This window comes from Galleria mellonella, unplaced genomic scaffold, assembly GCF_026898425.1.
Source record: "Galleria mellonella isolate WM207_F2 unplaced genomic scaffold, CSIRO_AGI_GalMel_v1 utg310, whole genome shotgun sequence".
NCBI classification, from domain to species: domain Eukaryota; kingdom Metazoa; phylum Arthropoda; class Insecta; order Lepidoptera; family Pyralidae; genus Galleria; species Galleria mellonella.
In genome coordinates this window covers 490876-635054 of record NW_026442071.1, presented here as the reverse complement: position 1 = coordinate 635054, position 144179 = coordinate 490876, and the positions used below count along the sequence as shown (strand labels likewise).

At 31.3% G+C, this 144179-nt stretch overlaps 9 protein-coding genes across 15 annotated transcripts; 6 read left to right on the top strand and 3 right to left on the bottom strand.

Annotated features, from left to right (window-relative positions):
- Positions 1-7499: 7499 nt before the first annotated feature.
- Positions 7500-11865, top strand: LOC113523386 (uroporphyrinogen decarboxylase). The gene is made up of 7 exons (XM_026909343.3): positions 7500-7975; positions 8343-8630; positions 8990-9148; positions 10028-10171; positions 10491-10646; positions 11070-11237; positions 11570-11865. Exons 1-7 carry the CDS (start codon positions 7958-7960, stop codon positions 11711-11713), a joined length of 1077 nt encoding a protein of 358 aa, XP_026765144.2. The 5' UTR covers positions 7500-7957; the 3' UTR covers positions 11714-11865.
- LOC113523387 (COP9 signalosome complex subunit 3) lies at positions 11828-18239 on the bottom strand. The gene is made up of 9 exons (XM_026909344.3): positions 18025-18239; positions 17795-17949; positions 17613-17709; positions 17058-17275; positions 16343-16540; positions 15618-15770; positions 13568-13699; positions 12332-12514; positions 11828-11990 (listed from the first exon to the last, which is right to left on the bottom strand). Exons 1-9 carry the CDS (start codon positions 18077-18079, stop codon positions 11910-11912), a joined length of 1272 nt encoding a protein of 423 aa, XP_026765145.1. The 5' UTR covers positions 18080-18239; the 3' UTR covers positions 11828-11909.
- A 5352-nt stretch (positions 18240-23591) lies between these two features.
- LOC113509092 (RWD domain-containing protein 2A) lies at positions 23592-25244 on the bottom strand. Its single transcript, XM_026892375.3, is given in 2 exon segments — positions 23592-23957; positions 23959-25244. Coding segments are annotated over 2 exon segments (891 nt in total). The 5' UTR covers positions 24517-25244; the 3' UTR covers positions 23592-23624.
- Positions 25245-26065: 821 nt separating this feature from the next.
- Positions 26066-30665, top strand: LOC113509155 (anaphase-promoting complex subunit 4). The gene is made up of 6 exons (XM_026892465.3): positions 26066-26439; positions 26936-27039; positions 27200-27391; positions 27511-28054; positions 29129-29328; positions 29407-30665. The coding sequence occupies exons 1-6, from the start codon at positions 26331-26333 to the stop codon at positions 30625-30627; spliced, it is 2370 nt and encodes a 789-aa protein (XP_026748266.2). The 5' UTR covers positions 26066-26330; the 3' UTR covers positions 30628-30665.
- LOC113509157 (uncharacterized) lies at positions 26755-33714 on the bottom strand. Of its 4 annotated transcripts, XM_026892471.3 has the most exons (5): positions 33417-33600; positions 32683-32878; positions 31656-31893; positions 31118-31240; positions 26755-27028 (listed from the first exon to the last, which is right to left on the bottom strand). In XM_026892471.3, exons 1-5 carry the CDS (start codon positions 33533-33535, stop codon positions 27009-27011), a joined length of 696 nt encoding a protein of 231 aa, XP_026748272.2. In that variant the 5' UTR covers positions 33536-33600; the 3' UTR covers positions 26755-27008. The 4 variants fall into 4 exon arrangements, with proteins under 4 accessions (XP_026748272.2, XP_052751713.1, XP_052751712.1 ...); XM_052895753.1 differs by lacking the exons at positions 26755-27028; positions 33417-33600 and adding an exon at positions 33611-33714 and having other exon boundaries at positions 30659-31240; XM_052895752.1 differs by lacking the exon at positions 26755-27028 and having other exon boundaries at positions 30659-31240; positions 33465-33601.
- A 267-nt stretch (positions 33715-33981) lies between these two features.
- On the top strand, positions 33982-39449 carry LOC113509156 (probable dolichyl pyrophosphate Glc1Man9GlcNAc2 alpha-1,3-glucosyltransferase). Of its 2 annotated transcripts, none has more exons than XM_031907391.2 (8): positions 33982-34076; positions 34503-34775; positions 35640-35787; positions 35865-36107; positions 36208-36313; positions 36387-36585; positions 37142-37228; positions 38952-39449. In XM_031907391.2, the coding sequence occupies exons 1-8, from the start codon at positions 34000-34002 to the stop codon at positions 39430-39432; spliced, it is 1614 nt and encodes a 537-aa protein (XP_031763251.2). In that variant the 5' UTR covers positions 33982-33999; the 3' UTR covers positions 39433-39449. The 2 variants fall into 2 exon arrangements, with proteins under 2 accessions (XP_031763251.2, XP_026748267.2); XM_026892466.3 differs by lacking the exon at positions 33982-34076 and adding an exon at positions 34225-34429.
- A 10064-nt stretch (positions 39450-49513) lies between these two features.
- On the top strand, positions 49514-55099 carry LOC113523515 (protein phosphatase 1 regulatory subunit 36). Of its 3 annotated transcripts, XM_052895763.1 has the most exons (10): positions 49519-49821; positions 50904-51000; positions 51213-51278; positions 51740-51871; positions 51950-52094; positions 52752-52904; positions 53256-53484; positions 53944-54111; positions 54308-54415; positions 54801-55099. In XM_052895763.1, the coding sequence occupies exons 1-10, from the start codon at positions 49727-49729 to the stop codon at positions 54922-54924; spliced, it is 1317 nt and encodes a 438-aa protein (XP_052751723.1). In that variant the 5' UTR covers positions 49519-49726; the 3' UTR covers positions 54925-55099. The 3 variants fall into 3 exon arrangements, with proteins under 3 accessions (XP_052751724.1, XP_052751723.1, XP_052751725.1); XM_052895764.1 differs by lacking the exon at positions 52752-52904 and having other exon boundaries at positions 49514-49821; XM_052895765.1 differs by lacking the exon at positions 53944-54111 and having other exon boundaries at positions 49520-49821.
- A 7096-nt stretch (positions 55100-62195) lies between these two features.
- On the top strand, positions 62196-64458 carry LOC113509143 (uncharacterized). The gene is made up of 6 exons (XM_026892446.3): positions 62196-62432; positions 63035-63185; positions 63324-63428; positions 63630-63777; positions 63862-64078; positions 64262-64458. The coding sequence occupies exons 1-6, from the start codon at positions 62306-62308 to the stop codon at positions 64414-64416; spliced, it is 903 nt and encodes a 300-aa protein (XP_026748247.2). The 5' UTR covers positions 62196-62305; the 3' UTR covers positions 64417-64458.
- A 12089-nt stretch (positions 64459-76547) lies between these two features.
- Positions 76548-138089, top strand: LOC113523428 (semaphorin-2A-like). The gene is made up of 14 exons (XM_026909404.3): positions 76548-77202; positions 121862-121949; positions 123006-123057; positions 123776-123946; positions 124343-124613; positions 125412-125642; positions 125904-126049; positions 126772-126887; positions 129276-129430; positions 129650-129830; positions 130162-130437; positions 130706-130840; positions 133732-133840; positions 135985-138089. Exons 1-14 carry the CDS (start codon positions 77067-77069, stop codon positions 136057-136059), a joined length of 2142 nt encoding a protein of 713 aa, XP_026765205.1. The 5' UTR covers positions 76548-77066; the 3' UTR covers positions 136060-138089.
- The last annotated feature ends 6090 nt before the right edge of the window (positions 138090-144179 follow it).

Sequence of the window (144179 nt, the reverse complement as noted above, 5' to 3'; positions counted from 1 at the left end):
AAATTTAATACTAATGCTAATAATTCAATGCTAGACACACCAATAGACCGTAAAAACACAAATTCTCGAAGAAATTGTAATTCGTGTTTTATTTTGCGATTTTATTATTTAATCGTTAATCCATTCATTCAATTGCTTTGCAATCATTAAGTACCTTAGCTATCTGTACCACATGAACGCCTGAATAAATAGATTTAATTTAGTACCTCTGTCCTTCCTTTGGACGACAGCACAAAGTAATTTATAACATAATAAAATAAAATTATCCACTACAGTAATTGTTTCTCACAGAATATTTGTAATTGAAATTTTATATAATGTGTAACTACTGTATGCCAGAACTGTGCTAGAGCGCCCCTAGCGACTGCCTCGTAAATAAATTGAGCCTGCATTAGCGGCAATTGTTCGCTATTGCCATGGCTGACGATGCGACTTCTTTAGTATTAATATTTCGGATAAGAATCTGAAACTTAATCAAAATAGACATGTGTAATATGTTGTTACTATAATACATTACATCTTCTTACATTCTGTTTTTTTTTTTTTTTATTTGCAAATGAAATTAATTTTAATAAGTGTAATATTCTTCCACTGGCAGTAAATCTTGATTTTTTAATACCTACATAATGATGTAGGTATAAATGAGTAGTTTATAATTTTCAGTATATTGTTATTGTCTTTATTACCTACATTAATATGTAACACCTACACGGAATTATGGGTTTATTATTCTTACATTATTCCCTTTTTTTGTGGAATGATAATGGAATGGTAACCCCGCCTGCGTTATCGGTATATGCTGGCAGAGCACCAGTGAGAGATGTAGATGAGAATGAAAGCAGATCAGTTAGCCCATCGTAATAAATTCCACAAGAATTAACCACGATTTTTACAGAGAGAACCGCGTGGAGGTCGACCTGATAGGGTATATTGCCAGTAATGAAGCTAGTAAATGCCTTTTACTAACAATCCCTTTCCCCCTGGCACTCCCTTAGCTGCAATAATAGGTGTATAAATATATATAAGGAAATAATATTTAATTTATAGTCCTCATATTTACTTTAACTAAGTTTGTTTAAATATAAAAAGATATCCACTTTTTATAATAAAATGTATTCATTGGTCGTAGTCACAGATTGACTGCATCTAAAATATATCCCGATAACTAACAGTACCATCGTATGACACTAGAATCGCATAATAATTTTGTTAACTCTGTTTATAAAAGAAAAATATTACACAGAAATAAATAAATTAATCCATATTTTCATTGTAAATGTTTCAAGATATTTAGATTTTGCTTTCAAGCCACTGTATTTACGAAAATTCAACAGTTTTAAAATAAACAGATGAAAAGATTGTCGCAAATTGAATATTGTTTGAAGTAAATGTTCGTGCTGAATGTTGATAGCGTTGGTAACCAGGGTCGGGTGTTCCAGACGAAACTATCTCACGAACCGAATCTGGTCACAGGTCATTGAGTTAACGAAATCTATTGTGTACATATTTTACATCGTTTTTTAAAATATTACTTATTATTTATTTAATGTTAGTTACATGTAATAGGCACTTACCTACAAAATTACTAAATTTCATCAACAATTTCTTTCAATATATCGAATGGAAAAAAGTGCGCCGTGATGGGAATGAGTCTCAAATACTATAATTCAAAGATATTTGAAATGCTTCTTGCCCCGGAATCGGAATTGACCAACTTATAGCAGATTGATTTCTGGCTAAAATAACTTAAAAAATGTTTGAATGCATTCTTAACATTTCTTTAATGCGTATCATTAAAAAAGATTAACTCACACAAAACTACTATGACGCAATGTTATGGATTACGTCTGTTTATTTCCGATAAATCTCCTTTTTGATACATTTTATACTGCAAATTTAGAATAAATTCATTGTTTTTTTTTCTTCTATATTGTTTTATTTGCCTCCAGTAAAAAAAAAACTGTGATCTGTTCCCTAATTGAAAATATCCACACATAAAAATTCACATACAGATATAAAAAAATAACACAATCTGTCAAAATAAGTACTTAGGAAATTAAACATTCAATCCTGTCTTAATTCTATATTAATTAAATGAGCAGGTACTCGTGTATTTATCAATTCAACAATATGTTATGCAATATGTCAATTATAGGATAAATTTTGTGTAAATTATGTATAAAATAGCAGTGAATTAATTGTGACAAAACACTGTTATTATTCTAGCGCATCATTTGCCTATATTATTAGGTGTATATAAATAGTATTATTTTAATCTATTAACACCTCAAAATGTTATTCCTGCATCGATCACCCCTACAGAGCCCACTGAACTTTGATAACGAATTGCAAGAAAAAAGGTTAGGTTACAAAAAAGAAATCGCAGATACATAGGTATGCGAGCCATTAATTTTTTGCTACAAAATGGAACTTTTTTCGATATAACGGGATCGGCTAAATTATTGCGTGTAATCTGTTGTTATTTTTTGCTATTGTTTCTTTTGTTCTTCGAATAGAAGATTCCCACACTATTATCAGGATTGACTGATGCTAACTCAGAAGTCTTATAATTACGAACTGGTAAGATTTATTGCTTAATTCGTATCCTTGGTGTCAATTATTTCAATACTCATTTCTCTAAATTGTAATAACAGTACATGAATATATTGAATAAGAATAATATATGGCTCTAATTATGGAATCATCATCGTAGTAGCCGTTAGCAGTTTACTGCTGAACACAGGCCTCCCCCATAAAGGGGATTTGCCAGTAGTTATCACACTTAACATACGGGTTGACAATCGCAGTAAAGCTTTTGGTCATGTTTTAAGAGGGATTCTGCTGCCCATCCCTCGACCATTAAGTGCCTTCAGACACCTCTCTTAAGAGACAGTACACCCACGGGTAAGGAAGTACTATGCCGGGACCACACGACAATTAATGAATATTCCACCTAATAATTGTGTTAATAATATTCAATTCCCCTCTCTCCCTCCCGCACCCGCCCTTTAAATAGGTGGTTAGATATATGTAAATATTACCTTAGTAAAGTTATCAATCTTTCGTACTTATATTTGCCTGATATGAATAGACATAGAGCCGGCGATCCCACGGCTTTGCACAAAGAATGCACAAGTCACAACGGCACCTGTGACTGTGACCCATACCGAGTCACCTGCAATGCGAAGCTTATGCACAGAATAGCTACGCAACTCGATTTGTACAACTGCTGCTGATTATTTTAAGATTAAAATAATTAAGATTTTATTATTTAGGACAGACGTCCTAAATAAGAAAAATTTAAAATTAACCGCAGTACTTTCGTGCGTCAAATGTTGCGGATTTCAAACCATAGGGGCGCATTTGCAAAACCATGGAGAGAAAGGGGTTGGAGTCTAACAGCCCTATCGCTAACAATATACCTTATCAGGTCGACATCCACGCAGTTTGCCCTGGAAACAATTATGGTTAATTCTTGTGGAATTCGTACTGATGAACACGATGGGATAACTGACCTGCTTTCATTCCCTATCATCTTTTAGTCAGCGTATACCGACAATACAGGCAGGATTACTATTTTATTTTCATCCATTAAAGAAAGCATTTCAAAACAAAAAATTAGTAACATTTTTACAATAGACTAAAATACCTACTTTTACTATGCTTATATATAAATATATAATGTAATTACATGATATAAAACAGATAATATTTTTGCATAATTGTAAAAATTGCGTACTTGCCGTTATTTTGAATAAATTTAATAATGATTCCAGTCTAGAATATTTTGAATATTCTTATGAACACATTACCTATACATAACGGATTGTACCGGACATTAAAGTTTCATCTACAATTTTGACTCCAAAAATTTTAATCGGAAACAAAACAAGTTACATCACTTTTCTATCTCAGCGAATAAACTTTATAAGGAAAGTGGAATAAAGGTTTGATACAAAAAATGCCATAATAAGAAAGGTCGCCCTGTGTCGCTTGCATTCTTATATAAAAAAAAATTGAAACCCCTCTCAATTTTAATTTTTTTAAGTTTTGATAGAAAGACGGCAGGTAGATGAAACCTCTCGCAAACTTTGTATGTTTAACAACCTTCTCATGTTTTCTATTTTTATTAGATTAACACCAAATGCTCCAAATCGCATTTAATAGTAGCGATATAAGCAGCAATATTAATAGATTGTTACATTTTTACAATTAATTACTTACTTACTACTGGAATAAATAAAAAGTTAATGAATTATGTATCTTGATGGCAATATAACTTGCCATATATGTATGTACGTATCTCCATTTGCTATTGTAAATTAATGATTATGGTAATTTCTCCTGCGCTATCCGTCTGATAAGCAGGACAGTTGGTCCATCGAATTAAAATAAGAATTAACCAACATGGTTTCCAGAGAAGATCACACTGGAATTCCCATTACTAACAATCCTTTCCTCATATCTACAATTAGTTTATTGGAGAAGTATCTACCATTAGCTAAGTATTTTTACATTGTGATCTCATTTAAACGTAAGTTTATATACTTAATCAGATAGGTAATTTTTATAATTATTAATTTAATAATAATAATAATAGTCGCATTGATATCTGTGGCCCGTCCATTTTTATTTTATACTGGCGACGGGGCTCCCAGAGTGCGAGAGCAAATTTAAACATTAAGAGAATTATAACGTTATAATTGTAAAGGTAGGTACGAATATGTTTCCCGTATTAGAGATGGACATTCACATTTTAAAATAGACATCTATGTTTTTGATGTAATGATGACATCGAATGTAATGCATCGATCGGTTACATTAATGTAAATACAATGTACTTGTTGAGAAAGAAGTCTATGTTTCCAAAACATTAATTGTTTTACGCAATGGACATATTTAAGCCTTAAAAAAACCTATGTAAGTACAAGGAAAAATATTTATTAAAATTCACAATCACAGAACAAACACAGCTTATTTGTTTATAAGCTCAAATATTTTTTTCAGTGCTATATAATAACAAAAATTTACTTAATCTTTTTCAATCAATCGGTTTCTTGGCTCAGTTAAAACTATCCCTGCTCGTGAACGTAATTTTTCTGACGTGACAGTTGTGCCAACAATTTTTAAATACTTAAAAGCTATTCCTAAATTTATTTAATAAAATTTCTAAGGCAGTACACGCTTTGGAAATTTTATTAAATAAATTATATTAATATGCCTCTTTTGCCTTGTATATTATATCTAATCCCTCCAGATTTCTAATGGAAGTTCGTTTAGTCTTCCAACAAGAGTTCTAAGATAAATTGAAAGTTCATCAGACAAAGCGTCTTCAGATTTGTTACTTTTCTAGTTATGATACACTAACTTATGGTAATCACTCCATAATGAAAAGGTCTCTACATTTTTATCGGACTTGTCAGAATCGGAGACATAACACATTCAACCAAACTAATAAATGGCAGACGTGTTGTATTGGCTGAACTGATTATTACGTTCAGACTCAAAAAATCTTGCGATAGTCACTACAGTCGTTATTCATTATTAGTCATAATCATAGACATTCATCTCATAGTTTGCATATTCGATGCATCAAATAAAAAACATCTACACTAATATTATAAAGAAAAAAGATTTGTATTTTTGTGTGTAAGTTTGTAATGAATAAACTCAAAAACTACTTTGCCGATTTAAAAAATTCTTTCACCATTAGAAAGCTACATTTACCCTGAGTAAATATTTATTGCTATATTTATTGCTAGAAAAGCTTAGGAATCCTTACCAAATTTCTAGTAACGTAACTCAAGGTATAAAAAATGCTATAAAATATCTTACGTCGCGTACACTGCGGAAACTATTGATGATAGAACAAAAGTATGTTCTACAATATTGAAGAAAATATCAATAATTACAAAAAAACTTCGCGATACTATATATCCATCTATTATCGTTATGCCACAATAACCACTTTTTACATTTTAAAAGTTGATAGAAATACCGACCAAAATTGCACCATGTTATTCATACTTCTGTTTAAATCCTTATCCAAATAAATCACATTGCTTTAAAAACTGTTTCAATTTATATATATTACTTTTTGAATTGTTCAAATCGGCTGTTCCATTCAATAGATATTACGAATTTAATAAGTCATAGAAATAGAAAAAATAATGCTGTCGCGTTGTACATGTTATTCATACCTATTTATTAATCCTTATCCAAATAAATTATTTTGTATTCCAAATTGTTTCAATATCCGCAGATTACTTTTTGAATTTTTCAAATCGTAGGTATATTGCATCCGGAAAGATATTATGTTGAAAAATGTAAAATGTTGCAAAAATGTCCACCCGTGCAAAGCCGGGACGGGCCGCTAATCGTTATATATTCAATGTTGAATTGATTTAAATGAAATGTGATTAATATTATACACGGTAGGAAAGAGCTCTTTAATATGTATTATTTAGTAGATGCAATGCAAACGCTGTTATAGAATATCATTACCATTGCCTTGTCTTTTTCTATTTATTTGGGGTCAATGCGGTATGTTCTTTTACATATCCCTTTTAGCCGTCATACCTGGGTCTACTACTCTTTGCGACTCTTTTACGCATATCATTGCATAAAAGAGTCACATAGTATATCGATCTTTCTTCAGTCATCCTTATCCTTCACATCTTTGTTATAGAATGTATTACAGCCTTATAAATACGATATTTATTTGAATATTTAATGCAAAAGAAAGTAAATATCATTTACTGTAAATGACATTTACTTTCTTTTATATGTATTTAAAATACCTAATGCAAAAGAATGTAAATGATAACAGCGCATCCAAAGAATACTTATATTTCAAATAATCATACTACAAAAATATAGCCAGTTGATTGCTTATATCCTCCACGTGAAATAGGCACAACGCCAATTTTTATAATGATTAAAGATATAATAAAAAAATAAACTCATTTCAAATATTTATAATACTTAAACCACTACTAATATTATAAATGAGATAGTGAATTTGTCTGTTCGTTTATTTGTAATACTTTAATTTCTTAGCTGCTAAACGAATCGTTATTTATGTATAATTTTTGTGATGGAGGACATAGACTAGTTAGTTATTATCTCGGTTAACTAACATATTCCAGTCACACGAAGTCGCGATAAAAAATTGGTATTAGTGAATAAAATATACCAGTATATGAAGGCTTACGTAATTACGTTATACTACGTCTATAAAGTATGCTTAATAAATAAGGTATCTTGCTTGAAATACTTCTTAGTCTTTTGAATAAGATCAAAGAGTTTTCGACAAACAACTTTTACGCTAAGGTTCTACGCCCTGTGCAATCTAGTGACAAAAGACAGAACTAATTGATAATAGTAGTTTTAGTTCTTAAATTGTTCAACAGAGGCATCACAAACAGAATATAAAAAATTTGCAAATGCTTTGACGTTGCACAATTTTTTATTTTCGCCCGACAATTGACTTCCATTTGGAGACCGTCATAGTGACAGTGGAGTCGATTCTAAAGCACAATTTTTTTTAAACTATGTCTCAAATTAAAATTTAATTGTTAAATCTTTATTCTAAGGACCAATAAGAACTAAAATTTTCATATACTTAAGTAAAAATTATTATAAATTAACTTTTTAATGATTAACTAAACGCTAATTTCACAAAATTAAAGTCAAATACTTTTGATTGAGAAATAGTTCCTCGATTCTGATAGCCCCAATACCTACTTTGATTGATATTGTGAAATGTTTGACAATTAATATCATAGCACCTATAGTTGATATAAATATTGAAACCATTTTTTTATTTTAACTTCAGTAATATATAAATTTAGTAACTGAGAGATAAATAATTCCTATTACTGAAATAGGAATAATAATAATAATACTATACTATATTACTATACTATTACTGAAATAACAAAATAATAGTGGCAAAATGAACTTCACGAACAAGGTAAAATTCTTTTGTAGTAACAATTACTTTTATCATTCACGTAAAACCGTTCTTACTTATCATTATGCTATTTTTTACGATCTAAGCCGATTAGGCTTAGATCGTAAAAAATAGCCGAGTTCCTAAACCGGTCGATTTTACGCTCTCAAATAGTAAACGATCTATTTGATCATAATTCTACGATTCCCCCAGTATCAGCATCTTTCCACTATTGACAGCAAACTGACTACAACTACCTAATAATAGTATAAGTAGTGATAAATTTCTTATTTTATTATCAATAATATTTTTCTTTAACAAATTGTCCTGATTTAATTTTATTAAAACACATCTAAATAAATGATATAATTCACAATTATATTTCCAGAATTTTCCAGAATTAAAAAATGATAGGCTATTGCGGGCAGCACTAGGTAAAGAAGTCGACAAAATTCCTGTTTGGGTAATGCGACAAGCCGGCAGATACCTTCCTGAGTTCCAAGAAGTTCGAGCTAAACATGACTTTTTCACTGTGTGTAGAACACCTGAATTAGCATGTGAGGTGACATTGCAGCCATTAAGAAGATATAAAGACCTGGATGCATCCATTATATTCAGTGACATTCTTGTGATTCCACAGGCTTTAGGCATGACTGTTGAAATGCATACTGGTGTAGTAAGTAATATTAATATACATAAATTTAAAAAAAGTTTTTTTTTTCCTGTAAATTCTAAAATGAGATTCCTCAATTTTGTCTACAAAAAAAAAAACAATAAACCATTTGTAGATATCTATATATCTACAAATGATTTATTGCTTTTTTAAGTATATTATTGTAAAAAATATAAATGTTTTTACAATAATATACTTAAAAATTGAATAAAACAAACACTTAGTTCAATTATAAATATACAGTACATTGATGATACAGATGCTTAAAAATTGATTCACTCTGTAAATGTGACCCTTTCTGCTGGTACTAACAGGTATCAGGTTTAAAATTAAGAAAATAATAATAAACATAATCATTTCAGGGTCCAGTATTCCCCAAACCACTAAATGATCCCTCAGAAATAGATCAGTTACAGGAAGAAGGGGCAGTATCCAGATTGCTATATGTTGGGGATGCTATCAATCTGACTAGGCATAAAATTGAAGGCAAAGTACCCTTAATAGGTTTTACTGGTGCTCCTGTAAGTAAACCTTTTAACTTCACTTATACTGTACTAGCGGCCCGGGATGTGCTTCATTACACATAAAGTGAAATAATAAAAAAAAATTAACATCAAATTAATTTATTCAAACAAAAAATATTTTATTAATTGCTAGCTATTTTAATTGTACTGTCAAGTTTGAATTTGACACAAAAATCCTCATTAACAAAATGATCCGCCATTTATTGAATTAATTTGTTACAAAAAATGTGATAAATGAAGAACCCCTCAACTGATTTTGTGCAAACTTCATATAAACCATCTACTAAATAGTCCGAACAATGCCTAAACATTTGGTTTGGATAAATGAGCCCGTTCTTGAGCTATAAAATTACAAGGAAAAGTGGCATTAATTTTTATATATATATATATAGATATAAATGCAAATTATATTTTATGCCTTAGTAATTGACACTAATACATGCATCCAAACAGTTACCACTCATTTCCCTTAAATTATAAAACCATATGAGATATTTTATCTATTAATATAAAACAAATGGGAAACTATGATACACCTAGTATAAAAACGCATCTACATTTTTATACTAAGTGTATAATATTACTCTCTAAAAGTCTCCTTAAAGTAAATTATACTATCTAGCTGTTAAAAGAAAATTTTATGATGTTAGCTGTATAATTCCTATATTTCTTATTTTAATAGATAAATAAACAATATTATATTAATAATAAATATTATATAGTTATTCTGAGTTTACTCAGGATACCATAAGTCACATGTCCTACTATTTTAAAAAAATCATAAATATTTTTAGAATATTTGTGCTATTACTTGAGAAAACTGCCAGAATAGTTTTATCTTAAAAGTTGTTGTATTTTTTTTTTTTTTTTTTGCAGTTCACACTTATGGGATATATGATTGAAGGTGGTGGAAGCAAAACTATGTCTAAAACAAAAGAATGGTTAGAAAAATATCCAAAAGATGTACATAAACTATTGGGTCTTTTGACACGAGTAATAATAGACTATTTAGTAATGCAGGTAAATTAGTTACAATGTTGATGACTTTACACTAATACTATAAAACCCTTCAATTTATACTGGTAACTGTATAATTGATAATTATAACTGGTAATGGTAATCAAGCTATTGACCCTGAAATTAAAATAAAATTATTAGGATAATTTATTTAAGATATTTTATGTTCATCCTAGAATTCAAATGCAGTAAAATATTGTAGATATCTGCTGCTTACATTAATTAAAATTCCTCTGAGAGATCTTTTATTATATATACAAGGAAAAATCAATTTTATTAAACCCTTTTTATATCAAAATGAATGTGTCAGTTTGAAAAATAGGTTGACAGTGGTGCACAGTTACTGCAAGTATTTGAATCCAGCGCAGATCATCTTACACGGGACCAGTTTGCAGAAGTAGCAGCAACTTACTTAAAAAATATCAGGGATGGAGTTAGAACTAAACTCAATGAGAAGAAATTGCCACAAGTTCCGATGGTATGATATTATTTTTAGGATCGTTATAAATACTTTCCTATGACCTACATAGGATGCAGTATTATTTTATTGAGATCAAATGGAAATTATTACTACAGTTTAGTGTTTCTGTAACTATAGTTTTCCCAATTTTTTGCTATCTCTGTTTAATATTACTAGTAGTTCACTCATTCTACCTTCCTTTTACAGAAACAAAAATAACACTATCAAAACTGCACTCTAAATAATATAAGAAGGAAAAATTTATAATTTTTTTCTATATTTATATGTAATGTATTAACTTGAAAATTTCTTAAGCATTTTTAAAATTACTTTCCTCATAGAAAACTACATTATTTACAAGTAATTTAGACTGCATTTTATGTTAAAAAAGATTATGTAATATATAATAATTATTAATATTATTAACCATTATAATTACAGACACTTTTTGCCAAAGGCGCCGGGCATTCCTTGGATACACAGGCTCAATTTGGATATGAAACTCTTGGATTAGATTGGACAGTGGATCCAATTGAAGCAAGAAAGATAGTCGGCGAAAATATTACTCTGCAAGGCAATCTCGATCCTCAAGACCTCTATAAAACTCCAGTAAGTAAATTAGCCAAGAGCTGACAAATCACAACTAAGATGGTTACATACATAAAGCAACCTTAATAAGCATACCTTAACAAGTCAGTTAGGAAATTTAGCATGCATATAATATTTGGCTACTTTAGTCCTTGCTATATCGATGAAATCTAAACAATTCTAGTAGCCTAGTACTGAGTTGAATAAATTATAGAATGCAAAGTGACTATATCATTGTTCAAGAAAGTTACCATTCCAATTTCGAATTTTTACATGCACAATTAAGGATGGGAACTTTTTTAACCAGTATCAGCAAAGAATGATATAAGAATGTTTATCTGTTCTATTTTCAGGAAGAAATAAAAAAACTAACAGTAGACATGGTTCGGAAGTTTGGAAAATACAGATATATAGCCAACTTAGGCCATGGCATCACTCCACAAACTCCTTTAGAAAGCATGACCGCTTTCACTGAGGCTGTACATGAAGCTATATAAAAGACTGATAAAATATTTGTTTTATATTTACATATTGTTTATCATGTTGAAGTATATTAATTATTTGGGTAATAAAAAGATTTATTGGAAAGAAAGCATCTAGTGAAACAAGAATTTTCATTTATGTACAATATTTATTAGGTTATGAAATCTTAAAAATACTTTATATATTTTTATATAGTAATGTGAAGACAAATTACATTGAATATGTTGTTTTAGAATTCTGACTTGTCGCTGGTATGTCTTCATCATGACTTCCAACAGATTTCTTTACATACTGAAAGAATAAAATATAACTATATATATCTAATCATAATAGAAAATTATAAAATGTTAAATTATATTTTTTATATTATAAGTTATCTAGATTTTCAAGGTTCAATACATCAAATATATATATACCCATATTACAAATTTGCGTAAGTAACCTAGTTACCTTAAGGGTCGGCAACGCGGGTGTTATACCCCTGGTATTACAGGCGTACATAGGCTATGAGTAACCACTTACCATAAAATAGGTCGTATACTTGTTTGCCACTTCAGTGATATAAAAATTACCTATATTCACAAATTGTTTATTCAAGTAATAACTGAACTTTAACAAATTCATATTCTCACCTGTGGATTAACTTGGATTTGCTCATCCATCTCCTGAATGTACTGATGAAGTTTTGTACAGGCTGCCATTTGCTGTTCCAATACACATAATGTCTCAGGAGAGGCATACTTTTCAGGACTATCAAGAAATACTACCATGCCATCCTTTTGATTAATCATTGCATATATTTCGCCCTCTTCAATCTAGTAAACATAAATAAATTTATACATAATAAGACTAAAATTAGCTTTTAATGTTTATCATAATTTTAAATATTAAATTATTTCTTTGTAAAAAGTAACATTCTCTTTTTAGAAATAATAATTGCATTCACAGTTAAAAAATAATGAGATATAGTAACAGGAATAAAACTAAAAAAAAATATTGTTTTTAAATTCATTTACTATATGTATTTGCGCATAGTTAAAAGCTCCATTCGCATACTGAGTTGCAACAACGACCCTGCATCAAACATCGCATGATTTGCAAACTGACTTAATGTTTTAATTTTGCCATAGAGGAAATTGTACCTTATCATTTGAATTAAATGTTAAATTACATTGAAATTTTAACTGTAAAACTAATCGGATTAACTTACGTGTTTTTAGGTGAGAATGCTCGATTAGTTTAGAGACCCTTTGGGACCCTTAATCATAAACAGGCATAACGAGAGTGCGAGCCTAACTGTGCGCCTTAGCACGCATTGAAATTGTTAGTGTTAGGTCGAACAGTCAGACTATATTTTTAACTAGCTTCTGTTCTTGGCTGTACTAGCTCTTAAGGCAATAACTAGTTGATACTAATAATTAAAACTTGGTAAACTATCATTATCATAAAATACAACAAAGTTTTTGTCTTCAATGCTTCTTTGCTTATATATCATAATCATCATAGCAGCCGTTACTTACTGTCCACTACTAAACGTAGGCCTCCCTTATTGGGGGGAAAATATATATTTTCGATTTAGAGCATCTCAATACTGTCTTTTTAATTTCTTTATTAATCTTTTTTTTTTTATTAGCATTAAAGTAAATATACCTATACAATATTAATAACCAAGCTCAAAATTTAATACAAATTAATTCTACTTTATTTTTAGGGGCTGCACAGATGAGAGAAAATCATGAGCATATTTTTTTTGTCTATAATGTACACAAGTGTGTGGAAAGTCCAAGGCAGACAATTAAAGATTTTTTATTTCATTAAAGAAGTCCCTCTTCTGTACAGGTTTTAAATTTCATTATTTATCATCATACCATGTTGAGGATGTAGGATTCTGCTTGTGCCGGACCTGAGAGTTGTACTCGAGATGCAACATCACTCAGTGAAAGAGTCAAAAATGTCTTGGTAAGCCGCTGAATATTCTTTTTATACATGGAACCCAACACCTAAGCAAAAAATACATTTCCATTAATATCACAATACAAAAATCTATTTATTTGTAATTCTTATATATATATATATATATATATATATATATATATATATATATATATATATATATATATATATATATATATATATATATATATAATATACAAAATAATATAAAATATACGGCCTTAAAATTTTTTTTCATTGTTTCTTCATTAATTTCATACTCTTTAATTTGACATAATCAAAAAGCCTGTACGATGATTTGCCGCCGAGTTATCGTTAGTCAAAGCAAAAATGTACTTTTTAACTTTGACAATCAATAATTCTGGAAATAATGATCGTATAGGAGATCGAGGGAGGGTTTTGGAAAGCACGATATTCTCTATAAGATACCGTGAATGGCTTTTGTCGAAATTTTTTTTTTTTAATTGAAAACTCTGACTTTAAAAAAAGACAAAAATTCGCATAATTAAGGATACTTCAATAACTTGGTATAACTTTGGATAAAATGGATGAACGAAGAATTTTATTCAGTAATTTTTCAACCTCAGTGTCCCCTCCTAAAATCCCTGAAAAATTCAAAGTGCTGCGATTTTTTTTTTCATAGTGCCTTGAAGCTTCAAATTTTGTTTTTGCAACAATCATCATTATGAGCAATTTTTCAATTTTTTCAATGAAAAAAAAAATGTTAATCTTGAAAATCTTTATTTTTTCGATCAAAGAGATTTGAAAACAAAGAATATTTCATTAATTATTATTTACTTTATTATCAACATAAAATACAACAATAGATCCCGTAGAAATACATTTGAAATTGATAAAATTAAGAGCTCTAAATATAATTCCTGGGGGAATATTCTATGACAGTATATATCAATCGACATTTGATTATGAGTGACAACACAGTATTTTTTTTGTAATATGTTATACCTAATATTATTGGCTATTTGATTAAAATTATTTAATTGCACTACCATTAGTTTGTGTATGACTTCCAACATTCAAAGGTTGACCATTTCTATTACTAACAGAAATTCCATATTCATATAAGCCATTAATCTCCGACTGCCATTTTACTATTTTTTTTACAGAAATTCCATATTTGTGTTTGCATATAAGCGCATGGGGGGTATCATGGGCGAAACATTCTGTTATGTCCATCTCCGTCTGCCATTTTATTCAAGCACATTTTGCGACACGTTTCTATTATAATATTTATTATATTACAATATTTATTATTAATTAGCGGCCTGCCCCGGCTCAGCACGGGTGGACATTTGAAATAAAATTAAAATAAGACAGGAAAGCTTTGTGTAGTTCTGCCACGCGCCATGGCCATAGCTGGTGTCGCAAGCAACGAATTGAAACACAGAACAAAATCTGTAATATCTTTGAATTAGAATGTCCGATTTCATTAATTCAAAGCGTAATCTACAGGCATTGAAACAGTCCTGAATACGAAATTATTTTTTTGGATAAGGATTAATACCAAGGTATGAATAATGTAGCTTAGTTTGTACCGGCATATTGCATATTTTAACATGAAAAAGTAGTTATTGTAACGTAACTGTAATTGACATGGTATCGCGGACTTATTTTGTAAATATTGATATCCACTATAAAACTGCAGGTACATCACTTAGCTCTAATGTCAATAATTTCAGCAGCGTACGCGGTATAAGAACTTTTTGGTATCTTTTTCACACCTTGAATTACATTATCGAAATTTTCATATGGATCCCTATGTATTATAAAAATATCAAAATATTCCTTAGCCTATGTTAATCAGGGATAATGTAGCATTCTAATGGTGAAAGAATTTTTTAAATCAGTCTAGTAGTTTTTGAGTTTATTCATTACATACATACATACAAATCTTTACTTTGTACAATAATAGTGTAGATGGTTATTATCAGTTTCATCACTTACCTGATTAACCAATCCCATATTTTTGTCTCGGACGAAAGTCTCCCTATGTTTTATAGCCGCATGCTGAGACGTAGCCAGTTCATGATAAGCAACAGATAGTGGTTTTAGAAATCTACACACTACTTGCGACACATATTTAGGCATTGGTAAAATCTGAAAGTGTATGTTATAATCAAATATATTAGTATAATATATATAAATTTACTTATTTATTAACCCAATTAGCCTATTATTACTACTCTTACTAAGTAGCTTATTATAAAGTTTTTTTTCGAGTTTTCCTTCTCTTACACTTGTTTATTGTGTATATACACTGGTCTAGTGCACCCTTTCGTTTTTTTTTTAAGAGTTAGGAATAAAAAGAAATAATCACACATTGTAATCAGAATTCAGGTAGACCAGGTAAAAGTGTAACGAAATTGGAACTATCTACATAATGTAAACATATAGAAGCATTTTTTAAAAAAGAGCCAATCTATTTGCCGTTTGATACTATTTTAAAAATTTTGATCTTTATGTATTTGATACCCAGTTCTCTATCCCATTTTCAAAAATATTTTAAGATACCTTGTACCAAACTCCTTTTAATATGTTTAAATATTTTTTATAGTTATGCATTTGACTATCTACACTCAACTTTTCAGTTGAGTGTAGATATAGTGTTGTATGTATAGGTAATATTGACAACCTTAATTATCTATTACCTCTGTTGTTTATTACATTACCTTTCCATGAAGGATGTAAGATACCAAAATGTACTTTTTGTAAGCCTCCAACATTATGTGGGATACAACCATAGCTGGAACAGTTACTACAACTTCAAAGAAGTATAAAGCCCTGTCATAATTCTTCATAGCAGTGTAAATCATCCCTCCATAGTAATAATATAAAAGAAAATGTTTTGAATCATTATTGCCACCTAACTGGAACAACAAATTAACTATATTCAACATTTAACAACTTCAAATACTAACTCACCAATATATCTATGACACATATATCATCATAGTCGTAGAATACTGATGGATCTGACAAAGATTACATATATATATCCATCAGTATTATATGCACAATGCACATGGCTTAATAAGTTGTAATAGTAGTAGTGTGTTTGTGTGGCTGTTTTTCAGTTTGAATTTGAAGGGTAGGATATGGCAATGAATTTACAGGGTACAGAGGCATAACATCTTAATTTCCAGGAATGGCAATACATAGGGGGTATCATGGGCAATACAGTATACTCCATTATGTCCATGGTATTGTTCACGTCTATAGGTGATGGTTACCACTTTCTATAAGGTAGGCCATCTGCTTATTTGCCTTCCTAAGTTCTAATGGATGCTTTTGTTATAAAAAAATATGCCCATTTTCAACTCTCATAAGTAGATAATATCAATCATTATTCTGAATGAAGACTCTTGTAATTATTAAAAGAATTACCTCGGATCCAATTCCTGTAACATCTGTATCTAAAAATTCTAGAGATGGCTTCATACATTTTGAGAGTAAACATAGTTGGCAAAGATCTGCATGAATTGATGTCAGTTGAGAATCAAACAACTGTATTTTCCTAATAGCTTTTTTCAATATTTCTATTCCTCTAATAGGTTGCTTAATTTCAACTAAATGGTCAGTCAAAAGGTGGCACAAATTGGCATCTGGAATCACAAATATACATTTAAAGACATCAGTCATAATAAACATCATCATATCGGCTTTTAACTGTCCACTGCTGAGCCTAATCCTCTCCCTGGGGGAGTTTTGCCAGTAGTTGCCATGTTTACCAGGCAGGTCGACAACAGCAGTTAGGCTTTAAAGATGATTTAAGAGGCATGCTGCTGCCCATACCTCACCCTCCCTAGTCTCTTACAACACCCACAGAATAGGAAAGGGTGGCCTATTCTATACCAAGACTACACAGCCATTTACTATTGAGATTGATTGAGACATCAGTAGTCATAAAAATTAAAAATTTTAATAAGTTTCTGTACTCACATAAATCAGGCGAAAAGCGCACTTGTTCTCCATTACAATTATTTATGAAATCATGAATTTGTTGGAACATTGTTGACTTATCAATATCATTAGTACCCTGCAATATAAATTTAGGAAGGTAATTTATAAAAGCGAACTTAGGAAATTTAAATAAATTATAATTAATTAATTATGTTACTAACCTGAGGCAGAGAAAACTTCGCAACTAAAACGGCTAGAACTCCTAACGAATGTTGCTGAATATCAAGTGTCTCTAAAACAGTATTGAGATGAGCACTATTTCGTTGTAACACTTCGTCAGATTTTCCAATTATGTCACACAGCTCACGAAAACTGCCTATTAATGCATAAAATTAAAATTGTTTAAAACATTTTATAAATAATGAAACAAATAGTAATAAACAAAATTTACCTGATGCCGACATTGTTCGAACATTGTTTACAAACTGTTCCAGAGGAGAAGCCATTTGTAATAATTATTTTGTAATGTTAACCAGTTGATTTATAATAGAATATTTTTAATATTACTGAAAATTAATATCACAATAAAAACTCGTCTGAAATTCTATAATTGTTTTTTTTTAGACAGCTTTACGGCTTTGGATGTATCCTTTAGCACATCTTTAATATCTATTACTCTCATAGACAGTATATCGCATTAACCACAGATTAGAGACTATAGACTGGCAATATAATCTCCAAAAGGAGACGAAAATTTTATTAAACTTGTTATGTAAAATCAATTCCGAAATCATTGCGTGAAATACTGATAAATATGATCATAACACAATGCCATGGAATAGAACCATGCACATTCTATCGTTACATGATTAATCGATTCTGTATTCGATCGTTAATCATAACTTAAAACTTTAAATTTTATTTTAAATAAATAAATAAAAAATACTAATAAAAATGATTGTGATACTAGAGTTTTCCTAATTCTCCTAAATAATTAATGATTAAGTTTTAGATTAATTATTTACCAAAAAAGAAGTAATCAGGCCACAACAGCAACAGGCTTCAACATTATAGTCTTCTTAATAATAATTTTATTGATAATTACTTAATTAAAACTTAATGTTTATTATATTTATTAAAAATAGTCCAATAACCAGACCAAATAGTCTGTTTTATTTAAAATACCTTACCTACCCCAACCTACCTATTTACATACCGAACACCTGCCTGCCTACTTACTCATGGTCAAAATAGTATAAATTACACATCCGTCAAAATATTACTCAGTAAGTCGATAGAACACAATCGGAAAGTAACATTCCTCATTCTTCGAAAAGAAACTTTCCAAGGAACAATGTTGGATAATCCTATGTGACTGTGTTGACTCCAATGTAAATTGAAGCATGTGATTTTTCTGGAAAACCGTATAATTATAAGTTGTTATTTTTACTTCCGTTTAAAACAATCCCTAATTTTGAATTTGTTTTTTTTTTTATTGGATGAAAATGGAGTGGTAACCCCGCCTGCGCTAATGGAATACGCTGGCGAGGCACCAGTGAAGGGTGATCGATGAGGAAAAAAAAAAGACGTGTGGCAGTCGGGGACTGCCGCGGTAAAGCTATTGTATAGCATTTTTTATCAACTTATGCAATTTTATAATTATTTATTTATTTTTGGTTTAATGGTTTCTATTATATACATACTTATCTATATATTATATATATATATATATAATATATTATATATATATATATATACATTTTTTTTACACATGCAATGGTATTATATTGTAATATAATATATATATATATAATATAATATATATATATATATATATATATATATATATATATATATACATATAGAATCGAAATTGAAAATTTAAAGTATATGGGTGTATGTTTATGTGTATAAAAGAGGGCTACTTTTAAAATCGCTCATTTCAAAATCCAAAATTAAGGTTATGTATTTTTATAGCAGTATTATACCTATATAAATTCAAAAACAAAAACACTGATTTATGATATATATATATATATATATATATATATATATATATATATATATATATATATATATATATATATATATATATATATATATATATATATATATATTTAATATTAAAACACTTTATACACAAATTTTACGCGTACAGCTATTCACTGTTGGACATAGATGATAGATACCTATACACCTATATACATTCTCACAATAGCTGCTTACGTATTCGTCCAATTCCGGAACAGCTCGCAAAAAGCACGCTGTCTCACCTAGCATTGTATCTAATAAAAGAGATAGAATCAGTTATGAGCAGTCAGCGGCTAGTCTACACGCATACGTCTACTCGCACGCACACAAATACCGTGCCGAAGTCTGCCGAACTGAAATGACGTTAGACGATGCACGGCTTCCGTCCTCGCACCGCTCTGCCGCCGTAAGAGTGGGGGGTGTTAGGTTCCATTTCCGTTACGGAATTTTTACATTCGGTCTTCGCGCTCAAGGCCCGCGATAAAAGCTATACAATAGCTTAAAAACAGGCCAGTTAGCCCATCATGATGAATACATCAGGAATTAATCATGATAGTTTCCAGGGGGAACCGCGAGGATGTCGACCTGGTGGATATATTGCTAGAAATGGGATTCTTAGTCTCCATTACTTACAATCCCTTCCCCCCCCCCCTATTTTAAAATTGTATGCCAATTTTCATAATAACACATTTAGAATTAAAAAAGTTATGTCAAAAAAACTAACACTGTTTTTTGAAATAGCTGCAAAGTATAATATTTGTCAGATGCGTCAGTATTTTATGACTATGACGATGTATAGAAGTCTAGTCAGTACAGTCAAGTCATTGCCTACTCTGTTAAGTACATAGTACCATAGTTCATATCTAGAATCTTCTACAGGTTATGGTTACCGCTTTCATTAGGGGAGTCGTCAATTAAACCATTGGATCCAGAGAGAAAACTTGGATCTCTCTCACTCTCCTCCTGTTTAAAACGATTTAATAAAGGGGTAACTTATCTTAGATTTCTCTGAAAAAAATTTCAATGTAATGTCCCACCCTTAAACCGAAATAAAAATAATACGACAAATACAAAAGAATAAGAAAAGAGATTAATAAAATTGGCTCACAATTAGCAAAGATATTGTATAATATACGCACAAAAAGTATATTCGAATTGATTCATGTCAACAAAAAAAATATATATATATATATATATATATATATATATATATATATATATATATATATATATATATATATATATATATATATATATATATATATATATATATATATTTAAAAAAAAATGTTCTAAAATACTAAATTGACATCTAAAATACTTAATTTAATCCGAAATGTTATGACATATAGAAAAAGACAAAAAAATACTTATTTTGAATTTAGGTATTGACGATATAGAGTAACAATGTCAAAAATATCGCTGGGATTCAGAATGTTACTTAATACGTACGTAATATAGAAGACTTTGGTAGAAGGTTGAAATAAGAATAAAATTAAAAAATTGTGTTAAATTTGATAAACGATGATATAATTTAATTTTTTTGTTTCTGCCCATTCAAAAGTTATTTTTAATCTGATGCGGTTATTATATTACATAGGTAACGCTGCGTTACGCCGTACAATTGCGCCAATCATTAAATATCTATAGCGCCAACTCATTCACTATGCTCTCTAATCTGTCTGTGGCTAGAACTCAAAGGACCTTCGAAAGGCGGTCGTTCCAGGTGGTACCCAATATATATCTATATCGAATTAACTTCACTGTTATCTAATGAAACTTATTAAAATTATGGCATGGTTTAAAATTCCTGCAAAACAGACCGTAGATATAAAAAAAAAGATTGTGTCGAGTTAGTACTCGACAGGTGATAGAGATGTGTAGTTATACCGATACCCAGCTATATGACAGCTGGACTGGGCAAAGAATAGCCGCACCTAAGTTAACTATTTTCGACGGAGCCAGCTACTCGTTAGTTGTCTTCGAGCGCCCGGTACATTATAATGCAGCAACAACTAACCGACAACAAGCAACTACATTTACAATCCAGCTACGATATTTACCGTGACTATTGGCTATTAAAAACTGCGCCAGCTGTCGTAACTGGCGGTAACTGTCTGAAATGACGGGGAAAGGGATTGTTAGTAATGAGATTTAACAACCTCATTGCTAGCAATACATGCTATCAGGTCGACCTCCACGCGGTTCCCCCTGGAAATCATACTGGTTAATTGTTGTTTAATTGGTCACTATAGGCCAACTGACCTGCTATCATCCTCACCTTACCCTTACCCTTCACTGGTGCTCCGGCAGCGTATACCAATAGCGCAGGCGGGGTTAACATTCCATCTTCACTCATAAAAAAAAAAAACTGTTCAAAATGATATCGTATAATAGTAGATAATTTATTAGTTAAAAACTGCCCGGCTGCATTGCATCGAGTTCGATCCTCATTGCAGTAACAAATAAGACGATCCTATATTGCGACTTTTTTTATATGCTTAATTTTTATAAACCAATTTGTAGTTATTATTAATATAAAATTCCTAATATAGGAATTTATAATACGACATCGTAACTTTCAAGAAAAGAGCATATTCCTTTTTAAAAGGCAGGCAGCACATCTACAACGCCTTTGATGCCCAGAATGCTTATAGCTGACGGTAGTCATTTACCATCAGGTGAGCAGTATGCTCGTTTGCCCCCTGTGTTATAAAAAAAGGTATATTTATTAATAAAAAAAAAAAAAACTTAATTCCCTCAATAGCAATATCATTAATGGATATTACAGTATATTAGCAATGATCTACGAATTTAAACTTTGAGTTGAACCATTAGATTATGATCTATGTAACAAAAGCTTCTTAACTGACTTAATACCATAGGCGAGACTACTACGGACAAAATTAAGACATGATTAAGAGATTATTTTACTAATAGATATACTTAAGATAATAATGACTACATAGTAGTTCGGTAAATAAAGCAAAATCGCACCATTTAACTTATATGTTACTGCGTAGAGAATCGAACTCGATGTAATGCTAATAGGTTGTATGCTAATATTTAACGAAATAGCTAACACTAAGCGTAACGCTATTGGGTAACCAAATAGCTGGAAATTTAGCCGGCTTTTAAATGATGAATAGCCAGATAGTTAATAAAATTTCGGATAGTTGCCTATACATTGCTAACAGATGAATGACGATTGTCGACAAATAGTCCCAAAATCCTTCAACATTATATATAAAAAAATAGGTTTATATATTGTATCATATTTGTTACAGTCTATATTGAGATCTTCAATTATAATTGAGATCTATTTTGGTGCCATTTCTTTAAACCTAAGAATATACTCTAAACTAAAAAAATTTTAATTTGATATCACAGAATTTTTATCGCTTTTACAATTCATTTTGGTTTCTACCAATGTGAACTAATTTGTAATAGATTTAAGTCAAATAATTATAATTTGAGGGATTTTGGAATTAAAATATTAGGTTAGTTAGAGAAATAGCATCTCAGAATCATGAGGTCGATTCTGAGATGCTATTTCTCTAACCTAGTTCTTTAATTTTCAAAGAAAGATATAAATAATGGAAAACATTAGTCCTTTCAGTTTTATTTTGGACATAAACTTAATAAGAATATACACATTTAAGATACAGTCATATATACATATCTGTCTATTTGGGTAGGCAGAAATAATGGAATGACAAATGTTTCAATTCAAGCAGCCTTTTTTGCGTCACCTACATTTATCAGTATATTGATATAAGCTAGCTACTTTTAATTTCGCCCTTCATCAACACGTTGCAGATTTTGTCAACATATATCTCTCTAGGCCGGCCTCTCCAACATCTCATTCATTCATGCTCGATAAATCTCATCTATATCCCTTCTTCCATCCATCCTCTCCAAATGGCCAAACTAATACAACATTATCTTTTCAAAAATATAATATTAATATGAAATAAAACAGAGATGTAGTTATTTATAAACATATATACTAATATATTATTAAATATCACCATTTAGTCCAAAAACATCATGAAACGCCTGGCTAAGACCACACTGTTCCATATATTTTGATAGTCCACTCAAATCTGCATGTTTGTTAAACCGCGATGAAGGATTTTTAAAGTGTATTTCATCAAATGAATTAAATTTCTGCTCTTTTCCTTGTTCATTTAATTCAAATGTTTCTGTTTTTCTTACCATGATTTTTTTCCAACTCATTGATTTAATATCTTTCCACCATTCTTTACAATCAGCAGCAGATCCTTCAATACAAATAATCCCTGGTTTTCCTGGTACACAGAAACCAGTCAATTTTAATTCTCTGGCCTTTTTTTATTATTTCTTCCCTTTTCTTTTTATTGTAAATGTGATGGGAATATATCCATTGTCTAATAAATTTCTGCTGTACACTTTTTAATTCCTGTATACTACTATCATCAGTCTCAGTTTCTTTTTTATCACAAAATGTTTCAATATTCTCTTGTAACCAAGTTATTGCAGTATACAAACATACTTCTCCTGAATGATTATTTTTTATATAGTCCATAAGTTTAAAATTTAAATTTGTTTCCTGGTGACGATTCAACTGATTGCATCTTATATATATATCAGGTTCTTCTTCAGGGTATAAACTTGGCAAATTTATGCACATTTCTAATTTCAAATTATTCAACAGAAGATTCAAAGTAAAATCCAAATGAGGAGGTGCATATTCTAATTTATTTTCTAAAAAACTATTTATATCCTTGAGAATATTGTTATCAGTAAGTTTAATGTCATCATTATTAGGATACATAGATTTCAACAGCTCATATTCACTTAATTGCTGTTTTAATGAAATTATATACAATTCTCGTATTGAATTTTGGGTCGAATTTAAATTTAAAGACATTGTTAAGGTTTATTCAGTTGGTAAGCGTGAATAATAAATACATACAAGAAGTATAAGTTACTAACTAACATTCTTTCATTCTATATTCAATCAATTAAACACTTTTATAAAAAATACTTAGCATCTAAATTAAGAACAAAAACATACCTAAATAAAATATTTACTTTAAAGGAAGATTTATAAGAAAAAAAAAGAACTAGTTTCACAAGTCCACTAATTATTATGTCTTCTGAATCATTGTTTCGTTCTTATTAAATTTATCATTATACTTAATGATTTTTGTTTGTTAAACCAGAAAAAAGACAAATGATAACTACGTTATAAGACTTGGTACTGAGCTTATATCAACGGAACCTAAAAATTGAAATACATGTTACCTTTTCGAAGTAACTACATAATGAAAATTTATTTTAAATTTTCGTGTTGTTTATTCATATCTTAAATACATTATCGGACTTAATACGGTAATAGAGAAACAGGTACGTAAGCACCATTTACTTATAAAGGTTTTTTTATCGCATTAAGTCCCGATAGTGTATTCAAAATAATGAATATCCATAATGTTGTACTACTATTCTAATAAACACCTCCATACTATATGTTGATATCTTGTTGCCATAAAATAACCTTATCGATTTCATAATATAAAATTTTCAAATTTTACGAAAAAACAGGCTCAATAAAAAGAGTATCTAGTAGAGAGTAGAGTATAGTTACTTTAATATAATTTTAAATCTATCCAATGCAAATTTTCTTTGGCACATTAAAAAATAATTGGAAGCATTGCCGGGTCAAATTGCATCTGAAAAAAAAAATGTTAAGTATACAAAATATACCGCATGCATATAAGAAAAACAGCCCTATTTTAACTTTATTACAATTACTTATAAATATAATATGACTAAAATTATTTTTATTTTAAAAGGTAACATGTTAACAGTAAATTGCATATTACAAATATAGTAAATAATTATTCATACATAATTTTATGTATTATCTATCTTTATAACATATCATTACTTATAAATCAATTTCTAATTGCATATTATTTCCATTTACAGGTTGCGTTTATTTATATAAATCAATTGGTCAGTGCTATCTTTTATAACGTAGGAATTGATTACTTGCAGATACAACAAGAGTATATAATCAAGGGCAAAGAGAACGCACTTTATACAAGCCATGCAAAACGACTTGGTCAGGAATATTTCACCAAACTACACAGAAAAATCTTCGTTTTCTCATTGTTGGCCAGCCTGATGTTTAATATGGAAACAAATAGAGTTATAATGATATTATAGTTAAATCTTTTTTCGATATTAATAAAATGAAATATTTCTCACTGAAACGCAAATCAAATTTACATATTTCTTTTATCACGACAAAAGAAATATGTAAATTTTATGTCAAATTGCACGTTCCGATAAACATTTTTTTAGCAAAATAAAACAAAAGATAACATAATAATATTACCCTGAGATTTCAATTTCGTAATATTATTGGCAGTAAACACAAGTTTTCGACACTTCCCGTAATATCTAGACTGTAACTGGTCAATTTCTAGAGTAAACCTTGTAATAGATTTAATTTTAATTATATTTAGTCGTAATTCCCACAATAGTGGCTATTGTAGATTCATCATTTAACTAAATGTTGGCATAATGTTTTCTAACCAAATCCATACATTTAAAGCTAGTATGGAAGTTACACAAGGCTATTACAATTATAATATAAAGCATTCAAATATTTATTGTTCGTATTCGGTTTTCTTGATTAATTGTTAAATAAATTCTGTTATTATTTAGGTTTCAGAGATGTATCACTGTGGTATGCGACAAGTAGGAGAGAGACATGTTGCGAATCAAGTGGATCTCATGGTGTGGAGTAATAGGCTTGATTTATTGGCTTTGAGCAATTTCAAAGGTAAATTTGCTTTTACAGATCCACTTTTATTTTGTAACACTAAATCAAAGAAGGGAGGGATGAATCATGTACCCTCTTTTTTGTTTGAATAAAATTTATTATGTCCATCTTATAATTTTAATTTATAAAAAAAATTTCAACTCCATAAAAATAGTATTTTGATAGTATGCAATTTGCGATTTAGAGTCACTTAATATAAAACTTACTTTTAGGAGGTATAATTCAGCGTAAATCATGAATATTTTGAGAAAATGTACTGTAATACAATACAATCGTTTATATGGTAAAAGGTAATATAAATTATTCAACACTTAAACATTTTGAAATTAACTTTATTGTTTTTGATATTAAACGGAATAAGTTACAAGTATGTAATAGTACATTTTTAACTTTTCTGGTGCTACTGCAAATGCAAATGGTAATACTACAAATAAATAGTTAAATATTTTATACAACTACTAAGACAGATAAAATTTTAAATAAATATTCCTTTTAGGTGAAGTCCAAGTGCACAGGCTTCATTGGCAGAAAGTATGGAATTTGTCCCCACCAAAAGAAAATATCACTGTTCAAGCCATGGCTTGGAGACCTGATGGAAAAGTAATTATTAATTATGTTAGGTATTATGACATATAATAAACATAAATAATATTAATTATTTAAAATTATACAGGATGTCATAACAATTAAACACCACACAAAGTTTTACTTAGATCTTGTAAATAAATTATTAATTTAGATCATCCTAAACATTTTTCAGGTTTTAGCCATTGGCTACAGTTCAGGAAGTGTCCATATTGTAGATATTGAAGATAAAGAAGTACTTGATAAATATGAATTAGAACATGGGATTTCAGAAGAATTTGACGATTCTAAATACAGTGGTATCACATGTATCACTTGGGCTGCTCGCACTGGCAGTTTGGAAAGTTCGTCTACCTATAATATTTATGTAAGTTTTTTATGGTACACATTTATTATGTGAGATGGGATGGATGGAATGGTATCAGTCAGGAAAGAACTAGGCTGTCTTGTTTTTACAGTAATAAATAAAAGAACATTCCTTTCTAGGATGATGCTTCTATATATCTACAAAGGCTACCTTCTCTTAGCAGTGGATATAAAAGTCCAGGAACTGATGATACTGTTAGTGATTTTAAAGAAGCAGTACAAGACCAAACCCAATTGAGTATGTTAATGGTAGGGTATGGCACAGGCACCATTTATATGAGTATATTTGGGAAATATCCATATGGAATTTTGAATTTAGCTCAACTTACTAAAGATGAATGCGGAGAATTCAAAGTGCTAGATATTTGCTTATCAGATGACTTCAGTGCAATGCAAGTAATATACTTAGACAGAACTACGAATGCTGTACTTCTTTCCATAATCAACACAAGTGTGTTATCAGCATTTGCTGAGGAAATGTGTCATGTCGCTAATAAACATGGGCATATTGCAGAGTTGATATCATATCTTGATCAGACTATGATTTCCATAACTGAAGCTTGGGAACATATACTGTTAGAAATGGATACAAAAATGGCCTATTATGCAGCATCAGTTCCTGAAGGTGGAGTTTCAGCTGACTTACTAGAGCTGCTTATGTTAGGTTAGTCATCAAAGAATGTTTAAATCATATTATAACTAGGTATGTTGTATTAAGAATACTATATGTCACCACTCTTTTTAGTCTTAAGGATCCCTTAAGATTTGATTAAGAGAACAAATGACAAATACATCAATGTTAAACAAGCTATAAAAAGCTGTCTGGACAGAACTATGGTAGTGGGCTTACTAGAGAAGAGATTTGTGTCCAACAGTATCCTTGTTTCAGCTTCATTGTTGATATAAGTTTATAAGGATAAGGCATTCATTATCTTTATTGCACCTATATCCATTTACTCACTGCAACATAATGTGAAGTTGTTGCTCACTCTAGTAATATTGTCCTTTACTGTTTTTGCCTGTGCAAATTTGCCCCTCAAATATGTTACTTCCATATCAGTTTTTTTTTATGGGTGATAATGGTATGGTAACCCCGTCTGCGCTTTCAGTATACAATGGTGGGGCACCAGTGTTAGATGACTAATGAGGATGAAAGCAGTCAGTTAGCCCATCCTGACAAATTCTACTAGAATTAGCCACAATGGTTTTTAAGGCGAACCATGTGTGGAGGTCGACCTGACAGGGTATATTGCTAGTAATGGGGCTATTTGACCCCATTACTAACAATCCCTTTCTCCCCTTCCATATCAGTTACTTTCTTTGGTCTTTGAGTTGAATGTTGTTTTGATAATGAGTAATTATTACAAACTTTAATCACATAACTTCACCATGGCTTAGTATCTACTGAAGCTATGTTAAGCTAAAAGCTGTCTGGCTCCTGCTATATATCTGTTATTAATATTAGTTTTTAAAAATACTGTTTCTAATACTATGTGTATGAAATAAAAATATATTCATTAAAAAAAAAGTGAACAAAATTTCTGTCAAATTTCAGCTGGTTTGGTTTTGATAATCTTTAGAAAGGTATATATATTGTTTTTCCCCTATACTGTATAAGGGAAAAATTATAATTTTACCTTGTTTTGTATTTTACCAAAATTGTCATAGGGTACAGAACATTTTTAGAATAATTAGTAAGTTTCATGCATGTAATTTAAATATATTACCTTTATTTTAGGTGTGCCATCAGACGAATTAGAACTGTTTCTACTCCGAGAACTAACAGCCAAGGTACTGAAGAAATCTGGTAATTCTGTAGAATTGAGTTACTCAACAATACAGAAACTAGTGTTGAGGCAATTAAATGTGGTTGGACAAAGTTTAACTTTTTATCTATCTGAAATTAGAGGACTTACAAGAATACCAGATAGATACAAGGTAATGTTAACTTTAATTTCTACTTTTTTTGTTAATTTAATCGTAACATATGTAAAATATATTATCTTTGTATTTTAGATTTTGGGTTTAGAAGAAAGTGCTGTGACAGAAGCAATAAAAGCCTGCTGTGCTTTTTTGAACAAATGTTTAGAATTGCAACAAGTAATTGATGTTTCTATGCGTAACTACAAAGCATTTTTCAGGTGGCTTTATGTTATGATAATTAGATTGTTAAATGAAACAACTCCAAGTGAAATAGTCAAAATGACCCAACAGGAACTTAGTCACATTGCTGAATTTTTATACAACTTTGATAACGTACAAGTGGAGAGTAATGATAATGCATCTGAAAAACCAGTTAAGTTTAATTTAGAGAGGTTGGGGCAGTATTTACAAGATCAAGATTTGACTATATTGCCAGATGACGAAGACAATCCTTGGCACAAATTTCTGAAAGATAATTCATGTTTGCTGAAAGATAATGATACAATTTTTTCAATGACTGAATTTAGAAAGTTTTCTCTTGTACAACAACAGATATATTTAAAAAATGCGGTAAACAGAGTATTTGATGTTACTTCAAAAGATGTGGGTAAACATTTTTCCCTTTTACATAATGTTAAATGTTATGAAGATCAAACAAATATTAATCTTAACAACAACTTAAGGGTTACACAAATCTATGATGAAGTTCAAGAAAGATTTATGGTTGCCTTAGTGAGTGTGGGTAGAGATAATGGACTCTATTTTATGTCTACTAACATAAAAGATAAGTTATGTAGTGCTACTGCAACAAAATATTATTTCACATCTAATTTCTTGATTGGAAACAAAGACTCAATAGATGGAGAATGTTTGACAGTATTAGATTTACAATATTATTCCTCTGAGTTTTTATCTGTTCTTGTACAACATCCAAATAATGAAAGCAGTATTTTCATCCAAGTACCAACTAAAATTGCATTAGAAAATTCCACCGAATTCAACATTAAATCGAAAGCGTGCGTATTTAGTGACAAATTGACAGTTAAAAATATTTCGTCTTTATTAGATCAAGGTGTTTATAAACTGCTTGATAAAATGGATGGCTACCGTATAGCTGTTTCTGGTGGTCGGAAAGTAGCTGTAGTTTTATCGAAAACTTTTAGAAAGGTGAAAGTGTTTGAAATGGAAGTTGATGGTGAGGATGAGGAAGATGATACATTAGAAACCACTCCGCAGTCACAAACAGCGCACAGAAGTGTAACTAGTCAAGGAACACCTGATAGGCATAACACTACGGATGATATTACATTTTAACAGAATTTAACATGCAAATTAAATATAATACTTATAAACTTTTGTTTAATTTTTTTTATTTTCATAATATGATATTGTACAAAAATGCTAATAATTAAGTATATGCCTAAATTACAATTAAAATACTAAATTTATCACATTATCATCTATATCAATCACATACCAAATTTTTAGTCTTAACCCTTGAGAAAAATGGTTACTTATATAACATATAATGTGCTGCTGAGAAGCAACTGGCTATGGTAAATATCTATAATAAACATACTATTTACAGATTTAAAAGAAATTATGTTTACATTACAAGACATAGAATGAATTTCTACTAATAAATAAGGATGTATAATTCCAAATTGGTTCACTAACTCAGAGTTGTACACATTAGACTAGGACAAATTAAAAATTTAAATAATTCGTTAAAATTATATTAAACTCCTTTGTGGGGATTTTATTTGTATATTTTCAAATACTGAATTAAAATCTGTATCCAAACCTTGGTTATCAATACCATAAAGAAGTTGTTCTGATGATGGATTCCTGCTGGGGCCAGCAACAGGTTGGTTTATAGTAGTAGTTGTTTGGTTGTATATTTCATCTCCATCTTCTGTATCATCCACTGTTAAATTATTTGAACTGAACATTATTACATTAATAATTAATGACAAATGGAAACCAAAAAGTAATCTTTTATAAAAAAAATATTTAACAGCAGTAACTTGATTTTACTCAACTTATAGGAGTTATTCATTATGACCTCTACATCAATGACAAAGTAGCAAACAAGTATATCATTTATAATATAAACAATAACATTGTCTAGTTTTGGGTTGTCTCCCATTTTTATCAGATGTGTTGCTAAATTTGTTCGTTACTCTATAGAAAAAAAATAATTCTCATTCTTTTTTAGACCTTTAAGAATTTAAAAAATAAAAAATATTACAGTTATCTATAAATACTATATAGAAGTAATATTAATAAGATTTAAGATTTTAAATTAAACATAATATTATTTATTTTAGATATAAGATTACCTGGTACAGCAGTTCGACCATCATATTTGCTCCATTCTTTTCTTAAGCGAAAATAAATTACTGCACAAGCAATTATAATGATAATAGAGACCACCATAGCTATTAGTTTGACAGCTTCAGATGCAGAAAATTTTGCACCACCAACTACCATTTCCACTTCCCCTACTGTAATTCCTCCTGAACCACTGATATCTTTTGAGATACATTTATAGTATCCAGCCTCATCTGGAGTTACAGCCTGGAAATACATATACATGCAATTCTCATTTTCATCATCATCAGCCAAAACAGTTTTAAACTGAACATAGGCCTCCTTTGTGTGGACTTTCTGTGTTTGCCAGTAGTTACCATGCTTGACAAGCGGATTGGCAAGCGCAGTTAGGCTTTGATGATACTTAAAACATCATTTTAAGAGGCATGCTTCTGCCCATCCCCCAACTATTAAGTTTCCTTACTCTGACAACTGAAAGAGGGAGGGATATTCTTATTTTATTCGAATGTTAACTGCAAAAACATTTTGTTGCTACTTTGCATATTTTAAAATAAGTTTATATACATTTTGCCATACTTTCAACATAATTAAAAAAGTTTTCCAATTCTGTTACATTTTTATGTTTGCTACTTAATAATTCCATTTGTAAACTGATATGGAAAATTCTTTTTTATTTAAAAAAATATAAAGATAAGTCCCATAAAATTTCTGTCAAATTGATTCTGTAGTTTAGTTTTTAAATAAAAAATCTTTTTAAACAAAATATGGTTTTGCCACAATTGAAGTTAGTTTTTTTGTGGAACACTATTTTAATAATAACCAAGACAAGGAGATCAAATCTTTGTAAACATAAAGGAGATATTTGTATGATAAAAGAGATTTTTGTATGATAAAGAGGAATTTGCCATAGAACCAGACATTCAATGTTTGTTCATGTATAATGATCCATCATGTTACATTCCTTGTTATTTTGCAATTTGTAGTAGTATATAAAATAATGAAACAAGTAATAGGTAACCTTAGTTATTAACTTACATGAATTTTAAGATTCCCAGACAATACCTCATATGAATATTTATTTTTGTCATACTCATTTCCAGGTCCAATGATTTTAGTCTGATCAATAAGCCAAAACATAAAATTGTGTTTGTAGTCATTACTGATACACTTTAAAACAGCTGTATCTCCTGCAGACACTTTAGTTACTCCAGAGTTTTTAATCTCAGCGGCACTATCAGATAAAGTAGGCATTTTTTATACTTAATATGTAAGTACTGTAACTTTGGTGGAGTTATATCATTACTTTCCAACCATGACACTGAAGATTTTGACATGAGCAAACAGCTATGTCAATGAATGTGTGCCAAGTTTAAAATTATCTACACTATTGGAGTCACATGTTCTTTCCTTAGAGATTTTATCATAGTTCAGACACTGGCATTTTATTTTATATCATACTGAGATATGTGTAAGGTACAATTTAATATCTACTGCTCGTACTTGAATGTTTTAGGAGATGCATGAAAACTTCTACACACAGTACAGGTAATAACATCCATATAGGGGTCATTACAACATATATGGGTAGATTTACTTTTGTGTATTCCAATTTTACACAAATGATGATTTGAGCAGCCATTTTCAATGCAATAGCGGCAATGTACCATACATTTTTATTGATAGTACCTCGAAATATTTCAATGCCATTTCTACAGTGAGAAATCATATGAAATAAAACGTATATTAATAATATACTGTCATAAACCCACATAGGTATAAAAACTATAAACCAATTCCAATGTGTTCTTGATTCTAACCTCAGACACAATAATATTAAAAATACTAAAAAGATAAACCAGGTAAATAAAGCCCTATGAAGTATAGCCATATTTATTATCTATTATTGTTATTTGAGAGTCCTTGTCTTATTGTCAAAAGTTTTTTTATCACTGTAATCACTGACCTAGCAAAACCTATCATGAATAAGTAGGCAATAAAATTAATTTGATCTACTGACTGACGACAGGGTTAATTATAATTTATATTTTTAGGTTTTCTTCATAGACTCTAAATATTTATTTAAAATTTGACTGATTGACTCAATGACTGACAAATAGTAGTATTATTTTTACACAACGGAAAGACAAAGGAACTAAGTTATACAGTCTGATCTTCAAACTTAATTAAACAAATCAATCATTTTTTTTTACACCGCTGAGGACATTGAGTAATTCAATATGATGTATAGTATTATATTATCTATGTTTTCGTAGATTTTACGGTTATTTATTTGTATAGTTTGAACAATCGGAGATACTTAGAATGCGTAAAAATGACAATTTGTCTAACAAAATGAAGAAGTGGAAGTATAAAGGTCGATTTCGTGTATATTTACCTCGTTTTTCGGCCCTTAAAACAAAGATTTTAAAGTAATTCCTTGTTCTTAGATTTAAACATATAAGTATATATATGACATTTAACTGATAGTTACATGATATCCATCATTCCAGACAAATTATCTTTTTGAAGACTAGGCAGCATGGTCTCCGACCTTAGCCTGTTCCAAACGGAACAAACGTACTAAAAAAAAAAAAAATATGATAACAAGTTTCTTACAGTTGTTTTTACGTTTATTTTGTATCTGCTAAATTAAGAAATAATGTTAAATTAAATATCTACTATAAATTAGGGTTCAATTATAGGTTTTATATAATTAATGAGTCATGATATGGCAAATAGCATTAATAGTAACCACAGTAAAAATATTTTTTATACCATTGTAGTAAGTGTTTATTTTATGGGGTTATATTATTGTTTTTAATCTGAATAACAGGTACATTATAATATTCTTTCAGCCGTTCTACTGATTTTGAAGTTCATAGAAATTGGTTAGCAATCACTCACAATTTATCTATAGACCAGTGGTATTATGATTCGACATCGGAATGGACTCTGGATTATCCCCCATTTTTTGCTTGGTTGGAGTATATCCTGTCGCATATGGCTAAATGGTTTGACCCGAAAATGCTCCATGTGACCAATTTAAATTATGATTCTGATATGACTATTCTGTTCCAAAGATTATCAGTGATGGCATTGGATTTAATTTATATACTTGGTGTTAAAAGGTTTGTTAGGTTTATATAAATATTATAATATTAATATAGATTAGTATATTTTATGACTAGTTTATCTAGTAAACAGGGTTTTTTTAATGTGTGATAATGGAATTGTAGTCCTGCCTGTACTATCAGTATACGCTAGTGGGGTATCAGTAAGAGGTGATAGGTGAGGATGAAAGCAGGTCAGTCAGCCGATCATGACAAATTCTACTAGAATTAACCACAATAGTTTCCAGGGGGAACCACATGGAGGTTGACCTGATAAAGTGTATTGCTGGCAATGGATCAGACCCTATTTCTAACAATCCCTTAGTAAACAGGGGTTTTTCCATATTGCCTGCCATATCTGTCAAAATGTCACCAGGTTACAAAATATTACGATACAAAATATTATTACATCAGGCAGAAGTGTTATTTAATAAATTACTCGTCTAGCTGAAAATTGTACAAAATCTCAATTTCTTTAAAATTAAACTATGATCCTTTTTATTGGAAAAATGCTATTAGTCCGTTAATGACTTTTGTGCTTGTGATTAATGTAAATACCACAATTAAAAAATTTATTTGACATATATATAATGAATGAAGTTGACATTATTAATTGTATAATATATATTTATTATTGTTGTTCAATACTTGTAATATTAAATTTAATTTGATGCTGTTTTGTATGATTATTCATTATTTAAGACACAATGCACATTGTTTTTTTAATAAATGACTAAAGACTATTGGTTATGTGGGTACGATTGAGATTAGTAAGGGCCAACATTGTGACATGATTTTTATGTGTGTATTCAGATTATTATATTTGTTAAATTGTGTATATTATTGATTCGTTTCTCTTTTAAATATATGTGCCATTTTCAGTTGTTCTAATTTAATAGGAAATGGAAAGCTTCTTGTGTTTATATTATTGGTGTCCAATCCAGGATTGTTAATGGTTGATCATATACATTTTCAATATAATGGATTGTTGTATGGTTTTCTTCTTTTGTCAATATCAAACATGATAACAGTAAGTAGTTTTTGTTCATTTTTTTTTAAATTGTATATATTCCTATAGATATTAATGTAACATACTTTATTTTTCAGAGTAATTATATTCAGGCTGCTACATGGTTTGCTGTATTATTAAATTTGAAACACATATATGCCTATGTGGCACCTGTATATATTGTTTATTTGCTAAGGGCATATTGTTTTACAATCTCATCCAGTGATGGTATTCACACACCATGGTATTCCTTCTCTATTACAAATTTGTTTAAACTGGCTATTACTGTCACAATAGTGTTCATTTTGTCATTTGGGCCTTTTATAGATCACTTACCACAGGTGAGGCATATTTACATTTAAATTAAAATCAGATTTTGTGACTATTAGTAAATAATAAGTAATGCAAATTTTTACTAAAACATGACTGTTTGATTTGCAGTTACTATCAAGATTATTTCCATTCAAAAGAGGTTTATGTCACGCATATTGGGCTCCAAATTTTTGGGCACTGTATAATTTTGGTGATAAAGTTTTGCAACAGATTTGTGAGTGGTTGGTTAATTAAGTTACAATATATACCTTGGTGCTAGTCAAATACTCAATATTTGTATTTTGTAGTGCCAAAGTTGGGAATCAATGTGCCAAAACTGGAAGCTTCCATGACTGGTGGCCTGGTTCAGGAATATGATCATATTGTATTGCCCACTATAAAACCATGGATGACATTTATATTAGCTGGATTTTCAATGCTTCCTGCCCTAATAAAACTTTGGTGTCTTTGTGCTGATAGGAGGTACAGAGCTCTAAGTTTTATAAGGTTAGTATATAAAAACGTAAAATTTATACATTGCCTATATATATATGAATAATATAATTTTGAATGAAATTTTTAAGTCTTACTCCACATTTAGTATGTAATCCAATCCAATTAGGTATGTAATTATTGTATTAGAATAGCAACTTCTTTGTTTACATTAATTATTGAAAACAAATTACAAAAGGCTCTTATTATTATTTTATTAATTATATACATAATACAATATTATTCAATTTTGTTGTATAAACATCAAAACACCTTTCCATTTATAATTAATTTATTAATGATAAACATTACAATATTTTTTAATCTTATTTGCATATTGACATACTGCTAGATTAAGTTTAATGAAATCTATTTAATTTAATGAAATGTATCACTAAATATATTGAAGTAAATTTTTTTATATTACTAGATTTTTAATCATGCAGGCATAATAAATTAGATTATTCAACATTTATGATTTTGTGCTGTTCCTAGGTTTTTCATCAAATAGTATGCAATATTTTTTTTTCTCATGACATAGACTAATATAGTTGGTCTGTTTTTTTTTCAGGTGTCTTATCGTATGTGCAACTTGCTCTTTTATGTTTGGGTGGCATGTTCATGAAAAGGCAATACTTATGCTCTTAATACCACTAAGGTATGTAAAACAGTTTATTTATTAAATTTTTTATTTAGGTTTTTCTAGTCCAACATAGATTGTAACTTTAATATAATGGTATAAATATACATTTATATAAATATTAGTTTTTGCCTGTGTTTAGCATAACAAATATAAATTGATTGACCAGGTAGAGCAAATTGTAAATGTGATAGTTGGATGAGCCATTAAAGCACAAAGACAGAGGAGGTGGAGAAGGGATTGTTAGTGATGCGGACTACCAGTCGCATTGCTAGCAATGCACCCTGTCAACTCAACTTTCATGTGGTCCCCCCTGAAAACAATCATGCTGAATTTCAAGTGTATTAACTACGATGGGCACCATCACAACACACATAACATCATTCAAACCCACCTCTCCTAATTTCCACTCTTAACCCAAATCCTTCATCCAAACTCACAAGACAACATCCCAAATCCAAAACCTTATCCAAATCCCAATTACAAACCCACAAACAAAATCCTTAACCCACCCAAACCACCACAATATATAAACCCTCCTTCTCCAAATCCCACATCCAAACCCACATAACATCCCAAATCCAAAACCATACCCATTCCAAATATAAACCCACAAATATAATCACTAAATCCACCCCAACCACTATAACACACATAACGTCATTCAAACCTCCACCCTTAACCCAACTCCCATATCCAAACCCACAAAACTACATCCCAAATCCAAAACCATACCAATACCCGGCAGAAGCGAGCGTATACCGTTAGCGCAAACGCGACTATCATTGGGTTATCCTAACAAAAATCAAACTTAAAAAAATAATCACGATGGGCTAACTGACCTGCCTTTTTAATTTCACCTATCGTTCCTAACTGGTGCTCTGCCAGCGTATTTCGTTAGCGCAGGCTAGGTTACCATTTCATTAGCATTCATTAAAAAATGTCACCTAGAGTTAGTCCAATCTTACAAAAATAAGAAATAAAGTAAACAAAGGCGAAGTGATACTTAAGCCAATTATAAATTGTAGTAGTAGGTAATGTAAAATATTAAATAGTAAGGATACATATGTATGTAAATGTACTCCTATGTTGGTTTAATTATATGAGATTAACTGTAGCCAGAACATTGTCTGCCAGATTTTGCTATTCATGTATAATTAACAACAAACAGTATGTGATAATGTTCTATATACATAAGGTTTGGTAATAATGAAACTGTAAGGCAAACTATATCTTTAATCCGAGTCTTTGCTTATTCTATTTTTTTACTTTGAGCATTTATACTACGCACAACCACTCTGTGGAATTAACTTCTAGCAGTAGTATTGCCAAACCGATACGACGTAATAAACTTCAATAAAAGAGTATATTCCTTTTTAAAAGACCGGCAGCACACCCGCAATGCCTTTGGTGTTGTCGGTGATTATAGGCGGCGGTAGTCACTTACCATCAGGTGAGCCGCATACTCGTTTGCTCCCTGTATTATAAAAAATAAAAAAAAAAACTAAAGTTAATAAACTGGAGAGGAAGTTAGATTTTTGATTCAATGATTAAAATGATCCGGCTCGAAGCACAAAACAGTTTCTTGACAACCTACATTAAACTAAATACACTTTTGATATCACGATTGTAATTTATGAAAAAAACATCATATATCGTTTTTGTTATACAATCAAACTTATCAAATTTATTTTGCTTTCACGCATCTCATAAATTTATATTTTCGTATGATTTGTTTCAGCTTTATGTCCGTGCTGGGAGATGAAGACGGAAAATTGTTCTTGATTATATCTACAGTTGGTCATTATTCCCTTTTTCCTTTGTTATATCCAAAGAACTTATTGGCTATCAAAATATTTATGTTGTTGACACATACTGCAATTGGTTTTGGTAACATTCCATCTTTATATGAAGTACCCCAAAAGTCGAAAAGTAGTAAAAGACGTCGGGCGTTTATGCGTTTACCCATGCTTAGTCATATAGAATCATTATACATATATGGTTTGTTGATTTTATGTATTTATGAAAATGTTCTTCATGCAGCATTCGGATTGGATAGAACTTTACCATTTTTACCCCTAATGCTTACATCTGTCTACTGTAGCATAGGAGTATTTTATTTCTGGATTCGCTACTATTACTACTTTTTGACTTTTAATCTTAGTAAACTGCCTATGGTAGGTTCCGTAAATTTAAGTGTATATGCAAAAAAAGTAAATTAAATGACTGAAATGTTAAACTGGATTTATTTCATTTTCTTGTTTGGTCTTAGGAGGGATATAATTTAGGCATCTCATATATTATGGTTAATTTCGTATTAGTACGTATGTACTAAAATGCAGAATTCAGTAACCAGCTGGTTAGTAACTAACGTAGAGAGCATAATGTTAATGAAGCTAGGGCGTTTCGCTAGAATTTTATAATTTACGGCATTAAAAAATATTGTGACTCTTTTAAGAAAGTTGTTCACTTTCATATTATCATTGGGTTTCATGTTTAGTTGTGGATATTCACATTACGAATAACTAAAGGGTCGTCCTAGTATATTCTGCGTCTCGAGGTAAAAATCAGATCTGCGCTGTGACCCTCATTCCGTCAAAAATATGAGAAATAAAAAAATACTTTGACGATTTACAATGAAGCGTTCTCAAGAATTTGGTGTCCGTGTGTCATGCGCCTTCTGTATTCCCGGCTGGTTAAGTAGGGCCTGAAGTAACTGAGTGCCATTAAATACATATTTAGATTAAACAGAACTACCTATCAATTGGTACAATTTATATGTTGTGTCACGGGCGTATACAACCAAATGAACCTGACCCAATCGATACACCCTCGTCACAGTTCCCTCGAGTCCACCGTAACATATTCTGTAAACCATAAATCTCTTAGACTTAGGTAAAGTTCCTTTGCGATTTGTTTACACTTTCACAATTCTACATTTATCCACATTATAAGTACAGAACTTGGTACGATGAACTAGAATTCAGGTATAAGTCTTAGATATGGCTTAAATTTCTACAGAAATAGAATACGTAATACAAGATAGGCTTGAAATGACACGTACACGTGTTTACAGTGAATAAAGAGAAGGCACGTCGATCGCGTTATGAATATTCATTTAGAGTAAGGACGCGGGCGGCGCGGGTTATTACACGCAGATTTGCCAAGGGAAGCGAGTTGAGTGTCACATTAACACTAACTTCCCTCAAATTGTCACTAATGTAATGACGTCGTGGTTACCATCTTGAGTCTCCAATTTCAAAACATCCTTATTATTGAGGCTTTCAAGATAGATTACGTATTTCCGGTATTAGAAAATGTTGATGTATATATACTTATTTAATTTTATTATTGTAGTTAACTATCATGTTCGTGACCAAACTTAGATTATCTTCTCATACAGTCTGCTCGTGATTGTAAGTTGTGTACGCTTATTAGATAATTGTTTATTTACTTTAGTCTTTCATTATTTACTGCTGCAGATAGGCCTGCTTTATAAACAGCTAAAAGAAATAGTTCTGAGTAACATGTATCTATTATACTTTCCATTAATATTTGAGGTCCTCGTTCTATCTAGTGGCCATTTGAGGTACACTGCATTTCTCTGTATGGGTTCGCCACCCGTGAAGCTTATTTCCCTATCGGTTCGTTCTTCTAGCTGGTTCATTGCTATTTGCTGATATTTTGGATTATAAGTTATATATTATAAGTACTATCTATCGGTCACTTTGGTTCTTTTACGGATATCTTTATTTCAGATTCTATAACGCAACGAATACGACCATAGCCTCTTCATAGCTTCATCATCATCTTTGATATTGTTATAGACAGTTAAAGGCTTATACCTTTAACTATCTATAATATACATAACATAAGCCTTTTTTTATACCACTGAGATGGCAAACAAGCATACGGTCCACCTGATGGTAAATGGTTACCGTAGCCTATGAACATCTGCAATACCAGAGGTATTACGCGTGCGTTGCCGACTCTGAAGAAACCTCCCCTTGGGGAGGTTTTGCCGGTAGTTGCCATGCTTGGCAGGCGAATTGACAATCCCAGACAGTTAGGTTTTAGAGTTATTTTAAGAGAGATGCTACTACCTATTCGTCTCCCTTCCTTAGTCGGTTCTTATGATACCTATGGGATAGGAAGGGGTGGCCTATTCTTTGCCGGGACCACACGGCCAAATCTTTTCTTCTTCGGCTCTTCATAGCTTATTGAGCAATTATAAGATATTCTTTACACAGCTAGCAGTATAAGATCATGTTTCGGTTTTGCAAGTCATTACTGGAAACATGTGTTGGTGAATTTTGTCTTGAAATTTTAAAGTATTTTAAGTTCCATTTTCATCTATTTGAAAGAAGTATGGTAAAGGCTGCTAAGTAATGTTTTCAATTTCACATTGTGTATATATGTATATATACACCTATGCTATGTAGTTTTAAGAACATAATGTAAACTTGTATATTCACTCATGTATAGGTATGTCTCGTTTACACATGGCCAAGCAGGTAAAGTTATTCGTAAAAGTTCAATTGCCCGAATCATCGAATTGGAAGTTTGAAAATAAGAGTGCAATGGAGCGGAAGGAGTTGTTCATTCAAATTTGTGATTCAGCATTTTATGAGCTGCGTTATTAAAACAATATAGGTTGGCCATAATTTATAATTACCTTCCTCTTTTTACGCTGTTTTGTGCAAATAATACAGAGTCGTTAAAAAGAAATAGCTAATAGTTATATCTGTCTGCAATTGTTGAGTTTATTGATTGTCTTCCAAAAGAATAAGGTTCTTAATTTGTCATACATTTTTGTGATTATATTGCGGAATTACATCGCCAATTTTGAATAGATTACCTTATTATATGATGCAACAGATAGCTATTAAACGTAAAATAATATATAATATAACCCTAAGGTTATTTTGTCGGTTTTACCCATTTTTCTTCGTGAAAAATATTCAATTTTATTACTAGAACAACCCTTTAAAAAGATTCTAATGATTTCCATTTAACCATATATAAAATTCATGAAGGTGCAGTGCATACTCTAATTCCTAAAATACATCTAGGTATTCACAGTGATCGTCGATCACACAGCGTGTATTATTCAATTCACTTCGCCGCGGCACGTAGTACAGTTTACGTCCGCGGAACACCGGTTTATGACTGGAGTAGATTGAACACCGCCGGCGAAGGATTATACCCAGCCGGTACGTGCCCCCGGCCAATTGCTATATGTATCTACCTACCGTATTTCTTCATTAGATGTTGAGCGCCTTCTGATTTCATTATTTCATTAAATGCAATTTGTAACGGGATACTGGACCCTCTTCTGTCATCTGTTTGCCACTTTAAGCCTTGGTTGGACATTCACATGCCCAGTGGCATTTCGTGTAGGAGCATCCTCTGAAGAAATCGGTCGCGGCAATCGCTCATGTTGAAAAGACAGGGTTACCAGAGCGGGAACCATCGCTATAGCCCTTCGTATGGCAAATTCCCGCAGTGGGACAGTAAAAAATTGCTACTTCTAGCGGGATCAATTTTGGCACATCTGGTAGAGGTTCAACGGGGGAGTTTCTTCTAAAATGTTTTTTTTAGAAAAACTGACACTTAAACTGTTTTGTGTGAAACATATGTACTTATCATCTATTTTTGGAATTATGGGGAAATATGCTATCAAATTATATACAGACATTTAAGGTGTAAAAATAAAATAATATTCCACGTTAAAAGTAGAGATAATGAAATTTTCCCAATTTTTGGTTGTTAATGAATATAGTTTTTTTTTAAAACTTTCTCACAACATAAAGAGTACCTAAGAATTATGTGTATTACTTATCCATTCATCTTCCTTTTCACTAATTTTGTGTAGTATCTTTGAAATACCATCAAATCAGTCGAAAAAAAGTAAAAACCACAATCGTTTTGAACGAGTATACACCACTGTGCAAATGAACCCGGAGAATGAAATTTCTATATGAATGAACCTTTTTTGAGTATACTGAATAATAATATCAGTAGAGTGTCTTTGTTTAACGATATCGCATTGTAATGCATTAGAACCGTGTAGAAATAGTTTTAGGCACATCAAAACAGAGTACTATAACATTGTCCCGCAGCGGGAGCTTGCCAGATGCGCTGTTCTTTTTTCCTGACAGCAGCGGGTATTCGCCAATTAAGGAGAAATGTATAAAATGGCAGCCGCCACTTGAAGGAATAGATATGAACAAAACCATGAATATAACAGAGTATACTATGTCGTCTATGATAGCTTTTGTATTTGTTTATGAACACTTGAAGATTGCTGAAATGAGGCTTCTTGAATTTACATCGATCGCTCTGGAGATATTTGTATAATGTTATGTTGCGTATGGTGGATCGTGCTTTATTGGTTCGTGTCTCCAAGTGTGCTTCTGTTCATTCAACGCTGGATGCGTTCTCTGCAAGTTTGTAAAACGCTGTGCTTGTTCAATGATCTCACTAATGATAGTTCACATATATTTGTGGATGCTACGTTAAAGATGTTTAAATACATGTATTGAATTGTATACCAATTGCATACTATAGATTATAATGTAAAATTTTGCAAATATTTGTATTATTCGTTAATGATACTTTAAAATTTGTTAACCACACTGAAATGACAAAATGGATTGAGTTTGTTATACTGATAGATATACCATATTCCAGATTTATATATAAGACACGTATATTATCATTACATTTCAGCCATTATCCGTCCACCTATAGACACCTATATCCCTATGTTTTATCTCTGTAATGATTTCCATCGATCTAATTTTCATTTGAAATTCATATGCAGATGAAGTCTCTACTTCAGCTAGTAAAATATACCTACTAATATAAACCGTGCAGCTTTAATCAATGTGTTAATTAGAAAGTTCCCACCGGATGCAGGGAATAGCGACACTATTAGTGGAATTTGATGGGAATTTGCTATTTAGATTATCAGAACGTGTTGGCACCAAATTGCCATTCTAATGTATTTGGTTAAACGGCTATAATTGACGTTAAGACATTGTCTACATATCTATGCAATTCCGATATATATATATATATATATATATATATCTGTTATGAATATAGGTTTTGTATTTTGGCGGTGATCAGAATCAGGGCCGCACTTAGTCTACCTAGCGTTTTTGACGACGACTCCTTTAACGACAGAAAAAGATGTTCATCATGCTGTGATTCTATTGTGGTTGCTCCTGGCAAAATTTCTACTACGAGGTGTCTTGACGGCTCTCCTGATGGAAAGTGACAAGACGTTGCTTGGTTGCCGCAACTCTTGATGTAAATAAAAGTCACCGGGATTTATTTTCGAATTCGATCAATTAAGGCAGGTTCTGAGCAGGGTATGTTTTTTTAGTGCATGATAATGGAATGGTAACCTTGCCTGTGTTAACAGTATACGCTGGCGAGTCACCAGTGAGGGATGATGTGTGAAAATGAAAAGGCAGGTCAATTAGCTCATCGTGATGAATACACCAGGAATTCGCCACAATGGTTTCCAGGGGGAATTAAGTGGAGGTCAACCTGACAGGGCATATTGCTAGCAATGGAACAAATAGTCCGCATTACTAATAATTCTTTCCCCCCAGCAAGGTTAGATAGGGTTCCTCTTTAGAGCGTGCTAACACCTACAATTCTCAAAATCGGTGCAAAATATGCAAAGATTTAGTATACTTACCTAGGACAAAAATATTATCAAATTAAGAAACTCTTTCTTTTAAAGTTAACTATTAAATAATAAAATGTTTTAGTAATACTTTTAAGCTATTATGCATTCATGAATTAACTTGTAAATTGGTAAATTGGTGATGTGATATAGCTCAGTTTGAGTTAGAAGGAAAGGTAAGTACATTTTCTATTATGCTATTAATTATGTAATGTTCCTACTTAAACTGATTGTTATGCTAAGGGACATCATGAGGGTCTCCTCCTTTTAATCCTAAATGTGTTGCGATGAGTTTACTTAGAGTTATTATGAAGTTTAGCGACCTTCTGGGGTTTCTTGCCTGGCCTATATAGCCGGGGGTTGACCTTTATTACTCAATAACTTGTAGCTTGCCTAAAAGCTATAAAATGTACATAGATACACAATATCTTACTATAAGACAATACATATTTTTATTATTTAAAAATTAGTAAAATTCTGGTATATATAAATTGCAGTGGGGACCACATATATTCGCACTGGCCAAAAAACTCGGCTGCTTTTGCTATCAGAAAAATTAGACAGTTTAATGTTGTATGGTATTATATTATGAGAAAGGGCGGCTGATATAGATTTAATTTTTATATTACAAAAAAGAACAATTCGTTCAATATATAATTTACCGTGTTGCGAATTTCTTAGAGAACGCTTTAAAGAAACAGGTATCCTTACTGTCCCCTCTCAATATATATATATATGAAAATATTAAGTACGTACGTAAAAACTTAAATTTATTTACAAAGAATAGTCACAAGCTTTTAATACAAGGAATAAAAATAAATTACTTTTTTTTTAATTAATTAATTTATTAAATTAATTAATTAAAAAAATTATTAATTATTAATTATTATTATTAATTATTTATTTAAAATTATTATTTATTTATTTAATTAATTAATTAATTATTTTTTTCTTTCTTTCTTTCTTTCTTTATTCTTTATTGTACACAAAAGGTTATTGAAATATAAAAACAAACATAATAGTGCACAAGGGCGAGCTTATCTCCAATAGAGATTTCTTCCAGCAAACCACATATGAGAAAAGTGACAGTTCATTAGTAGTTACAGTCATACATGTGTACCGATCGACTTAAATGTTATAGTTAAAAATAAATAAATAAAATATCTTTACAATTGAAAAGACGAGCTGAGTGTCTTGTCAGTTCTTCTCATCTCGAAACCATTCCAAACTGACGGTAGATTTGAAATATCATAAGAGTTTGAAATAGACCTACATGAATAAAGATATTTTGGATTTGAATTTGAATATAGTGTTTATTTTTAATGGCTGATTATGGATTGGTAACCCCGTCTGCGCTAATGGTATACGCTGGCTGGGCACCAGTGAGAGATGATAGGTAAGAATGGAAAGGCAGGTCTGAAAGCCCATCGTGATGAATACACCTGGAATTCAGCACAGTGGTTTCCAAGGGGGTTCACGTGGAGGTCGACCTGTCTGATGTTTTTCAATCTACCCTTCTCTCTACCCACACTGTTTCTGACCCTATCTTTTAATGTAATGTAACCACACACACTTCTCAGAGCGCTCATCTCTTTTCATCTCATGGCAAGTGGAAACTAATATCTTTGTGAAGCTTCGATCACATACTGTGACGGGCACCTAATAATTCTGACGCGAACACGATCTACCGACTCTACCTGTAAATACGGTTATGAGGATATGTGTGTGTCATGCTATGTTGTCACTTTTATGTCTCTTTTGTCAGAGTTTACATTGGCAACGTAACAATGCATGCATGCATTCATTAGAGGATTAGATTATTACATATATTCATGACAAAATGCGTACGTTGTACTACGTCTATAATTGTAAGTATTAGCACTAATCTGACCGATATTTTATCTTTATTACTCTCTAATAGTACTTATTATTTTCTGTTACTTAAATATGATCGTTCATATACACTATTTTGTATGAAGTGTCCATGGCCTGGTAATAGGTAAGTTGACCCATTCTTAAATGAAAGTAATTTACACTGCATAGAGTACAGGCCATATATATTATTTATAGTTTTTATATTATTATTTACCAAATTCGAAAAAAATATGAAATCTATATCTATAAAAAATATTCATCAAAATATGTTCAGAAGTGGAAAAGTTATCGCATATATATATATATATATATATATATATATATATATATATATATATATATATATATATATATCTGAAAATATTCTTCATTTTGATGATATTTGTAAAGAATTAAAGAATTAGAATTACTGTCTCAGTTTATTTTTATTAGGGATTTTTGTAAACAAACATAGGTCACTCCTAAATGGGTGCTGGGTGCCAATCTAAGTAGATACTCATTTGATCACATGGCAGAATGGGCATGATCAAAGCTGCGCATCTCCCAGCCTTGTGTGCAATCGGCTGTTAACTCGTATTCAATGATTTAACATATGACATACTTGTTCAAATTTACCTCCACTTTATTGTCTTTAAATATGAGTAGAATTTATTTAGGTACTTGATGTATATAGGACTACGTATATCATTACTTGTAAGGAATCCTATAATTCTATATCTATTCTATACCTATGTCCTATAAATATATTTTTCATTTGATAGTTTGTATATAGGTTTTTCATTGATCTATAGGATTAGATACACGATACGGGATAGACTCATTTCAAATTTTAAAATTATTAATAGGTGTTTTGGTTTGGTTTTTAGTTTTGGAAACTTTGTGATTAGTCTGCGTATGTGTATGTTACGTGATGTCTTCCCATATTTTGAATTGATTTTTATAATACCTTTCTTAATTTTAAGGTGATTTAATTGTCTTGTATTGGTCATGAAACTAATACTGGGCTAAATTCATAATAATTTTAACAATTTAGTCCCTATCGGTTTTTTATGGAAATTTTAAATTGTTGCCAGAGTGAGACAGTACCTAAGTCGTCTGCATGGGTAACTGTATTTCTTATGTGCTTTGTATTTGAAGTTGATGGAATGTGACAATACAATTATAGGACAGAGAAGCATTAGGAATAGCAACACATGAGGGTTACCATGGGCTACACAGCATGTTCAGTGTTGACTATGATGTCAATTATTGTTTATGTCTATGTATTGGAGACGGTTATCATTATGCATCAAGTCAGCTGTTAATTTGTTTGTTATTCAAAATTATATAAAAAAATATTATATACTCAGTCCTGCAATATATATTATCATATATGTAGTGTTACATTTTTATGTGATACTATCTCTTCTTCTCAGACGATTTCTCTAGTCTGAGGATTGTGACTACTAGAAATGCTTATATCAACGAATATTCTTCAAGCTTCCTTGTCTTGGGCCATATGGATCGCTGACTGAATATTTAGTTTGGTGGCAATTCTGGTCGATCAGTCCATCGAGTAGGTATCCTGACCCTACCTACTTCTCCTACTCTCCATGCAATCGATCATTTGTCTAGATTATCTGGTTCTCGGCGATATTGGACTAGATATTGTACATGTCTTCGTTTGTGTGAAATCCGTTTTCTCTAGTTTTTTTTATACAACTTAGAATGGTAAATAAGCTGACGGCCCACCTGATGAAAGTTGGTCGCCTATAGACATGAGCAGTACCATGGACATAACAGAGTATACTGTTTCGCCCATGATACTTCCCATGCGTTGCCATTCCTGAGGACTCAGATGTTATTCCTCTGTACTCTGTAAATTCACGCCAATTCGAACTAAACCGAAACACAGCCATGCAAACACAACTGCTTTACGGTTAAAACGCGAATGGGGCAGAGGTACCCAAGCAAACGACTTTTGTATAAAGTCTCCCTCTGAGAGTTTAGAGGGAATTTACAAAACTGTCATACTATACCATATCTACCATTAGTTAGTGATCGGTATGAAATTTATTCGCCACATTCGCTTTGTGCGAATCATCAAGTTTCTTTTGAGATTTAGTGATTATTCTTTTTTGTCTTGCGTCACTTTCACAACATATTATTATAATTTGTGTATGAAGAAGATTTAAAACTCCAGTTATACTTACCACTAAGGATTTCGTATTCACGCAATGGCGTACATTTCCAATAAGTTGAAACATTTTACAAGTTTTAAGGTTTGGAGTTAGGTGCAGTAGTGGCATTAACATAACTTTATATTCAGTGGCGTCGAGAGCAACTTACTGGTGACATCGTAAATTCTACTGAACTTACAAACACGCTCGATGGAAATTCTGATTCGCAAGTTATAGCTGTCCATGAATTATTATTAAAAAGTATGATTTCAAAAGATGTCGATAAGGAGAATTTATTTTATAACTATATACTTACTAGGGAGTACGAAAGACGACTGCATGTAGCCGAGATGCTAATGTTGAAATGGATATATTATGTGGTGTGATAAGGATGGACAAGATTCATATTAAAGAAAGTTTAAAATAGTGCACGTGACAGAAACGTGAGAAGCAAAAGTATAAACATGTGGTATACAGAGATAAAGTAAATAAAATGATTTAGTTCAGAATTAGAGAAAGTTATTGAACATAATGTCCCACAAAAACAGCAATTTATTTGTGACAAAACGATCCTGTATCTACTCGTAGTCTGTATAACATTGTTGTATTAAGAACCTCTTTTTTAAAGTTTATTAAAAATAAATTCTTAATGATTTTGTCACGTCAAGTTTGTATTAAATTTTTACATTGGTTGTTTACTAGTTTGGGTTTAGTTCTGTATTAAATATAATATAGGTAATTTGATTATAATATTTTTACTCAAGTTGCGATTGTAATACAATGGCTGATGATGAAGATGAAGGCGGTTTTGGTGGTTTGTATGAAGAGGGGCATTGGACGTGGGACGAATCTGTAGAAGCTTTAGTTTTTATTAGGTAAGTTTTGATGTATTCCAATTTTAAGAATACGATATGTTATTTGGTTAATAATTTAACCTGTTCATAGCATTTTTAAGCTCTCGAACATGTGCAACTCGATCTCGATGTATGTAATACTAATCAATAATATATATACACACACACACACACACACACACACACACACACACACACACACACACACACACACACACACACACACACACACACACACACACACACACACACACACACACACACACACACACACACACACACACACACACACACACATATATATATATATATATATATATGTATTAATGTATACGTACAAGTAAAGGCTCGGGTGCAATTTAAAAAATTTAAATGAATAAATTAAAATTGTCTTTGATATTTAAGCAAACAACTTTTTATCAAATCGCAATGCTTTACTTATATATCTATTTATATTTTATTGTATGTTACCTGTATATATATTACTTGCATTAACATCTGTGTATCTCATATAATTAACAATCATCTAATATAAAAAATAAATTTACTTAATATCTTTTAGTAATTTGATACAATTTTCATATCAATATTTTTAAACTAGCTGTCAACTTACCCGCTATTTTGCACGTGCGAATTTTGGAAGTAGGTATCCACTTCCAAATGGTGTATCAAGATAAAACATATACCATATTTTAAGTTCGACTTTCTGGGAACCAGAAAATCAAAATTGGTCCAGAACTTAATGTGTGATGCCGGAACTATTTATTCCGGTATCACGCAACATAAACACGTACAGGCAGATACAAAAATTCTAATAATTATTGATTTGGCCTATATTGCTTTTAAAAATTTAAAATTAAAACCCCTAATATAAATTTCTTTATATATCTACCTCAAATTTACAGACATTGTCTAGTTACAATATTGTTATATTGGTAAAATATAACAACAAATACAAAATATATTAAAAAAATATGCTCTCATTATTAATATTTAGCCCGAAAAAAGTTCTAATTATATTTAAGTTGTTGTAAATAAATAAATATATTAAAAATTTATTTTAAATATATTTATGTATTTTAAATTTGTTATTTTTTTGTTAGTGATCTTCCTCCAAAGCCCGTAGAAGCTATACAAATACTGACTAAGGCTCCAACAGGCACTGTCGAATTTAGAGATGATGTTGATTTAATAGAACAGGTAAGATTCGATACTTTTCCTATTAATATGAGTATACTTAGGTAAATAAAAAAGGGGGTCCATTTGTTTGTTTAATTAGGCAAAGCCTCACTAAATCTACTGAAGCCCAAGGATAGGAGGTAAATGTCGTCATTAAATACTGTTGGGATTTGGAATAAGTACTTAAAATTAATTATTATGGTGAATAATTACAGAGAACTTGAATATTGCAGATTCGATTTCGTCGACGTTACCAAAGAAAATTAAAACCAGGACAAGCGGATGTTATAACCGTACAAGTGAGATAATTGCTAAGTATATTTATTACATCAATTATTAGGTATACATAATTTTTATCGGTATAAACATTTTAGAAACACGATATATATATATATATATATATTATTTATTCTCTGGTGATATTTAACTTCTTAATATAAATTAAAACAGCTAAGCGTGACCTATAAACTTCTTACCTTAAAATATCATTGTAAAGTTACTTTTGGTGAATTGATTTAATTAAAACTGAACGACATTGTCTATTGTCCAAGAATGGAGATAGAATAAAATTCCACTCTTACCCACCAAGAGGAAACGTTATTAAGGACAGATGGAACTATTTAATCCATAAATGTCATTACGAAGTTAAGCATATAATTTAGTTAATTAATGAAAATGACACCATAAAATATATCTACTAAAATATATTCAATATGTAGGCACCTATGTCGAAATCATAAGACAATTTTCTGATTTCCAGGACGTGAAAGATATTGCATTATTCACGGCTCCAGTGGGTATAATGAGCCCCATGCTTATAAATATGCTACATCTACCAACGACTGAAAGATTTATTAGGGCACTTATACTGTACTCTGAATATTACTTACAGGTAAGAATAATTTTGGGTATAATAATGGTTATTTATATTAGACTTATGCTACTTTGTAATTACGCATTATATTTTTAGGTGGCCGATGAGATGACACTTCGTATTATTGAATTGGAGACAAAAGTGCGTACTCCAGACTGTGAGATTCTAGAAAAAGAATATCGTGACAATTTATCAGATTTACGTCTTTTAGTTGCTAAAGAATACAGTACAATGCTAATAGGTATTATAATATCTGTCTTCGTTTTTTTTTTCGTTTAAATGGATGATAACCCCACCCGCGCTATTGGTATACACCGGCGGGGCACCAGTGAAGAATGATAGGTGAGGATGAAGTAGGTCAGTTAGCCCATCGTGACAATTCAGCAAGACTTGTTCACGATGGTTTCCAGGGGGAACCACGTGGAGGTCGACCTAATAAGGTATATTGCTAGCAATGGGGCTGGCAAACTCCATTGCTAACAATCCTTTTCCCCCCTCTATGTCTTCGTTTGCGTAACTTTGATGTATTTATGTATTAACCAAGATACTTAAATATTTGTTATATATGAATATATAAATCATAACTTTGTGTGCTCAGTTCATGAATACACCACACCGCCTATTTATTTCTCTGTTTGCCCAATGGTTAACTAATAGAGAACATCATAAGGTGTTAAGTCCGCCAGATGTACATACATTTACATTGTGCATTAAAGTTTAAATAAATAAATAAATTTAGAATAGTATTTGCTCATAGCAAGAATTATAGGTATGTGTGCTAAATTTCGAAATTATTGGTTGAGCCGCTAAGACCCTAGGAATTGAAAATACAAATTTATACTCACGTCTATAATATTAACCAGGATACACACGAATAAATTCTGTTTTTATATGTTAGGTGGTAGCGATACCCGAAAATTTCACCACATGGGACCACAGAAAAAACGACGGTCGTTATCGGACAAAGATGTGCGACTTTTTGAAACTTTGCTCCGTATGTGTGTTCAAATTGTTTGGCTGGCATTGGGACGCAAATCGTTTAATCAAATTGGTAAACTTTTTGTTATATGTAGGTGCTTTTGTTATATATATATATATATACTGTAAATTACACTGCAAATAGTGATTTTTTTTAAGTAACTACTGTATAACATTTTATAGTGATTTTTCATGAAATGAATCTTATGGAATCTAATGTAATAAAATATTTATATATTTATTTAATTCTTTTAAAACAATCGATTATTAAGAACTTCAATCTCGAGTCATATTAACAAAATTATTTCAAGCAAACTAAAAGTGAAAAAAATTAATGTGAATAGAAAATTACCGTAAATACAGCAATATTATGCGTAGGTGCTGTAATCCATAAATCATGATTAATCATTGCGAATCTTGTTAGAATTGGAAATGAACCGAATATTTAAGTCGGAGATATTCAATGCTGTGGAGCACACATTACGGACCGACTATATAGCCAAGATGGCGAAGGAGGAACGGGCGGTACTACTGGGTCACTGCGTGCGACAGGACAAGAAACTCAACACACGATCACCGCTGATGAATGAAGTTTTCTGTCACAGGGAGATTGACTATCGCTTGTTGGGACTTGGAGTCATTAAATGCCCTCAGTAAGAATTGTAATAGAATCTCTAATAGTTATTGAAATTATGACATTAGCACAATAACAGTGTCTAAAAGGTATCTACATTATTTTAGAGGCAAGTATTACTTCAAGTATTGAACTAGTGAATAGGTTTCTGATCATCCACAATAACTAAACTCATCATATTAGATTCTGTAGGTCAATCAATTTCTAAATAAATAATTTTAACAGACATTTTCGTCAAACAATAAATGTTACAGTAAGGAGAAATATCAAAATTTACGTAGTGTCTTAGAATATTATAAGTAGTAGTGGATTAGAATTCTGTTGCTGTTATTTTTGCTCGTACCTACTATTAAATGCTAAAATTCGAAAAAAAAAGTGTATTTTCCTATTAAGAAAATATTGGATAATTTGATTTAAAATGAAAAAAAGATTAAAGAGGCAAGGAAAGTGATAATATGTACTGTATTCTATTTTAAAGGATGACGCCGCGTCTTCATTACATGTTACAAGCAGTTGCCGGTCCAGAAGATAAATTAAAGGAGCTAGGCGTGGTTGTAGGTATTTTGGGCATGCCACGGTCAGCATTCGATACTATGTTGAGACCGTTGCCTACTGTTTCTGAAGGAGGAAAGTCTAGAGCATCTATGTTAGTTACATTCTGTATAATATGTGTATTATTTTTTTAAATAAAATTCACACTTATCCTCTTAAGGAGAGGATATGGCAAATTAATATAAACCTCCGGCAGAAGCATAGTCGGCCGGAGTTCAGGGCTCCAGGGATAGGATAATATTAATAATATTTTTATTAATGTTATTAAAGTTGTTATTTTTTATATTTAGGTCATCAACGAGCTATAGTTCCAAAAGTGCTGGTTCCATGAGAAAAAGTCAGTTAGTCGTACAAAAATTGTATCCTGATGTTGTGTTGCCGCGGAAAGAGAAGAGAGAGTAAGTAATTTCTGCAAAACATTAATCCTGTTGATTGATATAAAGATAAAGATTTTAACAATAACAAAATGTTTCATTATTCATATTACAATACTATTATTAAGTCAAATGGTAGTGGTGCCATAGCAATCAGTTGTCTGTTATGAATCTTATGACTGGACTGTTTAGAACATTTAAACTAATATGAGTATAACTAAACGTAAGAGTTTGTATGCTTGTTTTAATGCTTTAATTTCTGGAACTACCAATTGGATTTGAAAAATTATCTGATTGCATCTGATAGCTCAATTCTTGAGAAAGGTTATTGACTATTCAACATCACGATACGACCATGGGCGAATCTGCAGGATACAGTTAATGGAAAATATATAATAATATTTTACAGATTTTATTTTCCGTCTGCATTTCCTGATGAGCCTGAAGACATCCGTCGCTGTAGTGAGATGCAGCGACGGCGTTGGCAGAACCGACTCATGAAACTTCTTCATCTGCAAACTACGGTCCGTTAATATACACGGAACTTCGTTTCAATTGATTGATGGTTTCACGTCGCAATGTATTGGGGATATTTAAGTAGTTGCTGAAATGCTTGTCCTCTTACGTATGATATCCATATTTGTATAAAAATTAACACGAATATTTATGTCCAAAAGTACCTAATTGTAGTGGCCTTAGTGCTAAAGCCTAATATACTCAGTATGTATTACTATAAATAAAGTTTGTTTTATTTAAATATGCTTTTTCATTTGCCAAATTATGTGAATAATATACATATATTTACTATAGTTTCGAGAGTTGATTTATTCAGTTTAAAAACTACTTTAATGTATGTCTAGAATAATAATATGGTTAATCTGTGTGTTAAATTTTATTTACATTCTTTCAGTGTATACGTGCTTGAGTAACAAATATTTTTTTCATGTGCTCTTGAAAATTCTGATTTATTGATTTGAAGATAGTTAAAAATGGTTTCCGTTTTTTTTTGCGGACTAAAAAGAGCCGATTGCGTAAGGTTTTTCTTTATAATAGTAAAGCAAATTGGAGAAAGACTTTACGTATTTTTACGACTGTAAACACAATTAGGTATATTGTGTATTGATATAGTTAAACTAATCATAATGTTACATGCCTTTTTAAGATTTGTTTTTATATTTCTATTTAGAATATAGCTATTTAGTTATTACTAGACACCTAGTTACGGTATGATATTGAAGGCATTATTTCGTAACATGGTGCCTACCGTGCTACAAAATAATGTCTTCTAGAAAAAATTCAATACTTCTCTATATGTATCTAATAATTTACTAAGACTTGAGTACGTAGGTACATCTCATATTTCATCGACAGCCCCAGAATATATTATTTCGACAGACTTTTGACAGGATAATTGCTGTAATATGTTCTTAGATTATTGTGGTAATAAACCTGTCAGATAGTAGTAAGTAATGTTATGAAAATTTTATATCTACCTACTGTTGTCATTCCTGACTGACATTTGGATCAGTTACAAAATGTAAGCTCGGATAGGTCTCTTCAATTATGCAAAAGTACAGTGACAATGTATTTCAGTGTTATTGTATTAAATATTTAGAAAGACAATGCGGTATATAGGTTTAAGTAATTACAACATGTATTATTTGATATTGAACAGTTGAGTAATACGATATGCAGTAGTTAAATGTTATATTAGTAATACAAAGTTTCATAAGGCATATCATGGAAGTCTAATCTTGGCAGTTCGGAGGCCGCTTCTTAGACGGGCGATGCGCGCTAACCATTTAAGTCTTTGCTGTTGGTTGTATGTCTTGTTAGGATAACACTCAGACGGGAAATATTTAGGTAAACATTCCCTGCATAATGTTAATAATATTTAATGACTATAAGAATTGGAAACACAATTTTATAATTTTACACTTGTGATTACTGGTGTTAAGGTTTGTAAAACTTTTTCAAGCCATTTTTTCTATTCTATCACGAAATAACAACGGTGTGTTTCTTACTTATAATAATTTTGTTGTATTGATAATACTTGTTATTGTTATGTAATAACAATTGGTAATGATTTATTTAAATTATTAAAGGATAAATTACCTCTCAAATATCATGTGATGGTAAATAAATATCATCATATAGTTTTTGTGTACACCCAGTGGCAGTGTTTTTTCTATGTATATTTGTGTGTACACGAGATGATCTGGATGTAATACTAAAAATAAAAATAATAAATTTTAGCCACAAATTAATATACTCTATACTTTTATTTCCAGAAAAATGCGAAAGTTATTCTAGGTAATACAACTTATTCTTCTTCATATATACAAATCATAGAAGAATAAATTATATTTTTGAGACATAATGAGAATTAAGGGTTTAGCTACGAAAGGATATTATCATAATCTCTATACTTGGTAGGCGGGATAGAAACCGCAGTGCAGGATATAAATTACAGTTTTAACGAGGTTCTAGATGTTTTGCTTTAAGCCATATAGGCTCCATACATAACAATATCTTTATTGATATTATAGAAAATATTTGTAAAAAAAATTCGTTATGAATACAATCCGTTGATTAACATTAGATTTATGCAGCTTAGAATAGTAAACAAGTTGACGTTCCACCTGATGGAAAGTGGTAACCATCGCCTATAGACATGAACAGTACCAGATATGTGTAATAATGATAATTTTCATATTTGATCTCGATGATAGGTTGGTTGCTTATAGTTGATGCTTACTTTGTTTACCGGGAAGAAATTTTCTACAAAATTAGTTTTGCTATCAAAGTTTAAAGTTATATCGCATTCATATTGCTACCATAAAAGTATAGCTAGAAATACTCGTAGCTGTGCTTGTATTGTGTATCAAAATGAAAGTAATTCGGTTAGAAGAGTCGCAGTCGATATTCTAATTACAAAGGCAACGCATGAGACAAACCATGGCGTTACAGTGTATAGGCGACAGTTGACACTTTTCAGCAGGTGAGCCATTAGTTTTTATGCCATTCTAATGCATATAAGATATAACTAAAGGATACAGATTTTTACCTATAAAATATGATTTTTTTGTAAAGAGAGTACTTAGGTATTGAATATAATGTAATTGTATTACCGTGATATAGAATGACGAACGCTAGCTGCAGATGAGGTGGTAGACGCCGGGACTCGTATTTCTCTTAGCATGATATTGAAACGGGATCGCGGTAGTCTAACAATGCCAAGTGTGACGTGTAGTTCAGCAAACAACATTTCAGACGCCACTAAAACGTGCTCCATGTAGCGAAGTCGGGGATTTAATCTATTTCATTTCACTTAATACTTATTTAAATTACCAATTGTTATTAATTATTAATTAAGACCTCAGTACTGTTCCTTATGGCAGTCTATGGGGAGGCCTATGTTCAGCAGTGGACCGATAGTGGCTATGATGGTGATATTAATTCTATTTTGAAATATATGTGTGTATACAAGGAGAAATCTAAATTAAAATTGACCATTTTTCTTACAGAAACATAAATCGAAAAATCACAAAAAATATAGACCTTCGAGGGAAAAATTGTAAAAAGGTCTCTGAACGAAGATCCAAAGGGCCAGAATTAAACAAAAAGGGAGATGTAGCTTAAGTAATTCTGTACATTTTAGTATATATTTTCAACATCTTACCTAAAAAAAACGAATAAGTTATAAATGTGAAAACATCTATGCTTTCAAAGCAGTCCTGTGTTTTTTATATTGTTTTGATCTAGCTTTTGAATTTTCTACAACTGTATACATTAAAATTATACAAATCTGCTAATAGAGTGTATTTAAAATCGATCAACTAAGGTAGTTGTCTTTCCGTATGGTCCCGGCACAGAATAGGCCACCCGTTCCTTTCCCGTGGATGTCATAAGAGGTGACTAAGGGAGGGCGAGGGATGGCAGCAGCGTCCCTTTTAAAACATCTCCAAAGCCTAATTGCGGTTGCCAATCTGCTTGCCAAGCGTGGCAATTACTGGCAACACCCCTCGATAGGGAGAGACTTATATTTAGCAGTGGACAGTTACAATTAAGGCTAATATGATGATGATGGATTTATAATATTGCCCAATTAGTCAAATGCCAAAAACATAACGAAAAATTGTTAGTAATTTTATTGAGAACAAAAAAGTTGATTGATGTTATACAAAATTTTATTTAAGATTTTATATATTGTGGATTCAGATAGGGGGCGCTCAAATCACTTCTCAAAAAATGTGAATAAGACAAATTGGTTTGGTAATAATTTTAAAGTATAATACTGAATTTAATAAACTATAGTTACTTTGATAGCGTTTAATATCGTCTTTGATATTTACCGAATATAAAAATTAAAGAGCGTTACCAAAAATGTACGAATTTTTAAAAACGTTTACCCATTTAGCGGGCCAAAAAATGATGCTGTGTTAAGTTGATGTTTAAAAATAAAAATAAATTAGAAAATTATTTTTTTTTAATTATATTTTTTAATATACAGCGTTTACTATAAATTTTAGAATAACTTTATAACAAAGTGTATAGCTTTCCCTTTATTGTAGTATTTGATTATTTTTTGAATAAGTTAAATAAATAAAGTTATAGTAGTTTTAAAATACCGTAACTTAAGGAAAACATCCGCACTTTAAAGGGCGTAAAAATGTTCCCTCTTGAAATTGAAATCGGCAGGCTGAGGCGCGCAGTTAAGCTCACGCTCTCGTTAAGTCGCTCATGATTAAGGGCCCCGGATGGTTTCGAAACTAGTGGAGTTTTCTCGACTAAAATACGCCTAAGTTAAACCAATGGTTGTTATCATTATTAAAATATCATATCTTTGTCAATTTTACACCTAGGACGTTGAAAAAAAAAATACCAAAATATGCAGAATTACTACAGCTACAATGTTTTCTTTAAATGCTTTAAATTTGTGAGTAATTAACGAAAAACTGATCTTTTTTAATTTATAAACCTCTGAAAATACTTCTTTGACTTCTTTTTTTAACTTGAAGTTTTCTTACATTTTTTTTCCAATTTTGATTTTTTTTTCTATACTATTAGTTTTTTTTTGGTACCGAGAATATTTAATAACTCCAAGTCCAAAGAGCATGAAGCTGACGTCTCGGTGACAGTTGACTTCATTCATAAGACACGAGCGCATGTTAAATTTCATGTTTTGATTCAAACATTGTCCCTGCAAGATGGATCGCTCCCCCGGTGTTAGTGCAGCTATGTAATTATGTTTAGATGTATGCTCTGCCATATTGAATATTTTCGATTTAAATATTCTATGCATTTCTAATTCTGAAAGTCATCAGAATGTATTATTGTAAAACAATCGACAACTGTCATGTTTATTACAAATAAAATATGTAAGGAATATATGTAATATACATTACTTACAGTTACGTGAATAATAGGTAATAAAATATATTTGTATCATCGAAATACAAAATCACCAATCACATAGGTATTACTCGAACAAAATTGACGCAAGTACATTTAAATCTGTCATCAAATAAAATTAAAAAAAAATAAGCAGATAGTTTGTTATGGCGTCGAGGCATGAGTGGTGTCGAATATTAATTGTCGCTAATAAGAAAGGAAGGGATTGTTACTAATGTGGAATGTCAGTCCCATTGCTAGCAATATATCCCGTCAGGTCAACCTCCACGTGGCCCCCCTGGAAACCATCGTACTAAATTTCAGGTGTATTCATCATGATGGGCTGGGGGAAAGGAGTTTGACAGCCCCATTGCCAGCAATATGCCCTATTAGGTCGACCTCCACGTGGTTCCGCCTGGAAACCATCGTGAACAATTCTTGTTGAATTCGTCACGATGGGCTAACTGACCTGCTTCATCCTCACCTTGATCCTTCACTGGTGCCCCGCCGGTGTATGCCAATAGCGCAGGTGGTGTTACCATTCCAATATCACCCATTAAAAAAATCATGATGGGCTAACTGACTTGTCTTTTCATTCTCACCTATTATTCCTTACTGGTGCTCCGCCAGCGTGTACTGTTAGCGCATGCGGGCTTACCATTCCATTATCATCTATTAAAAGAAATCGTTGTTAAGATTATAAACGTCAAAGTGAGTTTGTTATATATTAATAGTAGTATATATATTAATTATTACCAATATATATACTAGATAACCCGGTGAGTTTTCTATAACCACTAATGTTATTAATGTATTAAAAGAAATATTCCATTAAAAAACAAATGCCAATTCTCGTTGCAAATTACATTACGGTAACATATTCTACTAATAAAATAATTTATTCTTAAATGCACTGTTTAGATTTACTTAGTAATCGAAATAATATATTTTATATTAGATTGCTCTAAGTGCCGTGCAATTGCCAAGTCATTATAGTTATTATAATTTTTTTTTTAAATTGATAGTCTTCCATAGACCCTAACTAAAATAACTAACTTGGTTTTACATGACATCTTACAACTTTTTATAGTGGAAGAACTGCGTTGCGAGATTTTTATGGTTTTATATTTTATATTTTTGTTGAAGTTGGTGGGGCAATAAAGCCGTAAGTCGCTTTGAGAAAAGGATGATACGGTTATATTCGCCTTGGCGTGGGTATTGCTACCAGATCTGAAGTGGCGATTCTTATACAAAATTATGTTTTTCATTTATTTAGCTTTTTTCTTCTTTTAAATTACTCATGTAATACATATGTAATGAATATAAAAAAAAAAAACAATTAAATATTGAAATGGGTCCAGACGTTATTGAGTTTTAGTGTGACTAACAAATAGCATTTGATTTTTATATGTATAGAAAACAGAAGGTATGTTTATATATAGTTATAAAAAGATTGTAATTAGAGGATACTTGTATTTATTCAAGAAAAAATATGTTTATCTTAAAAATGGCGACGGGGCATTGTTTTTCAACAAGTAGGTAAATAAAATATCTAATTAGGTACAATACAAGATTCCCGTTCACATTAGACAAATGCTACACGAATGCTGCAAGTAAAATTAATACATAAATTTTATTGAATTTTGTATGTCATAATAACACGCGGACAGTCGTCAAAATATAGTTATTTAATATAAACAACATGTTAGAAGGATGGATAGTGATAGGGTGACATCCTTTGAAGGCAGTAGGCGGACCGTGAACGCGACTCACTCAGCCATCAGTGAATGGTCCGGTTCACAAGTTCAACGAGTATACACGATGAGCCGATGTCCTGGAAACTCGGACAAGGACGAAAACATGTTTTTGTGGTTTTACCTAGAAGATTATAATATACACTATCTATAAACGATAGTGGTAAGGAACCGCATAGAGAGTAAAAGTAAATAGTTGTTAATTTACATTTAATAGTATAGTAATTTAATAAGCAATGGTTAAATATTGACAAATGCGAACTTAATATTTACGTGTATCGGCAAAAGGCAATAATATTAGAGTACCATAATTATTAATGCATATTAAGCATATTAATGTTGTGTTGATCTTACTTTTTTTATTTCGGAATATTTTATTATATAAAATAAATAACAAAAAAAAATCTAATAGAATTGGTATATGAAATGAAAATAAAAATGAGATGGGTAGATGTGTAGTATGTATTAAAAACATAAAGATAATAATGGAATTTTTGTATTTGTTCAGTTATTTACTAACAGGAACTTATTTTACAGATTTAAGATATATAAATATATATATCTACATCAATTTCATCAGTTTTGTTTCAAGTACCTAACAGTAATATTGACCTTGCACTAATTTAAGACTACAAAGACGTATATTATGAATGGGTCTCACTCAATCATTCGATAAATAACATAGTTGACGGACAGCACTATAGTGACAACGTGCAGTAGCGACTATTTTTTATCTTCAATTTGCTCAGGTGGTTTGCAATTTAAAATGTTTGTAGTTCAATTTTCGGTTGCGAAAGAATTTAATAAAATACCACATCTAAAGCCGGAAGATATTGAAACAATTCGAAATTGGCTGAAAACACAGCCACATCTTCCCAATCAACAAGTGACGGGTAAGCTGATAATAAATTAATTTAGATAACTAATAAAAATGATTTTTAGTTAATTAGTCAATTAATTTATTTTATAACTATTTTCACCAGAAGATAAATGCTTCTAATTACCTCATTGAAAATTAAAGTTATTTCCTATGGCTATTATTATTGTTTTAAATATTTTACAGTACGAGTACTAACGTTTCATATAATATGGTTTAACGTTAATAAAATAATAATTAATAAGAAATTACGTGGTACTGTAAGCTCGAAATAGTCCTTGGTCAAAATTTATTATGACGAGAAAAAAAAACCGCTGCAAACTTTAGATAAGAACTTTAGAGGAGAAATTAGACTGATGTTACTGTAAGATACTCTTTAAGTAGTATATATAGTTTAGGTTGATAATTTAGTTAGTACTTAGTAGTTACTTATTATTTACCGCATGACAGATTTTATTAAGCATATTACTGTTATTAGGATTAATTTATAACAATAATTTATTATGAGTTGAAATACGCCGTTAAAATTTAGACAATCCACTTAACATGTATTTAATTAGAAACTATTTATATGATTGACAACTTTATAATTCATAGTTACTTATATTTTTCATTTAGATCTAGACATAGTATTGGCATACCATTGTTGCGAATATAATATGGAATTGACAAAGCAGGTGATTGACCTCAACTATACTCTTAGGACGATGTTCTCATTCTATTCGAACAGAGATATAAACAAGTCTTTAGAACTTGCTCTTCATACATGGTAAGTCAATATTCTACGTCACTATAAAAAGACAATAGAATAAATGACAATGAAAAGATAAATGAATGTCATGAAATATAATCGATTTTTATCTAGGTACTAATAATAAAATACCTTAAAATTTTTATGATTTTTCAGGTTAATAACCCCATTACAGACAGTAACACCTGAAGGGTATCGAGCTGTTTATTGTCAGTTGTTAGATGATGATCCAAAGAAATCTGTATACAGTGACTTAGTAAGGTAATCTATATTACATAGATTTTTTATTATATCACGACTTGTGACTATCCTGAACGAACACAGAGACTACATGGTCTATGAAAATGACAAACCAAAAAGAGAACATTCTACTCTCTATGATTAGCCGCATTATGCCGGCTCACTAAGTGCTTTTTCACGCTACATTTGAAGATATTTTTTTTTTATTTTTATTTTCGTCAGGGCTTTCGTTATGATACTTGATCTCTGGCAATATGAAGAGGGTACTGTACCAGGAATAATAATCATTGTAAACATGGATAAAGTAACACTAAACCACATAACTCGAATTGATCTTAAAGTAGCACAAGAGTTTTTCTATTTCATACAGGTGAGATTATTACAACAAATAAAAGAAAATTATCGTCCGAAAAGCGATTAATTTTCATTAAAGTTTATTAAACTACTTCTCCAGGAGGCCATGTTCATTCGCCTTAAAGAATTTCATTTCATAAATGCACCTGTTTTTGTGGATAAAATGCTTACTATGATGAAACCTATCATGAAAAAGGAGATGCTCGACTTGCTGAAAGTCCATCAAGTGGGTTCAAATACTTTAGAACAATACATTCATTTGGAAACTTTACCAAAAGATGCTGGAGGCCATAATGAAAATTCACAAGAATTAAGAGGTAGGTACGAGTAATGTAAGTACATTACTTTATGAAATAATATTTAACCGAATAAAACGAATGCATAATATAAATATTGAATGAAATAATGAGAACTCTACTGTTCCCTACAATGAATGTTACATTTATATAATATTAGTTTTTATTTTTTATTAACTTTTAACGTGACTTCACGGCTTACAGATAAAGTATGGAACAAATTAAAGTTAAATAAGAAGTTTTTTGAGGAAGAATCAAAGAAAAGAGTGGTTGAATCGAAAAGACCAGGTCAGCCCAAAACAATTAGCACTATCTTCCCAGGACTAGAAGAATCATTTAAGAATTTAGAAATCGATTGATGTTATTTACTATCCAATGATTGTATATTAAAGTAACCCTGATTATTATCATAATAAGTGACTTTGTTTTTTTTTTTTCATTTCCTTTAGCTTTACTTTAACTGTTTAGTCTATCGATATAAAATGTAGGACATAGGCTATTTTTAATACTGGCCAATCAATACATCTCAGTTTTGTGAAAAACTAGTTGATAATATTGATAGAGTGAGAAAATCTTACTAAGATTTTCTCACTCTATGATACACTGATATTCCCTTATATAATTTTTAATTATTTTCAGATTGAAAATAATACTAAAATTCTATTTCAATATCGAAGTAATTAATGCCAGATTAACAATCTTTACAAAAGTGAATATGAGTTTGTTTGCTACCTCTTAGCGCCTTAAAGATTTATCTAATCACTGAAATTTGGTACACACATTCTATGTATTTGAGATTGAGAAGGACATTGGCTACTTTCTACACAAGTCAGTAAACATTTCCCAGTGACGCGAACGAAGTCGCGAATGAAAGCTTACTAGCTTTAAGCCAATGATTGAATATTTCATTAAATATTTGATGATGATAAAACACCGTTAACAAGCCTAATTAATCCACGAGATGTCAGCAGCCTCGCCCTTTCTACGTTGAATTCTAATGAATTATGTCCGGGGCTATTTATTATTTAAGTAGTACTGAAGTATTACTGTTTTATCTATGTTTTAAGTTGATTTTAGTTGCTATATCAAAAAAAATAAAGTGTTGATTGATATATATGTGAACTGAGGAAACATTTTTAAACTCTAGTAGATTACCTTTTATAAAATAGATAAGTATACGTATACCTAGTTATCAGTGACGATAGAACGCGTGTGATGTAAATATACCATAAAATTTCATCATAAAACATATATAGAAGTTCAAAAATAATATCTAAATGTTTTTATATTTGATTAGATCGTCAGAAGAAAAATAAAAAGCTAATCGCAATTATCTACATTACAATTTAATTTTTACGTTTTATAGATGACTTTACTTTGTTAGATAGTAGGAGTACTTTTATCATTCCTGTAACTTCGTTTCCTGCAGTATTCCTTAGCCGGACTACCGGGTGAACGATGACACGACTCCCTTGAAATGACCCGGATAACGTTCGTTCCACTCAATCAACAGACGGAGCCGTGCTTGTACAAATTAGATAACGGTTCAGGAAAATATGAAATGTTAGTGTGCGTGCAATTTTTGATTAGTCGACAAAAGAGTCGGAGCTAAGATTAATAAGGAATTTCAAGACTGTCCAAGATATCACATTATATATTTTAGTTGGATCAGCACTGGCTGTTAAAATGTATATACAATTTGGTAATAGAGATATCGCCTATCATATCAAATTGTAATATTTGCCACTTCTTTCATACTAGCCATTTTCGTGGCATAGTTGCACATGAGATATGATCCATTTGTTAGTGTATTAAATTTCATTAAAATTACAAATAGGAAAATGTGTAAAAATGTTTATAATTCAGTCACACTAAAATAACATAAAATATTCGAGAAAAGCCGCAAGATAACATTATTAATTAATTAAAGATTTAAATAAGAGGGAGTACACTTGTTACCATTTAATCGTCATGAAATTTGTTGTACATTATTTGTCATGGAGAAGGAATGTTTTGCTTTTTGCAACTTAGAATGGTAAACAAGCTGACGGCCCACTTGATAGAAAGTGGTAACCATCACCTAATGTGTCGCCCGTGATACCCTCCATACGTTGCCATTCCTGAGGATTAGTGTTTTTTTTTTTTTTGATGACCCCGCTTGCGCTTACCATATACGCTGGCGGGGCACCAGTAAGGGATAATGGGGGGAAAGGAATTGTTAGTAATAGGGTTTAGCTGACCCATTGCTAGCAATACACTCTATCACGTCGACCTTCATGCAGTTTCCCCTGGAAACCATCATGGTTAATTTTAGTGGAATTCATCACGATGGGCTAACTGACCTGCTTTCATCGTCACCTATCATCCGTCCCTCACTGGTGCCCCGCCAGCGTATATCGATAGCGCAGACGGGGTTACTATTTCATTATAATCCATTAAAAAAAGTAAGGGATGATAAGTGAAAATGAAAAGGCAGGTCAGTTAGCCTATCGTGATGAACACTCCTGGAATTCAGCACGATGGTTTTTAGGGGGGAGCACGTGGAGGTCGACTTGACAAGGTTTATTGCTAGCAATGAGACTGGTAGTCCGCATTACTAATAATCCTTCTCTCTGGATTAAAATGTAATGCCTCTGTACCCTGTACATTCATTGCCATATCCCAACCTTGAAATCGAAACACAGCCATGCAAACATAATTGCTTGGGGGAAAGGGATTGTTAGTATTGAGGTCCAATAACTCCATTGCTAGTAATATACCTGCTCAGGTCGACCTTCCAGGTTCCCCCTAGAAACCATCATGGTTAATTCTTGGCGAATTTATCATGGTGGGCCAAGTAACCTGCATTCATTCTTACCTATCATCTTCCACTGGTACCTCGGTGTCGTCTACCGATAGCGCAAGCGGGGTTCCATTCCATTATCACTTATTAAAAATAAAAAAAAAAAAACTGCTTCACGGCAGAAACGCTTGTAGGATAGAGATACCCAAGCAAACGATTTCTGTACAGTCTCCCTATAGTGATAACAAATTTAATAATGATTTAATTTTGAATTTAATCGAGTTACGTGGACTAAAAGTTTTAAACGGTATCTAAAATTGGATACGTTTGTTATTTCAATTATAAAATGCCCTTTATTGTTTTCTCCATAAGACTACAATAGTAAACTTATTATAAATACAAACAATTACAAGAAAATATTACACTAAGAAATTAAAAAAAGAAAAGGCCGCCCATTGCCTTATCGCTAAGAGCGATCTCTTTCAGGTAACCTTTCGATGGAGAAGAGTAATTATAATAGATACTCATAGTATACGACGTCTATATGTATGTATAATATTGTTAGATAAATATTTATATGTAACATACGATAACCAATGTATTCGATAGACGTATAGGTACGTGTGTAAGCGTGTGACGTTAGTCGATGATCGCTGGTGACATCGAGGAAATTGGTTCTTTGCGTTCAGTCGCTCGACCTGCCACCCACCAACTGTGTGATTGGTATGTCAACCTAATAGAAGAAAGTTAAGTTTGCTATTGTATTCTAATTGTCTGACATACCTATATATTATTAAATATTTGAAAATATTTGCCAATTCTAAATCGATTTTGGTAATTGGATTTCAAATTGATAAGGTTCTTTTTTTATGGTTTGCGGTACAGTATTTAAGGTATCCTGTCCTCGCTATGGGATATGGGTGACGGAATGCCTTTACAAGAGGGTATATGGTGGACACAATTTAGACGCAATATTTGAAGAGCATGAGGAAGGTAAATGAACGGCTGCATACTGCAACAAATGAGTATGTAGTCGGCCTCCGAACTGGAGACCTCTGCTGTCTACCGGTCCCATATTCGAGGGACGACCGATCGTCTACAAAAAGCTCTATGTCTACAAAAATAATCATAGAGATAGATAGATACTCTTTATTGTTTCCTCCAAAAGATTACAATAGTAAACTTATTATAAATATAAATAATTACAAAAAATATATAATGTATAATATATATCCATATTTGTATTTATTTCAAATTAAAGCTTAAATAAAGATAATTAGACGGTGACATTATACGAGTATCAAATAAATAAGGTCTGTAACATGTTATAAAGTTTCCAGGAAAAAACTCTATTAAAAGTTCAATCTCGAGTATTTTCAAACTTGATTCAAATCCAGTTTGCAAAGGTTCTACAAAAATATTCTGTAAACTTTATTTAATTTCCACTTTATTGAATTTAAGTATAAAACTTTGTTTTCGCTGTAACCTTATTTTTCCAGTATGAGTTGGAAAATAAGTGTGTAAATAACATAATTATATTATTGATTTAATAATATCGGAATATAGTAAAATGAATTCGAATGGTTCGAAATTGTTTCTCGCAACGCATTGTATTGATACAATGATGCAGTCGACAATGGCGAACCTAATGGTTGAAAATAAAATACCTAAAGCAAGCCTGCAATCTGTGCGCCATTGTCCCTAAATATGTTACAAAAGAAATCCGGATTGAACGAAAAGCTTGCATTTTGTTTTAGAAAGAGATTAACAATTTAAATTGACATAAATAATACAAGAAACAGAAATTATTTGTGCCGATAATTGTCAATTTTCTTAACAGTTCAGTTATTGTTGCAGTATTTATTACTATGTTAGTCCTACATTTGTTTTATCACAATTGAAGTCGTTATTTTTTTGTGTAAAAATATATTAAATATTATATTTCACAGTATATTTCTTTTTTATAAGACAGCGAACAAACGAATACACGGCTAGCCTGATGGAAGACTCGCTGTTCATAAGTACTAGCAACATCAGAAAAATCGCAAGATTATTGTCGGTCTTTTAGAAAGGTAGATTTCTTCTCGTCTTTTCTCGTTTTTGTTTTGAATCTATTTCTGTAACTGGTAAATCCTATCCTACTTTTATCACGCTTGTCTGTATTTAAAGAACATAGAATGATTAAGATCTACTAATCAAACATATTATAGTTATAATTCCAATGACATTTTAATCTGGGTATGACACCACGTAGCAGACAAGGAAGGGAGTACCTCAACCCTTTCGTGATTCAATTATAATGAGCGTGCGGTCACTTAGTTACATATAGTTTATTAACGAACGGGCTACGGTACCATCTTCTTGCATAAACGATGTACTACGTCCATATCCATCATGCAGAGTGCCTACAGTCTCTGTCTATTATATTACCCTTAAACACACTTATAGAATTACTGAAAGAGATTTTTAATAAGTACCGTTTCATATTTTAAATATAAATAAATCTAAAACGTTACAAATGAATATTGGATAGGTACTTACAACGGACTTGATACCAAAGAATCTTTTTGGGATAAGTATAAAAGAATAAAACAGTAGTAAATAGAACAAAATGTTTTAATACTAAAAATCGGCTGCAGAATAAAGTGCATGTGCTGTTACATAGTAAATAATTCCGGCACGAGCTCCGCCATCCACACTTGCAATAAAACGAACAATGCAATTTACCTAGTGCTGCATTCATGCGATGGCTTTTCTGTAAAAGTTGGTTGTTTCAGTGGTGTACGGTGCACGGTTTGCTGTAGATACTGTCGACGGTTCTTAATTATTGATTCACGCTATAAAGCAAAAGCAACTATTAATACCATAATGTAATTAACAAGCAGGTACCTATAGATAGTGAAATAAAATGAATTGACACAAAAAGCGTATACATTTCATTTTATTGCGGATATATTTTTTATCGTTTATTCGGGTCTTGTGGATTGTACGTTTTCCGTCTGATAATAAAATTTTTACATTTGTTAGATTTCTAAAGATTTATTTAGTGAACGCGCTTTTAGATAATATAGGACACAACTCCTCATAAAATGTTATGTTGCATGGCGTCCGATTTGTGGGAATAGCATATAAAATTTTAAAAGGCCACACTCGCATGCAATGTCCAGACCGCGCTGCATCACTCGGCGTTGCATAAAACATGCAAATTGGATCACTTCGTTGATGTGTCTAAGTACAATCGCCTTTCCTTTTTATATGTAGAATGAAGTCCATCACTCTTGGAAATATTTATTATTAAATGATTTTTGACTCATATGTAGTTATAATAATTTTTTAGTTCAGTGATTGCTGACCTACCAATGCGCAAAGTGCTCCTGGTATTGCTACTGTTCATATTCTACGGAAATTGCTTACCGTCAGGTGGGCCGTATGCTTGTTCGCCACCTCAGTGGTATAAAAAAACTATAATTTTGGTATTAAAGAATAAAAGAGGATGGTTCTTCAGAATCCACCCAAGTGTGATAAACTGATACCAAGGTCGTTGTATGATAGTACTACAACTATAAGTTACCCTATAAGAATATTATTAATTGTAATAATATAGGAATGCTACAGGGTGGCCCAAAAGTCCTTAGAAAAGTAAAATTTGAATTAAACGAAAACGGCGCGCGTGAGCGGTGCAGGGGAAGCGGGGGCAGTAACTTCGGTTTCTGGGAATTTAGTCGCGATGGAGCGTTTCACTGGAGCGGACCGTGCGTTTTGTGTGCGCGAGTTTTATCAAAACAACAATTCGGCAATCGTTGCGAGGCGTAAATTTCGAGAACACAAAGGTTTACACAACTTTGATGACACCCCAGCTCTCCAAACGATTAAGAATTGGGTTGCTAAGTTCGAGGAGACCGGTTCGACGTTAGATAAACCGCGGTTGGGTCGCCCAAGGACATCGTTACAACGGATTTTGAAGAAAGATTTACTTATGTACCCTTACAAAATTCAGTTGGTGCAAGAATTAAAAGAAACTGATGCTATTCAGAGAATGAATTATGCTAATGAAATGTTTAATCGGTTTACTTCGTTCAATAACATAATGTTCTCTGATGAGGCACACTTCCACATTAACGGACATGTTAGTTAACAAAATTGCCGCTATTGGAGCCCGATTAATCCAAAATTTAAGCACCAGAAGCCCTTACATAGCCCTAAAGTTACAGTTTGGGCCACTATGTCAGCCCATGGCATCATAGGGCCTTACTTTTTTGAGGACGGCAGAGGGCGTGCTGTTACTGTTACTTCGGAGCGATATGTGGCCATGATCGAGGAGTTTTTCACACAAAAATTGCAAAACTTTCCAGGCTTTAATGCCCGAACATGGTTTCAACAGGATGGAGCAACTTCCCACACCTCCAATACTGCTATGCCCGTTATCCGTCAACTTTTTCCAAACAAAGTTATCTCTAAGACTGGAGACATTTCCTGGCCACCACGTAGCCCGGATCTGACTCCAATGGATTTTTTTTGTGGGGCTACCTTAAGGCTAAAGTGTACGACTCTAACCCGCGGTCAATTAATGACCTAAAAGAAAACATCCGCAGAGAAATGGCAAGCATTTCAGCAGTGACATGCCGCGCAGTCATCGACAATTTCAGAAGGCGTTTGCAAGAGTGCCGTGACTGTAACGGATTACATTTGGACGACGTTATTTACAAAAAATAATTCCCGTTTTTCTAGCTATATTTACAAATAAAAATATTATTCATAGTGTAATTAGTTTTATTTTAATTAATTTTTTTCATTACTAAGGACTTATGGGCCACCCTGTATAAGTTGTCCTTATTAGTGACATACTGTAACGGTGAACTTAGTAAAAAATCCAATTATTAAAAGGAATTTATACAAAAGAAGTTAATAACTGCATATTGTCCACAGCGATTGTTTAGTGTATGCCAGTGAATAGCACGCCGTCCGTTGAAATAATGAACTTTTATTATTTAATGAGGTTCAGTTTTGTTTTGTATTTACGGTTCTAAACAGCTCTTCCCATCTAGACAAAGTAGCAATATTTCTATTAGTTATACAGTCTAAATTGTATAGAAATAACCTAAACTGTCGAAATGATACCAGTATTATGTGAATATTATACAATTTAAACTTTTTTGTCTCATGAAAATGAGCCTATGTAAATTCTATACAATCTAGATTTCTCATTAGCCATAGAATGTTACTTGTCAAGGATGGATCATTTAATTTTCACTTAAACAGTTAATAAATTTAATAGTTTTTCTTTGAAGTCATACGCTGTGTGAATGACAAACTTATCTTCTATTTGTCGTTCAATAAATTATGGCTCCTATCTAATCCAACTAAGTAGAGCAAAATAAAATATTAACTTGTGCTCTACTTTTTCGTCGGTAAATGGTACTGAATAGTCAAAATTAAAACTTTTACTGTATTCTGAGAAAAAATTAAGAGGTGACCTCTTTATGTCGCGATGGAAACACAAGTAGATAAAGTTTGTCCTGTCGAAGGTAGCGGGTAGAGATTAACCGCTACGAGGTCTCACGTCGAGTTCATCAATTATCCCTCACCCCCCACCAGGCGGCTGCCCTCAGCCAGCGTCTGAAGACACGCCTTCTCACATCTGCTCAGAGACGAGACCATTTGCACTTTGCGAATGATGATTGATCGAATCACAATACATTCGTTATCTGTAAGTAGATATATTAACGCTCCTTATGAGTGATATTGATATGCCTATTTGCATAAATAGAGCATCATTAAATCCGATGAAATTAATGATTTTATTGCCTATATTAGACGCTGATTATTTTTTCTTTATGTAAGCCATTTCTATGTAAATAATTTTATTTGAATATTTATAGAAGCTTATTAAATGAATATTTATATTAATTAAAATTCTTATTAGATTTTAAATAAGTGAGAACAAGATTACAAATAGGACTATAATTTAAAATTTGCAATTCTTAATTGTAATATAATATTATTTTTTATTATACATTGTTAAAATTTCTAGAAAAATAAATAAACTTATAAGAAAGAGTGAGTCCAAATAATTCCCACATAAACCGGAAAAACACGCACGTCCGTATCGTAAAACGTGCAGTATAAAGCGAGTATAAAACAGCTGGTGGTTAATACATTCAATTTGTTTTAAACGATGGAGCACCAATCCTGTCATAATTGTGCAACGACAAACAATGCAACAGTGGTCACTGTTCATTGGCGATTGAACAAGTATTGCATCCAGGACAGTAATTTGTGTATTCAATAAACAAATGCTGGATATACAAATCGGATTAATAATGAACTAAATCTATAGAGTGGTAGATCAATTTAAACATACGCTCTAATTAAAGGAAAAACAATATGCAATCGGAGTAAAGCAACTTCTTGTAGATAAACTTTACAATTAGTTTTAGATTAACTTACTACTAGACGATTTACTTACAGTGTAATATTTATTATTATTTTTTTATACAACTTAGAATGGCAAATAAGCTGACGGCCCACACTATTTAGCAAATATGCACTTACTTTTGTAACTAATACAAGTCATTCAAATAAATTAATTGAAAAATTAAATTGTTTTCAAATTCACATTTACTTAAGGGTAGGATATTCCCAGTAATGTGGATTAACGCTCCCTTTGCTAGCAATATAGTAGATCACATCGATCTTTACGCGGCCCTTTTCTTTTAACAATAGTGTTTAATTCTTGGTGAATTCATTACGATAGGTCAATAGACGTAATTACATCTTAACTTATTATCTCTTTATTATTATTAAAAATATTATGAATTAAAAAACACGAAGTATTAAGTAATTTAAGATGTTGTTTTTAATTACTATTATATTAATTACAGTAGAATTGACATGGTTTTTACTTATTGACTTACTATTACAATAAAGACGTAAAAATTAAAATGTGTAAGTAAATGGAAATATTAAAATAAGTCAAATATAAAAGTATTACATTTTCTTTTTCAATTGGGACCATTATTTATGGCTCTCAAAATATTATTTAAATATTGTAATTTGAGTGGCCAAATACTGGAATTCGAGAAGGCGAATTCAAATGCTACGACCTTTCTCCTCTAATGGATACCAAAGACCTTCGCCGTTTTTACTTGAAAAATCTTTTGGAAAATGAATGAATCCATACCGTATGTAAATCGGACGACGTCGAAAGTTTTTATTGAAAAACTTGAAGAACTGATGAAAATGGGGTTGCGACGTTAAGATCTCTCCGTTCATCTTATGAATGTGATACTGAGTTCAAACCATTCTAACTTTTAAATAAACTTGTGTTTTATTTATGAAGTAAAATTTTATATTTTTTATAACAAATTTTATTTATTCATGCCATAAAGTGAAAGAATACATCAATTAGCTATATCAAGAGACTTCATTAAAATTTAATATAAATAGATATTACAAATTCAGTTAATAATTTGTCGTATTTATACTCGAAGGGTACAGTCATAATTAAGTTATTTAAGATTAATTAGAGACAAGTCGGGTGGCACACAGCATTCGTGCGAAGGTCGGACGGCAGAGAAGCGGAGTGCGGAGTGCTTGAGTAATTGATAAAGCTAACCCTTTCACCCTTAATCACGGTTAACTTAAAGCTTAGTGTAAGAGGTATATATTTATTAAATTATCAATGAAATCGTAAACTCTTAACTTTTAACTATTTGGAAGTGGGGGGCACAGGTGCTGTTTCACCGCAGTTATAAATCTTTTGTAATCTTAGACTTAGACTTGTCTTTTTGTGTCATTTTTGACGTTAAGTTTTTAAGTTATAAAACATGGGTCATTATCCTTTTGATTTTACGAAAAAGGCTGGAAAAAGATGATGAAATGTAATATTGGAAAATTAACGACTGTTCAGAAGGCTAAATGAATTTGAATTAAATTTGGTACATAATGGATTGTATCTTGTTTTACGCAAATAAAACCATGCGTAATAGCTATTAATTAATAAAGAAATTTGCTGTTCCTGGCATAGAATAGGCACCTCTTTCCTTTCCCGTGTCGTAAGAGCCGACTAAAAGAGGGCGAGGGATAGATAGTAGCGTCCCTCTTAAAACATCTCTAAAGGCTGACTACGGTTCTTAATCCGCTTGCCAAGCGTGGCAACTACTGGCAAAACCCCCCAAGAAGGGGCTTATGTTCAGCAATGGACAGATAAAGGCTGATATGATGATGATAAACAAAGAAATGACAATTCTAACCAGAAATATAAATAATATTGATAGATACGTTTTTGTATTTTCTCACTATTTCTACAAGGGATACTTTTTGTATATAGAGCTGACAAACATTATGCCAGTTTTTATTATTGCAGTTACATCGAAATTAATTCATAAGAAATGCTTTACCCAATCACCCACTTTGTTATATCATCGTAGACTTAATGTTGATGCTAACTTTCAAATTGACTTCTTTTCTGTTAATTTCGGTAAACAAATAATGTTACGTTTGTTAAGATTTTTTTCATTTGATGTTTCATTTTCAATTAGTTATTTTATTGTCCTTATGTTATTTTTTTATAATTAAGTATGGTCTATGAACTTTTTTTTTAATTAAATGGAAATAATCCAACAGAATAAAAGCCGAAAATTGAAACTAATGTTATCTGCTTTTGCTAAATGCATTTTGTTGGCTAGAGATTTCATTTCTATTGAATTGTTGTTGAAATAAAGCGTCTTGAGTCAGGTTGCCTCTGTGACTTATATTAAAAGCTCTCTTACAAATTACTTTCAATTTTATTACAAGTGTATGTAAATAGTATGATCTAATTCTATATAATTTGATCAATTAACGGTCTGTTTAATGTTCATAGGACGTCACGATCTCTACCAAATATAGGTATAAGTGTTTAGAGAAGTCTAACTTAATTTTCAGGTTAAATATCCTTGATTATTTCTTATTTTGTCAATACCCCTCTTATAGCTATTTTGCTCAATTACGTACTACAGAATTCTCAGGAGTCTAATAACTAAATAATAATATCTGAAAATAGATAAGAGGATAGTATCAAAATATATTTAAATACTTGAGAATTGATATGTACTTTTTAGTCAGTATGTTACAACATTTCTAACTATTCTATTTGCTCTCGTAACTTTCTAAATTAACATCCATTGAGATAATAATAGAAATGTCATAAATTAGTTTGGGCTTGTTTCGCCAATGACGTTGTGATGACTTGTTTAGAATTCCTTCTGTAATTTACAACGCACTCTACTGCCGTGACTCATACATAGCTATTTATTAATAAATTGTATACAAAAAAATAAACTGCTGACTTCCTTTCGCGTGCTTACAAACATAAAAGTTCCTCATGCGTATCCTAACGAAAACATAAATTAGTTAAATTTATTGTGCCTTATAGAAGGCATCCCCTTCATTACAATATGTTCGTAATGACACCGAGGGTCAGTACTTACGTAGTCAGATCGAAGTTGTGCAGATCGACAAAATTATAATAAAACTTTTTAAGTTACAACTTTTCTTTAAACGAGCGGAGTAAGTGAGCTTTTTCATTCGTTTAGAGATTTAGTAGTAGAACCATTTTGTGCGTTTTCCATCCTTATCTAACGTAACGGGTCTAAAGTCAAGGGGCAGAGACAGAAGCGAGCTTTATACAAGTGACAGGCGGTGTGTAGAGCAGCGGGTGTGCCGATTTCAGGCAGGCGAGTCTGTCTCGCTGTGCCGATTGCCGAGGTGAAGCGAGTGAGCGCCAGTCTGCGCCGCTCGGTTAGTATCAGTCTTCGTCACGGCGATGCCGGTGGCGCACGTGGCGCCGCTCGCAGACAACAATACGTTGTGACGATCGCACCGATACTTCTTTCCCAACTAATAAATCAGCCGAGTCGTACGAAGTAACCCCACCAACAGATTATAACTCGATATGAGATAACAAGCTCGCGGCACGACTCCGGTCATTAATCACTAAGTCCGTTCAACTCGAATGATTGGAACGGAAACGTAATCTTACAGTTTCCATTTAGGATCGCGTAATGTAAACAGATAAACATTGTTGAAGTTTTCCGGAATCGTTTGTTGACTAAAGGTTACAGTAGATCTAGGTGCATTGTATGGACCATTGTTAGGCAATAATGCCGTATAGGCCCAGGGGTACTGTGTAGTCGATTTGCGTGTGTAAAGTGGATGTGAGCGGACAAGTAGAACTGGTGGAGAAGCATGGGCGCCGTAGGGCAGTGGACGGCTGGCGTGCTGTGGGCCGTGCTAGCGTCCGTGCTGGCCGATTCCTGGACCGCTTACCAGGAGCAACCTTGCTGTCGTCCTGTTACACATCATCGTGTCAGACATCATAGAGGTGAGTCATATCTCGTTAATGTGTGTTAGCGGTTTGTCATGTATGTAGGTATTAAAATTTATTCCGTTTAAATGTATGTAAATATCTACTTCTAAAAACTTAAATAACTTACTTGGTAAAAAGAAATATGATTAATTTTAATTTCCAGTAAATTTAAATATTGTTTTTGAATAGATATCAAAGTCAAAATAATAATAATAATAATAATAATTCTTTATTTAATAACAATTCACACCTAGTTACATCTACTAGCCACCGAACTAGGCTGAGCCTGTATCTCAGTGGTTAGTTAAAAACTTCCTTTGACTTAACATAAGACGGTACAATCTAAAACATAAATACACTCATTTGCAATGTTGAATTTACTTTTGGTGCAACATTGTTAAATAATAATAGAACCCAAACATACAATACCTATTTTAAATAAAAGGGAAATGTCTACTTGTAGAATGGTGATGATTCATTCATTAATAATGATAATAACTACCAGTTACAAAGACAGAAACCAGTGAAATTACTTATATGATATTTAAATTTTTAATTATATACTTTTTGTTAAATACATGAAAGTTTTGTAAAAAAAATGATAAAGATGTATAAATACCCACATCTATCTCTACATTTTTCCTTTACCAGGCCCTCATGAATCAAAAATGTCAACTGAAGTTTATGATCACAAATTACACTGGGACGCAGTCTATGAATTTGTCACGGCCGTACATTAATTACGAATCGATAGAGACTTTTCAATGTTCTCCAAGTATTCCCCTTACGTACTTTCATAAGTAACTAAAATATTATTATGATATGATATCTATGATATAACTATAGTTTCTTCTTCTAAAATATCGGTTGGTAGATAGTTTATGAAAGTTATGTCCCATGTAATATATGATAGAGTCGCTGTAACACGCGAACTAGTGTTTATTTTTCCTGTCGATTCACCGGCCGGAACTATCAAACGGAGTCTACGCACGAAATAGCTAGGTATGAGTAGCAACGTGTTGACAGTCTTATGAAAGGAATCATATATTGTTATATTAGCATTAACAAAATGTACTACTTTGTACAATAGGACTTGTCTATTTCCTAAATTTATATTAGACACTTTTAGAGGCAGTAATAAATATTTCAATAGCTTTATATATTTGCATATTAATAAGAAAGAAAGTAGGGTTTTCATAGTATTGACAACTGCCACCATAATACTGAATTCTATCCTAAAGTAATTCATTTTCAGACCGAAATATTTTTTAAAATGCGTAGGTAGGATGATATTAATTGAATAATATCTGTTTTCATTGAAAAAATATAAATTTTAACTAATCAATGAAAAAAAAATTGGTGTATTATTACAATTTTTTAATTACAATTTTTTAGTACGAGAATTTTATCTTAAAGATGTAAATAATACAATATGTATAATATTTTAATAATAATACAATAAGAAAGAAAGGCTACACTATAAGACTCAAAGCATAAAATATAATTTTTTTGTTAATTAAAACATTTTTGATGACAGACGTTAAAAGGACATTTGAACTCAAAATGTTGCTGATACTTGATATGTAAAAAATAGACAATAATAATAATAATAAAATAATATTAAAAACTAAGGTTTTTATTCATAACTATGAAGGTATGTGTTCGTTTGATATTTCAAGTGATATTTAATAATTAAATATTTTAATTTTAGCCAACGACTGCTTCATAGAAAGAATTCTTTTAGGCCATAAAATATTTAGGTGACAAAGGGACAATTCAACGTCATTAACAAGTAGGTAACAAGCATTCCCCACTGACACGTCCACATAAAAAATGCTCACCACCATATTAAAATGTTCCGTTGAGCTATTATCATATGGCCATTCTTGAAATAGAATAGCCTTCATATTTTGTCGTGACCAATAATATTTTATATTATTGTTAAACTCGTGTAAGGGTGATAGTAATTTACTACTTTGCATTACCCATTGTAATTAGGTATTTAGTTAGTTTATAGAAAAAATGTACAGTAAGGTTTTATTTATAGTTTTAAAAACAAATCAGCCAAATACGTAGTCAAAAGGTCTATAGCCACCGTGTATAACAAGAATTCGTTATGGAGCTTTGCAAGAAGTTTGAAGCAAAAAATATATGTATAATGGGCGATGGGTTCCACCAGACCGATCAGGGGGGCCGATGGCAGGGAGGGGAAGATCACTGCAAACCGGCTCCGCGTGCGCTCGCGCAGGTAATTGACTCGGCCATGCGAGTCTTGGCTAAATTAAGTTATAAACAAGTTAATATAATCGGGCCATAAGCGATGCTCGACAGTTTTATTATATCGTTGGCACTACATCATTCCACTGGAATTTTCTAATAATGGCTCTAAAGATTAGACTTACTATTAATAATATAGGTAGTTATTTCATTGTGTATCGTTTGTTAAATTTTGATGTCTCTACTATAGGTACAATAAAATGCAATCATCACAAGTTAAATATATTTCCTTTCTTGGTTACTATACTAAATTGTTTTCTTTCACACATTCGATATAATACATAAAATTATTACATATTTACACCCACCGGAACACTTACATACATACATTTCAAATATTTCACTTATGCATTTGCCTAGACACAGATAAAATAATTCTATGTATAGGCGCAATAAAACCCATCTTTCATGGGGAAAAGAGATTGTTAGTAATGGGGTCTAACAACCCCATTGCTAGTAATATACCCTATCAGGTCGACCTCCACGCGGTTCTCCTTGGAAATCATCGTGGCTAATTATTGATGAATTCGTCACGACGGGCCAACTGACCTGCTACATTCCCACCTATCAACTCTCACTGGTGCCCCGTCAGCGTATACTGATAGCGCAGACAGGGTTACCATTTCATCTTCACCCATTAAAAAAACATCTTTCATTAGATACGTTTACTATTTGTCAAGAGGTGCAGAATTGTTCATGATAGCTATGTAAAGGGCACCTTCAGTAGTGAACAATTTAATTACGTGATATTTTAATTGTGAAATAAAATTAAAATTTAATAAGTTTATTGTGAGAAGGAATATAGTGCCTGATGTTTCGCTGTTTAATTATTGTTTAGGATAAAAAATTTGAACTTACATACTTTTGTCGTAAATATACCATCACTTAAATAAAATAATATTAAAAATAATAATGAATGTTCACATCGACTTGGCGTGTGGTCCGACATCGCCGAGAGGTCGAGCAATCGTTCTGACAGCGGCCGCCGCTTGATATTATCGCTTTTTAATATAAACCTACATATTTACCATGAGTTCTATATAAAGAAAGGTAGTAGACACCGCTATTTTTATGTTAAATATTAAAAAAAGAAAATTTGAACTTGAAAAATTGTGTTAATTAGATTCATTTGCAGACATCGTCAAAAGTTTAACAAGCATTGATTTAACCTGATGTTATAGATACCATGAAGTAAGCCGAATAGTTTTCCTTTTTAAAAGTTACGGAAGACTTGTTATTCAGAATTGTAGGTTTTAGGATTTGTGTATTAGGCATACACAGGCACATATAATAATATAAACCAAACAGAATTACGGATTACCAATATTATCTGAGAGTACATATCATATTATATACTATGTATTATTCTCATTTGCGTGTATATTATTGTATAATTTATCTTATATATGTGTATATAAGTTCCAATTTACATTAATAATATTTGTAAAACGAGTACTTAAATATTTCTGCAGATTGGTTGAGCTTCATTTCTACAGGAATGAAGTAAGTTTCTATAAAACATTTGTCGAGTAATTTCAGTTATATCGCCTCGCAATTTCGAACAGCGTTGTCGTCTCTATAAATTGTACCTTTTAACGACTTAACGTCTTTAGAAAGTCGTATTGTAGGCTATGTTATTGTTGAGTTACCGTTATATTTACCTATCTATGGAAATAGGAGTATAGTAGAACGACGCCAATATCGCACTAGAGTCGTGTAGGGATTTCCTTGTAGTGTAAACGAGCTTTATTGGTCATGTTACCTCGGCGTCGCGTCGCAAATACCTTCACCGGAGCCTTGTAAACCGAACCGACAGACATACGTTTCGATTGACTGACGAGGCTTTAAGTGCTCTATCTGTAGTAAACCTCTTCACAGACTGAACTGTAATTGTGAAGCGCTTTGCTACAGATTTGGTAACAAATACGTAGTATCTAGGTACAGTTAACAGTAGATACCTACTATTAAAGCTTTAACTCGAAGCTACATTGCTCTTACTTATTTTTAATATCTAGCTAAGCTTGTCAGTATAAATATACAATGGAATGGCCAAACTGTATTTTATGATCCATTTAACTGATTTTGACAAAACGAAATAGTATTATTCTATTAGATTATACTATTTAATAGTAGTAAAAAGATTAACATGATTTCAAAATATCTCAGATTTTAGCTTCTTTAACAATTTTTTGCAATGACTATATTATTGTGAAAACATTATTTAAAAGTAATAAAAAAATATTTATCGCAATAATATGCCATCAAAATAAATTAATCACATTAGAAATAATGAAAATAATATGATGCCGATGTGACTGAATATGAAATATCCTGATCCATCGCTTACAAGATTGAAGTTTTGCATAGATATTCCAGCTACAAATGATGATGGATATATAATCTTAGAACTGTATCTTAGAAATGGTTTCTGAGAACGGTTCCTCTTTAGTATCTAACTTATGATGTACTATATGTTTAGTTATAGATAATTCTAGAGGTATTTGTTGTTATTTGATATTTACACAGGGTGAAGTGGAAATGATTGGGGGGAAAGGGATTCTTACTAATGGAAACTAAAAGTTCCATTGCTAGCATAATACCCAACTAGGTCGACCTCCTCGTGGTTTCCCCTGGAAACTATCATGGTTAATTCCTGATGAATTAATCAAGTTGGGCTAACTGGCCTGTTTCCATTCTTATCGATCACCTTTCACTGGTGCTTCGCCAGCGTATCCCGTTAGCACAGGCGGGGTTACCATTACATTTTCACCCATCAAAAAAAAAGTGGAAATGATGGAAATGTTGAGTGTTCTGTTACTGAAACTAAATATTTGTTTGAAAGAAAAATGGGTCGAAAAACGACAAAAAATTTTAACCTTCCCATACCAACTTGACAGCTGCACGTACCGTGTTAGTATGGGAAACTCAAATGATTTTCTCTTTTTCAACCTATGTTTCTTTGAAAAAAAAAAAATGTTTTGTTTTACTTATAGAATACCCACACATAAACATAAAAAGTTTTAATATACCCCAACAATTATGTTTTGAAGGTGATCTGCAGGCTGAGTTGACTCAATTGAAGTCAGATTGAATTTAAATACATGGACAACAAACAGTAACGTTTATGTATATACCGTATCAATATTAGACATCTTTATTTCTATAATGGTTATAATGACTTGTCAATTACACGGTAACATAGTCTACTAATAAAATATTATTTCTTAAGTGCATGTTTTAGACTTATATAGTAAGCGAAATGGTAGATTTTGTATTAGATTTTTTTTTTTAGTTATGTTTTTCTTCAATTGTCAAGTCATTATAATTATTATAAAAATAAACATGTAGTGTCATATAAATGTTGGTAGGTAATTATTGTAGAAAACAATTTATAATAAAAGTGTTAAATAGGCGTTTCCATAGATATTAACTAAAATAACTGACTTGTTGGTATTACATGAGATCTCATACATAACTTTTTGTAGTGGAAGGACTGCGTTGTGGGATTTGTCATTTTTTTACATTTTATGTTTTTGATGGGATCTCATTTCTTTTTGTAGGTCATCCTTTTTTTCTCGGGTAATATGTCCTGTCCGTGAGTTACAAGCGCGATGCGTTATTTCAATGAATGAATGAATTTTTAACAATTTATGTAAGGTTTAATATTCATTTAATGAAAATAAATAATAAAATTTTAGTAATTTTTAATTTTTTTTCTTTCTTCGTAAGCTAAATGCTAATTAAAATTCAAAATTTTAAGTTTATGAGATTGCTAAAAATACCTTAAAATTTTGTTGATCGGTGAGTGTGTTAATGGTTATTTGACCAGAATTATTTGGTTTAGTTAAGCCGCCATTAGTATGTTTGTGACTGCCAATGATGTGACAACGACAAAATTAATACAGAACTTTGACTAGTAATAATTCGTATAGTATAAGGTATAATTTTTAAATATATTGGCAATACAGCAAGTTATAGTATGTTCTATTCGTCACTAAAAATTAAAACTTCTTTTTTATTCACAATGAAGTTGCAGTGGGTTCAAAGGAGCCGTGAAAAGTATGGTACAGCTGTTTTCGGCTTAGCGAGGACACTCTCGTGCCCCCTAATAGGTTGCATTAAAATCAATCCATACCTTTTTCCGAGTATGAGATAGATAGTTATATAGATATACAGACAAATATTTTAAAACAAACATGTATAACACTCCTTTTTTGCGTCAGGGATTCATTATATTAGTAAACAGTTCATGATACATCAGACTTGAATTGAACATTTTGGGGGTTAAAGTAATTACTCTCTTTCACTGTTTGTTTAGAATTGTATCATTTAACTAGTGTAACATAAAATTCATCGCTGTCATAGCTTTTGTAACTATTGCATATACCTACAATTCTTGTTACAGTCAAAAAATTTACTGATTTAATAATCATTGTAAATCACGTGACCAATTCAAATTTGACAGGCCATTTTTTTGTGCCTTTCATACTTTCAAATTTCTTTTTTTTTAATTACACATTGAGCATCAAGTTAATATCAACTCAAGAGTACTTAGAGAAGAATATTCTGTTTTATCTTTATAGTATTATTCTCAAGCATTATAATGTGCAACTATGAAATAAATAATGAGTAAATGCACAATAATGGATAACCTAAAAATTCCATCGATTTTCAATAATCAATATTATCTATTTATACTTAATTTATGTTTAAACAAAATCAACCGCTCTAATAGAAATTTATGTCGTTTACAAGAACTGTGTCTATTGACTCTGGTATTCAAATATTGGGTCCGCTGTCCAACTGATAAGAGCAGTAACATGACACTTTACGAGTGTAGAACAGGCATTTCTCGGCCGACGTGTGGTGTAAACCCTGTAAATACAATGCGTCACACAACAACACGGAGAAATGCTCGTCGAAACATTCATTGGACTTGTTATTGTCAGTACTAACATTGTCTATAGCTGAGCCCAGAGATAGTCAAGTCGTTTATGTTCCAACGACACTGCAACTATTCCCGTTCACATCACGTGTGTGAGATGGCCACAACTTTATCTCGAATACTTCATTACCCTTGCTGATGTAAGCACACGTCTATGGTTCAGAATTTGCTTCCGCGTTGACAGGTTGTAAAAGTAGTGAAATATGTGATATTTTGTTTTATGACCGACATAAAGAAGCAGACGTTAATTTTCTAGAGAAACTAAACATTAGCGAGGAACAATAATTATTATCTTGTAGTTACTTTGATGTCTAGCTAGTGAACTAAATACCAAATGAAGTGTTAGTTGTTTGGTAGTTCGTTTAATAATGTGTGCGTAATTAGTTGAACGATTATATGCTTAGTACTTATTCGCATATCAATATAGTAAATTAATTATTGATATATATTACAAAATTTTATAAATATTATCAATATTGAGTATAATATTTGTATATTTACTTTCTGATAGTACATACATACTGTAAATATCTGTTTGTAATGTCTTTAGAAATTACGGACCCTGATTTAAAGACGAGCTCACTGCTTTCCACTAAAACCCACGTGAGTTTCAGTTTAGTTCGTACTTGTTACATAGTCAATCAAAATACTTTAAATGTAGTTATTGCTTCAGACCCACTGAACCGAATAGAATTAATTAAACTTGATATATTTTGAAGTCACTATTTTTAGCTAGACAATAAATAGACTAAAGTTGTGATCCGTTTTCAAATTATGAAAATGGTAATTTTTCCGCCAGACGAGTAGGTAACAGTAGATTTTATTTTGTGTATTTTTCATTAAATTCTCATATTATAGCTTTAATATTATTATTGAAATAACACCAGAGTTAATTTTATCGATTATAAAAGGAAATATCAAAATCGATTTAAAAATTCAGAATTGGTCATAAATAAAAACCGTGGAACTATGTGCAAGAACACTAAATAATGTAATATATATGTATAGAAGTATCTATGTATAATTTTTTATTTGGCAACGTATGTAACATTTTGTATGAGTGTTGGTATATAAAAGCTCAAGGCTATTATCCCTAATGGGGTAGTCAGAAGCATTTCTCGACTGTTGCCTTTGTGATGAATGAACCTAATACCTTCACAACATGTTTACACTTCGCGCACATTTTGGATGAGTGTATTTCAGGAATACTCAGGAGTATGTAGTAGAAGTAAGCATGTAGGATGCCATAGATATCATTGTGTATTTTGTAACATGGTATTATTTTTATTAAATGTGTCGTCTGTTTGTTTCACATTTCAAAATCACTGTGGTACCTAGTTATTGAAAAAGAAGAACTGACAATACCAGTGTCACATATTTACCAAACACTAAATAGTACTTGGTGAATACAGAAAAAAGTTATATTAATTTGTGATATATGTAAATAAATATGATTTCACTCTAACGTTACAAATTTTCCGGATTGCCTGATCTGCAAATGATCATTATGGCAATTGTATATTACTTTTCTTTTATATTAATACCCGCCTACTATGTACTTTTGATTGTAAATTGTTTGTCTGTATCGTGTGCCCACGATACAGGTTCGTCTAGTGTGGGGGCCTATTGTATTTTATGCTAGTAACTTTGTGTTTTTGTAAATAATAAATTCTCTTCTTTTTCCTATTTTCTATATAGGAATCTAACTGATATAAAATATGTTGTACTATGACATTTGTTTATTTCCCAGTATGGCGCCTAAATATTTTTTATTCCGGAAGAATAAATAAAAAATAACTCTTGATGTGTAAAAGCTACAGAAACAATAAATTGGCAATTATTTCCCATTTTTTGTGCAATTCATACCCACCGGCTTGTGTTTATGGCAACGCTTAGTTGAGTGGAATGATTGTGTAAAGCGTTGGACGGGCTCCAACGGGCGGTGAGCTCGGCTCATGCCGCGCCGCGCCGGGCGTCTCCCGCTCTGCCGCTGGGAACAAGCATTGCGTCCCAAATGAAGTCAAATAACTGAAATCTAGCGCCAGTACGCTAAAAGCTGTATGACACAAGGCGTTATATTTTTTAATAATTTTGTTTTTCATTTTTGACCCGTTGACGTTTCCATTCTACACACATTGCACTTCTCTGTGTTTTTTGATACTGTAATAATAGTATAATTGTTGTTGTAATTTCAAAATTTAAAAAATAGCAGTTTTTCCATAGATCCAACCTTTCTAATGTTATTTTGACTAGAACTGGAGTGTATATTTTCAGGAAAATTTATTAATATCAGAACTATAAAAATATAGATTATGCGGTCGTGTGGGGCTTAAAAATTTTATGATCTCACACTTATCCAAATCCATGCTATAATATCAAGTAAAAAGTGAAGGATTAAAATTTTTCTCACGACAAAAAATATTACAAACTAGCAACTCGCTACGGCTTCGTACGGTTAAATGGGTAGAGGATCGCTATTGTTTCTTAAATAAATTACAACTCATGTTTCTCGCTTATAATGTGGCTTTCTGTAGGCGAAAACAATTTTAAAATTTATCAAATGTTTCATTTCAGTTTATCCATTAAAAATAAAGAATCAAATCTTTCCTCTTTATATTATTAGGGTAAAAAAAAATATAAGTATTATTCCAATGGTAATAATTTTTTATAATAGCTCGATTGTGATGACACATCGGTATGTAAAATGAAAACATGTATAAAAGACGTTCCGTGTTTTTTCCTACTTTTACTGCACGCTTTGATACTGGTAGGATGATGAAAATATAGGTTAATGTTTAAACTAGTGATACTAGTGATATGGAGTTTTTTATTTCCTATTTTTTTTATTATCGAGCATTGTCAAAGATAGTCATAATTTTTATTTATCGTAGTAACAATTGTAACTAAATTGTCTTATTCTGTAATGTATGAGTTCATACTATTTTTTTTAAATAATTTAGGTTTATAGTCGTAAGAATGAACTCATATGGGTCCAATTGTTATACCATAATAATAATAAGTTTTATAATAAATATCATTTTTAAATGCTCTAAATCTAACTAACTTTAAATTTTACAACACAAATATATATTAATTATAATAAAATAATTACGTATTCGGTATTTCACGTAAATGACAAAACTGCGTAATTACATACTTAGAGAATAAAAAAGCAATTGCGTAATTGAAAACAGCATTTGGTACTACAGTTTGCTTTGTAATATTTATTTTAATGAAGATGTCTCCGCTTGCATTCCCGGAATATTGTCGCTGGTTATTTCTGTACCACGTTTGGTCTTATTCAGAGAATGGGTGAGTACAAAGTTTGTGAAACATTGTATAAAATCGATAACGTGAGCAGATCTAAATAGAAGAATAGCTTAATTGTATTTTGACAACATCCACATAACAATGATATCTTTGAAGTGTTGTGGAATTAAATTACTTCTTGTTATTTTTATGTACGTAACCATATACATTTATCTAAAGTAATGTGACTCGGTTGTAGGTAATAGTTATTTATTAAGCTACTCTGGTCGACCACTAAATATTATCCAGCAATCCAATACAGAACCTGCACAGTAGATTAATGATCTTGTCTCTCCCAAGGAGACATATGTCCCCAAAGGGGCTCTATATGGACATAATTATACAATAATCGTATCGCTAAATTTAGTTGTTATTCTATAGATATTTATTATACTGATGGAATAAATATTCTTAATAAAGGATTACATATAATGTTTATTACTATTGATTTATGTAGGATGTTGATGATATGTAAAAACTCTACATTGAAAAATCAATACATAAATACAAAAGATATACTAAAAATTATCCGGTAGGGCTAGGAAAATGGAAAATCATGTTAACTCTATATGGATGTATATTGTATTTTTGTCTCTAAAAGTTATTGTTATTATGCGTACTCGTATTCAGGAAAAATGTATTTACCATTGACGTTAAAAAACCAAGATTTATATTTCTAACAATAGTTACATTTAAAAACTAGGATGTTACCATAGCGAAAGGTTTATAGTTAAGAACTAACCATAAATACGAAATTATTTTTATACTTCACTGTATATATATATATATATTTAAAGGCCATGTTTGATTAAAGACAGTTAAAGACGCTATTGGTTATTAGAATATCCTAAGGTTTTTGTATGTCCATGACAATTTTTATTTTATTGAACGACTATTAATATTATTTGACAAACCTACTTCTTAGATAATATTACAGATATAAAAGTTAGTAAACATTTGAGGATGTATATTTGTCATATTTTGCCATTTGTTACCTTAGAATAGGCATGACTGAAATTTAGTATACGTATCATTCCTTGATTTTTAATACAGATAACTTTTTTACTATTCAAACGAGCAAAGCCGCGAGTTATAGTTTTGTTAAAAATAAGAGCAATAAATTTTTTTTAGAGTTTGATTTATCAACTGCAAATTGGAGAGCTTTTACACGTAATATGAATTTTCATTCAGCATAGTATCTCTATTGTATGCGATAGAGTCGCGGATGTACTGTGTTTATTTGTTGGCGCGATCGAGGTAATCCAACGGAAGCGATAAACAGCGGACGACCGCGCCCGTAGATATCTTGACACGAACTTGCACCGGTTTCCACTGCAATTTTATTAAACCGGTAATCATGCAAGACCTCGTTAAAACAACCTATTAGAGTAATATTAAGAATTTATTTTGTTTAAGACAAATTATCTGAAGTAATAAAATTTATTTTATTTATCTAATTCAATCAAACAATTCAAATTTTAGTAACTCATAACGTTTTTTTTTAATGGATGAAAAAGAAATAGCAACTTCGTTTGAGCTATCGGTATATATTGGCAGGGTACTAGTGAGAGAGGATAGGTGAGGATGGAGGAGGTCAGTTGGCCCATTGTGACAAATTCCACAAAGAATTAAACATTGAAGCCTTACTTGTTCTATATAAAGTAGGTATATTATATACTTAATATAGTTATACAAATTGCAATAAAACTATAGAGCGGAATAGAGGCGAGCGACTACAGAATTGCGTGTTGCTTTCCGCTGGCCCGCTGGCATCGCTCCAGTCGTTTCAATTTTGTCCCGCGGAACGCTCTCTGTAAACATCTCTAAACGATAAACGCATAATTTAACGCCCTAGCGAAACACGAAAAATTGTGCATTTATTTCCTTGGTCACAGGAGCGTAAAGACGTTCATTTTTGAAATTTATTGGTTCGCGTCTGAGTTCAATAGTCGACTTGTATGACCGTTTGTTCTGCTTCCATTTATATTCATATCATTGTATTACCACAATGCGACAAACAAACTCAATTAAACTGTCTTCTAGTATTTTATACGGTTAGAAATGGTTTATTAAAGGTCTTTGGAACGTGATGGCTTGATTACGGGGTAATAAAACGAGATATAGCATTTATATTGTTTGAGTTTATGAAGTTTTTATATGCAGTTAAGAAGTTTATTAATAAAAAAAAATATTAATGTAATGTAAAACGTTTTAACATCATTAAGTGTAATTTAAATAAGACAGTAAGTAGTATAGAAGAAATAAACATGTAATCATAACATACTTCTTTAGTATGTGTATAGATTATTTATATTTTTTATATTATTATTATTATATCAGCCGTTAACTGTCTACTGCAGAACATAGGTCTTCCTAGTAGACTACTATTGGCAGGTTTTGCTAGTAATTATCACTCTTGGCAGGCGGGTTGGCAACCGTATTTAGGTTTTGGTGATGTTTTAAGAGGGACGTTGCTGCCGATCCCTCGATTTTTAGTACTCTTAGTTGCCTCTTAGAACAGTCACGGGAAAGGAAGTGATGGTGTTTTCTATGCCGCAACTGCATACGATTATTTACATTGTATATATTACCTAATAAATAATTGTTAGAGGATAAGTTTAATTTGAATATGTATAGAGAATAGTAAAGCCTAACTATATATAAATTTAAAATTTTGTACAAAATTTCTACAACTAGGAAAATATTATATTAAAAAGAGGACAAATACCACACAGGGCTAACCAAGTATATAAGCTTTTAGTATTATAACATATAGCTCGACCAGTACCATAATAGTGAAACAATTTATTACTGCTTGAAGCGAGTTTATGATGGTTATTGAATTTCTTGCTACTATGTCTTTGTCATTCTTCGACAAGGTATATGGTGTAAAATCCAATTCCCACGATACAACAATAGAGCGCGCAGAGCCGGTGCGGTGGTGCGGTGACGCGCCGGCCCGCGCCGATACAATCGCAGCCTTCGTCGCTGCTACACATAAATCTAGCTTTGATACATTTTGGTAAGAAGCCAACAACGGTGCATCGCCCGCGAACCACTCGACCTGCAAAATAATAACACTCGCATTTACTTCCACTACATTAAAAACATTTTGTTGGACAATAAAAAAGGACTACATACACGTATGACCCCGCCATTGTTTTGAATTAAATACGTTTACTAATGTAATATTTGTATTGTGGCAGTGATATCGAACGGGTAATCGTTTTTGGGTATCACAACAGTGCCACAATGAATGTTCACTCATAATGCGTTGTCCGATATCCACATAAAACAAATTAGATTGTATTGTAACAATGATTTATCTTGCTCAACAAAAGCATTGTGGGAGACAGCCGTGGTGGGCGCAATCATACTTATTGTTCAATGAAGACATTCTCATATAAATACATAATACGCTTATAATAATTCTAAAACATGATTTTGATTGATAACTTATTAATGTACACTTACAAATAATAGGGCAAAACATTCAAAACAGCCACATAGATATTTTTGTAATGTCTCTATTTGAACAAGTAAGTTTAAGACTTATGGCGAAGGTCATCACTAAGTAGAACAAATAAGGAATAGGTTTGTTTTTTTAGATACTTCTCAAATTTTATTTGTAATGTCCTTGAAAATACTCATAAATTATGTATTTATTTATGTAAATAAATTATTGATTAAATCGAAAAAAGGGTCCGTAAAAAAAGGATAGTGTGAAACACTATCTCTTTCAAAAATTAAAACTTCTGTAACTAAAAAATTCAAGTTTATAGAGAAATTAGTACTACGAATGGTTTCATCACACTTCAGTTATTACGAAAATATATGTTAGGCGGGGTCGTAAGTTTAGAGACTTTACGTGACTATATATAAACTACGATAGCTACATATTTTAGTTTTATCATGTGATTTTAAAGGATTTCGTATTTTGTACAAAAATATTGTATTAAAGATTAAACACAATTTAATAACGCAGTATTGTATTATCAATGTCTTTTCTTACTGAAGAAAGAGTAGGTACAATTTAATTAAATAAAAATACGAGTAGCGCTGCTCTAATAAGGTCTTTAACGGTTGCTTGCGGGATAAAAGTCAGCAATTACAGAGTTACTTACGTTGGGCGATAACTTCGTTAAGTAATAAGGTTCATTTTCAAGTCGGCAGGGCAAGCTCGTTAATCACCTCCAGTGGGCGCGCTTCCGTCGCCTTTCGCGGCCAACTACCATCGCACCGGAACAACACTATTTTCGATTGTTTTTGATAAAACTAACAAAGCAAACGATTACGCTGTGTTAGCTAGTTATTATTATCGTTTGATATTAATATTTTTATACAATACCCAGATATTTTAAAACATTTCTAGTCATGATACGAATACTAAATCGATCACGAGACTGCTTTGTTTGTATGAATCGTTAAAAATTATATTAAGATTTTGATTACGTCTTTTCGGCAAATTACCTTAACTTGTATTTTATTAAATATTATCACTAGTTTCACTTCACTTTCGAGTTTGTATACTTATTACGACTAATTTATATTATAATAAAATTGGGTATAAATATTTTTTGAAACTTATTTTCACCTTTTAATAATGAATTTAATGATTGTCGGCTTCTGTTATTTTAACATCCATTCTGATATTGATTCTGATTCTAATTCACCTCTATCATTTATTCACTTATCCATTTTAGTCAACCAGTATATGCATTGAATCTTCTTTAAAACACTTAAACTGGAAGAAATAAAACAATTAAGTAAGTATAAAGTATGATAATATTAATTTATATGTATATACAATATAATAACTATAAGTTCTTTTAGCTTGCAACTTATATTTTGTCATAGAAAAACTGTAGTCATTGCAATATTATTTCCATCTAACTTAAAAGTTTCTGTTAAACAGTTCAGTTTCAGGCTTTATTGTAAATTCGCAACTGTTATTGACAGGTCTTGAAGGTAATGAAAAAGTGATCAGAAAAAATCTAGGGCCGCCATATAAGGTTTTATTAATATAAAATGTGAGTAATTCTATACTTTTATATAACTAAATATTCCCGGTATTCGACACAAACTGAAAGTTTATTATTATTCTTTCAATTATAAAATGAAGGTGATACAAATAATCCTATTTTGAAAGATAGATTCTCGGTGAGTCTTTGCTGCCTAGATTTAAGACCCTGAGCAACATTTAAATTGATGTGTTAATTTTTATTTTCAATGTACATTTCAGTGAGAGAAAATACTTTTAACAAACTATTTATCTTATTCGATATAAGAGTGTCCGACTGTTAGTTCGTTAAGATAAGAGTGAAGTTTTATTAACAACATATAGATAATTTGATCAAATACTCTATTCACAACTTAATTCTAAAAGAATAAGTAATAATATAATTTTAATATTTTAGTCTCTAGATAGCAATGTTGAAAGCCCTGTTAAACTAGTGACTAGCCATTCCATTCATATAGCACCGGTTACCAAATTAATGTGTCAAGCTGTATGCCGGTATGATATTGAAAAATGACGCGCTTTGACATTTGATGGCAATCGTAAATCTCGAGCTGGCAGGCATATTGGAATGGCTTATTTGTTGATTGTTATAATAAGAAAAACAATTTATTTTTAAATTTTTTTGGCTAGCTATGCTTAGGAATGACAACGCATGAAGGGTATTATGGGCGAGACAATATACTCTGTTATGGCAATAGTACTGTTCATACATACAGACGATGGTTAAGACTTTCCAATAGATGGATTGTCAATTTGGATGCCATTCTAAGTTGCATAAAAAAAATAACCTAATTCATAAATGTAAAAAGTATTATAAACACAACTTTAAATCTGAAATAAAAAACTTGCGCAATAATTATTTAAACACTTACTCAAACTTAATGACAAAATGCGATTATTGATCCACAATATAGACCTTAATTTGTAATAACGTATAGGGTGATTAATAGTTACCATTATTTCCCAAATGTGGCTACGGTTTCGTAGGCGAAGCTAAGATTGGAATGATTATCGTCGGCTTTACGGTCCAGTGATCACAGCACAAAATTAATTTAGGTGTAAGGCCGTGAGCTTCGGTCTCACTAGGCTCGCTTACTGTGGGATATTTCTAGCCGTGATCCCATCACTTGTATACGCTGATGTATTTGCCCGTCAGCTTGTCAAGCTCGTGTTCACTAGAGTCGATCTGTAAAATGAATTTCTATTTAGTAACGAACAAAGACATCGGCCTTCTCTACTGCAGGGTAAGCGTCATATGCTGGCTTCGAAATTGCTTTTCAACTTTTCAGTTGTATTCATAGTGAGGGTATTAAAAAAGTTTCGTCTTTTACTAATCCTATCTTACTATTATAATTATTGAAGTGTGGGAGTTTGTAAGTTATAACATATAGCTAGTTTGTTAATAAAACATAAGATACGTAAAATTTTGTAGATAGCAATAATATAGGACAATGATAAATTTACGCGTTATTGACACATATTTTAAATACGCAATCAAAAATTGCAGGCAAATGGTACCTACATATCTGGTTTTTTATTGCTGACTTTAAAAAGACTCAATCGTGTATTTCAAATAATACAGGACAATATTATATATATATATATATATATATATATATATATATATATATATATATATATATATATATATATATATATATATATATTAAAATTATGATTAATGTATGGTCATCATATCTATTTATTACTTAATGTCATATATTGTTACAACTAAGGTAAATAAAAATACATAATACGAGTATTACAAAAATGCCGTATATTATTTAATTTCGATTTTTGACTATGTATTGATACAAAACAGAAGAATTCGCAATTCTTACACTAAAAATGGATATCAATTAATAAAGTAGGTGTTATAATATAAAACATGAATTCAATATATTAATAAATACGAAATCTATTGAAAATATTTAATTCCGTATCCATACCTTATACTTTTATATAATCTATGAGACTATTTCGACATGTTTCACGTCACTGACTGGATAGAAATAAGCGTATAACTTGGTTGAGTGCTCTCTATTTTCAGTGTCTCTTTCAATTAGCATTTGATTTTATATCTTAGCTTTTTATACATCAATTGCATTGAGCGAATATAGATAGAGATAGATAATATAGAAGACATACTACTCGTATTTATTCAAATATATTAAAAATTCGTAACTTTGATTTCGTAACTTCGACTTCGTAAATATTTCCATTTTTTCTCTAGTCGGATAGATATATGAAATTAACTGTATTTTAATAAATTGGAATGTTACAAATAAATTTTAATGAAACCGTTGTAACTGGAATGTATCGACGGTGTTAATGTTTCAATATCGTCCCCGATATTCAATTAGCCTGACGGCTGAGGATTCATGGTGTCGACACTGAGCTTTTTATTCAAAGAGATTTATCAAATCTGTCACAAAACATTTTAAATTGAGAAATACTGGCAGGTGGGCGCGCTGTGATATTTTATTTTGGTTGTTGTTAACTGATGATAATTTACGAATTTCCAGTGGAGACAAAGTTACCAAATGTAATAATTTATTTCTATTTCTGCATTCTATGTTTACGTTCTTCTTTACTAGTATAATAGTTAATTCATTGATTATGTATTTATTTGTGAAATAGTATCTACCATTATCATTGTTGTGAAATATTTAAGATATGAATATTAACAAAAAAAAAAAAAAGCAATGATCCCGAACATCGATAGTTCCAAGTTTAAAACTTTCCTTGATTGCTACATAAAAATTTTTGATTGTCTATCACATGACAAAAAGCGGCGTGTACACCTACTATATTAATGAACATACATAAATAGTTTCCACATTTTTATACATAATATTCGTATGTGAGATTGTTTTGTGTCACAGTCGTTTCTAAGCGCAAAGCTTAATGATCCTTCCATACTTCATTTATTGACTTTGAATTGTACGGTGGATGTAGTATGGAATCGAGTGGGACGCAATTCTAGAACAATGAGGTGGGAAATTGCTTTCCAACGAGTAGCAACGTAGGTGGTTCGTGGTTGGCGAGACTGCGAGCTTCCGCCTTCGGCTGCCCGCTTGCTTTCATATCGAGGATACTATGCCATTGACTGCTTAAACACGTATAATATTCGATATATGAACACCAATAATTATTAAAAAGTAATTATTATTCTTTTGGCCTTTAATGATTTTTTCTTATTTGTTTTTTATACCTTTAATAATCGTCTGATACATACGAGATTTTTTTTTTATTTTTTAAAATAGTTACTATAATAATTTTAAAGATTTTAATTATAAATATTATCTTTAATCTATGATTTAAATTAAAAGCATATAAAAATATGAGTTATGTATAATTGATTAGGTATTTTTGTTCCTCTTAAATTAGCGTGATTATATATAGGAATACATAGGAAATATGTAGAAATATGTATAATGACTATAATTTTCTGTGATATTTAGTAGTCGTCATGGAATTTCTTAGAATATTAATATTTAGGCCATCCTAAAATATTATCACAATATGACTGTTATATCGCGATATTACGAGTACAACTTTTTTTAAATTAGGGTTGTATGCTTTCTTTGTCATATCTTGCCGGTGGTGAAGTATACAGTACAGTACAGTGATACCAATCAACATAAATAAAAAATATAATTAATAATATGTTTAAACATCGCGTTGCCTTTTTATGCCTGTGGGGCGTTACCTAAGGAGAAAATCTAGACTTGCAAGGCTTTCTCTCGCCAACAAAGAGCCTACATGACCTTCTCGATCCCTCTTGTCTAGTTATTTCCAACATAAAATAAATAAATATTATAAATACTATAACTAAAAATTTATTACCATTAACTACATTAACATATATTTTACCAATGCTTTAATTTGTAACAATTTTTTTACAATAGTTTTATAATAAATTTAATTAAACATAATAAAATTTATGTTTCTGTGCAAGTATTCATAGGATAGAGCAATTGACCAGAGATGTGGGTGTGAATTATTGTTGATCTGTGGGTCTCTTATTATGTTTTATAATTATTTCTATAAAAGGGACTTTTGTCGGAGCTTACTACATATAATAAATTATAATGTATATTTTTATTCATAGCTATAAGTGAATAATATTTCAATCGATTTGTATAGAATTATCTAAAAAATGTTATATTGATTTGTTTTTATAATTAAACTATTAGTTAGAATCGGTTTGTAACACAAAACATTCCACAAATTAGGTACAACTCCAAGCAATGTCCATATGTAAATTGTTATTAGTTTAATTAATTTATTGTAATATGAAGATGGATACTATCATATAGAATCTGATAGTCGAGTATTGGGAAACACAAGTACAATAATGACATGTTTAACTAAAAGATAAAATCCATGACAATATACGTACTGGAGAACTTATTTCCTTGCGTACACTATAGAGCAATAACAATATAAGAAAGTATTTAGTTTTTTTTTATACAACTTAGAATGGCAAACAAGCTGACGGCTCACCTGATGGAAAGTGGTAACCGTCGCCTATAAACATGAGCAGTACCATGGACATAATACATGGACAGATATACTGTTTAGCCCATGATACCCCCCATGCGGTGCCATTCCTGAGGACTCAGGTGTTATTCCTCTGTACCCAGTAAATTCACTAGTCTACTTTGTATGAGTGCTAATTGCAATATTATGATATTGCTTATGCTATATGATAATGTATGATTGTGTATGTTCACAAATAAAATCCTTATATTATGAGAATAAACACTAGGTAAGTACTCGTCACTTTATGAACTGAGTCAAAGAAGGTTAATAGAACGTGTCTTCCTATATAATCGCTTTAACGTCCAACGCAGTGTCTTTGTACGCGTAAATTTTATTTACTCTCTAAAGTATAAGCTTGTTTTAACTTTAAGATATTCTTTCTAAGTAGTTTCTAGGTATTTCTGATAAGTATATTCTTATTATCAGAATTAACTATATTATATATATATATATATATATATAATACCTACAGTATTATATACAGAACTCTAGAAAAATATATGTTTGCTATTTGAATACTAAAACTATTATAAATAGCAAACATATATATTTTTAAATATCTTTACCTAATACTGTGTGTATATATTTGTATATTGCAAAGTTATTCTAAAATTAAAAAAAAAAACAAAATATTGTTAATTTTTTGCCAAATATTCTTGGGAATTCACGTTATTGTTTATCATTGTATTTCGAAGGGTTGAATACGATTATAGTGATTTATCGTATCATAAGAAACCTACAGGCCTATAGCGTAAGTGGAGTCTTACGCCACTATTTAGAGATTCTACTATAATTTTCAACCGACTTTAAAAAGAAGGAAGTTCTCGTTTTTTTTTGTATTTTCTTATGCTAGTTTTGTATTTACGAAGTTTATTTATTTATTTTATTTTTATTTATTTATTTAAATTGTGATACATGATATATTATGATATGAGTTATGAGGTAACACCTCATAACTTCGTCAGTTGTAAACCGATTTTAAAAATTCTTTTTTATATACTTACAGATTGGTCCCATAGATATTTTTACAAAATTGGTTTAGTAGTTTAGTTTTTAAAAACAAATTAACTGGTATTGCTACAATTCAAGTTGGTTTTGGTTCGGAATTGAATTGGTTTTGCTACAATGTTAATTCTGTATTTTTTTATTCAATAATTTGCAAATTTTAAGCTGTAAAGTTTTTTTACATTTCGCACATCCTACGATTGTTTCTAATTAAAATATTCGTAGATGTCTAGATTTAATTTACAAAAATGTTTTCAGAAGTTGATTACTGTCTTTACTTCCTGAAAAAGTAAGTGTGAAAGTGGCTTAGTTTGTTCATACTTTCATAGTTTAACCAATTGTCCCGAAAATGGGCATATATGTAGTATTTGGTTCTTGAAGAAAATACAGAACGTTTTATCTCTGTCTTATCTCATGTATATTAGATGGGACGTAAAGTTAATCGATTCGTTGATTTTTAATCCATATATACTCTTGCCCCATAACAATTCTATAGGAATACATGATCTAAACATATCTGTCATTGCATTGTATTACAAAACTCGTGAGCAGTTTATTAGATGTGACCCAACTCGTATTCGTGAGGGACCAGTCTCGTAAATCTGCCGACCGGAATGGGTTACAGCATCGGCTCCATAAATTGGCCATCCATAGTTTACGATGCACTCTGAAAGGAAACTGGGATCCGCCTTACACTCAGGACTAGCTTGCTGGCTAAGATGTCAGAAAATTTATGATGTATATAAAATATTTTAAATGTTTCTATTAGTATTGTATTCATGTTTAAAGGTTGTATTTTATGAAGTAAATTTTATACGTATCAGAAAATATTTTTATATTACAATGAACAATATTAAACATTTTTTTATGAGATTTATTTCCTTATTCTAAGTATTATTAAAAATCTAGAATTATATGACATAACATTATTTATACCATAGATTCGACATGTTTTTAGTCCAAGTATGTATTGTGTAATTCCGATTATTCCATTGTATTAGTTGCGGGAAAACTGTTCTTTCTACTACGAGTACTTCATACCGGTAACACCGTTTCTGTTGCATGAGACGAACATCTATCTATAAATATAGTAATAATAAAAATGTTGTGTGATACTTTACTACCATTACCTGGTGCTCAACGTGTGTTATAAAAAACCAGTCTATAAATATCACACACAGATTGAACTAATTTGGAATAATTCGTTTTTTAAATTTGCCAGTCTGAGAATTGGACCTGAGATCTCATTTACGTAAAGGAAGATTGCAGCGTGGAGGTAGTATGTGTCTACAGACAGTCGTATTCGTCAGGTAAGAATCTACTTTAGCACTCCTATATTTGTGTTTATGGTCGAGTATAATTATGGTTTTGTCAATAGTTGCGAAATGTGCATAATGTTTAGAATTCCTTTAAAAGTCATGAATAATGTTCGACTTACCAAAGGCTGTATGTATGTCAGTTGTACATATATTTGAATATACAATACCACATTACCGTAACACGGCTCTCACTTTTTTTCTAAATTAGTCGCCTTCATTCTTTGCTCACGATTTAATAACTATACGATTCTATTTCGAGTTTTCGTTTATTTGAATTAGCGCATGGTTCAGTGGTCCCCTAGTTAGCTTTCACAACATCCTAAGGGTGAAAATTGCATGTTGTACTCTTATCCTGTCACCGTTGAAAAGTGCTGTAAAATATAATAAACCGATTTAGATGAAAATTATTTTATATATAATAATTATAATACTTAAGAAATCTTAATGCACTACACCGAATTATTTTCGTCTACAAATAAATGGAGAGACTCATTTTTATATTTACATTTAAGCATTTATTCTTAGCGACGGTTAAAACATTGCTCTATTAGTTTCTGGTGTTAATTAAAATACACCCAGGAGTTATGTATATTTCATAGCATTAAACGGGCTGCCGGGAAACAGGCCGTCGACTCAGAGATGCCTCTTCATTAAGAATACATTAATTTATTAACGCTTTTTACATGATTATGTATTATATGACAATGTCTTTGAAATTCCAAACTAAATGCGACAGTACTTTTAGTTAAATAGAAAATTTTAATTATAACTAAAACTATTTACAATAATGAAAATTTAAAAATTCAATGTATATTTATTGATTTATATATTCACAGCTAAATTACCATTAATTTTAAACTGTTCTTTTATTTTGTTTGGCGAATTTAATATGCAATAAGATCCGTGTTATCTGACATTTTATGGGTATTACCTTTTAAAGTTGTTTAGAAACAGCATTAGGAAGAAATGTGTGTCTATAAACCATGTTAGGACCCGGAAACCATTCGGGCGGCCCGATCAAGATTTAATTAAGAACAATAAGAGGGGACGTTCATGCGGAAGAGTAAATGGCAAGAGTGAGATCTATCGTGAATCCCAAATAGGCCGAAATTATTTCCGTGAGGCTGAATCAATCAAAGCTAGGTGCGCCTTGAGGCCTCATTGAAATGCAAGGGATCCATTTATTACTTCGCATTTAATTTGCGAATCCTTTGTTTTCTTTCGAAGAATTGTTAATGAAAACGCCCATTTAACGTCTATTTAGCAGAATTCTCTGGACAAAATGTATTTTTATTAGCGATTAATTTAAGAGCTTTCAGATTTTTAATTGCGATGTTCAGATTAAAATTACAAGTGACTTTTGTAATTCTTGTTAACAAATTTATTAAATGTTATTTAAGTTACTTTCATATAATTTTAATATAATGTCATTTAAATATATAGACAAGTCGTAAAGTTTTTCAACTCGTTACATTGAGACAGCGTTACCAAGAATTTTAGATACTAGCAGCATTGCCCCTCTAAATAGCAATATTTATTTCACTAGTAACTTTCATGAATGGAAGTAAAGACAATTTTGATGTCAAGAGGTAAATTGTTTCAAAACTTGGTGAATGAATCAGAAATCAAATCAATGGGTTTATATACAAAGCATGAAATTTGTAGCAGAGAAATTAGCAGGCAACGATTGTTGTTGTCTTGAGCATTGGTAAATATTTCAATTTAGCAATGACAGGTCGAATCATTTTATGTAATATCGATTTGTGGCATTATAATTAATTAATTCATCTGAGTATGTAGTGATCTAGAAAAGATATTTATTCCTATGTTGTCGAGATGATTTATAGAGAACCATCACATAATCCTGGAGGATCTAAATATTATACTCAATGACCTCAATAGTGTTTCTCAAAAGTAAGGTCTTAAGATTTTAGTCTTATTCATGGATAAGATTAAGATCATGTCTAACGTCTATGTTACACCTATACCTGTTACGATTAAGAACACTACGTTCAAAGTTCTCGACGAGTATATATACTTGGGATAAGTTGTCCAGATAGATAAGTCTAACTTCGACCAAGAGGTCAAGCGACGAATCCATCTCGGCTGAGCAGCGTTTGGATAATTATGCTACATTTTTCATCTAAAATACATCAGAATTTGGAGACGAAGATTTTTAACCGGTGCGTGTTGTCAGTAATGACTTATGGAACCGAAACATTGTCCTATTCACTTGCCCGTATGCAAAAGCTTCAAATTACTCAGCGGGCTATGGAGAGAGCTATGCTCGGAGTTTTTTTGCGTAATAGAATCCGAAACAAGGATATCCGCAAAAGAACCAAAGTAACCAACATAACCCGAAGAATAAGTAAGTTGAAGTGATTGGCTGGTCACATAGCTCGAAGAACTGACAACAGATGGGGAAGAATGGTAATTGAGTGGCGACCTCGTATAGGTAAACGCAGTGTAGTACAACCCTCCACTAGATGGGGTCACGATCTCAAATGCATCGCAGGGAGTCAGTGGATGTAGGTGGCTCAGAACCATTCCTTTTGGCAGTCTATGGGGAGGCCTATGTTCAGCAGTGGATACATAATGGTTGAAATGATGACGATGATGATTACATAATCAGCAAAAGAAAAAAAAACATAAATATAACTAATAGAATGCATCTCTCTTCTGGGATTTACTCTTATGGAGTCATGAAAAAAGTGTTTAAGTGGGTTGATATAATTCTTCCACGTTGCTGTTATAGTTTAATACTATTTGTATTTTAAAGTTAATAAAAAAGGCAAATTATGTCTTCAGAAAAATGTTTCTTGTAGTTTTTATTCTTACTAGATGTTTGTCCAGTATAGTTTTGTAGTAGAAGTTGAACTAAGCTATATTAACAAAATAAACCAATTTATTTGTATGACGTCTGTTTTATCTCTCTGCGAATGCAACTGAACTCAATTTGCTAGTGACTCTTTGGCGCCGTTGTAATTTGTCTACAATTGTAGCATTTACAGAGATGATGTTGTTATTTGTTTTCTAATTTTATTTAAATATATTTAAATTCATACATATGGGGTAGTTTTGTAATAAATTTTTCGATTGATTGTATTAAGTAAATTGTTTAAAAAATACTAGAATTAAGTTTTGATGAATATTAAACTTGTTTAACATTTTTAATAGAGGTTACGAGCAATACAGTTTACATTAGGCATAAAAGGAATGTGCTACGTACGCTAACTGTCCAGTTTGTGAAAGTGTCCACCATGCAACGGCATATATTCAACATTTGCTTTTAGGATTTGTGGAGATACGCGAATATACGAGGCGGTGGTTTATTTATTTTGAAGGATTTAATGTGGAGTGAGCCCGAATAGTGTAGCCACGGGATACGCCAGTTGTTTCTACTTAAACTTCACTAAACGGCCAGTTTCGTTGAAAGCCTTCCAAACAAACTACAACTGCGTTTGGCGCTTCGCATTTTGTGGGTTGAAACAATATTTGGTAGGATTACTGCGCAATTCAAATATATATTGATAGTAATGTTTGTTTATGTTTCAGTATCCTATATGGATGTAATGTGGTTCAATGTATGTGTGTATAAAATGTGTTTATTTAAATTGTCATATAATTTTTGATAATGGAAAACATTATCGTTTCAAAGCACAACGGTTGTCATATTGCTTAGCGTAACTAGATCCTGAGTTTCGTTTTGGGTGTTTTGGGTTGTGCCCCAGATTTTTGTTGCCTGGTTTCTCCTAATACAAGCTTTTATGAGGCGACTGGGCGATTGGTATGTGATTATGATTATGTGGCACGTATTATTATTATATTAACTAAATTAATGTAAGAGAAATTAACCTATTACTGTAACAGCATTCGCATTACAGTTATGGTCTCCTTCTTTCTGTGCTGCTTTGGGTATACCCAAATTTATAAAAATGCAATAATATACGAGTATAAAATTACGTTTGCTTGATTTTATTGTAACCAAAATAAAACAATAATTACTATGTCAATAAAACCAATTACATTTAATTTCAAAGAAGTATTTTTTATATTTCAAGTAATTTTACCACTATGTGGGCGAAGCCCAAGTGTGTTCTGAAATTACAAATTCTTTCAAAGTAATAATTATTCTTATTAAATTGATTATAGTATTGTTCTGCTATTTAGATCGGAGTTCAATATATTCATAACTAGTGTTAATATTGAAAGCCTTTTGAATGACTATTGTTTTCAATACTATGTTGCACAGACAAAATTGTCATCTATGTTTCCGAAGACTGCTATCTAAGAGAGATGCCCGTGTCTTCGTTAGACGATGAACAGATCTTACTATTATTTATAGTGTTGTTAATTTATTACATATTGAATGTTGAATTATTCAATATATATAATTTTTATACATATTATATTTAGGTAATTAAAAGATACGCATCGGAATAATGATAAACATTTTTTAAATGAATTTATATCGTCAATCCTACTATCGCATTTCTATTGATCGATGTTTTATTTTATTACATTACACAAGACCATTGATGTTTCATAGGATATATGTATATGTATAGTGTACGCATAAACATAACACGTACGTTTACGTATTTTTTTATGCAACTTAGAATGGTAAACAAGTTGGCGATTTACCTGATGGAAAGTGTTAACCGTCGCCTATAAACATCAGCAGTACCATGGACATAACAGAGTATACTGTTTCTTACTTGTTATTGTGACTCAGGTGTTATTCCTCTGTACCCTGTAAATCACTGTAGAAACACGAATGGGACAGAGGTGCCCAAGCCATTCACTTTTGTACAAAGTTTACCTCTGGTAAACAACGTACTGGTAGAGTAACAAATAGTAGGATTAAATGATTTGTAGTTATAATATTAGTAGGATTCTATTTAAATTATCTATGTATTTAATTACCTAATACATGCCTGTGTTAAGTAATTAAATAGATAAATTAAAAAATTCCTTTTTTTAATAGGGCAGATAATACTTTTGGTCTAGCGTTAGTAAATAGAGACTGAATTTGATATTATAATTTTCTTCTTTAAAGTAGACAAGGCCGCTCTTTGCATTAACTATGCTAACGATTTCGACCTAGACAAGACCGATCGTTTATTATTCATTGTAATCCGATACATTATCTCCCTAGATCGGATGTTCGACTAATACAACTGGGAAAAAATAACCAACAAAAAGGTTTTAAGTACTACGTTACACGAGTTATTTCACTCAGACAGTCTACTTATCTTACTGTTATATATTTTATAATTAAATAATAAAATTTTATTCTACTTCATGACTACAAATTAATGAAGTATTATTATTACAGTACAGCATTTGCTTCTACTTGTACTAACCTCCTGTACAAAATAGAGGATTAAATAGAAGCTCAATAATTTAAGATTATACTTTGCAAAAAAGCAATAAATTGAATTGTAACAGTCACTTAAAGGTTTTATTTAGGTTATAACAGATACTATCCACTAGTATCTACTGTAAACAGTATATACGCTGGCACCACTGAGGGATAATAAGTGAGAATGAAAAGGCAGATCAGTGAGCCTATCGTGATGAATACACCTGAAATTAAACACGATGGCTTCCAGAGGTGCCACGGAGCAATGGGACTGGTAGTCTGCATTACTAATGACCCCCCCCCCCCATTGTAAATAAAATGTAAAATCACAAAAACCCTAAAAGTGACTACTAAAAAATGCTTAAAGTTTACTTGAATACAATTTTTTTCTTTCTATCTATCCTATAGATACTTAAAACAAATAATTGAAAAAACTGAAAGATTGTTGTTTATTTTGCGACCCAATATGTAAATTTATTTTAATTTTCCAATCAAAAGACACCCGAATGCTGATAGCGTTTAGGTGTCTGTCCACCATTGATTGTTGACACCATAGGTAACGGTGTGCCAGCTTCCATTTCGCAAATGCGAGCGGTTCCCGGACACTGGCGCCCGCTCTGTGCTGCTTTCATTAAAGATACATTACTCCTTTTATTCTTGTTTAGATAGCAAATTCTCTCACAGTCCTTTGTCTCATTTAGCATTTATTTACGACGTATTCAATTTAAATACCGCTCCTTTCGAGTTTTATCGCAGTAGAAATTACCCGAGTTGGACCTCGACTCTGTTTTATTTATTTCGCAGTTTTGTTCTTGTTGGTGGTATTACGATTTTGGATTTAGTATTGGCGTAACTTAACGTTTTTGTACCGAAGTTGGGGGCATTATGGCAAAAAGATTAAGCTATATCTATTTCTAGTACCTATTAAGTACCGGTTCTGTTGGGTTTTGAGAAAAAAGGTTGCATATGCATTAATAATTACTAACATTGCATAGTTGGCTCATGGATCATAGAAAGAGATGTTAATTTTTTATTTATTTTGTGAATGTTTTGAAAATTGTATGGTTAAAAATAAACCACTAACTTACGTAATTGAGAGAAAATAATTAAATTCGTAAAGTTTATAGAACTGAAGTAGTATATTGTAGAATAACATTAAAAACAACATTATGCATAAAATTTTACAGTCTTTTGCTCGTTCCAATTATGCGAATATTAACAGTATAAAGAACTAATAAGTAATACAGTTTGGCTGGTGAACGGTGTATTTTCCAAGTAGTGACGGTAAGCAATACACGCTATTTTATCATAACTGTTGATTTTTAAAATAATGATATTAAATATTTAAATCTAATAATAATAAAAATTTTATAAAAAATACTAAACATTATTCAATGCAGTTTTTCCTATCAATATCTAATTGATCTAATAGGTAACTTAAAATAAATTTATCGAATTTCACTTTAATGACCAGTTTATCAAAGAGATAACTTTAGTGTGTCATTAAAAAGTAATAGAAAAGTTATGCGACGATTAAAAATAAAAACGTAGTTTATAACAAGGTGAAGGCGCTCCGGGCGCGGTAGCGTTTCGTGGGTAAAAGGCTCGACGTGTGGCGGTGCCAGCCAAGTGTCGGATTTCAAACGTGCTTCGATTCTAAAATTCTACTAACATTGCATAGTTCAATTTTATATGCTTAGGAGCTCCTACTTTTGATGATTTATCATTATCATTGGTAGTAAAATATTGAGATAGTTTATTGACTTAGTGTAATTTACATGTAAATCCCATATTCCACGTATTTCAACTCTTTTGGTATAGTGTATGTATTGATGTATCTATAATAGAATCAATACAATCAAAATTAATATTTCAGTTGATAATTGTTGCTAAATATAGGCTTCTCCCATAGTTCCTTTAAGAAGTGTGTATGAGTCACCTACATTCACTAACTTCCTGCAATAAACTCTAGGTCGTTAATCCATCTAGTGAAGGATTAAGGGAGAAGATGAAATTGTTAGTATCAAAGATTAGCAATTCCGTTGCTAGCAATATACCCTATCAGGTTCACACACTGTTCTCCCTGAAAACCATCGTAACTGATTTATTTTTAAATTCGTCACGATGAGCCATCTGAACTGTTTCATCTATCATCTCTCATTGCAGCCCCGCCAGTGTATACCGATAGTACAGGCGGGGTTTACCATTCCATTATAAACTATTAAAAAAGGTGTAGGATCAGATTATCAGTAATTTAAGAACTAATTAATTCAAAATTATTGTTTATAGATTATTTTCTAACTTTGTACTAGTACACAATAATATGTTATTGAAGATAAAGATGAATGATCTGCGTGAAACTAAACATAAATATTTATAGGAATAGAAAGTGATAATTTGTCGTGCCGACCCCAATTACTGATTATGGATATACCTGAAAAATTATTATAGTGCTCTGTGACATTCAACATAATATTGTTACGATGATCCTCTTTCATACTTTTATGGAACATGTCTGCCTGCTAATTAAAAAGTTGGCACGGTAGACTTGTGTGGTACCTATATACTGCTGCTCAAACGTTGTTGTTCAGATTTGTATCCACTATACTTTTGATATTATATTTTGCAAATTAAATCAAAACAAACTGGTGTCGTATCTAATATTGTTTATTTGTGTACTATTTATAGAATAACTACGTATTGTATATCTATATAATAGGTTAAATGGTTCAAATAAGTTATAAATTAATTCATATAATCTATGACAATTTAACTCCTCTTGTTTTATCTCTTGTTCTAAAAACATAATATTTTTTAATCAAATTAAAAAAAAAGTGATTTTTCCGTCAGTCTTAAACCGCTTTGGATTTTTTTTTCCTGAAAGGATATACTTACAGATTAGTCCTATAGAATTTTTATTAAAATCGGTTCAGTAGTTTAGTTTTTAAATCAAAATTGCTTTTGCCATAATTCGAGTAGTTTTTTTTGTGAGACATAATTTAATTATGGATCTACTATGAATGTAATGTATATATATATTAAATGGGAGTATATCATATATATGTGCAGAATACTGTATATCCAAAAAACAAAACTGCACAAAACAGTGATAAATAATATTGTTCCTGCTTACCACAATAAGGGTAGGTAAGAATCTGTGTTTGCTGGTATTGAATATATTACTAATATGATACTGTAAAAACTAAACGATCGATACGAATCCCGTACAACATAGAATAAGTAAGAACCTTACATTATCCTAACTCGCATAATGTATTGTGGGTTCAAAAGTTGTGACGTTTTAATTAAAATTACAACTCGTTTTTGTGTCCGCCCATCGTACGTGTCTCATGCACGTGACATCCATTGTAATAAACTTTGTGCTAGCCGTGCTCACGGCTTACTGTTCACCTACGGCACAAATTTTGTTGAGGCTTTTCGTTTCTGAATTTTGTTCTAAAAGTATTTATGAGTAGGATTATACCTGGCATATGTATATAAAGGTCGTCTGTAATACAAACTAATATATAAAAATTATTTAAAGACCAAATATTATATATTTCTTTTTAGAGTGCACTCTAGGTTATTTCTTTTAAAGCTTTAATGCTAAAATAAATATAACGAAAAGTTTATTCTAATACTTGCTTGTTTCAAGCCTTTGTCAGTATGAAGTTATCTAAATAAAATAATTTTGTTATTCGTTTCATTATCCATGGTAACGTTAATATCAACTGTTGTCGTTATTATTTATTTTATCCATTAATTTTCTATCAATGCTACTTATATACTGTAAGGGACAATCCTGAGCTATATACATTCTTTGACTTTATTGAATTTTATTCCTTTATTTTATTCCTCCTAGGAATAAAAAAATAAAAATGAAAATAATTAATATTACTTATGATACTAATTACTTGTGTGCGCGGTTTATATAAAAAGTTTAGTTCTATAATGATATTGTAAATGTAAAGTAGTTTGTTAATTTCTCAGTCTCTCATTCTCATTTTAAGTAAGTATACGTATTTGTTGACGGATAAAATATCGGACGGATTTTTAGTGAATAGATTTCTTAACAGGATAAACGGTAAGGAAAGGTTTTTAAGTCTCTGAAATGTTATAGCGGCTTAATGTAGGTATTTCTCATAATGAAAACATTTGTTTTAACATGCCGATTTCTTGTGTTGTGTATGTTGAAACATAATGAGATGTTAATTATACGCGCACGTAATGGTATTAGTAACGTAATACGTTTACAGTATAAATAGAAATAGATTTAATTTATTTATATGTAGATAATTAAGTTAGACGCAAACTTTTTGTGTTGCCATTATTTTTCTGTGTCCCATTGAAACAATTGAAAGTGTGTCTAAGTAAAATTAAATTCTAATAATAACTTGTTTCCATATTATAACAAGTTGTAAAGAACATAAACCAAATAAACTGAAACAATTTGCCTTTATAATGAACTTTCTTAATACCAGTTAATCTAAATTTAAATTTAAAATGACGAAAACAAGAGACTATATTGTCGAGAGCCTGTCCTCGGGAGGGCAGTTGGGCTCCTCCAGAAAAGGAAAGTCACGATCTCATCGTGGGGCCATTCCAACTCACAACAAAATAAATATATTTTGCTGATTCGAGACGAAATTTGCAAGTCTGCCAAGAATATTCGTACCAAATCGTTTTCCTATAATTGGAGTACATGTGAATTTGTATTCAGTAGCGCATCCACGGCGGATGGAATTTCGTCGTTTCGTGGCAACCCCGTCCTACATCATGCGTGCTTATTGAAGTAATTTGCGTTACATCGATGCGCGTTACCACGCGTCAAGACGCCGTGCACCGCCCACCTCTCGCTTCTTACCATCCGGTCCGTTCCGTGTACTGTTGTCATCTGTAGTGCTTTTGTCTTGTTGTTAATCGTATGAGATATATTATTTAATAATTACAAAGAATTGTAAGATATTCAATCCTTCAAATTTTTATAATTATTACATTGTTATTTAGACGTTTTTCATTATCGTTTTAATAGTCTAAGATAATGTTACATACAGTACAATATTATGTATATCTAGGACAACTTATCCGACCAGGTAAGTCCAACTTCGGTCAAGAGGTTAACCGACGAATCCAACTCAGCTGGGTAGTATTCGAATAACTACGCGACAGCTCTTTGCTATGCCACTTCTCGTCCAAAATACCTCAAATTTAGAAGATGAAAGTGCGTGTTGTAAGTGATGACCTATGAAACCGAAACATAGTCCTACACGCCATTCGTAAAAGCTTCAAATTACTTATGTAATTTGAAGAATAACAACAATGTTATGTTTGGAGTTTCTTTGCATGATAGAATCCTAAATAAGGATATATGTAAAAGAACTAAAGTCACCGACACAACCCGAAGGATAAGCATGTTGAAGTGGTAATGGGCTGGTCACATAGCTCGAAGAATTGACAACGAATGGGGAAGAAGAGTTCTTGGATGGCGACCTCATACGGACAAACACACTGTAGGACTATCATCTATTAGATGAAGTGACATTAAATGTATAGCAGGAGGTCAGTGGATGCAGTTGGATCAAGAGCTTCTCTTATTGCTGTCTATGGGGGAGGCCTATGTTTTGTGGATAAATAATGGCTCATATGATGAAGATTATGATGATATATTGTATTGTTTGTATAAATTGTATAACTTTCTCTTAATTTGAAAAATAGTATTAATTGATTATATTTTAAGTGTAAAAATTTATAAACAAATATAAAAAATATTTTATAGAAAAATATTGTGAAACACCAAATGGCATTTTCTTTATTTTTATTATTGATCTATCCCAAAGAGAAAAATCCTTCGTGATCATGAGTTATAAAATTTAATTAAATGTTAAGTTGCCAATGAATATCTACTAATTGTTAACGTACTACTACAGTAGGTCAGCTTATGTTGGATTCATTGTAAGTGCATTATTTTGTTCGTGCCCGTTATGCGGTGGGTAATTTATGCAGAATTATTATTTGTACAGGGAGCGAGGCGACACAGCTCCTAGGCTATCAGCATCACGGTTGGCTGGCCACGTGTGCCATCACCCGAGCGCCCCGGAGCCCGCATGTGTACTCATTTTCCCGTGTTTACTTACTCCGAACTTGGCATCTGCAATATTAATGACTCCACATCTTATATTTAATGTGTTAGCAGATTATAATAATAATATTATTCGCCTGGTAGTTATTTGTTATTAGGTCTGTGAAATACTTTCCTCTTCTCCTCAAATCTATTGGGTTTAAGAGGGCTCATTGTAGTAACGTTTAGCATTAAATATGTTGCATGTTGGTAAACATATTTTGTAAAGATCAACTCTTGTCTAAAGTGATTGTTTTGTAGATGTCTACAATTCTTTACATTAATATTTAGAAATTTACTTTCAAATACAGTTTACTAAGAAACCTTGTCCAGTCCTCAGGAGTGCCTGATGTGAGATAGGAAATAGCTTTCAATAAGTACTATGAGTATATATCAGCCGTTAATTATGTATTGCTAAACATAGGCTTTCCTTTTGAGGGGTTCTGCTAGTAGTAACCATATTTGGTAGACGGGGTTCTTTTTTCTATTGGTATCGGTATACTTTGATGAGGTATTAGTGACGATAAGTAAGGGACGATAGGTGAGGATGGAAGCACTTTAGTTAGCCCATCGTGACAAATTCCAGAAGAATTGAATTCCAGAAATCGACCTGATAGGATATATTTCTAGCAATTGGGCTGTAAGACCCTATTCATCTCACGACCATTAAGTTCCCTTATGTGTCTCTTAAGATACTCATGGGAAAGAAAGGGGAGGCTCATTCTATGCCAGGATCACACGACATAATATGAGTACAATAATAAAAGAAATGTCACTTTATAAGTTGCAAAAAGAAAGTAAGAGAGATATGAGCATTTAAATCATAAACATAAAATTTAACTATGGATGGTACCTTAATATTTGATATTCACTAGGCAAGTTTTTATCGATATTATAGCCTACTGTATGACAATTGAAGCTGACTAAAGTAGCACCTTTATCTGTGAAATAGGTAAGTATTGTTGATAGTATTCCATTTTTATGGAGCGGTTTATGACGGTTCTGTTCTGCCTTTTGGACAAGGAATTGTCATATAAAATACTTTTGACAAGAAAATAAAACTGGCATTTATTTTATCAAAGAAAACTATGCTATACAATAAGGGTGTCAGTCTATATATAATAATATATAAGATACCCTTGTATGTATACTTATAAGTAAGTAGATAACACAGAGAATGTGAAATTAATTTAAAAACTAATTTGTCTATCTACTCGTACGAATCCGCTAGCTAGTGTCGCTAGTTTGTATTAATTTTAAAAATACGTAACATATATTTTTAGAAATGAAAATGGCAATATAGGTAGATAATCGAACACAATAATGTCTCGCTCACTCTAGACATTACAGAACCTCAGGGGTGACACTAATGGAACATGCCTATAATACAACTTAAAAGGGTTCCTGTGTTAAAAGTTGTCTTATAAACCCCATAGGTCCAGTATGTACATTCTATTTTGTACAGAGATTGTAAAGTTTTTTAAAAATAGAATGTATTAACATCGATAGCATAGATAAAGACATCGGCTCATCATAATTTTACATCTTTCAATATGATATGGAATGTGTGAATTTCAGGCTTATTTTCTCTTAGTGACTCAATCGCGCGGATAGATAGTTGCGTTTATTGTAACAAAATCTTTACTTTTTTTTAAATAAAGTGTAGTCCGTGTTACTTGCCGATAATGTAGTTTTTTTTTTATATTCCTAATATATCTCTAACAAAAACCATATTTAATTCATACATAAAATATTTTAAATAATTGAGAAATATATTTAATTGATTTTGATTTAATTTTTATGGACTTTATACAAAAAATAGATACGCAAATCAATTGTATTTTCTTAGCGTAGGTATATGACATCTGCACCAATTCTGAACCTATTTTTATAATTATTTAAACATTGACGGAATTAAACTTTTTACTTTCGTTAGTGCTTGTTGGTCACGATTGTTTGTAATTGCTGGTATTTTGTGGAACTAAATCTTAAATTTTACGTTCTCTTATGATATCAAAAACCACATGTAACTGTATATTGTTGCTGTACTAGTTACGTTCTACACGCGTTATCTCTATAATTATTATGTAGGTATTAAAATTAAATATTTGTATTTTTTATGCAACTTAGAATGGCAAACAAGTTTAATTTTAAATTTAAATTCTTTGGAGTTGTCGTTATGTAATATGAGCACTTGATACTTTTGATGATTTGCTCTCAGTTGAGTAGCTAACGTTTTTGTTTTGCATAATTGATCTGATTATTTATGTATTCTTAGCAATATCTAATTTTCCACAGTTTGTGGTAAGCTCAGACAAATTATTATGAAATATTGTTTGATATAGTAAATATCGTTTTCGGTTATATTTCTTAGTATTAAGTATATAATTAATACATATACAAAGAATATCAAATACGCCAAAAAATATTTTTTTTTTTTCTAATTAAAAAAAAAGCATAAATTTGATTTGAAATTTTTGAAATTAGTCTCCATTATGAGGATCGCACTACATCTCTTGCGACAAGTTCGTGTTTACCATCAGGTTTTTTAATGGATGAAGTTTAAATGGTATGCTACTTATGCGAATAGTGCACCATAGCAAGGCATTAGTGGAATATGATGTTGTTAGTTGACCGATTTCTTAATCGGTCAACTGACAAACGAGAAATTAACCATTACGATTTTGTTTTGTTTATAGGAAATGCAAGGCAATATACAGTGAGTTACACTATGTTAATAGTTTTTAGAGGAGACTGTGTAAAAGTAAACTGCTTACAATGGGCAAAATTCTATTAAAACTCTATTAGGTATTCTATCCGCTTTTTGATTCCAAGGAGAACCGTTATTTGTGAATTTATAAAAAGTGATAAAATCACGTTTGTTTACTATTTATAGGATGACTACAACATTTTTTATTGTTACTGATACCTTCCTTAGGAAATAAACGAATAAAGCTACTCTTACAAGTTACTTCACGTTTTCATGTATCTGAGAATTTAAATTTACGAGAGTGCAGCACGAAGCTGGGTGACAGAAAGCCCAGAGCTCATTTCACGGTGGTCGCACTCATATTTTACACTATCTAAAATATCTATGCTATACTACGAAGTAAAACATTATTTCGTCACATGTATAGTCTTTATTACATAGGCAGTATAACTCACTTTTGTGTGTACGCAACTTGTTCAATTTTATCTTTCGTTATGAACTAGTTTTCTGAAATATATGCATGTATCTGAGCTAGAACAAAGAATAAATTCGCTATTCAAATGCTACACGTAACATTATCTTGTACCAATTGTGTCCTGCAGCTTTGCCTGTGTTAATTAGTTTATAAAATGCCCTATGTATGTGTTGACTTAAAATAAGGCCCATCTACCTGTGTACCAAATTTAATTTTTGTTGTGAGGATTAAATTAGTATGTATGGTATAATATATTTTCATAATTATATTTTTTTAGATCGATTTAATCTATTTTATATAATCTAGCTTTATACAAATATTTTCCATATTAATTTTTATCCACTAATTTACATTTAGAATTTCGATCAAATCTTTGTTTTAGTTAAGAAAGTATTAAATAATTATTTTGCCTTGATTTCATGACTATTATTACTTTCTTAGTTTTACCCTTTAATCAATGTAAAAAAGTATTTTTTGCATTAACCTTCATCCTTTATGTAACACAATTAAGAGATGAATTTTGAGAAATACTGAAACTAAGTTTCTTTATTTTTATATAGGAAAATATACGTGTGATGAATTTTGAGTAAATCGTTTAAAAAATATACATTCTCATACTAACTTCCAACTTTATACTTTCACCCTTAGTGGCCAGATTTCCAAAAATCCTTTCTTATTACTTGTATAGGTCATAAAAAAATCTATTGTTTAAATTTAGTAATTATAACTTTAGTAGTTTCGGTAGTGCGTTGATGAGTCATGCAGTCATGATTTTTCTCTTTATATTATAGTATATGTGTACTTTACTATAAAAATAGATATAGAAAAATAATAAATATATCCATACATTTGTTTCCAATATTAGAAGTAGGTATGTACTTTTATAATAAACAACATTTTTATATATTAAATACAAGCAAAAAATTGCAAAATATAAACTTTAAAGTGTAAAAATATAGTTCGATTGTTAGGTATTTTCCTAGTCATAAATATAGTAATCGGATTTGGTCGCTTCGTAGTTGCTTAGAGCAAATATAACAAAACCACTCTATATGGAGTGCCTTTCGACATAACGGCGGATTTAAAGCCTTGAAAATCGTGCATCAGGGGCCACGCTATATTAGAAAGTGCACTAAACCGCCTTATCTCCCCTACTTGTTTAGATAGACGGCTACGTCTTCCGTAGAATGCATCTTTAAGGAGTTCACAGATAAGATTTTATGTTCAATATAATGTTGGTCTGATCAAATGAGGAGGGCTCTTACAGCTCAAACATCGACATAGAATACAAAATAGTTTAAGATTAATCGACTTACAGTTAATAGAATGTATGATATTAAGATTAAACCATAGATTAGGTTGCCGTAATATGCCATATTTCATTAAGCTGTAGTGAACAATTTAATATTTGCTGTTATATCCTATACTTATAAATAAAATATTTATAAGTATAGGATTATGTTATTCAGTTGTAATTTGTACGATAGTACCTATCTTTGGTTTAAAATAAATACGATTGTTTGACCGAGATTAAAAGAGGCGCAGTTATTTCACGTGTGCTGCCAAGTGGGCAGGAGGGCAAAGGTCGTGGGTCGCAGGCCACGGCACTATCGATGCCGAATCCGTCAGCACCTCGCCGCTGCTGGTCCACTCTGCACTCACTGACCTACATCCGCTTTGGCACCGTTCACAATCGCCGCTTCAACTTAATTGTCCCGACGCTTCGTGCTCTCCTAACGATTGTGCCGCAATCGGCCGATTTAAGGGGCATTCCGAACTGCGGCTGTGACCCTTACTGGCCGCGCTTTTCGCAGATATCCACCCAACAGTGGGTCAAACGCTAGCCGCAGTGAAGATGACGTTATGCAAATTATCGCTTTGTTGTGATGTAGGCGTTGGTTAGTAAAGCACTCCGTGTTCTCTTTTACGGAATAAATTGGCAACGGAATTCACGTTGCATCTTTATGGTGTGAATAGAATAATGTAAAAATACGACACATTGTGTAGATGCCGTGTTACGGATATATACATATAATGAACGAGGGGGATTACAATTTGCCTTTGTGACGGCGTCGTCCAATTACATTAATCTGGCGTAGTCGTGCCGCCGCGGCGCCGCCGCAAGCAACTTGATTAAAAATTCTATTAGTTGAAAAGCACAGACATCTTCTTAATAGATAAAGTGCAGTTTGCTGGTGGTGCTGACTTACATTCACAATTTTAAAATTTAGATATTACGTTTATTGTAATGTGGAAGTGTAGTTTTATCTTATAATATCATCTACGATATCTATATAATATTGTAGGATATTGTAATCCCTTATATTTGGTTATTTCGATGGCAGTAGATTAATTACGTAACTCTATTTCCTTTATGTCTCGTAATCAAACCGTACCGATTCGTTGATGTTAAATCTGACGCCGTCACAATAGTGTGTCCTAAAATATTCACTGTTCTAGATACTATACTGTTGAGAAACGGATCAGCATTAGGCCGATCGGATGGATGAATGAATTATTTCGAACTTGCTATGAGACATTCATATTTTACGTATTTATTAATAAATCTTTTTTACAGTGGGAGTACAGAGTTTTATCCATTTAATAAAAAAAATCAAAATAAAAAAATTGTGTTCACGACTTTGTGCTACAATAACAATTATAATTATAACACAAATCTTAGGCTTCCACTTAAGATTGCCTGGTTCTGCCAGGTTCTGTATTCAAAGAAATTTCTTAATCATCTCATAAGTCCAGTTTTTATTCAATATCTTTACAAAACTAACATCTGGTAATTTGTTTGGGCATGATATAATATTATAAATTTAATTTGATGACGCATTGACGCCTTGACGTCGTAATCGTTACAGCTGAAATCCGTGTAAAAACAATATTGGTATGCAACGTGCCCTTAATGAACGCCTCGAGCTTCAGGCACTAAAGCTGTGAAAGTTCTCTCCGATCCTCGCCTGTTACAATTAAATTGTATCTCATTTTAAACAGCCGAAAATATCGTTATTGAACAGAATATAAATCTCTTCTTAACTTTATGAAGATTTTTATTTTAAATATAATTATGTAAACGTTTTGAAGTGAGTATAAATTTAATAATTGTTAATTGTAATATTTTCTACATCTCTATTTTTTCAAATGTTTTAAAAAAAGAAGGAGATGTACAATTTTATTTATTTAAATTGTAATTTAGTTGTATTTTTTATGTTTGTTATTGTAGTGTTACACACACATTGTTGTAATTGTAGTGTTAACCTGGTCTTCTTAGATAAGCATTGCAGGTATTATTTTTAATATATGGATTAGTAGATAGCTTTTGCGCGCTAAAGATACATAAGAAAAAAATATTCAAAAATTGAATTCATTTGATAGAAAAGAAATATACGGGGATTATTTTGACTTGGAATTATATATTCAGAAATAATTTCACGATTATAAAAATTTATTTAAGATAGATATTTGTATGTAGATGCAAAGTTCTAAATAATTATTTTACTGATTTAACCAGTAATAATAGTCTATCCTATAAATCAAAATATAAGTTTTTAATATTACATTAATAAGAAAATAGGTTAATAATACGAATACAAAGTGGTAAGTAAAGAGTTCTGTTCAATAACATTATTGGAAACAATACAAAAAGAATTATTAGTTCTCATTTTCTCATAGATAAAGTAGTAAAGTGATGTAACTCACTCGAAAGGAAGTACAGTTCCGAACTTGAACTTGTGTGACTACAAGCCTTCGCCTTCGGCTTGAGTATCAAATGTGACACTCATTAATTAATCTATTTTTACTGCGGTCAACTGCCTACATAAATACCAATTATCTATTATCTACACGTAATTAATTTAATGTACCTAAATAATATTATTATACTCAGTAATATAGATAAGTAGGAAGTTAAAAATTTTACGTGGCTTATTTATTAGCATTAACTACTTTAACTTGGAAATAAAGAATAGTAAAGCAACGGGCGCTTTACTTATACAGCGCTAAAAATAAAATAATTATTTTTAAGACAATAAAATTTTATAACAGGTTCGTGCATAGTCGTAGCCAGTTTTAAGTAAAGTTTTAAAGCTGATTATTGTTATCATAATTAGTTACTAAGGAAATAGGTGTTATTGTATAATATTTACTAATAAAAAAAATTAAGAATAATTTGATTTTCATATTTAGACTCACGATTTCCAAAAAAATTCTATGGTATATTATTAGAATCTTTATATTCCCGAATTACCTATAATTATAATTTTTAAAAATTGTTCGTTTTAGCAGGGTAAAATATTTGCTAAAAGCATTCTTTTCAAGTCGATTCGAGTACTCGAATGCTGTACTAGTAATTATTATAATAATATACGTACATACTAAAATTTACGTATAAAAAAATAAATATATATAAATAACAACCATACTTATTGAGGAAATTGTGTCTTTTAATAGTTTTTTAATTATTGCAAAATAAAATATAAGCATTTGTTGTCGAATTATCTATTGCAAAATGCAATATAGCCGGATTTTAGAAGCTACCTATATAGAAGGCGACTACGGTCTAATGGCCGTTATACTCTGTGAAGATATTAATTGAATAAACTGTGTCACATTTTAAACTCAACGAGTATGACAATGTTCATTTATTTTATAACCATATATTATCCAGTATAAATGAAGCGACCTCTTTCTGTAAATTGTGTTAAAACGTTTACTGTGGTATTGTTCTTGATAAGTAAATAGAGAATTCTCTGTAAGTCGCCGACGTTTGTAAGCTCTTTGTCAATGGGCAAACATTGTTTGAACAGTGGCTCATGGCGTCTGATCACTTTTAGTTTTCGACGTTTAAGTTCTTATAACAAAACGTACCGACAGTCATAATATTTAACCAAATTTAAAAACCAAAAAAATTGTATCAATAATCTTTTGATAAATACGTTAATACCTTTAATATGAAAAGAATTTAATGTTAGAGGTTAAGTTTGGATTTTGTATTGTAACTATTTATTGCTTTGTAATTTTATTGTAATCGGTAGATTAGATACGATATAAAAAAGTGAACATCACTTATTACATATCTTTTTCATACATTTACTTTTGTACATTCACTAAAACAACTATTATACATACAAGTAAATCAACTGTCAATAGTGATGTTTTTTGTTTGAGCTTTAAATGCATAAAGGATCTGCGCTATAACGGTATCTTTTGGGAGGGAATTCCATAGTCTAGCAGCTTGCACTGTAAAAGATTTATTATTTAGCATGACAATACAAATACACGTTGTTGAAATTTATTTCATGTGACTTCATAGCCTAATTAAATGCGTGCTATCAATTTTGTTATATAAAGAAATAAAACGGAATTACAAATAACATGTTAATGTCTATTAAACGTGAAACTATGTACAAGCTTTTGTATGAGCATGACACAAAACATTAGTACCAAAGTGAAAGCAGAAGCTCAGCTACTGGTGTAATAGTAGTTTAGAAAAAAACGAATGAAACTGGTTTAGAGCAGCTGGCGACTGTGTACACAGTATAGTTGACTAACACTTGTATTGTCTTATTGGAATGTATAAGCATTCCTGGGAGATCTAGCAAGCATGAGCATAACCGCATTAATTCGATATGTATCCCACATAACCACACTTGAATATTAGATACTAATTAGTAAACCAAGTTTACAAATTCATGGTAATAGTTGTAGGAATTTACAAAATATAATTTTTGAATATCTTCCGAAATAAAAATTTTCAAAATTTTCAATTTCATACTTCAATTTCGAAGGGATACTTCTAAATAATGATTTTCTAATAAATTTAAATTTTAATAATATTATTATTAATAGAAATTCATCTTGTTTTTAATTAATCCATTTTCAAAGATTGTTGATTTTATTAATAAAATTTTAATAAAAATGATGATATACTACAAATAGTTTCACTTTTTATCAATTATTTAGAAATATTCAAAATATATTTTAAAAAACATTTTTCTTGTTTAAGTTTACTGTTCATTCAATCGTAATGACATTTGGCATATACCTTATACATATCTTTTTGTGTTGGAAAAGGACATTTTATGAAGGGTACTTTTATCTTTGTCAATCAATATGTCCCGGTCACGTGGACCAACTCGCGCGTAAAAAACTGAAATATATATTATGACATTGTCGTAGGAGAATTAGAATAGAGAATCAATAAGTCCCCGGCTTACTCTGGTAAAAGTGATTTTATTACCGGGCGCGGCGTGGATCATGCTTTGTGTTTCCAGGCAAACAATCGGCTTCGACAGTTTACTTGTTGCGGTATTTAAGCGGCCGGTACTATCTGCATAATGCGGTCGTCATCAGCGATGGCGTAGCGCGATACTTGCCTCGTTATATCCGATTTACATTTTAACCGCACTCGCCCAAATAGCCTATTTCGTGTAAATTAATTTACAACCCAATTTCGCATTACCGACTTAAGAGCATGTGTTAAAACAATTAATAAATCATGACATTATTAATTAGTATGCGTGATTCGTGCACCCACTCAGCTTTCGTATAAATCGCTGTACACAGTTCGTTAGATATTCAAACAATGACTTCATTAGCGCTGTAATCGCTGCGGTATTCAACTATAGCTGTGGACTTCGTAGCACATAGCAAAATAGATGAATACATTCCATATGTGGTCACATGTGTGTCAATACAAATTATTGTATTTATTTATTTTATTCATGAAACCCCTGATTAAATATTTCTATTGTTATTATCATTAATTATTTTACCCGTTAACTATAATAACTAGAATAATAATTCAAAAGTAAAAAAAGAAATTAATCAACCAATTTAATTCCCATCAAAATTTGTGTTTTGGTGTAGGTACGTATTTATGGATTTATTATTGTAATAATTGTTTTTCTATTTTATATATTATGTTGTAAAACATTGAAATTTACTTTATATTGTACACATAAAATTGTTTTATTCTTAGCTACTTTCCTTAGAAAAGTAGTAGTAAGTTGTGAAGTAAAAAATTATCGCTTAATTTTTTTGTATTGAGTGCAAAATATGCATCAATTTACCTGTTTCATATTACGGCATTAAATGATCTACAACAATCTTAGTGTGATTAAATTATGACAATACAAATACAACAAGTACAACTATTAAAATTTAATATAACAGAGTAGCAGTTGTTGTAACGACACAGATGAAGTACGTGCTTGCTGTCACGAGAGGTCGCGTGCGCGTCCCCAGTGGTGATCGTCATGCGTCGCCAGGTCGCCACCCGTGTGTCGGTAGACCACCTGCTAATAATCATACCAAGTTCCTGTAAATAATTGCTTGCCTAAATTGTAACCGCACCTGATGTTTCGTGGCAAATATCTATCAAAACTGGTTAATTCTGCTATTAATATATTCCTTTCTTTAGAAAATTGATGAGAAAATGTGGTTGCTAGTTGGATTTTTATAAATCAAACACAAACTTTTTTTATTATATTAATATTATATATACCTACAGATAATTCCTAGTTGTTTACATCATTATTCTATTCATATTATAATTGAATCTCTTTTTGTTTCAGATCATATACGAGAGTTCTCTTGCGGCAGCCTGTTTTATAGAACTCTGTACTTAAACGAAGAGGGAAACACGTTGTATGTTGGTGCTATGTAAGTGTTATTTATAATTTTATTCACATCTTTAAATCTGTTCTTAGACTTTAGTCTAAAGTCTTTAGTCTTTACTTTAGTCAAATGTATGGTTTATCATACATTTGTATGAAGTAACATTGTGTTGGCTGTGACAATAAAGCATAATTTTTAAGCGGGACCGTGGATTTGTGTGCAGTAAAATATCACACGAAATCGTAACCACTCAACACAGTGGGTAATACGAGAATGTCAATAAATCCTTTGTGCAGTGAAATGCTATAAACGCCGCTAACTCTGGGACGCAATAAATAAATGAAAGCTCAATTTGCTTTGTCTCATTTACATCGTAAACGAATGATAATAAAGAATTCTTTTTTTTTACCAAAAGCGATACATTCCATGCCTAGTCGAATAAAAATAAAAAGTAGGTACTTATATATTTGAACAGTGTCTTGATTTAATTGTTTTACTTTGCTATGACTTACAAGCCCCAAATAATCGCGAGTTTACATCTGGCTGATACTAGAAATTTAACGAATTAATTTAAATATCCGCCTAACTATGACTACTACACTTTCGTCTCAAATATATTATATCTATGTATTTGAATAAAAACTTTTTATGATGTTTTCGTAAAAACAAATTTTATGTGTTTAATTTTATTAACATTTTATTCGTTGCTAAATACAAATGATTAGATCTTTTATATATCAGGAATTTGAATGTATTCGCAAATTGTATGAGTTACACATATTTTTATTATAATGATAAAACGGGGTGAGAAAATGTAGATGACTAAGAAATATTTTTGTGAGTAGGATAACGCGAGCCATCGGGCTATTCTGCGTAATTTATACAGCTCGTTGAACACCAACTTGAAGCAAATAAAATAAATACAACGGTCGCATTCTGCGCATATGCTCCTCCGGCCACAAAAAGTGGTATTCATTCCATTCCACTGCGGATTGTCTAGTTACTCTGCAACACTTTTTTATTACTTTCAACGATTTAAATGCCTTTAGTTGTCTCTAGACTCTAGTAACGTTATTTGGTAAAACTTATTTTTTGTTACAGGGATAGGGTATTTAAATTAAATATGACAGATATAAGCCAGTCTCATTGTGAGGTATGTACAGTTTTGATTTCTATCATAAATTTTAACCGTTTTAAATTAATGTGGTACATATTTTTTATAGTTGATGTATAGGACAAAGTATAAATCATTTAACTACTTCAGTATATTCAGTATAGTAAGGAAAAATTGCATTTAACATAGCGACGAAATTTTCAAAGCAAAGAAAACATTTTGCTAATGTTCTTCAGAAAGGAAGGTTTTACAAAGCCATTTATTCTTACTACACTGGATGTTTAATGCATCTTTCCTTCACATAAGGTTTTCGTACAGTTTCGTACGCCAAGTGTCATGAGCCTTTTGAAAGGCAAAACTCTATGTAAGCGTTGCATTTTATACTTACAAATTCTACTGCTGTTTCCGTAGTTTTATTTTACATTTTGTAAGCCGCTACATTGTCGCTGTTATAATTGTATAGCATTTTATTTGTGATAATATTAAAATTAAGTGAATCTATTTAAAATGAAATAAAAACAAATTTTATGTGTTAGTTGTTTTAAGATAACATATTTTGATAAATATATTGAAGCTACTTTTCTACGTTTACATTTTTGTGTTTTGTAATAGAAAACACAGTAAATTTTAATTATTTGCCATTATTGTGGTAAAATATGGAGGTGAACCATATGAACCATATTCTTAATGTACACAAAATACCACTCGGCCTAGGGCAGCTAATACCAGTAATTGTGAATGTCCCTTACATTTACAGCGAGATGCTCTATTACTGGAAGCCAGTAATGTCGCACAGTGTGTAAGCAAGGGCAAGTCAGAGCCGTTTGAATGTCGAAACCACATCAGAGTGCTACAGCCGCTCGGTGACGGGGAGAGGCTTTATGTGTGTGGCACTAATGCACACAATCCAAAAGACTGGGTAGTTTATGTGAGTATTTTTTAAATATTTATTATATACATTATAGAAAAATGTAGTAATACATTTTTCGTATATATATTTCGTATATATCGTTTTATGACTTATTATAAATTATAGAACTGTGGTCTATTTATATTCTGATTAGGCTGAAATCACTATTGATCTGCTGATTTTGTTAAGGTAGCCTCTCCTATTTATTATGGTCGTACTCGACCATTGAATTACTTTTCAGAATTTGATCTCTGTTCAAAATACTACATTACATATAATCCATTAAACAATATCTAGAAGTACATAATTATGACGTGGTATATTTTTAATTATTTTTATATGCGTTATTTCGTTATTAACGATTTTAAAATTTTAAAGAATATTGTATTGTAATAATGCACGTTTTGTTAACAGTTGAATTTGACACATCTACCTCGACACGAGTACGTGCCGGGTGTGGGTCACGGTGTGGCAAAGTGCCCTTACGACCCGGCGGACAACAGTACAGCTGTGTGGGTTACACAGGGCAACCCAGGGGGATTACCTGCTCTGTATGCCGGAACCAATGCCGAGTTCACTAAAGCGGACCCGGTAATATTTAGAAATGACCTTTTCGATTTTCGAACGGGCCAGAAGAAATTCAACTTTAAGAGGACGTTAAAATACGACTCTAAATGGTTAGACAGTGAGTATTTTTAAGACTTTTAATAATTAATAAAAATAATTATAAAAACCGTTTAATAAAATAATGTATTTTACTCAATAAAATTTTGTTCAACAGTTAAGACTATTTGTATAAGTTATTGCACGAGTATAAAATGTATTTGACTAAAATTTGTGCTAAAATAAATAAAAATTGATAAAAAGCTACTTCAATTTTGAAAAATTGAGCAGGTGACTGCCATGGCATGATGGTATACTTGGGATTAATTTTTCATTGAATGTAGTCAAAAAGTCTCTCCTTTTTGATTAGATGTAATGGTTGATATAAAGTTTAGATAACTATGTTAAAGACCAAAAACAGTTTAAGTGAAGTAGCCTTCACAGTCCAGGAATTTTGCGGCATTAAACTTATTGCCATGAATAAGACTGTATAGCTATATAAAACTGCAACGGACATTTAGTATTAATTTTCGATATTTCAAAACTACCAGAAGTTATGTCTTATTTCTAAAACATGATGGTTGTAAATTGTTTGTTTATTTCAATAGAATATAATGGAAAAGTAACAAAGTTTTGTTAAAATTATCATATAAACACTCAAAATGAAATTATTTAATTTATTTAACAATTAATCTATTTTTGGATTGTACTACTGCTGAACAGAGTCTGCTGACTCTTATGGTCGAATCAATAATTCGCTTGTTTACATTTTAAATAAGTTCTATTGAAGCAGATTATAATTATACATTATTTTAACATAAAAAATTATCGTACAATGCCATAGTTCAAGAAACATTTTGATTTAATTAAATCTTCACAGAAACCAACTTTGTGGGAGCATTTGACGTTGGAGAGTACGTCTTATTTTTCTTCCGCGAAACGGCGGTGGAGTTCATGAATTGCGGCAAGGCGGTCTATTCCCGTGTCGCAAGAGTATGCAAACACGACACGGGTGGGAAGCACATTCTGAGCCAAAATTGGGCCACTTACTTGAAAGCTAGACTGAATTGTAGTATACCTGGCGAGTTTCCTTTCTATTTCGATGAAATACGTGAGTATTTTAATACTAAAATTTAATCTTGTAGTTTTGTTGAATTCATAAGTTTAATGAGAAAAAAATAATAATATTCACGGTACGTATTTTGTACTGTACAGAAAAGTACTTCATGTATTAATAACTAATGTTTCTAATTTGTGATATGGATATTATTAAAACTACCTTCACATTAGTCCCCTAATGGGGTATACACACAGGAAATATTCTTACTTCCTCTATATTCATAAATTATCACGAATAAATTGTTCGGTATAGAGAGCGTGTACCAAATGCCGGGAGACCCAAGTCGGTTCTACGCGGCGTTCACGACGGGCGCCAGCGACGGGCTTGTTGGTTCAGCGATTTGTACTTATACAATGGATGACATACAGGAAACTTTTAGTGGAAGATTCAAGGAACAGGTTAGAAATATTGGCTTTAGATATTAGTAAAATAATAAATAAATACAATTGTACAAATATTTACAAGCTTTACCTTGTATATATGAGTTTATATATATATATATATATATATATATAATATATATACACTATATATAATATATATAATTGTGTATATATATATATAATATATATACACAATTTACGCCTGCCTACGATTTACTATTAGTATTACATACGATTAGTTGATGATTTTAGGACCTAATTATGCATACTGCGCACGGTGTTATTGATTTTATTTATTGTAAACATAAGTGACTACGTAACGTTTTTTGATGTGTGCAATCTAGAAAATTTTTAAGTTTTACCTAAACAATATTAACATACATTACCGTTGCATGAAGACGTTAAAAAAAATTAAAACCAAAGCATTTTATTTAAAAATTTCGTTCCTGAAAATGGCACAATCATGCAGGCTGTCATTTGACACAATCGATTAGCGATCATCTCGACATCACATCGAATAGACGTCTAATGGACATTACATTATCATCTATTCAATGTGATCGATTTGGTACTATTCCATTGCGTTAACAGACAGCCTGCAAGCAAACAACAAATACATGTATAAAAATATTTTTGTATATATTATATAATTAAAAAAATATTTTTGTTAAAGTGACTTTATTAATAATAATAATATTTTTTTAATTAATTATGCTTATTACATTGTCATTATGCAGGCGACATCTAACTCGGCGTGGCTGCCGGTGCTGCGGGCGCGGGTACCGGATCCACGGCCCGGCACCTGCGTCAACAACACCGAGGCGCTTCCCGACAATGTGCTCAACTTTATCAGGTACTAGATGTAACCCACGATCTTGTTTGCTTGGTTTAGTAAGTACATTACAGGGTACTATTTTTATGTACAAGTATACTTTGTATAAGAATTGTTTACGTAGGTACCATTGTTCCAATTTTATTTTTACCGACAAGCAGTTGTGCTTGAATGATTGCAAGATTTGAGAGCGTTTTTAGTGGATACCGACGTATGAGACATGCACCAATAGATTCTGTGATATTCATGTCGGTGTTTAATTGAATTGTACTAATATTATAAATGAGAAGGTTATATATTTTAACTCAATGACGCAATCATGCTTAAACGGTTGAATGGATTTGAATGAAATAAGGTACATGGTTAGGTTATATCCTAACTTAACACATAGAACTTTATATACCTACTGATGAACTGAGGTAAAGCTGCAGGAAACAGCTAGTTTAAAAGTCATACAAAGATCTTTTGCTCTAGGAAATAATCCATGCGTATTGTTGCATCCAAATTCTTTTAGCCATTTAAACTTAATTATATAAATAATAAATGTCTAAATATTTACACAAAGTTTTAAAATTTATAATATAATATTAGTAAGAAATAAGTGACACTCATATTTTTACTTGGGATTTATTACTAGCTTTTATGTAACTTGTGAGTATATATATTATCTGACATTTACAACAATCTTCTTGCATTCAAACTTTGGACTAAATTCGAATAAACAGCGAACTTTGTAATTTGCATATATTTAGAAGATTCGTTGCAATATTTTATAGGTATAGAATACGTATTCTACTTTTACCTTAAGATGAGTGTTTAGCTCCTAATCACAAATGAATAAGTTAAGGTTGTTGTGATGACAATAATTATTATAAGTTAAATATATATATATATATATATATATATGTAAATAATATATAAAAAATGCTTAAAATTATACTAAAACGAAATTTTTATTCTTATCTATATAAGTAGTCTAGTTAACAATTATATAGTGCACGATCAGAAGGTTGACTTTCCTTGATTCCCTTTGTTACAATAATCTGTTCTCTTGGTTTATTGTGTGGATATCTCTTTGCCTTGCTTTTAATCTTTATCTAGACCTTCAACCAGGGCCGTAATAAAATATATCCGTAGCCTTATTTAAAATCTGTCGTTTTACTACTACTCTGCTAATTCTAGACGTCTACCTCACTAATTACAATCATTAATTTCAGTGACTTCATAATTTAAGTCCAAATTTTAATACAAATTAAGCTCCTTAAATTCGTTAACTAATCGCATCTTTGCTTCGCGTGCTTTCCCCAAGAGCAAACCGGGAAGACATCACATTAGTTTACGAGTCCTGTATTCTCTTAATTGGGTCACACTACGCTTTAATTTATGAGACGGTGGGAAATTTGTTGGACAATTAAATCCTGATTCTCAGTAATTCGACTTTGACTGGTGTAAGGTAAAAACCTCTATAGGTACGGAGAATAAATGTATAAATAACACCTCTTTACGTAAGTACAGTAATTTTTAGCATAGATCTAGTAACTAAATAATAAGAAAATGGAAAAAATTAATAAAAAATAAATATGTAAAAATATATATGTATATATAAGTTATTTTAGCTTAAATACTAAAAGACAAGTAAATTAAAGTTAATACGAGTATATTTATTATCAATTCCAAAAGTGAAAAAATTATTTACATGGGCGTTTCACCTAAATAAACATTTTCAAAGCTTTTGTTACTTTCTCCGGCTTTGGGTCGCAGAGTTACATAATTAATATGCGTGAATTTCAAGTCCCTATAGCATTCGTTTAAAAGCTAGAGGCTCGTGATAAACAGACAAACATCGTTGATAAAATAACGAAGGATTCCAAGAAACCCTACAAGTATTGTTCATTTATAGTAAAAGTATGTCTAAAAATATTTCCAACACGGTCCTAATGTGCCTATAGAATTTGAGTTACGAATTAAAAGAGAAGTTAAATATAAATCGTTTACCGTATTTTTGTACGGCGATCAGGCTGAAATGGACATAAAGCCTTTTTGTTTGCATTTGACGCTATTAACCTCGGTTAAGTTCCACGGGACATTAAGTGCGAGATTGGAATTGAACATATTATGTCAGTGCTTCAAATCCAGCGATGCGCGGACGGTCGCATTGTTCCGGTGGATTTGGAGTGGTATCCACTTAGGCAATGCCTATATCCAAAGTTCAATGTTTAATGCTAAACTAAATTTGAGAGTGTAACTCATGTTCAAATGTAAAACCATTTACTAGAATAAAATTGTAATTTGTATTATTTCAAAATGTGTTTAAAATAGTGATTATTAATATAAACGATAATAACGGTAAACTTTGAAAAGAAATAGTTTCAAGTAAATTATTTATCATGTTTGTATACACTGTGACAGGTCACACCCATTAATGGACTCGGCAGTGCGACACGAGGGAGATGCGCCTGCGTTTTATAAGAGGGACTTAGTGCTCACAACCCTCGTCGTTGATCAGCAGTTTGTCGACATGCTGAGGGATGATATCACTTATACTATATTTTACGCTGGCACCAGTAAGTTTGTGTTTTATATGTGTATGAGTATCTTTTATTCTTTTGTACTATAGATTGTGATAAATTAACTTTCGTCATCAAGAAAAAATTTCGGTCTATTTTAGTCAGTATATTACAGTGAATTGCCATATACTAAAATGAAAAAAATAGAAAGTGCTTAGTCGTGGAATAATAATGAGCTCTGATGATCACGATGATGTAAATGAATACCTCTACTAGGTGCTGGTGAGGTGTACAAAATAGTGCAGTGGGCGGGCGGCGGTTCCCGGGTGGCGGACGTGTGGCGCGCAGCCGGCTCCGAGCCGGTGCGGGCTTTGGCGCTCTCTCGACGGATACACGCCCTTTACCTCGCCACCGATAACCGCTTGAGGCAGCTACCGTTACATGCTTGTGCGCATCGGTAAGTACTCATATAAATAAAAAAAAAAAACTTTGCAAGTAAGAGGAATTTTGCCGAAAAGTTTGCACTAGCAGGCTTGCGTCGATGACAAGTTGTGATTTTTATAATAGGAATTGTTGCTTTTTGACTTGAAATCTGACTTATTTTTTTACTTTTAATCACAATGCAATGAATGTGTTTTAGAGTAACAAACATGAATTCCCGATTTGCGTTTATTTTCTTAGTAAACATTTTAAAAATAAGATTTCTAAGATTCTGTACGATGACAGCGGTGCATTTATTGAATCACTTTATTATGGGTTACTTTCAATTAATTTCAATGTTTCATTAGCTACGATAGTTGCGTGCGTTGTGTCCTGGATCCGTACTGTGGGTGGGACAAGGAAGTTGGCGCGTGTCGATCCTACGCGCCGGGTCTTCTTCACGACGCCACCAACTCTACACCGTCCATATGCGAAGCCAGTGCCCCACTCAGAACAGTGCGAGCGGGCTATGGGCAGAGCGTACATTTAGCGGCATTTGGAAAGACACCTGAGGCTTTTAAGGACCAACACGTCACATGGTACCACCATTCTAGAGAGAAAGGTCGCTATAAAATAAATTTCAAGTGAGTAATATTAATAATATTATATAAAAAATATATAACTATTATACAGTATTTTGATTTTGAAGTCTCTTGTAAAGACAGTGTGGTGATCTGTTAAGTTAGTATGAGAAGCTCTTACTTTTTTCATCCACGTTTCTTTAGGTGTTCAGATTCTTTGACAGAATACTTCCATATAAAGATGCTAATTAGTTCCATTTTTATCAGTTTCAGTTTACTCTACTTAATATTAAACTCTTTTTTTCTGCTACTAAGCATAATATTTTTGTAGTTGGGAGAGAGTGCTGCAGACTTCGGAACGTGGTCTCGTTCTACTAACGGTGTCGGATTCAGACCGCGGTCGGTACGAGTGCTACTATGGGCCCACGCTTATAGCATCGTACAATTTGGATATCGATATACACAGGTGAGATACATCCTATGTTTGTAACATATACCAATAACCCATTAAAATATGTACTACCATATATACATTGAACATGTTAAGTGGCCTAGATTATTTCTTTGCAATTTAAGGTTTTCCTCGTGTCAGGTCTATTAAATCATGTATTTTTCCTTCTTTTGATCATTATATTGTTATAATACTTATGGCTTAATTACAAGTGTGTATTTTGGAAGACAAATTTGATATATAAATATCAAATTGCATTATTCAGTTATTTAGCGGCAGAAATGAACAGCACAGCTCTGCTTGAATGACTGTACTTTGATACTTTTAGTCTGAAAGGTATACAAAGATACTGTAGTAAAATAATTGCGTAAGGAATGATAACATTAGTTTCAGGATGGCAATGCATCAGGATTATACAGTTTATGTCTAGAGGACATATTTTCACTTAACTCCGTTCTAACAGGTGGACCATCAGTTTATTTAACCTTTTTTTTATGCAGCTCAGAATAGCAAACAAGCTGACGGCTTACCTGATGAAAAGTGGTAACCGTCGCCTATAGACATGAACAGTACCATGGACATAACAGAGTATACTCGTATATACCGTTCCGCCCATGATACCTCTCATGCGTTGCCATTCCTGAGGACTCAGGTGTTATTCCTTTGTACCCTTGTAAATTTTACAGTGTAAATTTTATTTAGTAATAAATAAAAGGTATAATAATAATAATAAAAACCTATTACTATTTTACCAATATAAGAAGTCTGTGTAAAACATAAAAAGAAACCACATAAATTATGTTTTGTGTGCGACAAAATGTCGTAGAGAACTGTTTATAGCCAGAATTTGCTTAATATCATTTAATATTTCGTTTTGAGAGTATCTGGCTTAGTACGAATCTGGACTATTCTCATTTCATATTCCCTGAAAGTTTGCCTGCGACCGCATCGTGACAGACGTCACGTTATGTGCAATATTAAGTGTATTTCAAAGTAAAATTAATATTTCTCATAACTCCGCCTGTCTCCAGTTTAGTAATTAAACCTCAATGCCAGCAATAGGACCATAAAAGTGTCTCCATTTGAAATGTTTCATAATTCCGTGTTTGACATGACACGACATTCGATTCATCCTTATCTCTCTTTTATGTTTATTTAGATATATGTGTCTATGGTTAGAAATATTTTTATAAAAAACATACGAGTTTCCTTAAACCCATAAAGCTTTCAATATCAGGGACTTTAATGGTTTCTGTGTATCAATTTGAGCGAGATACATGTATATTTAGAAAATAAAGAATCAACAACCCAAATCTCTTGTAAATATTGTAATAGAAAATAGTTAAAATTAGAAGCTTTCAAAACTACGCTATTTTAAATACTTAAAATAGTATAGTTTTGAAATTGATAGCGTATTGTTAAAAGGCATTAACAATTTTCTAATGTAATTTTTTCTCTATCGTAATTGTATATACAATAATAAATGAACGAATAGAATCATAAAATTTAACAGATAGGTTTTTTATATAATAGCTTTGAAAATGTAACCACCAAGGGGGTGAAACGGGGATTAAAAAATGTTTAGAATTTCGGCAATTTAGAATTAAATATGCGAAATTAGATCAAAAATCGAATACCACATGTGAGTGAAGTCGCGCGCAAAAGCTACTTTACCTATATAGTGTTTGCAGATTTATAAGCTTCCATGGCAAACGTAATATTCGACTTGCTTATATTTCGCTGATTATATATGTCAGCTATCAATATCTTTATTATAATAATAATTGAACTTAATATCAGAGTTTTGCCATCATGTTAATATTGTTAGTTATAATATTTTTTGTCTGTCAGTTTCGAATATCATTGAACTTGTAAACTAAATAAAGTATTAAGTAAGGAAAGCGGCGCTGGCAGCACTCTATTTTTGTTGATATCTAGCTTCGTAATTACTTAAAATAATTATTATTAACACTTTTTTTATCTATGAAATTAACTAGTCAGTGTTAAGTGACATTCATTGACGTCAATGTAGCCTCGACGCTTCGCATGATTTGACGTCAGTTTCTGACGGAGAATATTTTGTACAGATGAGCAACGACGGCATTCATGATTGATGATGAAAAATCAATAGAAATAGTTTTTTTTGTGTCTCAAGTCATCATCTACTGAACAACTATATACAAGAAATTTTTGCTATTTATCTTCACCTTTTTTTCTCCATACATGGCTGCTTTTGTTAAGACCAGCACAAAAGCTGAACAATCTTCGATGTACCTTTTTATCCATAATGATAAAAAAAATATTTCATGCTATAATGCAACAAGTGTATGTGAAAGTATGCAACTGACAAAAAGAAAATTTTGGATTTCAACAACAAAATACTCCTCGTCTGTTCAGATCTTCTAAGCCATGGACCACGTTAATATAGATAATAAATATCACGGATAAGAGCAGGCACGTCATACACGGTACTGATTGGTACAGCATTGATAATATGTCGACAGGCACTGACGCGTATTGATGGCTTTTTAAAGTTTGAACAGTAGAAAGAGAAGAATAGGCACTGTTCTTAATATGTGTTTAATCTATTTATGATTTTAAATTTCTAGCTAGAAATTGAAAATATCAAATTTCAAAGTAGCCAGTAGGTATTAGAAAACGGCAATTTTAAAGAACTATAATATTAAACTAGGTACATAATTATTTAAATTGGATTTCAAAACTTCATAAGTACAAAGCTAGTACTAGTTGAGCTATAAATATCGTATGAAATCAGTCAAAGAACGACAGATGAATTGTTAATGTTAAAATCCAGTTTAGTGAGTATGAAGTGTTAGTTATAATAAATACAATGGCAGCAGTATATTTAGACACCACTATAAAACATGTTTATGTATTTGTAACAGGTGCACGCAGCCGAGTAAAACACAAGAATACAAACAAGTATACTCGGACTGGTGTCATGAGTTCGAGAAATACAAAAGTGCGATGAAAGCATGGGAGACACGACAAATGGTAAGTCATAATAATTGTTTTGCAAATTGTTGTACTTTATTTTATTCCTTATCATGTTGGTAGTTGCTGATACTTTATTGATGTTTATTTCTAAAGAGAGGACAGACAGCTTGCTACCTAGTTTAGACTGAAAAACCAGTGAGCCAAAAGCCAGTCTTCCACAATTATCTTTAGTCTTATGTTATTGTTGCCAATTGAATTGTAATGTGGTCGTAATGGAAAAACAATAAATTTATATTATATTATTGTTGAGTTTCATAAGTAGGCAATGTATGTTAATTGTAAAAAAACAACAGTAGAGCATTTTTCACAAAAATACTATTTATAAATGAATCCATTAACTTTTACAATGAAAAATTAATAAATTATATAATGTTTATTTATAATAATTGTTTTTATTATTATTATTATCAGAAAAGAAGTTTTACTATAAAAATAAATATTATGTTATATAAAAATATCCTCTATATAAAAATAATCTTTATTCTAATTACTTTGTCTTACTTTACAATAATTTTTACCTTGCGATAAGGTAAAAGTTACTTACGAAGTTATAAAAATACGTCATCTTAGGACAAATGTTGATAATATTTTTCATGAATCTCATTTCTCTATTTTGGAGAAAATTGTGATGTATCAATGTTCTATCAAATAATAGATCAGAACAATATATGGAGATAGGTTTATATAATATATATAGGTTAGGTTAGGAATAGCTATAGGTTATTCTTAAATATTGTCGCCTTTTTAGCGTTTCAGACAAAAGAAATCCATATAAGTTTCATATACAATTTATTATTCTTGGAATCCTTCAAATATGATCGGATGACAAAAAAAGCATTTATTCATATAATATTTTATATTTAATGTACTCGTACATCTATTAATCACTTTAGACACTATTTATATCATGAATGTATCTTTTTTAATCTGTTCAGATGTGATCTGTGTTTCAAGTTTTTATAGCGAAATTCATGCAGGCGATTCATTCATTTCATTCGGCAGTCAGGAATAAATTTAGTATTTACAATACATATTAAAATAACCATAAAAAATTGGGTGAGAACTTTCAGTATTTACAACAATATGTCTTTACAATTATAAGAATAACACAAGAAGTATAAAAGTTACAAAATTTATAAATATATTCAAAAAATAACAAAAAAGATTGTATTTTATCACCATCAACCCACTATTAGAAATTCCTACAATTACATACTTATAGACGGATTCGACGTCACGGTACTTCCAATTTCCACTTAGACTATAGGTTTTATACATACTGTTATTAGCCGCGGACATTTATCACAATCACAACTCAATAAAAAGTCCTGTGATATTATCGAACATTATCAAATTATCGAATAGCATGTGTTTTGTTTCCGTGAGCCAAATATGGTTTATTACATCCAATTTACTACTTTTAACTTAATAATGTTAAAGAACGAATACCTTAGCAACGGTGTGTAGGTAATTATTCAAAACCATGAAGGCTCATAAAATATTATAACTATGCTCAACATCGAGTACTTATTTAAAATTATTTCAGTATTTCTTCGTCTGTAGTTAGGTACTTATTATATATAGTTAAAAATACAATTCGGACATTACGAGTAGGTATTAGCTGCGCTGGCGACTTCATCCGTGTATCCAGGACACATTTACTGAATGGGATAAAAGTAATCTATGTCATTGGTGATTCGATGATGACTAATAAATTAATTTTAAAATTAATAAAACTAATAATTTTTAATTACGGCATTATTGGTATTTAAAAGCAGAGCAAAAATAGATACAAAAAGTTGTCAACCTAATTACTTTAATAGGTCAATAACAAGAATAGTTTTAATTAACATAGGTAGTATAAAATTTTATAATGTATTAAGTTTTCATATAGATAATTTTAATTGTACAGAGTTTGCGTAAGCAACTGAAATACATACTGTTAAGGGAATAAATGTTCTAATAGCATGTAGTAGTAAACATTTGAAGAGGACGACACAAATATGTCGATGATAAAAATTATCATTTTTGGCAATTTTATTATTTGCCCTTCAAACAATAATGGTTAAATGTGAAGCCAATTTTACAATTAACCATTATTTATTAAATATTGATTGATAACGTATTTTTACAAATTTCAGCAGTGCTCCAAAAACCTAAACGCATCGAGCCAGCAAAACACTATGGCGAACGAGATTGTGGCGTCGCTGCGGTGATAGGGCACAGCTCGCTAGTGATTAATGAACGATTACGCACACCAAGCACCGCTAACATAAACTATCCGATATTTCGCCGACGACGCCCCACCCCCAACCATTGAACAAAACGTAGTACCAGTTTTTGTCGTCTTCCATTATTCGCTCCTGGATGTTGCGAGTTTTTCAGACGGTCAAACAGTAATAAAAACTTTTTACATTTTACCCGCAACGTCTTGTTTTTAAATGTTTTTTCTTTTATGTAATATTTCTTATTTCCATTTTATAGTCATGCGTTTCATATATATAATAAGATTTTATAGGAGTGAAAATATTATGGGTTTCAAGGTTGGTTGGTTGTTTGTTTATAAGTTAGTATCAGTTCATAATTTTTAAATCGAGAAATTATAGTTACAGATGTAAGAAAGGGGAACGATAATGTAGTGAGTGAGGGGATGATCTGTTAAAATAGATTTGTTGCTTGCTCCGACTGCGCCGCGTGATGGATGACTGACTTCTGTTCAACTTTGGTCGCAACTTTTTCTTTGGGAGCGGCAAGATAATCTGCCGAACTAATATCGAATGGTTTATGTTACGGGTGATTCGTTGAGATTAATTAATAAATTGTTGTTGATGAATGCGACTGAGTAATAATAAAATAAGCTTTGTCAAAAATAATCACAACATTAACAAATGATGTGTAAATGTATCGCCTTCGCGTCGGATCTCTATTGTAAATATATAATAGAAAGAATCGAGTCAAACTTATGAGGGTAAGGATCCAACTATACAAATTGCTGTGATATCAGTTTTCGCTGGAATACTAATGTGCTGTCGGTGAGATAAAAATAAAATGTTTAATATGTTTTCATGAAAATAATGACGCTTTAGCGCATTCAAATTGATAAGAATGTACCTATATATTAAGTCGAAATAGATTGATCAAAATTTATTTTACTCGTTTTAAATACAGCTAATAAATTGTACATTTATTAATACAATGCCACTAGAAAATATTAGGTAAAATAATGAGCAATATGAACGCCAATTTAGATCTAAGCATAAAATTGTATGATATTAGCTTCTGTTATACAATTAAAGCGTTGATGCATAATGTTCCTAGAGTATAAGTGTCTAAGTTTTGTTGATGTGACGACTACGGACGTTGCGTGTTGCTTCCACTGTTCCATATTGTGTACAAGTTTTGTTCTGTACTCTTTAAGTTTCAAAAAGTTGATGTTATTGATTACTTGCCATAAAATGTAATGTTAGGCCTTACTTCGGATGTTGAAACCGAATTTATTAATAGACGTTACGTTTTCCTTCCCATTAATTTTATTATAATCTCGCTAGTATAGTGCCTTGTGAAGCATGCTTACGGATTAATAAAACTTATTAAAATTAATAATGATTAGATAAGAAATATTTTTGTGTACAATGTAAAGTTATGATGTAGCTCTAGTTAACAATTTATAGTAGCAACGCATTTCGTAATAAAAGCAATAATGTTCCATGGAATTAAGTCGCCAGTATTAATATTTGCAAGTATACTAGATAGTATTATATAATATTTAAGATGACCTTAAATAGTAAAATTACTTTGTAATAATCTGTACGTAAACTTTAATTTTCATTGTCCATAGTCTATGCATAGTACAGAAATACAAAATTACACTGAAGTATTTATTGTTTGGGCAATAAGATATTCTGTTTAGAGTAGTATCTATTTCAGGATTCATAGAGGTTGGCATTAATTAGACTGTAGTTGTACCTATTATAGTGTCTATGCCACAATACCTCGCTAGCTACTCGTTCTTATTATCTACTGACATATATCTTAAATAGCAACTTTTGAAGTTACTACAAGTAAATCTGTTGCAAAATTGCATTTATAGTTACAAAATGTTATTGTAAAAAATATTGTAAATAAATTATAAAATTTGGTAGACAGATTGCTATTACATATAATATTATATGTTTATTGTAAAAATATATTACTTAAGCTACGATATAAGCGATTGTTTTATAAAAGGAACACAAAAAATAAATTATTTTAGAATTAATATTTGCTTTTATTTTTTTGCTATTAATTAAGGATTAAAAGATATTTCCCCAAGAGAATATAGGATGAGGTCCTTCAAAAACAGAGTAAAGAGATTTTTTTAAAGTCAGCAAGTCGCGCGCATTGCTAATGGTATTGCAGATGTCTATAGGTTACTATAATTGAGGGCCTATCATGAAATTTTTAAGTTAATATTAAAAGTTCATGACACACACCGTTTAAAAATATTTAAAATAAAAATATAGTTTCTTTGGATTTTTATGGTATAATTTATAACATTTTATTAATGTTAAACTTTCGGCCGATTTCGGTATAAACTAAACCACAAAATTGAGTCCGAAAATTCGGATTTTTATTTCATGGTACATCCACTGCTTATCATCAGGCGCGACGTGTGTTTGTTTATCTAGGTGCTTATACCAAGTAATAATAAAGAAATCGCACGGAAAAAAGAGATTTCATGCATTTGTTATATTTTTACAGCTATTAGATACTATATAAATACCTATAAGAAAATACGATACATTGTATATATTTATATAATAAATTATATTTTTACCCTTCCTTTTCCGTGGGTGTCGTAAGACGCAACTCAGGGACGGCGAGATGGGCAGCAACGTCCCTCTTAAAATATCTCTAAAGCCTAAACTGTCACCTATCGACAAAATACCCCAAGGATTCTGTTCAGTGGATAGTTAAAGATTGATATGATATGTTTATTTACATGGTTGTTATGAGAAATAAAAGACAGTAACATTTATTATGATTTAATTCACGTTTCCCACGAAGATTATTTTTAAATTAAAAAAATTAAAAACTTGCCCGCATTTGTAACGTGAAATAAAACTTATAAATCTCTTTACTAAATAATGAAATTGTAATTTGAGTATCGTAAAGCGGGTGTCTTAGATTGGCGAACATAATAGAATTTAATTACCGAGGGAGAGGAATAATTGGCGAGTCGCCTGTAATGGCCACGGTTTATGGCCAAATTAATAGATCTCGCTGTATGCCTCGCTGGATCTCCCTCAGCTCGTTTTGATATTAATTGTTGGCTTAGTAACTGAATGTTAATAGGTGTCTATCTATAGAAAATAAACAGGTGTTCTATTTATTTATCCATTATTATTTTGAAAATAGCCGGGTAGATTGAATTTTCGAAAATAATTTATAACCTATGTTACTCACTAATACGAGGGTCAAACTGAAAGTCCTTAGAAAATAAAAAAAACTGATTAAATTAGCAAGTTTTTACCTTTATTTTATCTTTTCAAAATAGTGTCCATTCACGTCAATACATTGCTGCATCCGATAGAACCACTGAGAAAAGCCCATTCGTCCTTAGGGATCTCTTCGATGGCCTTCTGAAACGTAGCCACAGCTTCCTTGGCGTCCATAAAACGTTTTCTTCGAAGTTTTTCTTTTATTTTTCGGAATAAATAAAAAACACAAGGTGCGAGGTTGAGGCTATAAGGCGGATGACCCAGTAGTTCTACGTCTGAGGTCGCCAAATAATCGATCGTTTGCCTGGCGGTGTGCGACGAAGCATTGTCGTGGTGAAAAAGGATCCTACTGCGAGGTCGTTTCTCACACACTTTTTCCAAAACACGTGGCAAACAATTGTTACTGTACCACTCTGCAGTAACTGTTTTTCGATCCTCTAAAACAATGGTCGTGTAATGACCTGTCCTTCCAAAGAACGAGGCCACCATCTTTTTTCCCACGCTTCGACCTCTCTTCACTTTAGTTGGCTACTCCTCAGAAGGAAACACCCACTGAGCTGACTATTTTTTAGTTTCGGGATCATAACAGTAAATCCAGCTTTCGTCTATCATAACTTTTTTTTTATACAACTTAGAATGGCAAACAAGCTGACAGTCCACCTGATGGAAAGTGGTAACCATCGCCTATAAACATGAGCAGTACCATGGACATAACAGGGTATACTGTTTCGCCCATGATACCCCCCATGCGTTGCCATTCCTGAGGATTCAGGTGTTATTCCTCTGTACCCTGTAAATTCACGCCATATCCCATCCTTTAAATCGAAACACAGCCATGCAAACACAACTGCTTCACGGTAGTAACTATGACAAACACAGAATTTGAGTCACCTTCGTTAAATCTTTTATGCATTTCACGGCACCAATCAACACGACGGAGTTTTTGAGCCTCGGTCAAATTATGAGATATCCACCGGACACAAAGCTTCCTGATCGCTAAATGTTTTTGGTGGATTTTGTGCACTTGACTCATACCAATCCCTAAGCTTGCCCGGATCTGCTGATAGGCCACTCTTTTGTTAGTCTCTATCATATGCCGCACAACACTGATGTTATCTTCAGTTGTCTGCTGATAGGCCACTCTTTTGTTAGTCTCTATCATATGCCGCACAACACTGATGTTATCTTCAGTTGTCGTCGTAGAAGGCCGTCCCTCACGCACATCATCAGTGAGATTAGTGCGACCCCGTTTAAACTCATTAAACCAGTTGTAAAGAGTGGCATGAGACGAGGCTTCATCGTAAAAGGCCAATCGTAGTCTATCATAACTTTTTTGTTGACTTAGACATCGAAAGTCATAAAAAAGCATCGCACGAAAATTTTCTCGTGTTAAGATCATGTACACAGTCTATTTTCAATTTGCCGCCAAACCGTAAAACAAATGACAAAAGAATAAATTATATACTCAGTATTATTCATAAAGAGTTCCATTTTAAAAATTTCAATATTTTTTTTTATTATATTGCTTTCAAGTAGCCAGTTCTAAAAATTTTCAGTGTAGCCCTCGTAATGTAGCTTTTTATAAATGAAAGCATTTTAAGTTTATCCGATACAAACAAATAATCAGATTTTCATCTTTATAATATTAAGTATAGATTATTTTATATTCTAGATTAGCTGTGCTTGTTATTTTATTTGCATGGGAACTTTTGAGTCTTCTCATGCGAGTAATTTTATCGTAGTAAAAAGGACTCTATAGATTGAATTAAGTAGTACTTAGTAAATACTAGAACAATTTTAATTAAAGTCCGTCAGTTTTTTCGTGATATGTGCATAGACACGATTTAGTTACAGTTTTATTATCTGATTATACTGTGGCACCCTATTATCCCTAATACATCACTACTGGTTTATTTATTTGGTTTGGTTTATTTATGACTATATATTCAAAACAGACAAGGCTAGTTAATACATAATATACAATTTGATGTAGATATGGAGGACAAAATGAAGCGTGACCGTCGTGCATCGGAGGATTAAGGGATGGTCAATGAAAAGTAAGTATAAATCCGATAACTAGATAAAAGAGATTGATTGGCCTCGCTCTATTAAACTAGATAGATGAGTTATCTCAGTGAGCATGAATTTACCTTACCTACTCGATAATTCAATTTAAATATTAGGGATATCCCTTTGAATTGAATTATTGAGTAAGATAAGACCATTCCGATTATAATATTATATGATTCTGACACCCATGAAAGTTTCTTATATATTATTAGTATATAGATAACGTTCAACATTTTTTTATGCTCAGTTTGTTTAATTATGCGCCTATATTTTTTTTTTAACTTAATTATGAAATAAATATGTGGCAGTGTTAGTATTTTTTCGATATGTATCATAGTTCATATAAGTATCTAGATACAGACTTGGATACATCGTGTAATTGAAAGCAGATAAATTTTATTTATTTTATTTTTATTTGCTTAGGACTACAAACAACTGTAGGCGTAATCAAACAGATACAAACAATGGGATATTACAAGTGAATAAAGCGAAACATAACGTGATGATATTGTGACATGATTTAACTTTTAATAGTAATGTAACATATATTACTAATAAAGTTAGGTCAATTAAATCCTGAAATGAAAGTAGTTCGCGTGTTTCGTTGAAATATGATGCAACCAGATGCACCGCCTACAACTTTCAATATTTGATTTAAACTTATGCAAAGGACTACTTCAAATTTGAATATTAAAATGCAGAAACAACCTTATTAAATTTCAAGGAAGAGGAAGTTTTATTTCTGTCTTTTACTCATGAAAATCTAAAGCTGCTTATGTAATTTAAAAATCTGTAAAGTTTTTATTGGTGATTAAAATTCAACTGTAGTTCAAATATACTTTAACAATTTATATATCAAAAATTAGGACCAATATGAATGGTTTTCATACATATAAAACAAGATTTATTATTTACATATAATACTGATATTATGTATTTTTTGTTTAAACTTTTTTTCATTACTCCAGTTTGCTGTTGTTCTATTTATATTCCTGAGTGATAACTGCATGTATTATATAGTAGGCATTGTAAATTGCATATTATATGTTTTCCAGCAACTTTAAATTTTATCTTTAAACTAATAATTTAATCATAAATGAAAATACTACCTCTACTGATTCATCACCAATTCATTCATATTCAGTCACTTTTTCAATTAGACATTCATTTACTTAGTTTCTCATTAATTTAGGATGTGGTCTCAGAGATATTAACTAAAAGTAATTTATCTGAGTACAGTTGAGTTAACATCCGATTCGGAGTCCTTATAATTTTAACCTTATATCTATGGCAATTATTACAGTAAGTAGATATGCAGTAAAAAGTGTAAAGCAAAATACTGAGTTTGCAAATCCAACCCAACTACTACTTATTATGATTTTGTTGTAATAAAATATTGTATTGTATAAAGAAATTTAATAATTTATTAAATATGTACATTTGATTAAACATTCGTGTTATTGAAGGTAGCACAAAACTTATTAAACTTTTTAACTTCACAAATATTTCTTATTCAATATAATACTTAATACAAATTATATAATATACAACTTTAATAGAAATTTGATAAAAATATTATTTAAACTAACAGGTGAAACAAGTTATGTTATTTTTTGTTGTTGAATAGAAGGAAGACATAACTTCATTTAACTCAACCTTGGAGACGCTATTTCGATAATCCTTTGATCTTCCATCTCGGCTCCATTCCTAGTGCTCGACTGAGCTCGCGAGGTTTCGATTCGACGAGGGTAATCGAATTAAGGACGGGCCTACAGACGCTAGTTGAGCGACGCTCGACGACCGAGCATGGGGCGGCTGGGCCGTTTAAAACGTCTCCGAAACATGAAGCGCATGATTGATCACAGCTTTATAGGAATATGTTGCCTTACCTTTGATACAATAATCTTCAAAGACGCGACCAAACACACCGGATAATTGACGAAATTGACATTTAAGTAATAAGCTTGTCGGTTTTTAAGCTGTTTGTGTTGACGATAGGTATAATGAATAGCTTTTGTATGTATTCGATTAATAGACAGACATAATATATGATATTGAGTTTTACTTTTTGAGTTCAGAAGGTATTTGCATCATGAAGTTTAATAATTAGACATATAAGTATTTTAACAAATTCTTGATCAACGTGGGAAAAACTTTGGACGCTATTCCATGTGATTAATACTAATTTACTGAAGCTTACTCATAAACTAAGTCTATTGATTTAAATATGTACTTATCTACTCGAACATTTAATTATTCAGTGAATTCAAATGTTCTCGATTGTATCAGTGAATCATAAACATCAGTTTATGATTTACTGTTATGTTTATTCATCGTCAGCAGACAATGAATAAATTCTCTAAATTTGTCATCGAATTTTTAATTTTTTTATCTAGCATTCCAAAACCTGTTCTAAATAATTTATAATTCAACTCTACACAGATGAGGTCACAAAAAAGAAACTGTGGGGTAGTCAACGTGTAAAAGTATCCGTTAAAAGTATTCAGTTACAAAATCTAAATCTTAATCTTGTAATTTAAACTTAATAGGAAAGTCTCTGGATATTTTAATTTACTATTTGTAATTTGGCTGGAACTTTAACAAACTGTGATTACAATAGTCTATATATTTAATTATATATAAATATAATATTTTTTTTTGTATTTGATTTTTAAAACTAATATCAGTATAATAGTACTTACCGTATCATATGGACAAAAAATCTTTTTTCTTTTACTTGTAAAGGAAGTTCTGAATTCGCATGTCTTTCTTTTTACAATCAATAG

What these genes read in the sequence shown, in the direction of transcription:
- LOC113523386 (XM_026909343.3), top strand. An exon ending in TTGAAATGCATACTGGTGTA is followed by an intron (nt 8,631 to 8,989) that starts GTAAGTAATATT and finishes TAATCATTTCAG; the next exon opens with GGTCCAGTATTCCCCAAACC. An exon ending in AATTGCCACAAGTTCCGATG is followed by an intron (nt 10,647 to 11,069) that starts GTATGATATTAT and finishes TTATAATTACAG; the next exon opens with ACACTTTTTGCCAAAGGCGC.
- LOC113523387 (XM_026909344.3), bottom strand. Translation starts at nt 18,079, where the DNA reads ATGGCTTCTCCTCTGGAACAGTTTGTAAACAATGTTCGAACAATGTCG. An exon ending in TCGAACAATGTCGGCATCAG is followed by an intron (nt 17,950 to 18,024) that starts GTAAATTTTGTT and finishes ATGCATTAATAG; the next exon opens with GCAGTTTTCGTGAGCTGTGT. An exon ending in CGAAGTTTTCTCTGCCTCAG is followed by an intron (nt 17,710 to 17,794) that starts GTTAGTAACATA and finishes TTTATATTGCAG; the next exon opens with GGTACTAATGATATTGATAA.
- LOC113509155 (XM_026892465.3), top strand. Translation starts at nt 26,331, where the DNA reads ATGTATCACTGTGGTATGCGACAAGTAGGAGAGAGACATGTTGCGAAT. An exon ending in GGCTTTGAGCAATTTCAAAG is followed by an intron (nt 26,440 to 26,935) that starts GTAAATTTGCTT and finishes TATTCCTTTTAG; the next exon opens with GTGAAGTCCAAGTGCACAGG. An exon ending in CGTCTACCTATAATATTTAT is followed by an intron (nt 27,392 to 27,510) that starts GTAAGTTTTTTA and finishes ATTCCTTTCTAG; the next exon opens with GATGATGCTTCTATATATCT.
- LOC113509157 (XM_026892470.3), bottom strand. Translation starts at nt 33,535, where the DNA reads ATGGCTATACTTCATAGGGCTTTATTTACCTGGTTTATCTTTTTAGTA. An exon ending in TTTATAGTTTTTATACCTAT is followed by an intron (nt 32,879 to 33,416) that starts GTGGGTTTATGA and finishes TTTATCTGATAG; the next exon opens with TGCCGCTGAGATTAAAAACT. An exon ending in CTGGGAATCTTAAAATTCAT is followed by an intron (nt 31,894 to 32,682) that starts GTAAGTTAATAA and finishes ATGTATTTCCAG; the next exon opens with GCTGTAACTCCAGATGAGGC.
- LOC113509156 (XM_031907391.2), top strand. Translation starts at nt 34,000, where the DNA reads ATGAAGAAGTGGAAGTATAAAGGTCGATTTCGTGTATATTTACCTCGT. An exon ending in TTATAGATCACTTACCACAG is followed by an intron (nt 36,108 to 36,207) that starts GTGAGGCATATT and finishes TTTGATTTGCAG; the next exon opens with TTACTATCAAGATTATTTCC. An exon ending in TAAAGTTTTGCAACAGATTT is followed by an intron (nt 36,314 to 36,386) that starts GTGAGTGGTTGG and finishes TGTATTTTGTAG; the next exon opens with TGCCAAAGTTGGGAATCAAT.
- LOC113523515 (XM_052895763.1), top strand. Translation starts at nt 49,727, where the DNA reads ATGGCTGATGATGAAGATGAAGGCGGTTTTGGTGGTTTGTATGAAGAG. An exon ending in ACTCTGAATATTACTTACAG is followed by an intron (nt 51,872 to 51,949) that starts GTAAGAATAATT and finishes TTATATTTTTAG; the next exon opens with GTGGCCGATGAGATGACACT. An exon ending in ATACAGTACAATGCTAATAG is followed by an intron (nt 52,095 to 52,751) that starts GTATTATAATAT and finishes TTTATATGTTAG; the next exon opens with GTGGTAGCGATACCCGAAAA.
- LOC113509143 (XM_026892446.3), top strand. Translation starts at nt 62,306, where the DNA reads ATGTTTGTAGTTCAATTTTCGGTTGCGAAAGAATTTAATAAAATACCA. An exon ending in TCCCAATCAACAAGTGACGG is followed by an intron (nt 62,433 to 63,034) that starts GTAAGCTGATAA and finishes TTTTTCATTTAG; the next exon opens with ATCTAGACATAGTATTGGCA. An exon ending in AAATTCACAAGAATTAAGAG is followed by an intron (nt 64,079 to 64,261) that starts GTAGGTACGAGT and finishes CACGGCTTACAG; the next exon opens with ATAAAGTATGGAACAAATTA.
- LOC113523428 (XM_026909404.3), top strand. Translation starts at nt 77,067, where the DNA reads ATGGGCGCCGTAGGGCAGTGGACGGCTGGCGTGCTGTGGGCCGTGCTA. An exon ending in GTGGAAGATTCAAGGAACAG is followed by an intron (nt 126,050 to 126,771) that starts GTTAGAAATATT and finishes GTCATTATGCAG; the next exon opens with GCGACATCTAACTCGGCGTG. An exon ending in TTGGATATCGATATACACAG is followed by an intron (nt 130,841 to 133,731) that starts GTGAGATACATC and finishes TATTTGTAACAG; the next exon opens with GTGCACGCAGCCGAGTAAAA.